Source organism: Cornus florida, unplaced genomic scaffold (genome assembly GCF_030987335.1).
Source record: "Cornus florida cultivar Cherokee Brave unplaced genomic scaffold, ASM3098733v1 CherokeeBrave_3.0.0_Hap2_Chr11, whole genome shotgun sequence".
Taxonomy (NCBI): Eukaryota; Viridiplantae; Streptophyta; class Magnoliopsida; order Cornales; family Cornaceae; genus Cornus; species Cornus florida.
Genome location: NW_026775581.1, coordinates 118,998 through 263,176, shown reverse-complemented (window position 1 = coordinate 263,176; position 144,179 = coordinate 118,998). Strand labels below are relative to the sequence as shown.

The 144,179-nt window shown below is 38.0% G+C and overlaps 3 protein-coding genes and 1 long non-coding RNA gene across 17 annotated transcripts; 3 read left to right on the top strand and 1 right to left on the bottom strand.

Moving 5' to 3' along the window:
- Window positions 1-11,112: 11,112 nt before the first annotated feature.
- LOC132285194 (uncharacterized) lies at window positions 11,113-11,860 on the bottom strand. Its single transcript, XR_009472469.1, has 2 exons — window positions 11,510-11,860; window positions 11,113-11,319 (listed from the first exon to the last, which is right to left on the bottom strand). It is a non-coding gene; the product is annotated as an uncharacterized LOC132285194 (long non-coding RNA).
- A 27,940-nt stretch (window positions 11,861-39,800) lies between these two features.
- Window positions 39,801-106,114, top strand: LOC132282920 (DNA repair protein XRCC2 homolog). 14 transcript variants are annotated; one of them, XM_059784752.1, is made up of 10 exons: window positions 39,804-40,135; window positions 40,278-40,425; window positions 58,562-58,725; window positions 75,135-75,205; window positions 88,135-88,197; window positions 103,815-103,952; window positions 104,523-104,625; window positions 105,486-105,522; window positions 105,658-105,752; window positions 105,839-106,114. In XM_059784752.1, exons 1-10 carry the CDS (start codon window positions 39,926-39,928, stop codon window positions 105,950-105,952), a joined length of 1,143 nt encoding a protein of 380 aa, XP_059640735.1. In that variant the 5' UTR covers window positions 39,804-39,925; the 3' UTR covers window positions 105,953-106,114. The 14 variants fall into 14 exon arrangements, 11 of the variants coding, with proteins under 11 accessions (XP_059640742.1, XP_059640736.1, XP_059640739.1 ...); XR_009471909.1 differs by having other exon boundaries at window positions 39,805-40,135; window positions 105,486-105,544; window positions 105,846-105,973; XR_009471910.1 differs by lacking the exon at window positions 105,839-106,114 and adding an exon at window positions 104,988-105,099 and having other exon boundaries at window positions 39,805-40,135; window positions 105,658-105,750.
- A 5,438-nt stretch (window positions 106,115-111,552) lies between these two features.
- On the top strand, window positions 111,553-112,011 carry LOC132286002 (protein FAR1-RELATED SEQUENCE 5-like). Its single transcript, XM_059788254.1, has one exon. The coding sequence runs from the start codon at window positions 111,553-111,555 to the stop codon at window positions 112,009-112,011; it is 459 nt and encodes a 152-aa protein (XP_059644237.1).
- Window positions 112,012-112,056: 45 nt separating this feature from the next.
- On the top strand, window positions 112,057-113,405 carry LOC132285992 (protein FAR1-RELATED SEQUENCE 5-like). Its single transcript, XM_059788242.1, has 3 exons — window positions 112,057-112,527; window positions 112,719-112,851; window positions 113,008-113,405. The coding sequence occupies exons 1-3, from the start codon at window positions 112,057-112,059 to the stop codon at window positions 113,403-113,405; spliced, it is 1,002 nt and encodes a 333-aa protein (XP_059644225.1).
- The last annotated feature ends 30,774 nt before the right edge of the window (window positions 113,406-144,179 follow it).

The following is a 144,179-nucleotide window of genomic DNA, read 5'->3' as shown; positions in this document are numbered from 1 at the left end:
TATCAGAGTCAAGTTCAGTGTCTCTAAGGTTATTTTGTATTAAGACTTCCGCATAGCGTATTCTCTTGTTTAGAGCTTTAAGATTAAGATTCATTGTATTCTTATACGGTCCGTTTAAATCGTACAGATGTTTGATTTTCTGTGTTAATAGAATGACTAACGCTAGAACCAAACGGAACAATCAGCGGCGAAGGGAAGTGGCACGTAGGCAGCAAGATCTCCTACGGTGTTAGCAAATTAAGGAAGAGCAGCAAATGCCTGGGTTTTAGGATGATGATGATCAGTTTCACGAAGACCAAGAGGAAGTTCAGCAGATTCACGATCAGGGCAGAGATCCAGAATATCCTCCTCATATTAATGACCTCATTGCTCGTGCTATAGAAGCAGGGGTGACAGCTGTACTTCGGAATCAACCACAGGTTCAACGGGCACCTATACCAGCACCGGTAGTTCCGACTGATCCTTGGGAAAAGGCTAGGAGTTCTTTCACAAAGGGGAGCCCACCTGAGTTCACAGGCTCCACCGATGTGAAAGCAGCTCATCAGTGGAAGAAGAATATCGAGCAACATCTTCAAATGGTTCAGTACACGGAGGTTCAGAAGTAGATGCTTGCTACATTCAAGCTGGTTGGAGATGCACTACAGTGGTGGGAGTCTGTTACCACCACAGAGGAGATGACTTTATTGATTTATAATCAGTTCAGTGTTCGCTTCAATGAGAAGTACTTTCCTTATGCAGTTAGGACAGTTATGAAGACTGAGTTCCTTAATCTACAGCAGGGGAACATGACAGTGGCAGAGTATGAGCAACAGTTCACGCGCTTGTCTCTTTTTGCACCAGATGAGGTGGATACAGAGGAAAAGAAACATAATAGTTTCATTAAGGGACTAATGTGGTCTATTAAGTGATCTATTACAGGTAGTCCAGCCTACACTACTTATACTCAGGTGGTAGATGCCGCTCTACAGCAGTATCAGTTGACCGCGGACTTCAGACAAGCTAAGGGTGAAAAGCGGGGTGACAGAGACTCTGCTAATCAGTATGGCAATGGACACCGACAGAATGACAAGGGCAAATTACAGAGACAGCAATCTTGGAAGAAGCACAAGGGTGGTTCTGATACTCACAAGAATGGGGTACCTGTTCATAGTCAGCAGGATAGGGGACCACAGGTAGGACAGGGTTAGCCACAGGCTAACCAACAGAGGTCGTTTGGCACTTTCCAGGGTAGTTGCTACACATGTGGAGAGTTTGGTTATACTTCCAGGCAATGTCCTAAAGCAAGACAGGGATAGGGACAGCATGTGCGGCAAGGATAGAGGGCACCGGTACCTTTACCCACTCCAAAGGTTCCACGGATTCAGGGACAGACATATCCGGCTTTACCAGCACCGCCACAGCCTTAGGGACAAGCACGGCAGCAGTTGCATTATGGCAGGGTGTACAACCCTATGCCATAGGATGTTCAGGCACCTCAAGCTGTAGAGTGTATGTTTCTTATTCATGGTTCACAGGGTCATGTTTTATTTGATACGGGTGCTACACACTTATTTGTATCTAAATCTTTTGTTGCCTTATCTGGGGTGACGACGCGAGTATGCGATAGACCTCAGGGTATTTCTACACCTTTAGGCAATACTTCCATTTTACATGAGAGTGATGAGCCTGTGACACTAGATATTAGTAGACTCAAATTTCTATCCAATCTATTAGTCCTGGACATGCACACTTATGATGTGATACTTGGGATGGATTGGTTATCTCACTACTATGCCCAAGTTAATTGTTATGATAGGTTTGTTATTTTTACTATACCTGGTTAGGATATGTACGTCGTCGCTATCCCATGTTCTAACGGAGTCATTACCACTTATTTGTTCCACGTGGAGGAGGAAACGAAGAAGGAGATTACTATGTCATTGGATAGCATACCAATTGTACAGGACTTTTTGGATGTTTTTCAGGAGATTCCAGGATTGCCACCTAGTCAAGAAATAGACTTTGTGATTGACTTAGCTCCAGGCACTACGCCTATTGCTCGAGCACCATACAGGATGGCACCAGTGGAGATGCGAGAGCTGAGGGATCAGATTTAGCAATTACTCAGCCAGGGTTTTATTCGTAGGAGTACTTCACCCTGGGGAGCACCAGTTGTATTTGTGAAGAAGAAGGATGATTTGTTACGCCTGTGTATAGATTACAGGGAGTTGAACAAGGTTACTATTCGTAATAAGTACCTTTTACCTAGAATTGGTGATCTTTTTGATCAGTTGAAGGGAGCTACATATTTCTCTAAGATTGATCTGCATTCTGGGTACCATCAACTTCAGGTTAGGGAGCAAGATGTTCCTAGGACAACGGTTCTCACGAGATATGGTTCTTATGAGTTTCGTATCATGCCTTTTGGATTGACTAATGCACCAGCAGTCTTCATGGATTAAATGAACAGAGTCTTCAAGGCTTAATTAGATCAGTTTGTCATTGTCTTCATTAATGACATTTTGATTTATTCTAAGTCAGAGAACGATCATGATAGACATATTGGCATCGTGTTGCAGACGCTTCGTGAACACTAGTAATATGCTAAGTTTGAGAAATGTGAATTTTGGCAACGGGAAGTGAAGTTTCTAGGTTACGTGGTGTCAGAAAGGGGAATAACGATAGATACAGCCAAAGTTTCAGCAGTGGTAGAGTAGGGATAGCCTACTTCACCTACCGAGATTCAGAGTTTTCTCGAATTGGCAGGATAATATCATAGGTTTATTCAGGGGTTCTCAAAGATAGCGGGACCATTCACTCATTTGATTAAGAAAGGTGTACGGTTCATTTGGGATGAACAATGTCAGAAAGCTTTTGATGAGCTCAAAAGTAAGTTGACTTCTGCACCGGTTCTGTCTACTCCACAGAGCAGGATAGAGTATCTTGTCTACACAAATGCTTCTTTGCAAGGTCTTGGGTGTGTTTTGATGTAGGAGGAACGACCGATTTTGTATGGGTTTCATAAGCTTAAGCCTCATGAGCTTAATTATCTAACACATGATTTGGAGTTGGCAGTTGTGGTCTTTACCTTACGTATTTGGAGGCATTATCTATTGGGAGAGTCCTTCAGATTATTTTATGATCACAAGAGTCTGCAGTATTTGTTCACTCAGCGGGAGCTGAATATGAGACAGTGCCAATGGTTGGAGTTTGTGAAGGACTATCATTTCTCTATACAGTACCATCCAGGGAAAGCGAATGTAGTAGCAGATGCACTCAGTCGTCAACCCTATGCGAGTCTTTCTATTTTTATTCAGCACTGAGTGGAATGCTTTGAAGTCGGTAAATGAGTTGTCTGATGCTTTTATGGCTTGTATGGTGGTTATACCTTCTCTCGTTCGTAAGGTTCTGAAGGCACAACTCACGGATCAACAATGCATTGACAAAATTTCAGAGATAGCTTCTGGGGAAGTTCCATTTTATTATGTTGGGACTGATGGAGGTTTGAGGTGCAAAGGGCATTTAGTAGTACCTTCTGCTAATGATTTGAGGAAGGATGTGATGACTGAGACTCATCATTCTGAGTTTTCTGTTCATCCAGGAGGGGACAGAATGTATCAGGATATGAAGCGGCAGTTTTGGTGGGCAGGTATGAAGAAGACATTGCTATTTTTGTCTCTCAATGTAGTACTTGTCAGATGGTTAAAATTGATCATCAGAGACCGCCAGGATCTCTACAGCCACTACCGATACCAGAATGGAAGTGGAAGAGCATTTCTATGGATTTTGTGGAGGGATTGCCTAATTCTTTTAAGGATCACAATTCTATTTGGGTCATCGTTGATAGATTGACTAAATCAGCTCATTTCTTGCCTATTTGCACTGACTTCACATCGGAGCAATTAGCGAGACTTTACATTTTCGAGGTTGTGAAGTTACATGGCATTCTGTTATCTATTATATCGGACAGGGATTCGAGCTTTATGTCAGGATTTTAGAAAAGTTTCCAGCAGGCTTTGGGTACAGAGTTGCATCTTAGCACTGCTTATCATCCTCAGACTGATGGTTAGTCTGAGAGAGTTAATCAGATCATGGACGATATGCTTCATTTGTGTGTTCTTGATTTCAAGGGCCACTGGGAGAATTATTTGCCACTTGTGGAGTTTGCATATAATAATAGCTTCCAGAAGACTATTGGTATGGCACTGTTTGAGGCATTGTACGGCTGACCATGTCGATCTCCTGTTTGTTGGATGGAGGTTGGCGAGGGCAGATTTTTGGGTCCTGAATTCATAAAGGATACTTCTGAAAAGATCGCTCTTATTAAGGATTGCATGCGCACTACCCAGAGTAGGCAAAAGAGTTATGCAGATTGTCGTACTCATGCATTGGAGTTACAGGTTGGGGATCAAGTTCTTCTCAAAGTGTCTCCTATGAAAGGAGTAATGCGCTTTGGGAAGAAAGGGAAGTTGTCACCACTATTTGTCGGTCCATTCATGATTACAAATTGAGTTGGAGCTGTGGCATATCGGGTAGCACTTCCGGATCATTTGGATAGTGTACACATTGTGTTTCATGTTTCCATGTTGTGAAAATTTCTGTGCGATGAGGATCAGTATCAGCATATCGATGTTAAAGAGATTGAGTTGCGACCGGATGCAACATATTTGGAGCCACCGTGTCGTATTCTCGACCGTCGGGATCAGATTCTTCATAATAAGGTTATCTCTTTAGTGCGCGTTCAGTGGAGTCACAACAATGAGGTTGAGCCTACTTGGGAACGGGAGGATATCATTCGCTCACAGTTCCCTGATATATTGGAAGAAGGTAAGAGCGAATTTCGAGGACGGAATTCCTTTTGTTAGGGAAGAAGAATGTAATACCCCGAATTTTAAAAGGATGGTCTCGGTATTTTCTTTTATGGTTTTTGTGCATTTTTAAATTCTTTACTTGATTATTTGTCTTTTTGTTCTATTTGTTTAATTCTTAATTATTTAATTGTTTGAATTGATTTCTTTGTTACTTACATTATATGCTTATGTGGATGTTCATTAATGGTTTAAATTAATTTATTTGTTTAACTGGCCTTATTTGTTTAATTGAATTTATAGGATAGGTGACTTGAATTAAATGTTTAAATTAGTTGTTTAAATTAAAGTGTTTAATGTTATTTAAGGATGTGATTGGATGGTATGGATTAAATGGGTACGGTTAATACCCATGGATGTTTAGACATGTATATATGGGTATATATGTATAAGTGGATTAGTTTAATTATTAATAAGTATTAATAATTGAATTATAATTTTATCCATTATTTAATGTGTAATATAATTCTAGGGTTTTTTTTATTTATATTTTCATGGGTTAGTCGACTTAGGTATTTTTCTTTTATTTTCTTTTCCTCTCCTTAGGGTAGCCGACTTATTACTGGGTTGGAATTAGAATTAGGTTTGTATAGAAGCCTATAAATATAACATTATATGTCTGTATAGGGTTACTCACTGTGATACCCCTCAACTCCGAGATAAGGGTTGATCAGGCCAAAGCCCAAACCCGAGAAAATATCAAACAATTAATACATAAACAAGCAGGAATACAAAAAGATTTAAGAAATAAATATTAAAGCTGGAAGAATTACTAGTATAAAATTCTCAACTGTTAAAGAGTAAGATAATCCAACTCTCCGAAACCTCTAAGAGTACAACTCAGGAATCCATCTAGTGGACCCCTAAACAAAATCCCAACTGAACATAAATAACTGAAAATAAAATCCAAATCTAAAATATGGAATGAAATCCTACGTCTTCGATAGAGTGAATGACCGTCTCTGCTTAGCTGAACAAGCCCTAAGACTGGAACCATCTGATACCTGAAATAAATAAGAGTCGGTCAGGCCCACGAACAAGTTCTATTTTAACTGCAATCTATATAGTGACCCGATACGCAGATACACCCTAGATATCTCAACAATATCTATCTAGTCTATACATATATATATCTACACTAAGGGACATTCACTGAACTACAAAGGGGATCTCAACCTGAATATAAGGCAACATGCAAAATACACCTGAGTAGGCATAAGTACCTAAGCCTAACAGGCTACACCTCAACCTATCATAGCCAGCTACGCATCCACTGCATATACGCGCCCTAACCATCGACTCTGAGACTCAAACTCATATCGTGGTACCATAATCATATATTTAAAGTCCGTCCAAAACCAGAGTACGTCATTCAATTATTTGTTCTGACTTAAGATTTATGATTCGGTTAGCCACTCAACTTATTCAGTTAATCTGACTTAACCACAAATAATAACTAATCTAGGTAGTCACTCAACTTTACTCAGTTGATCAGACTTAAATATAAGTAGGATTCAATTTTTACAATCCATTCCCTTATTCCAACGAGGCAGGTCTTAGCGTTTTTAGCTAAACCATCCCTAGTATGCCACCATCCTATACTAGTGCATACAATCCATAGCATCCATGTAATTGACAGAATTTAATATAGTAATTCAGCAATTAAAGTTCAACACATAAATCCATGTAATTGACAGAACATAGTTTAGTAGTTCAGCAATTATCAACTAAAACAGTAATCCATGTAATTGCATAACATAATTTATTATTTCAGCAATTAGAATCCAGAGCAAGCATAGGTCAAGTCTAATAAATAAATGATCCTATTGTACATCCAAAACAAGGTTTATGATTATGCTACAGTCCGTTAAATTGTTAAAACAAAATTAAACAATTTAATCCTGTCTATCCGTTAACAGTATACAAGATTGTTTAAACTTCTTTGCTGTTAAATCCATTAGTATAAAGACATTAATTATGCAATGTGGGTTCTAATACAACATAATATAATATTTGGAGTCCTTACTAAACACCCAAAACAGTCCAGGAAAAATTAAACAATTTAATCATTTCTATCCGTTAACAGCATGCAATATTGTTTAAACTTCCCTGCTGTTAAATCCGTTAGCATAAGGACTTTAATTATGCACTATGGGTTCTAATACAGTACAATATAATGTTCAAAGTCCCTACAAATCACCCAAAATAGTCCAGGAACTTTAAAAACCTAAAACAGACCCTCAAACCACATTCTGTAGCAAGTTTGGCATGAGAGCATGCTCTCACAAGTTGAGAGCCTGCTCTCAACCATTGGGAGCCAGCTCCCACACCTTAGGAGCCGGCTCCCTTAATCCATAGAGCCGGCTCTCTCTCTCACAGAGAGCCGCTTCCTCCGTTTCCTCCTCTGGTTCGTCTTCTTCACCTCCGACGCTGTTACAGAAGGTTCTGTGATATCTAATACAGTTCCTAGGGTTCAATTCATGCTCCAAAATTCCTTATAAGGCATCCAAACTCTAGTATGCATCATCAACACAAACTTAGAACACATATGAAATAACAATTGATGCGAAGAAACGGATTGATTTTACAGCACATAAACTATTAAATCTTGATTTAAAAACATATGAGATTGATTTAGAAACATACAAGATTTATTTAATTTCTGATTAAAACCCTAGAGATCATCTAGGCATGCACAAAACACAGGTCAAGGACAGAGAGAAAGAATAAAACTTGCCTATGTGGTTTTGAATCAAAACCTCGTCGCCGTCTTCCTAAGTTTTCTGACGATGTCCGTACACTGCCCACCTCCTACTGCTCTGGTTTAATCCATAAGCAAAACCCTTCCTTCCTCCTTGGTAGCCCTAACTGGTGCTCTGTTCTCTCAACCCTCTCTATACGTGAATATAATTTGAGTCTATGTTAAAACCCTCAGCCGACGTAATGATATATATATATATATATATATAACCAAAAACTTTAACCTAATTCTAATTCCATTATGAAAAGGAAAATAAACCTAGAATTCATTCTCTAACTAAGTCGGCTACGTCCCACAACTTGTCTACCTAAAAGAATATAAAACCCTAATTTAACCTAATTAATCAAAACAACTAACTAAACTACCACATACGGTACATTAGAGAAAAATAAATAATAAAAACAAATAACCCACTTAAAGAAAATAAAAATACAATTAAATAAACAATTACATAAACAATACAATTAAATAAAACAAGTAATCATATAATTAAAATAAAATAAACAGGCAAATAAACAAATAACCAAATAAAAATGCAATAAACTAATTATTAAAATGTCGAGACTATCCTTTTAAAATTAGGGGTATTACACACACAAACCCTATTCACAAACAGAGATTTTTGAGAGGAAAACAGAGAGAAAGAGTTAGGGTTTTTGCCACAAACAAGGGCTGAACCGAGGAGGGGTGTTTGAAGCTTACTTGTGGGTTGAACTAGGAGCAGTAGAGGGATTTAGAACAGTCTTGGATTACCGAAAAACTTAGGAAGACGACATTAAGGTTTCAAAACTGAAATCAGAGGCAAGTTTTATTTTTTGCTCTCTTCCTTTGACTTGTGTTCTGTGCATGCCTAAATATTCTCCAGGATTAAATTGGACATTAAAACTGTTATTGTATGCATGTAATTTAGACTTTAAACTTTATATGATGTATTGATTAATTAAAATTTAATTGTTGATCAAAGTGTTTCGTATTCTGTTTAATTGTTGTTAATGTTGCATACTATGTTTTAAAAAAATTCTGGGATAGTTTTGGGTCATGGACGGACTTCTGGGGACCTAAACAAAACCTTATAGAGGGTTTTAAACATTGTCAGAGATAAAGATGACGACAGGAAATAGGGATAGAGCCGACTCCCAAGGGGTTGGAGCCGGCTCCCTAAGTATTTTTGCCCACGGCTCTCTGTGAGAGAGAGAGCCGGCTCCATGGAATTAGGGAGCCGGCTCCCTAAGTCACAGAGCCGGCTCCAAAGGTTGGGGAGTCGGCTCCCTTGGGTGGCAGCTTGCTCTTTGTAATGACCCGGTCTTTTTCCTTCTTTTCTTTTTTCGTCCTTTTCCCTTCTCATTTATCATCTTTCTTTGCATAACCTCACTTTTTGTAGTCAAATTTGATTTTAGCTTTGCATGCATCCACAATGTTTGTTTTCCATGATATTTGTATTTTTACTTTTGTAGAAAATACATTCTAGTTGCTTACTTTTTCGTAAAGGGCATGGATGCATACTTTCTTGTAAATATTCTTGATTTTAGGGTTTTAGTGTAATTACGTAAAATAATTATTTTTCATCCTAGGGACCATTTTGTAATTTAATTTGAAAGATATTTGGAAAAGGACCTTTTTGTAATTTTTAGAAAATGTGACAAGTGTCACATTCTCATGATGCTGCTTGTTGGCATTGGGGTGGAATGACTTAGAAGCATGATCTCTTGACATTTGGAGGGTGGAGATTCACCCACTTGTTAGCCTAGGATTGGTGCACTTGTTGGCTTAGATGGTTGACAAGTGTAAGCTTGAGATTAAGCCTAGGAAGGAGCCTTGGATTTGTGACAAGTGTAAGCTCACAAATTAGTCTTGCATTGTGTGTGTGTGAGAGGTAGTGTAAGAGCACATAGTGAGTGGAGGATTTCTAGACCCTCCACTTACCATTTTCACTTTACCTTTCTCATTTCCTTTGTTCTTCAAAACCCTAACCTAGCCACCATTGGAGGAAAGCTTGGTTAATAGCTTATTTCTTCATTTTATCCTCCTTCCACTCACCTTAGACCATAAACCTTAGGAGACAAAAGTTTCCTCTCACTCTCCTCTTCATTAACCCTAAACTTTGTATCCATTTTGTACTTGGTTGCTTTGGATTATAGAGATTCAATTCTCTATTGAGGTAGGGGTGGTAGTATGTTTATATTTTAAGTGTTTTAAAATCTTTTGAGGTTTAATATATATTGTGTACATACTTTTAGAATTGTAGTATTGCATATTATAGGAAATCCTTATAATTGACTTAGGGTTTATTGATTTAAGCATATATGTTGTGTATGTATCTTGTGTAGGATTATTAATGTTACATAGAACTCTTATTGATTTGAATTACTATACTATTGTGATGAAAATTCAACATTCTAGTTGATTATTATTGGTAACTGTGATTATTTTAGAAGCTTAATACTATAATGTTGTAATCTTGTATATAAAGTTTCTTGTTGAGGCATGATTTGAATTGATAAGTTAGTGATATTGTTTTGTACAATATATCATGTTAAGAACTTGTCATTTATTATGTCATTCTAGACTTGGAACCCTAAGAAATGGTTTATGTGGTTTCAAAAATACTTGTGCATGGAAGGTGGTTTACATGCCTTAAATTATGGTTTATAAGTTTTGAACTTGATATATTTTGGATTCTCTTGGGACATTGTTATAAGTGACATGACTAGAGTTTGGCTCTAGTGCGGGAGGTATGAGTTCTCCTCAATTAAGATAGTGCGCACTAGGGTGATCTTCTCAGCGGGTTAATGCCCAGAATAACCGTTTTGATCTTGGTTTACCCCGGGACGTGATGTCCAAGTCTTCCACTAATTGATTTCACATTCAATTCCAAGTTAACAACCAATGCTTAATTGTAACTTGTAATTTTTGCTATTGGCGAATTGAGGTTGTTAAGTACATTGATGTTGATATGTGTTGTTAAAAGAATCATTTAAGTTAGCTTAAGATGATCCCTTAGAACACCTTGAACATAGACGTTAAGTGGAATGCTCCCTTGTATTCGTCTATATTGATCTTGCAATGATATTGAAACTTTAGGGTATACGTATATACTTCTTCCTACGAGTAACTTGATTACACACCCTAGGTGGTTTAGGTTGTTTTACAGGTAAGGAGACAATGTTTTTGGATGTTCATCATCCTTAGAGGCTCATGAGCCATTTGAAACATTTTTGTATAAGGACATGCACTTGTTTAGCATGCTTTACTTTTGGATTATATATTTTGTATACCATGAATGTATGGTATTTTAGAAGCTAATATGGCTTCCTTCTTGTAATGTGTATCTAAGTACATTTGGAAGTGTTCATTTTGCATGTATGACATGAGGCCAAGGGCCATTAACTTGAAAGGTTACAAATATGTTTTCTTTAAAACTAAAGTGTAAAACGCCCCGAATTTTTTTCTAAATAAAATCCTCAATTTATTCGAATCAAAATACTTCAATTTACACCCAGGATCTCAAAAGAAATAAAATACCCATTTATTGATACAAAATCAATCAAATTTCCTCAAATAAATAAGACAACATCTCAAATTAATTAAATTGATACTAAATCAATTTCCTCAAATAAATGCACAAAAATCTCTAAATAAAATAAATTAATCCCTCAACACCAACTCTTCCACCTAAGCCCACAGCTAAAAATCCTTAAGCATCCTCGGTACCTGAAACTGTAGGGGTGAGACAGTAGAAAAAACCATAACAAGGATTTCAAGAAGTTTCATGCAAAATTAATTTCACAAAATATACATATACATTTAAACAAAAATACGTATATGAAATTTTAGCAAAATAACAATCAATAAAATATTTAAAACAAATCATCCAAGCCATTCAAGGTATGATGATCCCTACCCTGTAAAAGAATTATATTATCACTGGATCATAAACATCACCAAATCCGGCCCTCTGCGTATCATGGTTGTGTGGGTGTGTTTCCTCAATTTCCTTCTCTGTAACTCTCTCCCTCTCTACTCAAATAAAATCTCGGCTCACTCTGTTTTTCCTTTAATTTTTCTCTTCAATTTTTGTATGCTTAGTTAGCACACAAGACACTCAATATATAGGCATTACACCGACAAAGCAAACAATTCACCAAATATCCCAACTCAAAAATTAATACAATGATCAAAATTTCTAGTGGACCCGCCACCACATTATCTTCCTTTTCTCGGCTACCACACCATGCTGCCTCCTTATCTTCATTCTTCATTTTTCCACATACAAAGAACACATTATCACCAAACATAAAATAGATAAAGCCACGTGAAGGACATAAAGCAAAGAACCAATTTGCTAAGAAAAAAATTCGTGGGTCCCGCCATCAAAATCACATTCCCAATTTTCTTTCTTTGCTTTCCATATCTCTATTCTCTCAAGTGTGTCGGCTGGCAATACCCATTTCATCTTCTAATTCATCTGACAAACACAAACAAGACAATCAATCTGTCTCTAAATATTATCACGTGCAAAAAGAGAAAGCCAAATGAATTTGGCCCAAAAAGCTCTTCGTGGGACCTGTGGAATTCATCATTTCCACTTTTCTGCTCATATTTCTCACCATCAGATTGCCAACTAAATTAAACCCACAAAATATCTCGTGTGTCCCGTACCAAAAACCATCATCACACATTCTAATTTTGCTTTTATGTTCCCCCATTTTCGGCACCTGTTCCCTTCTCCATCAAATATGCAATATATATATATATAAAGTAACAAGAAACCAAATTTGCTACTTTTTCCTTCCTTCCACTTTTTATCATCACAATATCAATCTTTCTTTTCTCTAATTCCCACGGCTGGCAGGTGAGTCTTTAGCATGATACACTTTATATATATATATATATATATATATATATATACACACAAATGCACATAACTAAAACTAAACCCATTAATATCCAATTAGTGGACCCCACAAAATATCACCATTTCATTCACCAATTCCATTTTATTTCTTTGCACCCATTTTCGGCTCACTGTGGTATAATAGAATGCTACAATATATATATCATATATATATTCAATTGTAACAAAAAACCAAAATCCAATCAACCCATCAATTATCTCACCTCCAATTTTGGCACCCATGCTTCCCACCTGATGCCTTGTATAACTATAATTATATGGATACAAATGCTACAAAGATTAAATCAACACAAGTTTAATTCTTATAAACTACAATATCATATCCAAAAATCTAATGGGTAAGTCTCCAATAAATAAATAAAAAAATCAATCTCCAATTGATAAGGCTCAAATCATAATTAATCAAATTAATTATGACGACAAAAATTAAACCCATTAAATCTTTTAATTGGGTAAATCTTCAAAATCAAAAATTAAACAATCAATCTTTGACAATTAAATCATGAAATATAATTATAATTTCAACACTAAAAAATTCGGGTTGTTACATAAAGTATTGCCATTGTAGCCTATTTGTGGGAATTTGAGGCTTGGTATGTCAAAACTTGTAAATGTATTGTAATGAGGACATAGGCCATTTTAGCTCATCTAGTTTATCATATTACATACACTTGCATGCTCACTTTGGCAAACAATACCCTTTTTGATGAAACAAAAACTTAAGGTTGCATTTTTTTTAGTTTTTACCCTATTTTGTTCTAGGGGCATTTTAGGTATTTCACAATGTGTTTTTTTCATTTTTGCCCGCTTTACCGAGTAGAAAACTTGATTTCGGGGGGAGGGGGGTTTCGTCTTTGTGTTTTTCCAGAAAATGTCATCTTGGCCCTCAAAATTCTAATTTTTGCCAAAAAACCCCTGCTGCCAGGTTTTTGTTGAACTTAGTGTTTTTTGCTTCGTAACCAGTTACATGAGCGTGGGCAGAATGCATGACTTCTAGTGTTGGCCTCCTAATCGGTTAGGAAAGCTTGGTAACCGGTTAGATGACCTAGGGTTGACAATTTTGACCTTTTTACCCTTCTTTCTTCCGTTAGACATATCTTCTTTATCCGGACTCCGAATCAAGTGATTCTTAAGTCTAAATTCATTAATTTTTTGTTGTCTTTCCAATGGTGTGCTCAGTAGTATCTACTTTTACCTTGGAAATTACTATTTTTCCCCTAGGTTCCTTTTTGTCCGTTTTCGAAACGTCACCTCCGCATTTATTTTCTTTAGGTTCCATGACCTCACTGAGGACACATTGGTGTCTTAGAAATGCATTGCATCTCTAGAGACCTTTGATTCACCTTTTGCTTTCGCATTTTGGATCTGTTATTGGGTCATCTTTTGGTCATCACTGACACACCGGGTTCACAAAACTTGGGCCGTCACACTCTATCATTTTTTAAAGCAAGCTCTCTTGCTTAGTTACTTACTGGAACTTAATTTTTAGCACGATTTTGATATTTTTTGAGATTTCAGGACTGTCTTAGGTTGGTAAATGGGATTCTAAATTATTTTCATGACATATTAGGATCCCGTGATGCATAATCTTTATCTATATGCTATTGATTTGAACAGTATGGAAGTTTAGATAAGTTTGCATGCTGTTGTGGACATAGAGGATTAAATTGCTTAATATTATTTCAGCGATTTAAATAACTGTGACATGATTTCTAAATCTTGAATTGGATGTATAATATGATCTTATATATATCAGATTTTTATTATGCGTAAGCTTTGGATTTTAATTGATGAAACATTTATATTTGTTTATCAATTAATGGAGTTTGTGGATTGTATGCACCGGTATCGGACGGTGGCATACTAGGGATGGATTAGTTCAAAACACTGAGTCCTACCCCTTCTGAAATAACAAATGGATTAACTATAAAAGTTAAGTCCTACTTGTACTTTATGTAAGGTCAATAAACAGTTGAATGACATACCTTTGTTTGGATGGACTTTTATATATATATAATTATGATACCGAGATATGAGCTTGAGTCTCAGGATTACAGTTAGGGTGCATATATCGCCGAGGATGGATAACTGGACATAGTAGATACTTGGTCCCCTGGTAGGTCTAGGTATACATGCCCACGTTATGTGCGATTTGTTCTACTCAGGCTAAGACAGACCTATGGGCTAGTGAGCGTCCTATAGTGTGTATTTATACATATATGGACTATTTTAGTTATTGCTGAGTTATCTAGGATGTATCTGCGTATCGGGTCTCTGTTTCGATTGTAGTTAGAATAGAACTTGTTTGTGGGCCTGACCCACTATCATTTTTCTCAGGTGTTCGACAGTTCTATCCGTAAAGCTTGATCGTGCTAAGCAAAGATAGTCACTCATTCCTCCGACTACGTAGGATTCTTACTTATGTTTTAGATTTGGATTTTATTTTTAATAATTTATTTTCCAATTGGGATTTTATTTAGGGGTCCACTAGATGGATTCCCGAATTGTTGTCTTGGAGATTTTGGATTATCGGATTATTATAATTATTTAATTTTGAGGATTTAATATTTAGTAATCTTTCAGCTTTATTATTTATTTCTTAATTCTTTTGTCATCTATGTTCATTTAAGTATTAATTGTTTGGTATCCCTCGGATCTGTGCTCGGACTTGATCACCCGTAGCTCTAGAATCGAGTGTTATCACAAACCTCATACTATGGTCAATTATCACAACCTTGGGATTTCAATATTATGTATCATATGGAATTAAATTCAATAACATTCATTTAATTCAGATTTAAAGAAAGATAGTTCATGAATTTCAATTAATAATGACCTATCTTCGGTTGGCACGAATTATCTACTTACCTACTTATAACTAATGTTTCATAGGCATAGACTATGAAAATATTCATTCATAAAATACGTTTGAACACCATTGCATGATCTCTATTCTTATTGTCCAAGAAGCCCTTATGCCGCCATCTTGTACATTAATAATAGGTTGAGTATAATTTAAAAATAATTAAATCTAAGACGTGGTCTTAATCATTCAAAAACTACATACTTCATTAAAACCCAATTGATCTAAGTTAATTGCTCAAAATCATGCAATCAAAATACATAAATAATGAAAATCCCAAAGTATAGAACAATCAAACCATAATAATCAAATTCGGGTTACATCAATGCCCTAAGATGAAGTTTTGCTACTCATGGAGAGGAATGATGTCTTCATTGATGTTGTAGAAGTCATCTCCATGGACCACCAAAAACTCATTTGGATCTTCTTCTTCAAAACCCTAAAAGCCGCCACCAAAATGAGAGAAAAATGAGGGTGAATCGAGAGACTTCTTTTGTGGCTTTGTGCCTCCTTTTATAGTAAAATTGACTTCTAATAAGGCTTAGATGGGCTTTAAGTCTTCTGGGGTCATCTGGCATTGTCTGGGATGAATATTAACAATTAAAATAAATCTCACAACTTTAAATTTTGACTTAACAACATGGCTCAAGCCGAGAAGCTTCGGCTCGAGCTATTTAGTACTTCGGCTCAAGCTATTTGGCCTCAGCTCGAGCCATATTTTCCGAAGCATCTTTTTCATCAACACTTAGAGTACTTTTGGGAATTTTCTTCATAGTGCTCGATCACCTTGACTTGGTGCTTGATCCTTGGAGTTCCAGCTCGAGCTATTTGGTCTCAGCTCAAGCTATTTGGAACTTCGGCTCGAACTATTTTTGTCAACAACTTGTTCTAAAGTTGTAACGCAATTTTGGCATATTTGAAGTGTAAATCTCGAAATCACTATTAGAGGTAAAAACATTGGGCGTCGAGTCTTCTTTCCATAGATGCTTAGTTTGCCCAATTTGGAGTTTTGAGTAAAAAGTTATGCCTAAAATACTGAAGCAGGTCTAAAATTTCCATCACTGCTCGAGCTTTGGGAGCAAAATTTGGCCGAAATCACCATTTTGACTCCAAGCTTGCTTCAGATGATCGACAACGACTCTGTAAGCTTCGATATCAATATTTTCATCATAAAATCACAGTTTTAACCGTTTCTTTGGTAAAGTACCTACAAACACGAAATAAACATAAATCAGTCTAAAACTGGATAGAAGTATTACTTAAGGTCTTAACATACGTATATTTAGGGGCTCGAATATGTAATATTCAACCCTTATCACAGGGGTGTATGCTGGGGTGCTAGGGTGGACACTCAAGTGTACGCTGAGGAGGACGTTGACGCTGGAGTGCATGCTATGGTGCTATGGTGGACACAAGTTGCACGTTGGGGTGCACTTGGCTGCACTTGTATGCATCTTGGTGTGGCTCCGGTGTGTACCTCGGGGGTGGGACAAGGTCATTGACCTGCAAATTAGGGGTAGGACACTTGTGTGTGCATATCTGTGCTCCCCATGCTATGAGCGAACCTCTGTAGGACTCAGGTTAGTTGAATGAATGGGGTGGGCGCTAGAGTGATGGAGTGTACGTTGGGGTACGCTTAGCTGCACGCTGTGTACATGTCGGTGTGGCTCTAGTGTGTACCTCGGGGGTGGTACACCTTTATGGTAATGCATGCAAGTTGGGGGTAGGACACTTGTGTGTGTGCTTCTTTGTGTTCCTGTAATACCCCCAATTTTAAAAGGATAGTCTCGGTATTTATTTAATTATTTTATCGTATTTTAATTGAATTACTTGATTATTTTGATTTCATGGCCATTTGTAAATATGTTTTTATTTGAATTAATTGTTTTATTAATTAAATATTTAATTGTTGTATTAATGGTATGTTTTAAATGTTGTATTAATTAAATGTTTAATTGTTGTATTATTTTTATTTGAATTAACTGTTATATTAATTTTACGGTTTATAAGTTATATGTTTAAATGTTATTATTAATTAAGTGTTTTAAGTTATATGTTCTAAGTTATATTATTTAAGTGTTTAATGGTTGTTATATTAATTAGATGTTTAATTGTTGTATTAATGGTATGTTTTAAATGTTATATTAATTAAATGTTAAATTGTTGTATTATTTTTATTTGAATTAACTATTGTATTAATTTTATGGTTTATAAGTTATATGTTTAAATGTTGTTATTAATTAAGTGTTTTAAGTTATATGTTTAAAAGTTATATTATTTAAGTGTTTAATGGTTGTTTTAATTGTATGTTTAAATACTTTATTAATTAAGTGTTTAATAGTTATTTTAATTGTATGTTTAAATACTTTATTAATTAAGTGTTTAATGGTTATTTTAATTGTATGATTATTAGGAGTATTTAATTTAATTAAATACTATTAGTCGGTGGATTCATATATGTATTTAATTATATATATATATATATATATAATATAATATTATTTAAACTAAATTACGTATTTAATTTAAAGTAATTAGAATTGGGAAGGGAAAATAATTATAAGATATTAGTATATTTATATAAGTTGTATGTCTGTGAAAGGGTTGAAAATCCTATTCACGCAGACACTAAGGGAGGTAGAAAAATAGAGGGGTTTGAGAGAGAAGAAAGGAATGAAGAGATTTAGGGCTTTAAATCAAAAAAAAATCCAAAGGCAAGTTCTATTTCTTCTCTTCCTCTTTGACTTGTGTTCTATACAGACTTAGATCAATTCCAGGAGACTTAATTAGATTAAAACAAACTTTTTACATGTTTAAAGTCTGAAGGTACAATGTAAATATGTATGTAATGGGTTTGTATATTCTTTTATAATTTGATAAATTGATGTAGGATTTGTGTTCTAGATTATTTGAAATATGTTCATATGATGTATATTGGGTATTGGGACATTTTGGGAAGAGGAATCAGAACTTTGAATCTCCAACAATGGAGGTTTGAAGAACTCGTAGAAGAAGACGATGTGCAATGCCGTTTTGGCCGATCGAAGGACAGGTTCAGTCAACCGACATGTCGTAGGATTTGGGAATTCTTAATGTTATTTATACTGTTCATGTTAATAGTTGTTTGGATTTGTTTTAATTATTTTAAATTGTTAAAATAAATTCATGGAGGTTATGGAATGCATAATTATAATTATTATGCTAAGATATTAAACAATATGGAATTTTAAATGGAGTTGCATGTTGTTAATGGAGAGTATTATTGGTTAGATTTAATTTAGCAATTTAATGTGGTGTATATATGATTTAATCATGTAGTTGTAGTATATTATGATCATATATATGACTGATTTATATTATGCTCATCTCTGGATTTAATTGATGTGATATTATATTTATTTTCATCAATTGTGGATTGTGTGATGAAATGCACCAGTATGGGATGGTGGCATTATAGGAATGGATTAACTTATCAGTTAAGTCCTACCTATTTTGTATAAGGGAATTATTAACTAAAATGTTAAGTCCTACTTATATTCAAGTCAGGCCAACGGAACAAGTTGAATGACTTATAGAGGATTAATTATAGTTGGATATGATGGATTTTATATATATAATTAGGGTGCCATGATATGAGCTTGAGTCTCAGGATCAGTGGTTAGGGCACGTATATCGCCAGGGATGTGTAGCTAGATATAGTGTAGTTGTGTGCCCTTGTAGGTATAGGTACTCATGCCCACTATATGTGCGTTTTGCGTGATACCTACTATTCAGGTTGAGGCAACCCTATAGTCTAGTGAGGTTCCTTTAGTGTGTATTTATATATATGTACGGACTACTAGTTACTGTTGGATTGACTAGGATGTATACGTGTATCGGGTCTCTATTTGGGATGTAGTAGATTAGAACTTGTTTGTGGGCCTGACCCACTATTATTTTTTTCAGGTGTTCGACAGTTCCAGTTTCAGAGGTTGTTTTTGCTGAGCAGAGACAATCTATCATCACTCTTCCGATTTGACATAGGAGTCTTCCTTATGTTTTAGTTTGGATTTCATTTTTATTTCAGTATTTAATTTCAGTTGTTTATGGTTAGGGGTCCACATAATGGATTCCTGAGTTGTAATAATATCAGATATTTTTTGGATATTGTCATTTGGAGGATTATTTAATAAGTCTTTTAAAAAGTTATGATTATTATTATTATTATTTTTTCATTTCCTTTTATTTATTTATTCTTTATCCTTCTTGTACTCTATGCTTGTTTATGTACTTAATTGTTTGGTATCCCTCGGATCTGTGCTCGGACTTGATCACCCGTGGCTCTAGAGTTGAGGGGTATCATAGTTCCCCATTGTATGAGCTAACCTTTGTCGGAGCTGGGTTAGTTGAATGAATGATGGAGGGGGGAGGGACGAATCGGAGCGACGAATGGCTGAATCTCAGTGGATCGTGGCAGTAAGACCACTCTGCCACTTATAATACATTATCGCGTATTTAAGTCGTCTGCAAAAGATTCTACCTGCCGCTCGATAGGAATTTGTAATACCCCTAATTTTAAAAAGATAGTCTCAGTATTTTTTTTTTTAAAGTTTTAAATTGCATTTTTATTATTTATTTGATTATTTAATTTCGTGTTTATTTATTTATGTGCTTTTATTTGAATTAATTGTTGTATTGATTTTATGGTTTATAAGTTGTATGTTTAAATGTGATATTAATTAAGTGTTTAATGGTTATAAGTTGTATGTTTAAATATTATATTAATTAAGTGTTTAATGGTTGTATTAATTGTATGTTTAAATGTTATATTAATTAAGTGTTTAATGGTTATAAGTTGTATGTTTAAATGTTATATTAATTAAGTGTTTAATGGTTGTATTAATTGTATGTTTTAATGTTATATTAATTAAGTATTTAATGGTTGTATTAATGGTATATTTAAATGTTACATTAATTATGTGTTTATTAAGGGTATTTAATTTAATTAAATACTATTAGTCAGTAGATTCATATATGTATATAATTCTATATATATATATATATATATATATAATATTATTTAAACTAAATTACGTATTATCATATTTAGGTCTATATGTATATATAGTATATTTATTTTCCTTTTTCATTTAATTAATTTAAAGTAATTAGAATTGGGAAGGGAAAAGGATTATAAGATATTAGTGTATATATATAAGTTGTATGTCTGTGAAAGGGTTGAAAACCCTATTCACGCAAACACTAAGGGAGGTAGGAAAACAGAGAGTTTAAGAGAGAAGAAAGAGAAGTTTGACAAGAAAGAAGGGCTGAACAAAAGAGGGATCTAAGGGGCTATTCTTAGGCTATACTAGGAGCAGCAGAAGGTCGCCAAGGCAACCAAAGGGGTCACCAGATTTAGAAAAGAAAGGAAAGAAGAGATTTGGGGTTTTAAATCTAAAAATCCAAAGGTAAGTTCTATTTTTTCTCTTCCTCTTTGACTTGTGTTCTATACAGACTTAGATCAATTCTAGGAGAATTAATTGGATTAAAACAAACTTTTTACATGTTTAAAGTCTGAAGTTACAATGTAAATATGTATGTAACGGGTTTGTATATTTTTTTTATGTTTTGATAAATTGATGTATGATTTGTGATCTGGATTGTTTAAAATATGTTCATATGATGTATATTGGGTATTCGGACATTCTGGGAAGAGGAATCCGAGCTTTGAAACTCCAACAATAGAGGTTTGAAGAAGAACCCGTAGAAGAAGACGATGAGCAGTGCCGTTTTGGCCGACTGAAGAATGGGTTTCGGTCGACCGAAGAAGGGGTTTCGGCCGACCGAAGGAAGGATTCGGTTGACAAATATGTCGTAGGATTTGGGGATTCTTACTGTTCTTTATACTGTTCATGTTAATAGTTGTTTGGATTTGTTTTAATTATTTTAAATTGTTAAAATAAATTCATGGAGGTTATAGAATGCATGATTATAATTAATATGTTAAGGTATTGAACAATATTGAATTTTAAATGGTGTTGCATGTTGTTAATGGAGAGTTTAATTGCTTAAATTTAATTTAGCAATTTAATGTGGTGTATATATGATTTAATCATATAGTGGTAGCATATTATGATCATATACATGACCAATTTATATTATGTTCATCTCTGGATTTAAATTGATGTAATATTATATTCATTTTCATCAATTGTGGATTGTGTGACGTAATGCACCAGTATGGGATGGTGGCATTCTAGGGATAGATTAACTTATCAGTTAAGTCCTACATATTTTGTATAAGAGAATGATTAACTAAAATGTTAAAACCTCCTTATATTCAAGTCAGGTCAGCTGAACAAGTTGAATAACTTATAGAGGATTACTTGTAGATGATTACTTTATACTGGATAGGACGGTTATTGGATTATATATATATAATTATGTGCCATGATATGAGCTTGAGTTTCAGGATCAGTGGTTAGGATGCGTATATCGTCAGGGATGTGTAGCTAGATATAGTGTAGTTGTGTACCCTGGTAGATTTAGGTACTCATGCCCACTATATGTGCGTTTTTGCATGTTATCTACTATTCAGGTTGAGACAATCCTATAGTCTAGTGAGGTTCCTTTAGTGTGTGTGTATATATACATATACAGACTATATAGTTACTGTTGGATTGACTATGATGTATAGTTTATTGGAGAGTTTTCTCGTCCTAGTTATGACTAGGCGTGGTTTTGAGCAATCGTAGTTTCGATGATTGGTTGTGAATTGAAATTGAGGAATTTTAATTTAGCTTGGTGTTGCCAAGCACGGTTTTGAGAGATTCATTTTGTAACCTTGGTTGTTGGTATTTTGATGTGTGTGCCACTTAGTGGATTTGTATTTTGAGGATTTAGTTATCCGTGATAGGGATGTGGATCTGATGTTTGATCATGGTGATTGGTCTTGTAGTTGATCTATTTCAGGGAGAAATATAGGACTTTCGATGAAATGTCTTGTGGTGAGGTTTGTTTTGATTTATTGAGGTTTTGATTTGCTTTTCAGGTTTTGAATTCTCGATTGATGTTGTTGGTAGTAGCATTTTGAGACAATAGAGATATTGGTTTTGCTGTATTGAGGATTTGGGGCCTTAAGCATAATGGTGCCTATGACATTGTTGTCAGAGTTTTGGGATTGGGCAAGATGGTCCAGCCGGACATCCTTGGACCATATCTCAACCCTCACGAAATGTTAGTCTCCGTAGTGCTTTTGGTAATGATCATTTATGACATTAATGTCATTTGTATCGAGAGTTTCATAGGTAGACCTAGTGGGGGGCAGGTTATGAACTAATGCCTTATTCTGTCATGCTACCGTACAAAGTTGTGAGTTGTGGGCGAGTGCTAGTTGCCGTCGATGCTACCTTACTGACGAGTAAGTGTGGGCAGGCACTAGGTACTGTCATTGCTACCATACATTTGAGTATGCCGTAGGCGGGTTTTGGTCGCTATTAATACTGCCATGTCGTCTTTATTCGGTACCTTGATTCGATATGTGGTTATCTTGGAGTTTTTTTGGTGGTTGTTTTTGGTTCCTTATGATGGTTTGTCAGGAGGGACGCTTACGGTTGTTGTTTTCCATTCTTTGTCCGACCTTGGGTTCTGTGTGTGAGTTCAGACTTGTCGTGTGGCCATGTGGTCACTTTTCCTTTGAGAGATTGTCTTGTCATGAGCACGTGGGTACAGATGACACTGGTTTGTGTGTTCCTTTCAACTTTGAGGTCGCTGGTGTGGCGTGTTGTGAGGGGTACTCGAAGATGTACTCCGTAGTTATCCTGGTTTCACCTTTTGTTTTGTTTGGGGTTGGATTTCGGGGACGAAATCCCTTTAAGATGGGAAGGTTGTAATGACCCGGTTATTTTCATTCCTTTCCGTTTCTCAAATTTTCACGGATATTTTTTTTCCGTTGATCATTTCTCTTCTGAGTTCAGTTCCTCGTCGCTTAGTGTCGTCTCGAGTGCTCTGGAGTGATTTCTAAGACTCTTTTCTTTGGAATGACAACTTCCTTTGAGGACCGAGTCATTTCTACATTTTTCGTTTTTCGACACTATTCACTTTTTGTCTTTTTCCCTATTTCGTCTTTTTCTCTATTTTGTCTTTTTCCCGTTTGTCACCTTGTTGGCATAACCACACTTCTTGCGTTTGGAGTTGGGTTTTAACTTCACGTATCTTCATTCTCAGTGGTTTCCATGAAATACGTATCTTTACTTTTGCAAGAAAGACTCTAATTACTCCCGGTGTCCATAGGGGCATGGATGCAAAGTTCTTTGGGAATCTTTTCTCTTCTTGGGGTGTTTTTCATAAATATATTTTGAAGATATTTTATTTCAGGTGTTTTTAAGAAAATATTTTTTGAAGATATTTTCATTCTGGGCAATTAGTGCAGTTTTCACTTTTTGGAGGGGCTATTGTGCAATTAACGAAAGTTATTACTAAATGTCTTCTTTTTTAGACTGGATCCTCGTAAGGGATTCATTTTCACTTTTCATCGGGTCATATACTCTTAGAATTCCCTTCTAGTCGATGTTTTCCAGTTTCAGGGTTTCTGGCCCCAGTTAGCGCTAAACTTGTTTGAGACATAACTTTCTGCTCGGGACTCAGATTTTGATGCCATTTCTTCCGTTATTCATATTTTCTTATTTTGAATATTTTTCATTCACGGAGTTTTTCCGTTTGAGTGCGTCTGCTCAAATTTCATTTTTCCGGACCCGGCGGGGTCCTTTCGGGACACTTTTAGGGTTTTTCTATAAATAGGAGCACTTAAGAGAAAATATGAGATTTCTCTCTCTCTCTCCTCTCTTCTGGCCGGAATCCATGGCAGCCATGGCTGCCATCTTCTCTCTCCTCTTTTGGTTCACTTTTCCTTGATGAAAAGTCTTCAGCCTTAATGTTTATTATTCCCCTCGACGTGCTCTATCATTCCCCCTTATTAGAATTCGTTTCCGACCATTTCTTGGGTTCAGGTTTGAAGCCATGTTGTGATTTTGATGGGGCTTCCTTGGGGGTTATGTTCACGGTGTTGTCCCCGACAAAACCTAGAAGTTTTGTCGGATTCAGAGCACATTCATTTTGGTGGGGATTTGAGAATTCATCTCAAATTGAGGTAGGGAATGTTTTAGGATTATTTGTGTGTTGTATTATATGTTTCCCATGATTATACAACCTATATGTATGCCTTGAATCAAATCTAGAAAGTTAGTAATATTTAATTCTTTGTATAAGATTAAATTTTCATGATGATGTATAACTTTAATTTGAATTGTGGCATACTAGAAAGCTTAGTTTTAATATGTTTGTTAACATATATTTAATCGGGATTATTTGAATAAAAGTTGCATCTTATATTTAATACTTTTCTTTGTGAAAGATTAATTCCCATGGCCATACTTTACATGAAATGAACTTGTGTTATGCTTTTAAATTAAGTCTTGGCATGTTCTTTAACATACTTTAATTTGAGAGCATTTGGTTGAGTTTGAAATTCTAGAGACTTTAATTAAATGAATTAATTAAAATCTATTTTGTGGTTTCATTGGCCTAATTAAGCTTTTAAATGCATATATGTAATGACCATGATTTGTCCTTTAACATATATTAAATTGAGGCCATTTGGAAATGATGTGAAATCTAAAGAGTTTAATTATTTTGGTTTAATTAAATTCTATTTTGTTTATCCATGGATTTAATCATGTTTTAGAAGTTGCTTCTATGTTGAGATCATGGATTTGAACTTGTTGAGTATTCACTTGATTATGTTTTAAGCATTGAGTACCTTGTTGTTAAATTTATATTCATGAGAACTTGTTTCCAATATTAAATATATGATTGACTTGTGTAATGAATTGTGCACTTTGTGTTGACATTATGTATGCCATTTTAGAATTTGAATCCTAAGACATGGATTGTGTGGTTTCAACCTACTTGTGTATGGAAGGTGATTTCGTGCATTATATAAATTAAGTATGAGTTGTGAACTTATTTGGTATATTTTGGATTCTCTTGGGACATTGTTGTTACATGTGACATGGCTAGAGTTTGGCTCTAGTGCGGGAGGTATGAGTTCTCCCCAATTGAGATAGTGCGCACTTAGGGTGGTCTTCCCTGCGGGTTAGTGCCCAGAATAATCATTGAGGTCTGGGCAGAATTCCGAGCGTGATGTCCAAGTCTTCCGCTACTTGTTTTCACATTCAATTCCAAGTTAACAATCATGTTTATATTGTGACTTGTGGTTTTGGCTATTAGCGATTTTGATGTTGTTAAGTACATCTATGTTTATGGTTTTTATGAATCATTTTGATGTTGTTAAGTACATCTATGTTTTATGATTTTAGTGAATCATTATGAGCTTTGCTGTTGTTAAGTACATTATGCTTATATGTTCAAATGTGGTTTAGGAATGATCCTATAGTTTCATTTGGAAAATAGACGTTAGGTGGCATGACCCACTTTGGTTATTCTAGCATTTTAGATTTCAAGTTGATAACTTTGAAAATCTATATATTGTTTCTTTGTATAACATGTTCTTATGTTATCGAATTGCATGGATGATATGTTTTATGCTAGAAATGGTCTTAGGTAGCTTAGGATGCTCCCTGAGTCTCACCTTTGACATAAACATTAGGTGGAATGAACCACAATGGTTAAATCATGCAAACTTGTAAAACTTTAGGTCGATGCATGCTCATTTCCTACGAGTAGCTTTATGTTGCTCGCCCCAAAGTTACTGAGGCATATTTCAGGTACAGGATTCAAGATATGGAGATTGGCATTTATCTTTAATGGTTTGGAGATTTGAAGTTTCTTTCAAAGCATTCTTGTTCACATACAAGTGTTAGCATGTTTAAGTCTTACTTTTACTGTTGTAACACTTAGATAGGTTCAATATGCTATTTTTGTCTTATCTCATGTAAAGTGTACTTAGATACACTATTTGGAACCTATTTGATGTGTATGATATGATGCCAAGGGCCATAAACTCTAAGGATTTAAGTGTATGCATTTAAGTATCATGTTTTGTTTTGAAATGTATTCTTTTCTAATCTTGAGGTTTGGCATGTCAAATTTTGTAAACATCATGTAATGAGGCTATGGGCCATTGTAATACATTTCAATATGTAAAGTACACTTGCGAGCATGCTTATATAGCACATTCATGTTGGGGTTTGAGACTTGGGTGAAGTCTCAACAATTCTTGATCATAGCAGGTCTTATAGCAGGTTTACGTGGTGTTTCGGTCATCCGAAACTTCATTTCGATCTACCGATGGCATTTGGAATCATCAAGGCACAGTAAAAACCCATTTCCAATAGCCATTTCTACTGTTACGGGCCATTTCGGTTGACCGATGGTTCATTTTGTTCTACCGAAGTAACCACACCTCAAAAACATGTTTTCAGCATAAATTTTGTTCATTTCAGTCGTCCGATGGCTCATTTCGGTCAACCAAAATAGGGAGATCCCGAGCACAACTTCAGTTCAGTTTCAGCATCGTTCTTCCGACTTCAAATGGTCATAACTCCTTCGTTTTAAATCCAAATAGGGTGATTCGTGAGCCTAAATTCATGGATTTTGAGTTAACTTTCCAATGGTACCAATGACATTCTCAGATTCTAGTCACAGTGGGAGTTATTCATGTTTTAGTGAAGTAGTGTCAGTTTTCACTTCAACCGGGAAGGGGCATTTTGTGGGATTCTTGTCCAATATTCTTAAAACCTCTTGGAATGTTGTGAAATGATTAGATTAGATTTTTTTACCTTGTTTGACTTGTTTAGAGTTAAGTTTCTCCTTTTAATGGTGAGTTAACCATTTTGCCCCTTGGTTCACGGTTTTTGGCCGTTTTGACCTTTGTTTCTGCTTTCGTCCTCTTTGAGCTTCGTGGCTTCATGGAAGGTCACATTGGTGTCTTAGAGATGGTTTATATCTCTAAAGACTTTGGTTTCATCTTTTGCTTCCGCATTTCGGATCCGTTACCGGGTCAACTTTCGGTTCATCACTAACGCACCAGGTTGAAAAACTTGGGCCGTCACAAGTGGTATCAGAGCTCTTTGGTTTGAATACCTTGGACGACGTGTTTTGGGTGTATATCATGCTTTTGTTGCCATGCTCTATGTGTTTATATGCTTCATGATAACATGTTTTGGTTTGATAACATATTTATGTGCTTACGTGCTGTATGTGGTATGCTATCTGTTTAGCTTGTTTTAATTCTAATGTAAAGAGCATGACATGTGACATACACTCGATTAGAATTGTATATGCATAACTATGTTGCATATTTGGCATGACACGGGATTGGTCATTGAGGCACGAGTTGAGGTTGATGGTAATTGTAGTCACAGTCTGGTGGTGGTTTAGGTTGTTGTCGACCTAGCATTGTTTTTGAGGTAGGTGGAGGGACACCTTTCGTTTAGACTCTCATGAGGTGAGTCATTTGGCATTGCTATAGCGCTGGATTTATTGGTTTTGGGCCATTATGAGGTTATGGACCTCTTAGGATCCTTGATTGTTTAGGATGATTCCTCTGGAACTTGCGTTTTTCATGGGCGGGTGCATGGCACTGTCATGCTACCATACTGGCTAGCTTCAAGTGCAATTCGGATGGAATCAATGTTGGTTTTGTTTTGTTAGGCGTTGCCCTTTGATCGATGATGATGATGGTTATTTTGGGGATCAGTTGTAGTGATTGATTGGGTTATTGTTAGTATGGCTATAGTTGCCATTTTCTTGGAGTTCTCCTTGCGTGATGATGTTTTTGGGATCAAGTCGATTGATTGATGCTTCGGGTAGAGAGAGCATTGCATTGTTAGTGTCACTTGTAGTGTCACCTTTAGATTTAGAGATGGATTGTTAGAGTCTTACCGTTATGGTAAGGGCTCACGTTTGTTTAAAAGCAGGTTGTTATTGCATTCATTTTTGGAGTCAGTTTATGGTTAGGATTGGTCCTTCCTTTTACCTAGACACTCTAGGACACGATGTCCATAGGGTTCATTGTTGCATCATTTTTTTTTTATCTTCTGCAGTTTCATTTACTACCATATTAATAGTATGATTTATGATATTGTGATGCATGAGTAGGTGGAGGTCTATCCACATTTGCCTTCTTGTTGTGTGGCAATATCATGCCTTTCTTATATGCTTAGAGATGCCATGTTGTTACTGCACTTCAATGACATACTTTTGTGTTTATGTGGAGACGTGCAGCATGTACTTTTGATTTTTATCTATGTGAGCAAATTTTTTTTTTGGTAGTTGTATTCCTTGTCATATGCATGACTTCCAAGTTTGGTTTTCCCATTCGTTTCACTCGGTCGCACATAATGTGTATGCGGGTTTCCACAATGGTTTTGTGTTGGTTCGTGTTAGGGACTTCACAAGGAGTGAGTCTCTTCCCTCCGTTGCGTTGTGCACTATTTTGGGGTTGGTTGGTCCATGAGGATCATTGTTGTTGTCTGGAGTCCTTGGTGAGGATTTGATGGATTTTGGCCGACTTACTTCCATGTAGGGGGTGAAGTCTTTGATCTTGTTGTCTTTCATTTCAGAGCTAGAGTTGTGGTGTTATCCTTTTTAGGACTGGTGGTTCTCTTTCTTTCGTGTCTTCCCTTGGGGAGTTTCTGCCGTGGTTGTTGACGGTTGTGGTGCTTAGAGTGAGTTGATTGGTGTGGGATCATTTTAGGGGGACTTGTATCCATACCATTGAGGATTTGTTTGATTCGAGAGGTGAGCTCGATGCTCTTTTGATAATGTCTTTTGGAGACTTGTTCCAGTTTTGGAGGCCTGGATGTGGTTGACTCTTAAGAGAAGTTTTGGAGGATCATTGTTGGATGTGGTTTATTAAGGAGTTTTCGCGTCCTAGTTATGACTAGGCGTGGTTTTGAGGAATCGTAGTTCCGATGATTGGTTGTGAATTGAAATTGAGGAATTTTGATTTAGCTTGGTGTTGCCAAGCACAGTTTTGAGAGATTCATTTTGTGACCTTGGTTGTTGGTATTTTGATGTGTGTGCCACTTGGTGGATTTATATTTTGAGGATTTAGTTATCCGTGATAGGGATGTGGATTAGATGTTTGATCATGGTGAGGACTTTCAATGAAATATCTTGTGGTGAGGTTCGTTTTGATTTTTGGAGGTTTTGATTTGCTTTTCAGGTTTTAGATTCTCGATTGATGTTGTTGGTAATAGCATTTTGAGACATTAGAGATGTTGGTTTTGCTGTATTAAGGATTTGGGGCCTTAAGCATAATGGTGCCTATAACATTGTTGTTAGAGTTTTTGGATTGGCTAAGATGGTCTGGCCGGACATCCTTGGACCATATCTCAACTCTCACGAAATGTTGGTCTCCGTAGTGCTTTTGGTAATTGTGACGGCCCAAGTTTTTCAACCTGGTGCGTCAGTGATGAACCGAAAGTGATCCGATAATGAATCCGAATTGCAGAAGCTAAAGGTAAACCAAGGTCTCTAGAGATAAAAATCACTCCTAAGACACAAATGTAACCCTCCATGAAGTCACAGAGCTTAAAGAGGACAAACACGGAAACAAAGGTAAAAAATGACAAAATTTGCTATCCAAAGGGGTAAAAAGGTCAATTCACTATTAAAAGGAGAAACTAGACTCTAAACAAGTCAAACAAGGTTAATGCAACCTAATTAAATCATTTTGAAACATTCTAAGAGGTTCCATAGACTTTGGCTAAGAATCCCACAAAATGTCTCGTCTCGGTTGAAGTGAAAACTGACACTGCTTCACTAAAACATACATAACTTCCACTGTGTTTGGAATTTGAGAATGGTATTGGTACCATTGGAAATCTGACTCAAAATCCTTGAGTTTAGGCTCAAGAATCACCCCACTTGGATTAGAAATGAAGAAGTTATGACCCGTTGAAGTTGGATGATCAGTGCTGAAACTCAACAGAAGCAAAGCTCAAGTTCTAGCTATTTCGGTCGACCGAAATGAAGTTTTGGATGACCGAAATGGACATGCTGAGACCTGAAATCATGAAGAAAAGATGCAATTCATTTTGGAAGACCGAAATAAGGGTTCGGTCGACCGAAATGAGCTTTGAACTGTTGATTTAGCTACTGGAATGTGATGTAACTGTTCAAATGCAAAACCATTTGACATCCATTTCGGTCGACCGAAACACCTCGAAAACCTGCTGCTGAACCTACTATGAGCCTAAGGTGTTAAGGTACAACCTCAACTTTGAATCCCATGATACTTTAATTCAAAATGGATGTGTAAAACTAATTTTTCATGAGTTTTGAGAATGTAAACATGTCAACAAGTTTGATATGAGTAAATGAATGTAAAATAATGGCCCATGGCCTCATACACATCATTTACAAGATTTTGACTTCTCAAACCTCAAAATTTGATTAAAAGACATTTGAAGCAAAACTTTGTTACCAAAAGTGTCTAAGTACAAAAGTAGACATGCTTGGCCCTTGGCCTTTTTACATACATGTTTCTAATATCAAAAGCAAATGTTTGAGTGTCATTACATATCAAGAAAGCTACTAAAGCTCCAAAAGTACCATACACCCATGGCATTCAAAATATGATATCAAAAGAAAGGCATGTTAAACACTTGCATGTCAAAATACAAAAATGCTTCATTTAGCTCAAAAGCTTCTAAGGATGATGAGCCTCCAAGAATATAGTCTCTTTACCTAAAAAACAACCCAAACAACTAGGGTGAGTAATCAAGTTACTCGTAGGATATGGTGCATGCGCATACACTATAGTTTCAAGTATAACGTGAACCAAACGTAGACCATTACAAGGGTGCATTCCACCTAACGTCTACGTTCCCATGATGCTCTAAGGGATCATCTCAAGCTATACAAATGTGGAAACGGTAAACACGTAACATACAAGTATACATAAGCAAGTACACTGACCACATTAAAACTAAGATTTACCAAATCACAAGCTACAAGAAATCCATGATTTACAACTTGGAAAGTAATGCGAAATCAAGTAATGGAAAGACTAGGATATGTGGCCACAAGACCATACAAGTTATTTTGAGTAATTATGACCCACAAGGTACTACCTAGTGCGCACTATGACTTAGGAGAATTCTTATCCTTCGTATTAGAGCCAAACTCTAGCCATCAAACATTTCATATCCTTGCAAGCTTCCAAAAATCAACAAGTTCATGACATTGATGCAATCTCAATGTATGAACTACCTACCAAGCACAAGTAGGGTAAAACCACACAAACCATGCCCTAAGATTTCATGTCTAAAGTGGCAAGCTAATGATACTACACATTATGCCACATGGATTTAATATTAATGTAGGCCATAATTACTAATTATGCAATATAGTAATTTACCTACAAGTAATTTCAAGTGATACGTATAAGACTTTCAATGAAATCTATATTACTTAACAACATAAGAGTAATTTCAAGATATTCATCATAAACCCTCAATGAAATCACAAGTATTAGGCAAATCATTAAATAATAACCTACCTATACAATTTAATAGTCATATGCATGCTTTAATCCACAAATCCTAAGTCAAGCATATAAAATCTCTATTTATATACAAATACAAGAATTTTAAAGCATGCAATCAATATATATCAAGCTCCGATATATATAAAACCCAAACAGGATAAACATACAACCACCCCTACCTCAATAGAGAATTGAATCTCTATAATCTAAGCTACCAAGCGCAAAATGGAAAACAAGCTTAGGGTTATCGAAGAGGAGAGTGAGAGGAATCTTTTCTCTCCCAAGGTTTTTACTCTAAGGTGAATGGAAGTGAGCCAAATTGAAGGGATAAGCTATAAACTAAGCTTTCCTCCAATGGTGGATTGGCTAGGGTTCATGAGAGACAATGAAATGAAAAAGGTAAAGTGTAAAATGGTGAGTTGAAGGGCTAAAAATCCTCCACTCACTATGTGCTCTTGCACTACCTCTCTCACACACACAATGCAAGACTAAATCTTGATCCTACACTTGTCACTAATCCAATGCCTCTTCCAAGACTAAATCCCAAGCCCACACTTATCACAAATCAAAGGCTACATGTGCACCAATCCTAGGCCAACAGATGGTTGACTCTCCACCTTCCAATTGTCAAGAAACTCATAGTGCCAAGTCTCTTTACCCAAATGCCAACAAGTGACTCCATGAGAGTGTGACACTTGTCACACTTTTCAAAAATTGCAAAATGGTCATTTTTCAAAATATTTTCTAAAATAAATTACAAAAAGGTCCTTAAAACAAAAAATAATTATTTTACATAATTACACTAAAACCCCAAAAGTTATGAATAATTACACTAAGGTATGCATTCATGCCCTTTACAAGAAAAATAAGCAACTAGCATGCTTTTCTATAAAAGTAAAAATACCAATGTCATGGAAATCAAATATCTTGAATGCATGCAAAATCAGAATCAAATCCGAGCACAACAAGTGAGGTTATGCAAGGAAAAATGAAAAACGACTATAAGACGAAATAAGGAAAGGACAAAATAGGAAAAAGATGAAAAAAGGAAATTGTCGAAAATGGAAAAGGAGGAACAAGACCGTGTCATTATAGTAATGATCATTTATGACATTGATGTCATTTGTATCGAGAGTTTCATGGGTAGACCTAGTGGGGGGCAGGTTATGAACTAGTGCCTTATACTGTCATGCTACCATATAAAGTTATGTGTTGTGGGCGAGTGCTAGTTGCCGTCAATGCTACCTTACTGACAAGTAAGTGTGGGCGGGTACTAGGTACTGTCATTGCTACCACACATTTGAGTACACCGTGGGTGGGTTTTGGTCGCTATTCATACTGCCATGTCGTCTTTGTTCGGTACCTTGATTCGATATGTGGTTATCTTGGAGTTCTTTGGTGGTTGTTTTTGGTTCCTTATGATGGTTTGTCAGGAGGGACGCTTACAGTTGTTGTTTTCCGTTCTTTATTTGACCTTGGGTTCTGTGTGTGAGTTCAGACTTGTCGTGTGGCCATGTGGTTACTTTTCCTTTGAGAGGTTGTCTTGTCATGAGCACGTGGGTGCAGATGACACTGGTTTGTGTCTTCCTTTCAGCTTTGAGGTCGCTGGTGTGGTGTGTTGTGAGGGGTACTCGGAGATGTACTCTGTAGTTATCCTAATTTTGCCTTTTATTTTGTTTGGGGTTGGATTTCGAGGACGAAATCCCTTTAAGGTGGGAAGGTTGTAATGACCTGGTCATTTTCATTCCTTTTCGTTTCTCAGATTTTCACGGATATTTTTTTTCCATTGATCTTTTCCTTTCTGACTTCAGTTCCTCGTCGCTTAGTGTCGTCTCGAGTGCTATGAAGTGATTTTCGAGACTCTTTTCTTTGGAATGACAATTTTCTTTGAGGATCGAGTCATTTTCACATTTTTCGTTTTTCGACACTATTCACTTTTTGTCTTTTTCCCCATTTTATCTTTTTCCCTATTTTGTCTTTTCCCCGTTTGTCACCTTGTTGGCATAACCACACTTCTTGCATTCAGAGTTGGGTTTTGACTTCACGTATCTTCATTCTCAGTGGTTTCTATGAAATACATACCTTTACTTTCGCAAGAAAGTACTCTAGTTGCTCCCGGTGTCCATAGGGGCATGGATGCAAAGTTCTTTGGAAATCTTTTCTTTTCTTGGGGTGTTTTTCATAAATATATTTTGAAGATATTTTATTTCAGGGGTTTTTAAGAAAATATTTTTTGAAGATATTTTCATTCTGGGCCATTAGTGCAGTTTTCACTTTTTGGAGGGGCCATTGTGCAATTAACGAAAGTTATTGCTAAATGTCTTGTTTTTGAGACTGGATCCTCATACGGGATTCATTTTCACTTTTCATCGGGTCATGTACTCTTAGAATTCCCTTCTGGTCGATATTTTCCAGTTTCAGGGTTTCTGGCCCCCGTTAGCGCCAAACTTGTTTGGGGTATAACTTTCTGCTCGGGACTCGGATTTTGACGCCGTTTCTTCCGTTGTTCATATTTTCTCATTTTGAATATTTTTCATTCATGGAGTTTTGCCGTTTGAGCGCGTCTGCTCAAATTTCACTTTTTCGGACCCGGCGGGGTCCTTTCGGGACACTTTTAGGGTTTTTCTATAAATATGAGCACTTAAGAGAAAATATGAGATTTTTCTCTCTCTCTTTCCTCTCTTCTGGCCGGAATCCGTGGTAGCCATGGCTGCTATCTTCTCTCTCCTCTTTTGGTTCACTTTTCCTTGATGAAAAGTCTTCGGCCTTAACGTTTATTGTTCCCCTCGACGTGCTCTATCATTCCCCCTTATTAGAATTCGTTTCCGACCATTTCTTGGGTTTGGGTTTGAAGCTATGTTGTGATTTTGATGGGGCTTCCTTGGGGGTTATGTTCACAGTGTTGTCCCCGACAAAACCTAGAAGTTTTGTCGGATTCGGAGCACATTCATTTTGGTGGGGATTTGAGATTTCATCTCAAATTTAGGTAGGGAATGTTTTAGGATTATTTGTGTGTTGTATTATGTGTTTCCCATGATTATACAACCTATATGTATGCCTTGAATCAAATCTAAAAAGTTAGTAATATTTAATTCTTTTTATAAGATTAAATTTTCATGATGATGTATAACTTTAATTTGAATTGTGGCATACTAGAAAGCTTAGTTTTAATATGTTTGTTAACATATATTTAATCGGAATTATTTGAATAAAAGTTGCATCTTTTATTTAATACTTTTCTTTGTGAAATTTTAATTCCCATGGCCATACTTTACATGAAATGAACTTGTGTTATGCTTTTAAATTAAGTCTTGGCATGTTCTTTAACATACTTTAATTTGAGAGCATTTGGTTGAGTTTGAAATTCTAGAGACTTTAATTAAATGAATAAATTAAAATCTATTTTGTGGTTTCATTGGCCTAATTAAGCTTTTAAATGCATATATGTAATGACCATGATTTGTCCTTTAACATATATTAAATTGAGGCCATTTGGAAATGATGTGAAATCTAGAGAGTTTAATTATTTTGGTTTAATTAAATTCTATCTTGTTTATCCATGGATTTAATCATGTTTTAGAAGTTGCTTCTATGTTGAGATCATGGATTTGGACTTGTTGAGTATTCACTTGATTATGTTTTAAGCATTGAGTACCTTGTTGTTAAATTTATATTCATGAGAACTTGTTTCCAATATTGAATATATGATTGACTTGTGTAATGAATTGTGCACTTTGTGTTAACATTATGTATGCCATTTTAGAATTTGAATCCTAAGACATGGATTGTGTGGTTTCAACCTACTTGTGTATGGAAGGTGATTTCGTGCATTATATAAATTAAGTATGAGTTGTGAACTTATTTGGTATATTTTGGATTCTCTTGGGACATTGTTGTTACATGTGACATGGCTAGAGTTTGGCTTTAGTGTGGGAGATATGAGTTCTCCCCAATTGAGATAGTGCGCACTTAGGGTGGTCTTCCCTGCGGGTTAGTACCCGGAATAACCATTGAGGTCTCGGCAGAATTCCAAGCGTGATGTCCAAGTCTTCCGCTACTTGTTTTCGCATTCAATTCTAAGTTAACAATCATATTTATATTGTGACTTATGGTTTTGGCTATTAGCGATTTTGATGTTGTTAAGTACATCTATGTTTTATGATTTTAGTGAATCATTGTGAGCTTTGCTGTTGTTAAGTACATTATGCTTATATGTTCAAATGTGGTTTAGGAATGATCCTATAGTTTCATTTGGAACATAGACGTTAGGTGGCATGACCCACTTTGGTTATTCTAGCATTTTAGATTTCAAGTCGATAACTTTGAGAATCTATATCTTGTTGCTTTGTATAACATGTTCTTATGTTATCGAATTGCATGGATGATGTGTTTTATGCTAGAAATGGTCTTAGGTAGCTTAGGATGCTCCCTGAGTCTCACCTTTGACATAGACGTTAGGTGGAATGAACCACAATGGTTAAATCATGCAAACTTGTAAAACTTTAGGTCAATGCATGCTTATTTCCTACGAGTAGCTTTATGTTGCTCACCCCAATGTTACTGGGGCATATTTCAGGTACCGGATTCAAGATATGGAGATTGGCATTTATCTTTGATGGTTTGGAGATTTAAAGTTTCTTTCAAAGCATTCTTGTTCATATACAAGTGTTTGCATGTTTAAGTCTTACTTTTACTGTTGTAACACTTAGATAGGTTTAATATGCTATTTTTGTCTTATCTCATGTAAAGTGTACTTAGATACACTATTTGGAACCTATTTAATGTGTATGATATGAGGCCAACGGCCATAAACTCTAAGGATTTAAGTGTATGCATTTAAGTATCAAGTTTTGTTTTGAAATGTATTCTTTTCTAACCTTAAGGTTTGGCATGTCAAATTTTGTAAACATCATGTAATGAGGTTATGGGCCATTGTAATACATTTTAATATAACTCGCCAGTGTAGTAGCCTGACAGTGTCTCTCACACCCGCCCACAGCACACCCGCCCACAAGGTCATCACAATCCACCCCCCTTGGAGGCCTGACGTCCCCGTCGGCACACTTCCAATTGGTTCAGGCTCTGATACCATTTGTAACGACCAACTCCACCACATGGTATGATATTGTCCGCTTTGGGCTTTAGCCCGCACGGTTTTGCTCTTGGGCTTTACCCCAAAAGGCCTCATACCAATTGGAGATGACACACTTACATATAAGCACTTCACCTTTCCTCTACCCAGGCGATGTGGGACTGTGTACCCGTAACTTGCCAGTGTGGTAGCTTGACAGTGTCTCTCGCACCCGCCCACAGCACACTCGCCCACAAGGTCATCACAATCGAAAGTACCCTTGCGAGCATGCTTATATAGCTTAAAACCTTGTTTTTGGTTCATATTCATGTTGGGGTTTGAGACTTGGGTGAAGTCTCAGCAATTCTTGATCATAACAGGTCTTATAGCAGGTTTACGTGGTGTTTCGGTCATCCGAAACTTCATTTCGATCGACCGATGGCATTTGGAATCATCAAGGCACAGTAAAAACCCATTTCCAGTAGCCATTTCTACTGTTCAGGGCCATTTCGGTCGACCAATGGCTTATTTCGGTCGACCGATGGTTCATTTCAGTCTACCAAAGTAACCACACCTCAAAAACATGTTTTTGGCACAAATTTTGTTCATTTCAGTCGTCCGATGGCTCATTTCGGTCGACCGAAATACGTAGATCCCAAGCACAACTTCAGTTCAGTTTCAGCACTGTTCTTCCGACTTCAATTGGTCATAACTCCTTCGTTTTAAATCCAAATGGGGTGATTCTTGAGCCTAAATTCATGGATTTTGAGTCAACTTTCCAATGGTATCAATTCCATTCTCAGATTACAATCATAGTGGGAGTTATTCATGTTTTAGTGAAGTAGTGTCAGTTTTCACTTCAACCGGGAAGGGGCATTTTGTGGGATTCTTGTCCAATGTTCTTAGAACCTCTTGGAATGTTGTGAAATGATTAGATTAGATTTTTTTTTTTTTTTTTTTACTTATTTAGAGTCAAGTTTCTCCTTTTAATGGTGAGTTGACCATTTTGCCCCTTGGTTCACAGTTTTTGGCCGTTTTGACCTTTGTTTCCGTTTTCGTTCTCTTTGAGCTTTGTGGCTTCATGGAAGGTCACATTGGTGTCTTAGAGATGGTTTATATCTCTAAAGTCTTTGGTTTCATCTTTTGCTTCTGCATTTCGGATCCGTTGCCGGGTCAACTTTCGGTTCATCACTTACGCACCGGGTTGAAAAACTTGGGCCGTCACAGGGGTCCACTAGATGGATTCTCAAGTTGTACTTTTGGAGGTTTTGGAGAATCGGATTATTATTTTTCATTATCAATTGGAGGATTTATATTTAATAATTCTTTCAGCTTTGTCAATTAATTCTTTCATTTTATATTATGTACTCGTTTTAAAATACTTTAATTGTTTGATATTCCCTCGGGTTCGGGCTTGGGCCTGATCAACCCAGTCTCAGAGTCGAGGGGTATCACAGTTCTTCTTGAGTTAGATGGGGTGCTCAGACCAAGAGGGTAATTTGGTCATTTAATTATTTTGATATTTTATAATTAAAATTAATAAAATAGTGAAGGGTAATGTTGACTTTTCACATGTTTTAAGGCTCTGTTTGGTTTGTAAATCTCATTAGGGTGTCTTTGTTCCAAAATAGGTTATTTTTCATCTGTGTGTCGTTTTAGCAAATTGCAAACCTCAAATGTACTTTTTCCTATATCTATATATTTGTTTTTTTTTTTTTTTTTTTTTTTTTTGACTAATGTAAGGAAACACTTGGGCAGTATTTTGGTGGATCAAAATCGTCTCCTGCGCAACAGTAGGACCGGTCACAACTAGTGAGTTAAAATCGTAAAAGTTAAAAATTAAAAAAGCAAAACTTTTGTATGTACATACACACATACATACGAGACCAAATCAAAAAGACTAACTTTTTGCTCTTTTTTTTCTCTCTCTACACAAACATTTCCATAACCTACAACTTCTTGTATATCACAACATTTCTCTAACCTACATCCTAATTTTTTCCTTACCAACATCCCACTTATTGTATAAATATATAAATAAACATATTTTAGTATAAATTGTATATAACAACATTTTCCTAACCTAAGCTATATCTCAACTTTTCCCTTACCAACATCACACGATTCATTGCTTTATCTTGTTTGGGATACACATTAGAAAAATGTTGGGATGTTAGTAAAGAGAAATTTAGAAAATATTAGGACGTTGTTAAGGAGAAAGTTGGAATGTATAGACTTTCTATATTTATACTAAAAACTGACTTACCTACATCACAACTTTCTTCTTACCAATATCACAATTTTCTCCTTACCAATATCACACTATCCATTGCTTTATCTTGTTTGGAATATACGTTAAAAAAATATTGAGATGCTAATATGGAGAAAGTTGAGATGTACATTAGAAAAATATTGTAATGCAGGAACAACGTCCAAATATTTTCCTAACAAGAGAAATAGATGAATTGTAGATCGTATTCTAAAAAAATATTAGGATGTACATTCAAAAAAATATTGAAATGTTATTAAGGAGAAAGTTGGGATGAATAAATTTTGTATATGTGTACTAAAAAAACTGACTTACTCTCTTTTGTCTTGACCAAGTGTCGTGGTTTGTATATGTGTACTAAAAAAACTGACTTACTCTCTTTTGTCTTGACCAAGTGTCGTGGCAAACTTTATATATATACACTAATACTGTCTTCAGTAAAAATTAATTTACTTTCTTTTCTTTTCTTTGACTAACTGTGGCAAAATGGCAGCCTGGGACATATTCACTGTTGCGTAGGAGACGATTTTGACTGTATTTTGGTTGTGCCCCTTCTTCACTTTGGGTGAAAAACGCGCGACTGTTGTCAAGGAAGGAGTGTTTTGTTCTACCGCCCGCCCAATAGTTGAAGAGAAGCAAATAAAAACTGCTTACTCCATCGTGGAACTGGAGGAAAAGCAAGCAAGCGTAGGAGTGTAAAAGAAATGAGATCATCAGCAGCAAAAGCAAAAGCAAAAGGAAAAGGAATCGAATGGATCGAGGGAGACGAGAGCGCCAAAGAAATGCTGGCTAGGGTTCTGAGGGAGCGACCCTTGTTGCTTATCCCTCCTCTCCACAGGGTCCCTCTGCGCGTCGGCAACGTCGTCGAGATCGTTGGGCCCTCTCCTTCGGCCAAAACCCAGATCTTGATTGAGGTATGTAATGCCTACTAGGCTACTACTACATCATTCATTATATATATATATATATATATATATATGATTTTATTTTTATCCTTTTGCATTTATTTTGTTTTATTTAATTTTTGTGAAATACAAATACATAATTTGTATTTAGGCCGCAATTAGTTGTATTCTTCCTAAAGAATGGAATGGTGTGCACTATGGAGGCTTGGAGCGTTTAGTGATGTTCTTCGATTTGAACTGTCGATTCGATATTGTACGCCTCTCACAATCGTTAAAGCATCGAATAGTGGAATGTAATGGTTAGCTATGCTACTTCTTTCACTCTTGCACATCAAACCTATTCATTGTTTTGCCCTTTCTTGTTTTAATTATTGTTTTGAGATCTGATAATTATTTGAATCTTGCTTACTTCCCTCCCCACACCCCAAACTCCCCACCCAATATGGTTATATTATTAATAATACAAGACAATATGGTACAACAGGAAAAGTGGAAGCTATAAAATAGCAACCACCAAAACAACAGTACCTCAAAATAGAAGCTCAGAACAGAGCTAAAACAACAGCAGAAAATGAACAATACAGATGCTTACCCTTTTTCGTTTTTCCTCCCTATTTTGAAAAAAAGAATTCGCCATTACTCAGTATGATATGTTGATTAGGACAAACTTAATTTTTGACATCTGAGGGGATGCTGATTGGGCTAGTTCTCCAGATGCGATGTTCTACTACTGGCTTGTGTGTTTACTTTGGTCCTAACCTCATCACCTGGGCCACTAAGAAGCAAATCACTGTTTCTAGATCAATTGCGGAATCAGAATATAGGGCATTAGCACACACAACAGTTGATATCCAGTGGCTTACATACCTTCTTCGAGACTTAAAAGTCCCATTACACCATCCTCCAATCCTTTATTGGGACAATATCAGTGCTACATAGTTAGCCTCCAATCCAGTTCTTCATGCCAGAACCAAACATATTAAGATTGACTATCACTTCTTAAGGGAACGTGTTTTACGTGGTTCTCTAAAAATCGTGTTTGTACCAAGTGCTGACCAGATTTCTTCACCAAAGCTCTATCAGTACCTCAGTTTCAACTACTAAGAGACAAGCTGCTGGTTTGTCCTTTGCTCCACCATCATCTTGAAGGGGGGTGTTAAGAGATTAGCTAGTGATATATTAGATCAACCAGAAAATCAGATCAAAGGGTTTGTTGAGAGAATCTCATATAGGTTTGTTGAGAGAATCTCTCCATCTCTCTCCTATTGTTGTAACAACTAACAAACAGATAAGTTTATTGAGAGAATCTCTCCATCTCTATCTTATTGTTGTAACTATAAATACACAATAGAACACCATCATTTAATGTGGTGAAAATTTCCCAAATTATTATCTTCTTTTCTCATCTATTCTCAGTTTTTACTGCCTTATTGTATTCCGTTGGGAGCGCTCCCCTTTTGAATGCCTTTAATGAAATCTTACTTATCAAAAAAATAAATAAAAATAAGGCTCTTGTTGGGAAGTTGCTGTGGAGATTTGGCGTAGAGCGATAGAGGCTTTGGAGGATGGTCATCTCTGCGATTCGTGGAGGAGGGCGGTGGTTGGTGCTCCCTTGAGGTTAGGCTCCCACGTGGCGTAGGTGTTTGGAAATTCATTTGGAAGGGATGGGATGAATTATTTAAACACATCATATTCAAGGTCAGGGATGGGGAGCATTCGTTTTTGAGAGGGTATTTGGTGTGGTGACTGCCTTTTGGCATGCATCTTTCCTAGTCTTTTTAGGATAGCGTGGACAGATAAGCCGTGGCTGTACGACAAATGCAGCGAACCAAGAACAAAACAATAATCACGATAGATAAGTAAACACGCCATACAAAAAGAACACAAAGATTGGTTCAGCTCAAGTCTAAGCCTATGTCTACGATGAAGATTCGGTGAAAGATTCTACTATGCAAAAAACTGGAGATTACAAGTTTCAACCCCCAAACCCTAGCTTTCGCTCTCACTTCCACTCCCTTTCCTATGATTTTCAGTCTTCTCTCGTTATCCCCCTTTAAACCCTAGACGCCCTTATATACCGAGTTACAAGAGAGTACTAAATAGGGTCCACAACTCGCCAAAAAAATGGGTGGTCTTGGGACCATGCAAAGCCCATTTTCTGGTCGAAACGACTTGGGCCGAAACAAAATTTGGGCCATAAACATCACAAATCTCCACCTTAACTCGAATTCCGCCAAACTCCATCTCCCAGCTACCCCCTAAGGGCCTCAATAAGTACAAACACCAATCAAGTCCACAAAGTGTTTGAACTTGATAATAGGAAAGACCTTAGTGGCTTTGGAGGTTTGGGTGTGAGAGGTCTATGTTATGGAGGCGGATTATTGCTTGCCGGTTTGGGGAAGAGCGGGGAGGATGGAAGTCTAGTGAGGTATCTCTTTCAGCGGGTGTGGGTGTTTGGAAAAAATTCGGAGGGGTTGGGATGAGTTCTCAAAACGGATTAGATTTAGAGTAGGGAATGGGAGTCAGGTTAGTTTTTGGAAGGATTTGTGTTGTGGGGATGAGGTGTTGGCGAGTAGATTTCCATTGTTGTTTAGGATTGTTGTGGATAAGCATGCTATGGTTGCAGACTATTATCGGCTTGATAACGGGAGAGTAACTTGGGATGTGATTTTCCGTAGAAACTTTAATGATTGGGATCCGATGGAGATTACTGATTTTATGGGTTTATTGTATAGGCAAGTGTTGGAGTGGGAGGGCAGGGATAGAATGGTGTGGGAGGGAGGATCCAGTGGGGTGTTTGAGGTAAGATTGTTTTATCGAAGTTTCATGGAGTCTGTACGCATCGTTTTTCTTTTCTTTGGAAAGCTGTTTGGAGGACTTCAACACCAGTAAAAGTGGCTTTTTTCACATGGACGATGTCTCTTGGAAGCATTCTTACCCTTGATAATCTGAGGAGAAGACGCCATATTACTATTAATTTGTGCTTCATGTGCAAAAAGGCTGGGGAATTTGTGGACCATGTTTTGTTGCATTGCCCTATTGCTTCGGATATTAACCTTGTACCGGGTCGGTTTTCCAATAGAGGGGTTAACTGTTGGAAAGGTATCGTCGGAGGGAAGAGCCGAATCCTGTGGTGGAGGATCTGGTGGATCAGGGGGATATAAATCAGACATTTTAGCTTTTTGAAGTTTGGCTAAATCTATAGTCATTTGATTTATTTGTTCCTGAAGAGCAGCATCAGGGGTGGATGAAAGAGTGAAAATCTGGGTAAGAGTTTCGAGTTTGTCATTCAAGGAGATCATTCCTTGTTGGACATCTTCAAAAGAGGAAGCCATATGGGTGTTGGTTGCCTCTAAATTGTGCTGGAAATCGATTTTCCAGTCTGTAACCATGTCGACGAGAAAGTTGATTCCTGCCCCGACTTGCGTGAATGAAATAGGTTCTGTGGAAGTGAAATGGGAGATATGGCGATAATTATCGATATCGTGACCAGTAAGGTTTCGGATACAGTTTACAGAGCTATTTTGTGCCATAGGGATAGAGTCTCAGATATTTCGAAATCTGTTCTGGTGCCTAAAACCAAGGTTTCCTGTAAACAGCTTAATAATTGTCACAAAGGTCATACAAACACTGACAGATAAGCAAAGACAGGATAATATGGGCTTGCAACAGAATTCAAACATAAGAGAGATATATCATAAGCACAACGTAGATACTGAAAACTTTATTACATAGAAACATAAAACTTACAGTGGTCCAGATTCGAGGTAGGCTCTGATACCAATTACACACAAACACATATGCGGAATTATAACAGAACTTTTACAAGACAAGGGGAAACTGAGAGATTTACAAACACAAAACAAATGGTGAAAAACAGATGCCCAAACCTTCTGGAGGCTATGGTTTAAATAGCATTACAAAAGAGAAACAGTGCCGGAGAAGATAAGAGCGAATCTTTTCTTTTACTGTTTGGAAAGTGAGTGTCGGCAACTTTCACTGTTGATGAAGGCAACTTTCACTGTTGATGAATAGTGTGTCGGCAGCTTTCGGCTACTTTTGCTTTTGGAAAAAGTAGAGAAGACATGTCTTCTGTCGTGTGCTGGATCATGGTTGCAGTCGAGTGGAGAAGATTGTCGGTTATCCTTCCATGGCATTGATGATATTATGGAGTTCATATTCATCAAGAGGAGGAGTACTGGCAGGTGACTGTGCATCAGCAATATCCCATTCAAGATTTAGTCTTTCAGCGCCATCTTTGACACGAGAGGGGATATCCAGTGTAGTCATGCTAACGATTTCTTTTTAAAATGCGGTAGCAGTCTGAATCTGGTGTTCACCATTCATATCAGAACCATAATAACAAGTGATTGTCGTGATGAAGAGTCTGCGTCCGTCACAACAATAGAAAACTGGTTCTTGGTTATAATAAGAACCATCAAGGAAACGTCTCGCAGTGTCCTGTAGATGTAAGAAACTGTGGATTTCAAAGTAATAAGGAACAATACTGTTGGCCAGTTCCTCAGAATTTAAAAGTCTATTATGCTCGTACTCATCATGTGCGGTGAGTTTGAGGTACCATATTTGATAAGGTTGAAAGAAACGAGTTTTTTCGTAACTTCCAATGGAACTGGAAACCCAAAAAGTCAGATGACGACTGTATTGCCAGTGTTTGCTTACTTTGTAAATCATGGATTTTATCATGGCTGGGAAGAAATGATAAGAATCATGGGAGGAAAATGTAATTTTGTTTACTAATCCCCAATCAATAGGGTCCATAGACCAGTCAATCCCAGGAATGATAAAAAAGGTAAGCTTAGGGACTCGTTTACCGTTGTAAAGCATATCAAAGTTATTGATATCTTCATGGAACATTGCATAATAATTTTTTATGATAGCATAGTGATCTTCAATCTTGCGATAGATAATCCGAAAGAGATCTGGAGGAAACAAGTCTCTTGCTTTTTCAAGAAGACAGATACGATTGATTTTTGCAAACGTATTATGAGGAAAATCTTGTTCTCCTACCAACTGGGCAAGTTTGAGAAAACAATTTATTTGAGAAAGCGAAAAATCTTTTTCCCAGTCAATAGTAAGACAGATCTGTATGCAGAGCTTTTTAAGCTCATCCGTCATAACTGCTTGTTCAGCTATAAGGGCAGTAAGAGAACTCAGATGTTGTCTGAATTTCTTGTTGGCACAAAGTTTATGTGCTTTCCAAACATTGTTAATTTCATCATAAAACTTGTTTGGAAGTCCAGGATCATAGAAATTGTTAATTTCTGTAATATCTGGAGTTTTGGAAAACATTTTTTGAGAAGCTTGTCCCACATTATAGAAAACTGTTTGGGCTTCTATAAGCGTGTCATAAGCTTTAAAGCAGGAGCCTGTAAACGAACGAAGCTGTTTGTGACAGTCATTCCAGGTTTCATAAATGCCAGGCTGGTGACCTGCAAAAACCACAAACCATTTGTTTGGTTGTGATGGAGTTGGTTGAGATGGAGTTGGCTTGGATATAGCTTTTTTAGCTATGGTAATCCAACCTTCTGTATCTGTAAGTTGATCAGCCATCTGTATGCATAGGGAGAGATAAATCTGTGTTAGATGTCTCTGGAAGTCTGCTCAGGAAATCTGCAAGAAAATTATTAGTGCCTTTGATATGTTCAATAGCAAAGGAATATTGAGCAATTACATTATACCATTTCAAACGGCGACCATCTAAGCAATTTCTTTTATTGATTAGAAAATCTTTAACAGCTTGGTTATCTGTTCGAATAATAAAGTCTTCTGGAGCGAGATAAATATGAAATCTTTTGATTGCCAATTTGATTGCCAGAAGTTCTTTTTCATAAATAATATAATTCTGTTCATTTGGTTTAAATTTTCCAGAATTATAACCGCAAATTAACTCTTCTTTTTGAAGGCGTTTTGAGATAGGAGCTTTTCGAGCTCGGATCATAGGATACGATGGGGTGTCATCAATCCATTGTTCTTGAGGAATGGCTTTTAAGACACAGCCCCAGCAGAGCTCGGAGGCATCTGTTTCAAGAATAAGTTTATCTCCGGTTTGGGGAAAATAGACTTCAGGAATATGGACCAGATCAGCTTTGATTTGTTGGATAATGGTGGTGTCATTATCAGTCCATTCAAAAGTGACATTTTTCTGTAGTTTCTTTAATAAAGGGAGTTCTTTTTGAGCTAACCCTTTAATAAAAGAACGGCCATAATTCAAGATTCCTAAAAAGCTTTGGAGTTGCTTTTTATCGTGGAGGATGTCAGGGAAGTCACGGATCTTAATAATTATGTGATCCTGTAGTTTTATACCTTTGTGAGTTAAAACTAATCCCAGAAAATCAATAGATTCTTTTTCAACATCTATCTTGGTTGGAGATAGAATGATGCCGTATTTTTTTAGTTTTTCTGAAAGACAAAGAAGATGTTTTTTATGCTCATCTCTTGTTTTAGAGAAGACTAAAATATCATCTATGTAGACCACAACAAAATCTTTAAGATCATTAAAGATAGAATCCATCCAGCGCTGATAGATTTGTGGTGCTGTGTTAAGACCAAAAGGCATAACGGTCCATTGGTAATGGCCGTGAGGTGTACTGAATGCCGTAAGTGGTTTAGACTTTTTTCGCAGTTTGATCTGCCAAAAGCCTGCTTTACAATCAAACTTACTGAAGATTGTGGAGCCATTACTCCTCCTCTTGATGAATATGAACTCCATAATATCATCAATGCCATGGAAGGATAACTGACATTTCTTTAACTCTTAAGGATCAAACAGTCGTTGAAATCCCTATTTAGGAAAATTTAGCCTCTGTTTGTAATGAAAAGTTCTCTCCACCCAAAAGAGACTCAGACTTACTTGTTCTAAATGACACCCATTGGCTATATGCGTCACTTAGACAAAACTTCTCGGAAAATCCACTTACCCTGTGGAAAAGAAGTCCTCGCTTCTGTAGACTGCAGCTCAAAAATCACAATGTCGTCATTCGTGTTAAACCTATGATCTATCTCAGAAGAGACATTGATGAATTTGATTCCCAACTGCAAGACCTTCTTGAGAAAAAACTCATTGAACGCACCCGCAGTCCACACAGCAGCCCTGCTTTTATGGTTAGAAACCATAGTGAAGTCAAACGTGGTAAAGCCCGCATGGTCATCAACTATAAAAGGCTCAATGAACATCTCATTTTCGATGGCTATTTTATCCCACGAAAGGATGTTCTCATTAATCAAACTCGTGGCTCCACAATCTTCAGTAAGTTTGATTGTAAAGCAGGCTTTTGGCAGATCAAACTGCGAAAAAAGTCTAAACCACTTACGGCATTCAGTACACCTCACGGCCATTACCAATGGACCGTTATGCCTTTTGGTCTTAACACAGCACCACAAATCTATCAGCGCTGGATGGATTCTATCTTTAATGATCTTAAAGATTTTGTTGTGGTCTACATAGATGATATTTTAGTCTTCTCTAAAACAAGAGATGAGCATAAAAAACATCTTCTTTGTCTTTCAGAAAAACTGAAAAAATACGGCATCATTCTATCTCCAACCAAGATAGATGTTGAAAAAGAATCTATTGATTTTCTGGGATTAGTTTTAACTCACAAAGGTATAAAACTACAGGATCACATAATTATTAAGATCCGTGACTTCCCTGACATCCTCCACGATAAAAAGCAACTCCAAAGCTTTTTAGGAATCTTGAATTATGGCCGTTCTTTTATTAAAGGGTTAGCTCAAAAAGAACTCCCTTTATTAAAGAAACTACAGAAAAATGTCACTTTTGAATGGACTGATAATGACACCACCATTATCCAACAAATCAAAGCTGATCTGGTCCATATTCCTGAAGTCTATTTTCCCCAAACCGGAGATAAACTTATTCTTGAAACAGATGCCTCCGAGCTCTGCTGGGGCTGTGTCTTAAAAGCCATTCCTCAAGAACAATGGATTGATGACACCCCATCGTATCCTATGATCCGAGCTCGAAAAGCTCCTATCTCAAAACGCCTTCAAAAAGAAGAGTTAATTTGCGGTTATAATTCTGGAACATTTAAACCAAATGAACAGAATTATATTATTTATGAAAAAGAACTTCTGGCAATCAAATTGGCAATCAAAAGATTTCATATTTATCTCGCTCCAGAAGACTTTATTATTCGAACAGATAACCAAGCTGTTAAAGATTTTCTGATCAATAAAAGAAATTGCTTAGATGGTCGCCGTTTGAAATGGTATAATGTAATTGCTCAATATTCCTTTGCTATTGAACATATCAAAGGCACTAATAATTTTCTTGCAGATTTCCTGAGCAGACTTCCAGAGACATCTAACACAGATTTATCTCTCCCTATGCATACAGATGGCTGATCAACTTACAGATACAGAAGGTTGGATTACCATAGCTAAAAAAGCTATATCCAAGCCAACTCCATCTCAACCAACTCCATCACAACCAAACAAATGGTTTGTGGTTTTTGCAGGTCACCAGCCTGGCATTTATGAAACCTGGAATGACTGTCACAAACAGCTTCGTTCGTTTACAGGCTCCTGCTTTAAAGCTTATGACACGCTTATAGAAGCCCAAACAGTTTTCTATAATGTGGGACAAGCTTCTCAAAAAATGTTTTCCAAAACTCCAGATATTACAGAAATTAACAATTTCTATGATCCTGGACTTCCAAACAAGTTTTATGATGAAATTAACAATGTTTGGAAAGCACATAAACTTTGTGCCAACAAGAAATTCAGACAACATTTGAGTTCTCTTACTGCCCTTATAGCTGAACAAGCAGTTATGACGGATGAGCTTAAAAAGCTCTGCATACAGATCTGTCTTACTATTGACTGGGAAAAAGATTTTTCGCTTTCTCAAATAAATTGTTTTCTCAAACTTGCCCAGTTGGTAGGAGAACAAGATTTTCCTCATAATACGTTTGCAAAAATCAATCGTATCTGTCTTCTTGAAAAAGCAAGAGACTTGTTTCCTCCAGATCTCTTTCGGATTATCTATCGCAAGATTGAAGATCACTATGCTATCATAAAAAATTATTATGCAATGTTCCATGAAGATATCAATAACTTTGATATGCTTTACAACGGTAAACGAGTCCCTAAGCTTACCTTTTTTATCATTCCTGGGATTGACTGGTCTATGGACCCTATTGATTGGGGATTAGTAAACAAAATTACATTTTCCTCCCATGATTCTTATCATTTCTTCCCAGCCATGATAAAATCCATGATTTACAAAGTAAGCAAACACTGGCAATACAGTCGTCATCTGACTTTTTGGGTTTCCAGTTCCATTGGAAGTTACGAAAAAACTCGTTTCTTTCAACCTTATCAAATATGGTACCTCAAACTCACCGCACATGATGAGTACGAGCATAATAGACTTTTAAATTCTGAGGAACTGGCCAACAGTATTGTTCCTTATTACTTTGAAATCCACAGTTTCTTACATCTACAGGACACTGCGAGACGTTTCCTTGATGGTTCTTATTATAACCAAGAACCAGTTTTCTATTGTTGTGACGGACGCAGACTCTTCATCACGACAATCACTTGTTATTATGGTTCTGATATGAATGGTGAACACCAGATTCAGACTGCTACCGCATTTTAAAAAGAAATCGTTAGCATGACTACACTGGATATCCCCTCTCGTGTCAAAGATGGCGCTGAAAGACTAAATCTTGAATGGGATATTGCTGATGCACAGTCACCTGCCAGTACTCCTCCTCTTGATGAATATGAACTCCATAATATCATCAATGCCATGGAAGGATAACCGACAATCTTCTCCACTCGACTGCAACCATGATCCAGCACACGACAGAAGACATGTCTTCTCTACTTTTTCCAAAAGCAAAAGTAGCCGAAAGCTGCCGACACACTATTCATCAACAGTGAAAGTTGCCTTCATCAACAGTGAAAGTTGCCGACACTCACTTTCCAAACAGTAAAAGAAAAGATTCGCTCTTATCTTCTCCGGCACTGTTTCTCTTTTGTAATGCTATTTAAACCATAGCCTCCAGAAGGTTTGGGCATCTGTTTTTCACCATTTGTTTTGTGTTTGTAAATCTCTCAGTTTCCCCTTGTCTTGTAAAAGTTCTGTTATAATTCCGCATATGTGTTTGTGTGTAATTGGTATCAGAGCCTACCTCGAATCTGGACCACTGTAAGTTTTATGTTTCTATGTAATAAAGTTTTCAGTATCTACGTTGTGCTTATGATATATCTCTCTTATGTTTGAATTCTGTTGCAAGCCCATATTATCCTGTCTTTGCTTATCTGTCAGTGTTTGTATGACTTTTGTGACAATTATTAAGCTGTTTACAGGAAACCTTGGTTTTAGGCACCAGAACAGATTTCGAAATATCTGAGACTCTATCCCTATGGCACAAAATAGCTCTGTAAACTGTATCCGAAACCTTACTGGTCACGATATCGATAATTATCGCCATATCTCCCATTTCACTTCCACAGAACCTATTTCATTCACGCAAGTCGGGGCAGGAATCAACTTTCTCGTCGACATGGTTACAGACTGGAAAATCGATTTCCAGCACAATTTAGAGGCAACCAACACCCATATGGCTTCCTCTTTTGAAGATGTCCAACAAGGAATGATCTCCTTGAATGACAAACTCGAAACTCTTACCCAGATTTTCACTCTTTCATCTACCCCTGATGCTGCTCTTCAGGAACAAATAAATCAAATGACTATAGATTTAGCCAAACTTCAAAAAGCTAAAATGTCTGATTTATATCCCCCTGATCCACCAGATCCTCCACCACAGGATTCGGCTCTTCCCTCCGACGATACCTTTCCAACAGTTAACCCCTCTATTGGAAAACCGACCCGGTACAAGGTTAAACCTTTGTTTTACGGACATGAAGATAAGGTTGAAATTCTAAAAGTCTTTTCTAAACCTTCTTCCTCTACTTATCGTCGAGATGATTATGACAGCATCATAGATCAGCTCAATTGTTTACAGGCTTTATATGTTGACCCGCAACTTACGTTCGACGAAAGCGCTCATATCATTACTCGTATGCGCCAGATCTCACTACAAAATGAGAATCTACTTACACACTTTGGTTACACACCAAACGACAGCTCAAGTTCCTCTGACGAAGAAAATACATCCGAAGACGAACAAATTTATGCCTTTTCGAATAAGTCAGACTCTTCTGAAGAACTCGATGAAACCATTGAGGCCGATCCTCTTCCGACTTCCTCTTCCGATACAACCATCGAAGACGTTTCTAACAAGGGAAAAACCAAAAAACGACCATCAGACACGATTCTAGACGAATCCTTCTATGGCGACTTTCCCACCGAAGACTTTCTTCCCGCCGAAGAAGTCTCTGGCTCAGGCCAAAAGACTGACGACGAAAAAGCCAAACCAGCTGAACCCAAAGTCTATACTTCCTCGTATAAATACGACTTTTCTACAGTCCCCACCTGGACAAGAAAAGACGACCTCAATAAGTTCCCCATTTCACAACATGGCACTTATTTGGACCTCACAAATGTTCCCTATAAAGACCATTTGAAAACTATCGACGAATGGGCACAGTCCTTAGCAATTCTCGTCAATAACTACAAAGGAACCTGGGAACGTGATCGCTTCCTTGATTACCTTTCAGCAACCCTCCAAGGTGATGCTCTCGACTGGCTTCGGCAATGGGATCAAACTCCTCAAGGCCAACGACAAAAGGATGCCCTCTTGAATAACTTCGATAAAATCGATGGTGTTTTACGGGGTTTTGTCAAAATCCTTAAAGAAGAATTGGTTGGACATACCGGTGAGCAACTCCTCACTGATGATGCAACATGTGCTCTTTCGAAAATTGAATTATGCAACATTTGCCAATTTCCAGACTACGTCAAGTTATTTACCAAATACTTTCGTAGACTCCCACCAAATGTGATCGAACATTGGTTACCCCAATTCTTTCACAAACTTCCAAATCCCTGGGATGAACTCGCAGCAAAAGGATATCCCGATTTCCTTGTTCGCATCCAAAAAACTGATAACATCGGTTTTCGAACAAATTTTGTTTATCGTCTCATCAATGAAAAATGTCTTGAGACCAAAGCCAAAAAACAGGTCAAAAACCAGATCAATGGCACTGCTGAAGGACAACGTTGTTGCGACAAGATTCTCCAGGAAACCTGGAAAATCGGTTGTGCTCCTTATAAGGCTACTCCTGCTAGACGCACCCAACGCAAAACCTTTCGTTGGAAAAAATGGAAAGGAAGGCGCCCCAAAGCCTCCAAGAAGTATGTTACCCAAACTGCTTCTCCAAAACCCACACCAGGGAAAAAGAAAAAAGTATTCAAAAAATCCTCCAAAGCTTCAAAATCCATTGAAACAAAAAAGGACTGTAAATGCTATATTTGCAATGAAGCTGGTCATTATGCCACTAACTGCCCCCCAAAAGGCAAGAAAGCTTCAAAAATGGTTAAAAGATTACAGACAGATAACCTCTGTGTAGTCTATGGTAGCGACATCACCGATCCTTCTACCATCCTGTATGAACTCTCCAGCAGTGTTTATACCAGTAACTCGTCTAGTACCACCCCCAGCGATACAGACGACGAAGCAACAGATATTGAAAATATCTGCATGATGAACGTTACTCCTTCCCTCCCAGAAGAGAATACGAACATCAAACTTAGTGACGTCATTGGAGAAGAAGTTCAGTTCACAAACGAACAACTGATTCAGTTCGATAAACTCCAAAGGATCAAAAAAGAAGAAGTCTACAAAACTTCACGATTTGCCATCTTTTCCAAACGAATTCTAGAACAATTCAGTGGCAATACAACCATTGACTATACAGCAAATGGTCAATGTGGTTTTAATATCCTCAGCAAGGATAAGATTGAGCGCTGGAAACAACAAAATCCACTCGCTCGTTATATTCATATTGGACTAGTGCAAATCAAGATCACTTCACTGTTTCGACGTGGCACTGATCAACCACTAATTGCACTCCTCATGGACAATCGTTTTCATAAACCCGTTGATGCACTTATTGGCAGTGTTCAATCTAATTTGGTTAACAACCTCATCTGGTTTAAAATCAAACCAAATTTTTTCATTTCACTGTCGGACCCAAACATCGAAAAGGTCCTCCAAGTTAAACTCCAATTGTCCAAACTACAAATGGATTATGATTCCCCTAGCCTTGGAATCCAGTGGAAAGTGCTCTATGAACTCACTAGAGAACCCGAAACAGCTACCGTTCCTACACTTGACTCCAAACTAGTCACTTTATTTGAACCAAGACCTTTTGATACCATTATTGAGCCCAAACTCCTCAATTGGACAGATCTTGAGATCCCTAAAACTTGGTTATTTGATAACATCAATTCTGTACCCAAGTTACGTATCACAGAACCCACTGTGGCTACAATACATGCTTCCGGTTCTAATCTTTATGTTACCAATAAAGCAAAACCGCCTCAGCTACAACGCGCTGTCTCTGAGAGAAATCCTGGATGGGAACGAATCCTTCCCCCAAGAAAGTCCGTAGAGGTACCTCCTCGACGTCGTTTCACTTGGACAGAAAAAGGCAAAGCTCCTATCGATCCTCATGATGCTCCCTTTTTACCTGGATCAACTCATAAACTGAATTCTGCAAAATTCTTCCATTTCCGCACTGGAAAAGATGAAATTTTAATTGCTCCTTCGCAAGGCAAAAAGCGAAAGTATACATATGTTAACGGCATTCTCAACTTCAAAGGATATAAACCATATAGCCTTTGTGTTTTAATCGATACAGGTGCAACTACCAGTTGTTGTCGATATAATGCTCTGCCATCCGAAAAATGGCAGCAAATGAAACACCCCATTGGCGTTCAAGGCATTGATGCTGAAGCACCCCTGAATGTGATTCAGTTTAAAGCAAAGGACATTGCTATTTGGCTTAATGATAAAAAATTCATTATCCCAAAAATTCTTTGTTTTCCCTACATGCATGGTGATTTCATTCTAGGATGTAACTTTATCTATAGTTAAATTCCTTTACAGTTAAACGAAAAAACCATTTCTTTAACTCTTAAGGATCAAACAGTCGTTGAAATCCCTATTCAGGAAAATTTAGCCTCTGTTTGTAATGAAAAGTTCTCTCCACCCAAAAGAGACTCAGACTTACTTGTTCTAAATGACACCCATTGGCTATATGCGTCACTTAGACAAAACTTCTCGGAAAATCCACTTACCCTGTGGAAAAGAAGTCCTCGCTTCTGTAGACTGCAGCTCAAAAATCGCAATGTCGTCATTCGTGTTAAACCTATGATCTATCTCAGAAGAGACATTGATGAATTTGATTCCCAACTGCAAGACCTTCTTGAGAAAAAACTCATTGAACGCACCCGCAGTCCACACAGCAGCCCTGCTTTTATGGTTAGAAACCATAGTGAAGTCAAACGTGGTAAAGCCCGCATGGTCATCAACTATAAAAGGCTCAATGAACATCTCATTTTCGATGGCTATTTTATCCCACGAAAGGATGTTCTCATTAATCGTATCATCGGAGGGAAGAGCCGAATCCTGTGGTGGAGGATCTGGTGGATCAGGGGGATATAAATCAGACATTTGGAGAGGGCGGCTAGTGGTTAGACGAATTAGAGATGCGTGGAGGGTGACTCCGCTTTGTTTATGATGGGGTCTATGGCAAGAGAGGAATATGAGAGCGTTTGAAGGAGTTGAGTCTCCTATTTGGGTGATTAAATCAAATATTTTACACTCTTTATTTTTGGATGAATGGGAGAAGTTGTTCATCTATGGATATTCTAATGGAGTTTATGGACAACTTGTATTTGTAGTGGTGCCTATGGTGTCTTTTCTTCTTGTTGTTGAGGGTTCACTCCCCTTTTTTTTGTTGAGCGTTTTTTCTATTAACGAAAATGTTCTTGATTACTTATAAAAAAAAAAAGAAAAGGAATGACCTTAGTCATCACATCTCTAATGAAGTGTAACTTGACATCAATGTAACATCTGATTTTTGGTGGCTCCCTGGCTGTCTCTAAACACAGTCAAAACAAATCACCAACCAAGCCTTTCAACCATATACCTTCCTTCACTGCATATGTGGCTTCAATGTACTTCGCCTCAGTTGGAGATAATGCAATTGTAGACTGCAAAGTGGCCTTCCAACTGATCACACTGCCACAAAGAGTGAATACATACCCTGCCAGGACCTCATATCAAGATCTTCAGCATAATCCAAATCAACAAACCCAACGACACTCCCACACGTGTTGCTTCCTGTGCCACAGACTAAGCCAACATCTGTAGTGCCTCGCAAGTACTGCAATATCCACTTCACTGCTTGTCAATAGACCTTCCTAGGTCTATGCATGTATCTGCTCACTATGCTAACTGCATGTGAAATGTTTGGCGTAGTGCACACCATAGCATACATGAAGCTACCAACTGCAGTAGTATAAGGAACACGAGACATGTGCTCCACTTCCTCCTCGGTCTATGGTGACAATCATGTTGAAAGTCTAAAGTGGGCTACCAATGGAGTACTCACAGGTTTTTATGCTTGCATACTGAAAGCGTTTTAACACCTTCTGAATGTATTTCCACTATGACAAATACAATACGCCCGTGGCTCTATTACTATGAATTTCCATTCCCAAAATCCTATACGCGACACCAAGGTCCTTCATCTCAAATTCACTACTAAGCTGAGCCTTCAACATGTTAATTTGTGACATGTTCCTATAAGCAATCAACATGTCATTAACATAGAGTAACAAGTATAAAAACGAACCATCTGAGATCCTCCTGTGATACACACAATTGTTGAAGTCCATCCCAACCATAAAGGTATTGAATTGCTTGTACCACTGTCTAAGAGATTGCTTTAGCCCATAGAAGGATTTTTTCAAAAGGCAAGTATGGTTTTCCTTTTACAGAATCTCAAACCCCTCAGACTAATGTATATAAATCTGCTCTTCCAAGTCACCATGCATGAACATAGTCTTGACATCAAGCTGCTCAAGCTTCAAGTCATATAGAGCAACCTTAGCAAGCAACACTGTGATTGAGCTCTGTTTCACAACATTCACATTTCTGCCACACTCCACTTTATTCAAATGTTGTTTCCTAACTACCCAACATTTGGTACCATAAAGTATGGTTGGTTTAATAAGTTGTTCTATAGAACTCCCCTTTCAATCGTATGGGGATATCTTTATCAAATTATATACTAGATGCACTCCTCCATTTAACCCATCTTGCCTTCATTCTATCATTAATGTCATCTCCAATTTCTCCTCCCCCTCATTATGAATAATTGAGCCTAAATAACCAAAATGTTCACTTTTTTGTACCTCTTGATTCTCAATCGTCATTACATCCTCATTTGTCTTCCTAGATTTACTAAAATTACATTCTATCTATTTGGTTTTTTCGACTTATCTTAAACCCTTTTATTTTAAAGCTTCTTACCAAACTCCAATTTGGCATTAACTCCTCTAGTTTCATCAACTAAAACAATATCATCAGTAAATAATGTACACCATGGAATCTCATCTTGGATGTGTCGTTTTAGCTCATTCGTAACCAAAGCAAAAAGGTATGGGCATAATGCTAACCCGGGAATTCACTTGTTTCCTGTACAGGTGTTCTAAGTATAATCATGCAACCATCATACATGTCCTTTATTGTGTCAATGTATCCCTTTGTGACTTCTTTTCAAAAACCCTCCATATTAGGTCTCTAGGTACCTTATCATAGGCTTTCTCCAAATCAATAAAAACCAAATAGAGATCTCTCTTCTTCTCTGTATATCTTCCCATCAGTCTCCTCAGTAAGTAAATAGCTTCCATTGTTGACCTAACTGGCATGAATCCAAATTGATTCTTTGACCCGCCGTTTCTTTTCTTAGGCTTTGTTCAATCATTCTCTCAATTTAATACCACAGTAATTATTACAACTTTGTACACCCCCTTTACTTTTATATATAGGTACTAGAATACTTTGGAGCCACTCATCTGGCATCCTCTTAGTTGTTATTATCTTATTAAACAATTTTGTTAGCCAAGACAAACCAATATCTCCTAGACACTTCCCACATCTCAATAGGAATGCCATCGGGTCCTGAAGCCCTCCCCGATTTTGTCTTATTTAAGGCATTCCTAACCTCCCACTTCTTGACCCTACAGAAAAAAATATGTTCTCTACATATTCTTCCAAGTGTAGACCTCCTATATGGTTTTCATTTAGCAATTTCTCAAAATAACTTTTCCATCTTTCTTTAATTTCATCGCCTTTTACTAAAACTCCGTTAATCTCACTCTTAATACATTTAATAAATCGTCATATAAATCGTCATATAGTTTTCATCTCCCTTAGCTTAGCAAGTGTATATATATTCTTCTCCTCCCATCTTTTGTGCCTAGTTTAGATATCTTTTGTGCCTAGTTTAGAATATAAATCGTCATATGCTCTATGTTATGCCACACTACTTCTTAACATCTTTATTTACCTTTTTATATTTGTCAAAGGTTTCAGTATTTTTTGTTTTTTGCCAAACTTTATAGCATTTCCTTTTTGTTTTACTACCTTTTGGACTTGATCATTCCATCACCAAGTTTTTTTAAATAATGGTCCCGGTCCTTTTGATTCTTATAAGACTTTTGCTACTCTTTTAATATATGTAGTCATCTTCTTCTATATTAAGTTCGTTTCATTTCTATATTCCATGATGCTTCTCTGAACATCCTATTTTTAAATAATTATACTTTCTCCCCTGAGTCCCCTCTAATAAATTCCACCACCTAGTCCTTGGTTTATGGTTCTCTTTCTTCTTTTAGGTTGTTCTTTTATACATAAATCTAAAACAAGAAGCCTATGTTGTGATGTCAGACTCTCTTTATTAGGTGTACATCTCCCTTTAAAGGTTAAGCCTTTTTCTAACTACTTGGAGTAGGTCCAATGAATCTTATTTTTCTATTCCGATTTAGAAGTATTGATTTGATGTTCCTAAGTTGTTCTGGCATTAGTTTGTCTATCTATTTTTATTTTGATGCAGTCATGTCACATTCAAGTCTATTCATTTTTTTTCCATGGAAAATGAATCCCATGTGCTTTTGCCCCCGTGGAACAATAACCCTTAATGTTCCCGTTTGGGAATTGGATGAGGTACCATTGGGCTACAACTCTTGGTGATTTTTCTCTTTAGTTTATTGTTTCATTTAGCACCCTTTTTTTTTTTTGATCATAAACTATGTTATTTTCCTAGAAACTGTCATGAACTAATGCTTGTATTCTCTTCAATTTTCGTACCATGATTTCTTTTGTTTGCCTCTATGTCTTATTTTTTCTTGTTCAAACACAAGCATTTATTGCATAAAATTGTAAGGGTATTTTAATTTTTTTATAGGATCAAGAATCAATTTAACTTGCGAGCAAAATGATGTTAACGTTTCTAAGTATAATTTGAAGGAGCCACGTATTGGATATGACAAGGAATTGTTTGCAGCATGCATGAGACGGTTCTTGCATGTTCGTTGTTATGATAGTATGGAATTTCTTTCAACTCTTAAGGTGAGAAGCTTCTTTTCATGCAGTTGGTTACTATATACTAGAATAAGATTTAAGTTGCAGTAACTCTACAACGCACCTTTCTTCATATTTGGTGTTAACCATGTTAGTACTTTTATTTTTATTTACCTTGAGATGACATTTCATTTAAGCTCCGTTTGTTTCGATGTAAAATATATTTTAGAAATATTATTTTAATTTTTTGGTGTTTGGTTGTTGTAAAATATTTATGAAGGAAAAAATATTAAAATTTAACAAAAATAACTTACCCATAAATGTTAGGCAAGTTATTTTACATGCCCGGCCCGATAGATTCAACCTCAACCTCGACCTAAACCTTTGCCAAACACCGAATATTTTACCTCAAAAAGGAAAATATTTTTTGAGGAAAATATTTTACGTTGAAACAAATGGAGCCTTAATATTATTTTATTGTGTGCTCAGATGCTTAATACTTTAAATGGTGACAAATAATGAGTAAATAGAATAGAAAGAGGACTGTAAAAATCAAATTCATGCAATTGAGGAGAATAAAGAAACAAAGAGAAGTGAAGCTCAACCATCAAATTTCTTTCAATTTATATGAGAAGTAATCGCTGAAAAATGTTTCCTTTGATGCTCTTGCTAATGAGTGGAGCTAGGTATTTCTCCTTAAAGGGGTGACATAGTCCATTAGAGGCCCAAGAAACAAAAGGTTCAAAGAATGCTTACAGACATTTGGTTCGATTCAACGTGGGACGTAATTGGGACCATGCATAGTGATGTTCATATGGATTTTGGTCTTATTCTATATTTTCTTTTATTTAATATGCTGATTGCTCATTTTTCTATTATGTAAAGAATTTTTTTAAAACGAACCTTAACATTCGCAATTTTATATTTAAAATTCAAAATGGACACATGTCATTCTATAATTTCGCCATGTGGAGGAGGTCCCTCCTCAATGTCCTCATCGCTGAGGAGGCAAGTATTGTTCTTACCATATTAATGTAGAATTTGAACTCCTAAAGCTCTATATAAGGATCTCTACTCATTCCAAATCACACAGCTTAAAGCCCTGGTTTGAGGTTCTCTGAAATCTTCAAAGCTCTCTCTTGCTTTTTCTTGATATACACTCCCTCTACAAGACTTCAAACAACCTTTGATGGCTTTAGTCGTGCTTGGATTAGTTTTCAGTTTTAGTTTTCAAAAATAGTTTTCAGAGAATAAAAAAAAAATTAGTTTTCAGTTTGTTTAGTCTGAAATTCCGTTTGGTTGGGTAAACTACAAAACAGTTTTCCAAAAACAAAAACTCAAAAATTTGTTTGGTTGTATCTACTTAAAATAGTTTTCTCAACTAAGAAAATTACACATCACTATATTATAGAAAATAGAGTGGGGCGATGCGGAAGTGTGGTGCTCAAGGTGGTGAAGTTGGCGGTGCAGAAGTGGGCACTCAAGTGGTGTGTTTGCAGGAGATGAAGTTGTCCTCTATTTCATACAGGGTCGTTAGGAACCTTTGGGGTGGGAGATTTGTTGAGTGGGAGGTGTTGGATGCTTCAGGTGTTTCGGGAGGTAATCTTGTGATGTCGGATAGGAGCTGGGTATCCAAGAGGTATGTGTGGATTGGGATATTTTCCGTCTCTTGTGGTTTTGCTATGGAGGAGGATGGCTTCCAATGGGTGTTCTTCAGTGTTTATGGTCCTGTTGAGGATGGGGAGAGGCATTTACTGTGGGAGGAGCTTGGCTCTATTTGGAGGATATGCCCCCTTCGATGGTGTGTGGGTGAGGAGTTTGATGTTCTTCGTTTCCAGCGGAAGAGGTTTACCTGGGCAGGTGGACTTCGGCCATGAAGCAGTTTTCACTTTTCAGGCTTCATTAACCACCTTTAGTTGATTGATTTGCCATTGGAGGGAGTGCCCTTCACTTGGTCTAGTGGCAGACAGTCTACTACCTTGTCTTGTCTGGATAGGTTCCTTTTATCCGGAGACTGCAAGGAGAAATATTTGGACTTGGTTCAGGCTGCTTTGGCTAGACCCACCTCGGACCATATTCCCTTGGTTTTGGATTGTGGTGGGTTGCGGAAGAGGAGCTCTCCATTTAGATTTGAGAACATGTGGCTTCGGGCGGAGGGCTTCAAGAAGAGGTGCAGGCTTGGTGGACGGGGTATGGGGCGAGTGGCACTTCGAGCTTCACCTTTGCGGGTAAACTTAGGCGCTTGAAGGAAGACATCAAAAGGTAGAACAAGGAGGTGTTTGGGAATGTGACGGCCCGAATTTCTATAATCGGGAGCATCAGTGAGTAACCAAAAAACTGATCGATTATGAGTTCGAAACGTGGAAGCAAGAAAAGAAAGGAGGTCTCTAGAGATAGACACTACCTCTAAGACAACAAAGTAACCTTCTAAGAAGTCACGAGACTCAAGTAGAAGATGACTGCGGAAGCTAAGGTCAAAAGGGTAAAAGGGTCAAAACAAACAAAATATGTAACTAGGGGTAAAATGGTCATTTTACCCAATGGTGGAGAAATAAGACTCAAAACAAGTCAAATGAAGTGTACTCAACCCAATATAATCAATTCATAACATCCCAAGAGGTTCTAAGGCCTTTAATCATGATTTCCCAAAAATACCCCCTTCCGGTCAAGTGATTTTCCGACACTGCCCCACTAAAACGAGTATATCTCTCAGTAGGAATGGAATATGAAAATGGGATTGGTACCATTGAAAAACTAATTCAAAATCCTTGAACTTAGACTCAAGAGTGACCTAATTTGGATCTGGAATGAGGGAGATATGACTGTCCAATGCATGAACAGTAACTTCGTATTCTGCCAAAGGACTGAAAGTAGGCTGCCAGAAAGGTTTCCCAAGGTCTAAATTGAAAATGCGGCTTTCAAATACACCTAAATGACCTCTGGATGTCCTGGAGTGGTCGGTACGGTTGTTGGAAAAAAATCGATGAATAGTAACTGTGACCAAAATTACAAAAAAAGAAAACTCAATTTTTTGTACATTGTTTTCCCCTGCCCAAAACTGATCCCTAAGGCCTCTAAGCTCAATCCCAAATGAAATGAAACATGGAATGAGATAAATACATACATGGGTACATTGAAGTAGCAAAAATAAACATTGAAATTGAATCACCCTTAGCCTCATTACATTAATCAAATGAATTTCAAGATACAATTTGCATAAAAGAAGATTACATCCACATTTAAGAGATACATTACACTCAAAGCTATCCCATACATAAGGATAAGTGCAAATAGAAACTAATAAAAATACATCCAAGCTAGATAAAGTTACATCCATGCCAAGCATGCATTGTCCTGAAAAATGTTTATCAACGGGTGTGATTAAATTACTCCGTAGGAAAGTGCATTATGAGGATAACCTAAGGTTTCATTGGCCTCACAAGAATAGCATATGTTATACATATGTGGAACATGCCTCCTATGCGTCTAATTCAAGGGTGAAACTAAGGGATCATCTTAGAACTAGCATTGGAGCATCATAATTTAAATCCACATCATAGAATGCATTTAACCAAATTGGAACATCCATTACCAAATACTCCAAGCTACATTTGCATCAAAGTGTAAACTTGGAAATGAAATACGAAATCATACAAAATTTGTCAAGGTTGGAACATCCAAACCAAAAACCACAAGCCACAAGTACATAAGATTGTCAACTTGGAAATGAAATACGAAATCACATAATAGGAATATCTTGGACACGAACATCCGGTTATGAACATCACAACCAAGACAACGTAGCTATTTTGGGCTACTAACTTGCAGGGACTACCCAAGTGGTTACTATAATTGGGGAGACCTCATACCTCCCGCACTAGAGTTGAACTCTAGCTATGTCAACGTAACAATGTCCCTAGTGTTTCCTAAAATCAACAACCAATTTCACAACATAGCCACATAGTCAATTCACAAGTTTTACCTTCCATGCACACAAAAGATGCAAGATTCAAGCATATCATGTTCCAAGTCCTCAAGGCTAATATGGCATGATATCAAGCAAGATATGTAATTGAATATGCTAACATTGAGAATTCAACTTAAAAGATTAATTCATGCTAGCACTTTAAGGTCTCTAATACCTTAGCTACACAACCACACAAGCATTATGCTAATCTCTAGCATGTTAAATGTCAAGAACAACAATTTAGTAATAATTCTTAAAATGGCAAGAACAACAAATATTTAGTAATACTTCTCAAAATGACAAGAACAACAATAATCTAGTGATAATTCTACATCAAGGAAGCTAACATTAAACCATCATCTTTCTAGTTAAACATAAACTTTCAAGACACATAATCATGCATTTGAACAATATATATATTTTTTTGATGAGTAAAATGTATTAGAAAGCGTTTAAAAGGGGAACGCGTCCTGAGATATACACAAAAAGACTTTATGAACTCAAAGAACCCAAAAAGTCCACAATGTCCTCTAAAGAAGAATAATCCCTCCCCCAACCCCAATAAAAAAGGGTACAAATAATAGAAAATTTCAGCTCTCCAATAGAGGACTCCTTCCCATCAAAAGATCTTCTGTTCCGCTCTTTCCAAAGACTCCACCAAATGTAAAGAGGGGTCACCCTCCAGAAGTCTCTAGCCTGAGCCCCCACCCATTGGCCCCTCCAGATATCTAGCAATCCTTGAGAAGTCTGAGGCATGACCCAATGGATGCCAAACAAACCAAGCAAAAGACTCCAACATTCATAAGCAACAGGACAATGCAACAGAAGGTGATCCACGGACTCCCCAAAACACTTGCAAAGACAACACCGATTAACAATGATATGTCTTCTCTTTCGTAAATTGTCCAAAGTCAGAATCTTACTCCAAGCTGCAGTCCACACAAAAAAGGCCACCCTAAGGGGCGCCTTAGAGAGCCACACCGTCTTCCACGGGAAGGGCAACCCATGAACCAGAGAGGCGCACAAAGAATGACCGGACCTGGAACGTCCCATTAGAAGAAGGCACCCAAAACAAGGAATCCACACCAGTGCCATCCAATTCCTGTCTATACAAAAGGGCCAACAAGCCAGTGGCATCATCTAACTCCCAATCCTGAAAAGGTCGCCTGAATCGCACATCCCAAGACAACGTCCCGCTATCAAGACGATAGCAGTCAGCAACCATAGCATGTTTGTTAACAGCAATCCTAAACAATCTTGGAAACAACAGAGCCAAAGGCCTATCTTCACACCAGGAATCCTCCCAAAACCTGACAAATCTTCCATCCCGAACTCTGAATCTAATGTGTTTGGAGAATTCATCCCACCCCTTCCCAATGGACCTCCACACCCCCACACCATAAGCAGCCCTAACAGGCCTAGCTGACCACCCCCCTCTCCTCCCCAAAACGACAAGAGATGACCTTTCTCCATAATCTATGTCTTTCACTGCCGAACCTCCAAAGCCACTTGCCTAGAAGAGCATTATTAAAAGGGGCCAGTCTTCTAATTCCGAGACCACCAAGCTGAAGAGGCTTGTAAACCTGAAGTGAATCTCAATGAAGTATACATCAACACATCTTTCTACCAATTGAATAACAAGTTCACAATATATATATATACATGCTTTGAACCATGTAAAAGCCTTTAAGTCAAGCAAGAGAAATCTCATGAATCTTCCTACAACTAACACAAAATGCATATAGCTCATGATAAACCCCAAAACACAATGAAAGCTCTTAGGTTACAATCATACTACACCCCCTACCTCAATAGAGAAAGCCTCTCTAGAATCCAAAGAATAGATGAGCAATGAAAAATCTAAGACAAGAGCCCTTGTAGGCCAAGGTGCAAGCGAGTCTTCTTCCTTCTATGGTGAAGCCAAAAGGTGAGAGGAAGGTGGGCAAAACCAAGCTCTAAGGTGAGCAACAATGGAGGTAAAGAGAGAAAGGAAGGAGGAAGAAGAAGAAGATTAGTGGAAAAGGTGAAACAATATATGATATAAATCATAAAAACAACCCTAGCACTGCCTCTCACATACACTTAAATCTAAGCCCTCCACTTGTCACAATCTTAACCCTCCACACAAAACACACATCCAACCATACACTTGGCATCATCCAAGCCTTACACATGTCACCAATTAAAGGCTAAAACTTGGTCCAATCAAATGATGACATTTTGCACAACTTCTCCAATTTGTACAAAAGTCCCTCCTAGAAATATCTAAAAAGAGAATCGCACAAATGCCCCAAAAAGAAAATCTCTCCAAAAGATAATCACACAAAGGACCCCAAAAATGAAAATGTCCCCAAAGAAATAAAGCACGTATACCCCCCACGAAAGCATAATTTAATAAGCATGCATTGCTACACAATTAAATTATACATTAACGATAAAATAAGCTAAATTAAATGCATGAAGTGTCGGAAATAGTAGAAATTTAATATAGAAGAAAAAGAGAGAGAATTGTGTAAAGGCTTGAATGAAATTTATAATATATGAATCACTCATTCACAGCTGTAGTATTTATAGATAAAAAGAGCACATTGTCACGGGTTTAGAGTTTCAGCACCACTCTAGCCACTCCCGTGCGGCACCAAGGCGTTGCTTCTACTCTCGCAAGGACTTGGTCAGCCTAACTTTTGTGCACACCTTAGCTAACACACTCCCCTCGTGCGTTTACTAGTGTTGTAGTGGCCCTCGCCTTCTCCTCACTTGGCTTGCACACTCACACACACTAAGACACTTAAGTTGGAAAGGAAAGAACACTTCTATTACTTCAAAGAATGCTTTGTACAAGGCTAGCACTCAAACTTTCTACAAGGCTCTCAACACTCACTCTAGGACTTGTTGCCTACAAAATGAAGTCCTACCTCTATTTATAGGCATCCCCATCCCTAATGGATGGCTAGGATGCATTCTAACCTACGGTGGAGATCGATTCTCTAGAATCTTCTCCCACCTTCTTCATACTTCCATACTTATCTACAAGTATCTACAATATTCTAGAACTCTCCATGCTACTCCACACAATTCTGAAGAACTCTAGAATATACTACACATAACTAGAATCTTCCACACAATACTAGACAAGTCTGGAAGACTCTAGAAACTCCACTTGCCATGCCGCGTCTTCCTCAGCTTCTGCGTGGCACAACCTCCATAGGCGGGGTGTGACATTCTCCCCCACCCATTTCCGTGACGCCCTCGTCACGGTTTCTTCAGCTAACCCAACCTCTCGCAGGTCATCAGCACTTGCGCATATGTCCTTGGCCCAAACGTACGAGCGCCCTTCGGGAGATGTGAGGTCCTCACGAGCTCCATCGTGTTGACTGCCACCTCTGGACTCTCCTTCCTGCCCGCGAGCGGCACCATGTATGTGGCCTTGCCTTCCTCGCCTCTAAGTATCATCAACGCACCAAGGCATGGTAGTGGCGCGGCGTTGTTCCTGTCCATGAACTCCAACCCCAGCACCATGTCGTGGTCGTCCATCTCCGCAACCTGGAAGTCGGCCTTGCCCTTCCATCCTTGCATGCATAGCTCCACCTCCTTGCACACTCTACTCACGCGTGCCTCCTCGGAGTTGACGGCCTTGATCCAGCCCTCCGTCTTGCGCATCTCCAAGCCAAGTCGTTGCGCCTCCTCCGGGGTAATGAAGTTGTGTGTAGCGCCGATGTCCACTAACGTTTGCACGGCTTTGCCACCAACCTGCGCATCCACATAGCGCACCCCAGCTACCTTCTTTGCCTTGCCCTTCTTCTTGGTGTTATGCGCCATGCTACTCAGCATCTGCATAGCCCCCATGCACCTGTCCTCTTCGTTGCCCGCATTGTCCATCTTACCCTTGCCCTTATCCTTCACAAGGGCACTCATGGTCTTCTTGTTGGGGCAGTGTCGCAATAGGTGCGGCTCTTCGCACAAGTAGCACTTCGGCGGCTCCCACTTGCCCTTGTCGCGGCGCTCCCCTTTGTCACTGGCCTTGGACCTCTCTCCATGGTCCTTGCCCTTACCATAGCGTGGGCGTCTCTCTTCATCGCTGTGCTCATCATCACTGGACTTGGGCGAGCCCCCTTTCTTGAAGCGTCGGTCTCCCCCACCTTTGCCGTGGTCCCTCTTGGGAGATGTGGCCCTCTTGTCATAGCGCCTAAAGTCTTCAAGGCACTCCGCTATAGCCATTGCGGATGCGAAGTCTCTAGGCTCCCTCCTTTTTAGCTCTGTGGCTACCCAAGACTGCAATCCATCAATGAACAAGCACACGCGTTGCCGCTCCGGCATCTCTGGGATCTCTAGAATCAAGTTGGAGTACTCCTTCACATACTCCCTTATGCTGCCCTTCTGCTTCAGGCGCCTTAGGTTGATTATAGCGAGGTCCTCGACACACTCGGGGTAGAACTGCCTCTTGAGCTGCCTCTTGAACTCCTCCCATGTGTCAACCGCTCTTGCGCCTCTACCGGTGAAGCGCTGCCTCCACCATAGAGCGGCAGTGTCCGTGAGGTACATAGTGCCTGTTTGCACCTTTTCCTCATCATCCTCGATCTCCATGCACTCGAAGTACCGCTCCATGTGCCAGAAGAAGTTGTCAATCTGGCGCGCATTCCTTGCCCCATCGTACTCCTTGGGCTCCGGTGCCTTCTTCTTCCTTGGCTTCACCACGACCTCGCGCGCCTGGGAGAACTCCTTCTTGCACTCGGCAATCTCCACGCGCAAGTCGTCTACCCGATCATACAAGTCCCTTTCCCTCTCTTGTGCCTTGTTGGCGATGCCATCAATCAGCTCGTAGAGCTCCGCCATCCTTCTCTCGAGCTTGTTAAACTTGGTCTCCGTGTAGACCAAGTGTGTGGCAAGCTTCTCCTCCAACTCCAAGACGTGGACTTGGTGGTCTCCTCCGCTAGCCATGTCTACTCCAACAAAGCTCCCTTGACGAACCTGCTCTGATACCAACTGTCAAGGGTTTAGAGTTTCAGCACCACTCTAGCTACTCCCGTGCGGCACTAAGGCGTTGCTTCTACTCTCGCAAGGACTTGATCAGCCTAACTTCCGTGCACACCTTAGCCAACACACTCCCCTTGTGTGCTTACTAGTGTTGTAGTGGCCCTCGCCCTCTCCTCACTTGGCTTGCACACTCACACACACTAAGACACTTAAGTTGGCAAGGAAAGAACACTTCTATTACTTCAAAGAATGCTTTGTACAAGGCTAGCACTCAAACTCTCTACAAGGCTCTTAAGACTCACTTTAGGACTTGTTGCCTACAAAATGAAGTCCTACCTCTATTTATAGGCATCCCCATCCCTAATGGATGGCTAGGATGCATTCTAACCAACGGTGGAGATCGATTCTCTAGAATCTTCTCCCACCTTCTTCATACTTCCATACTTATCTACAAGTATTTACAATATTCTAGAATTCTCCATACTACTCCACACAATTCTGGAGAACTCTAGAATATACTACACATAACTAGAATCTTCCACACAATACTAGACAAGTTCGGAAGACTATAAAAACTCCACTTGCCATGCAGTTGCCATGCAGCGTCTTCCTCAGCGTCTGCGTGTCGCCTGCGTGGCACAACCTCCATAGGCGGGGCGTGACAACATGCCCATATTACAAGAAAGGAAACTAAATTAAATCTAAATCAAATCGCAACATATTCTAAAGCATATTCTATGGCATATTCTATAGCATAATTAAATCTCTACTAATATGGCAAGTCATTCCATAAATCGTGGATATCATATATGCTAACACTCTCTCTCAAGTTGGTGTGTGGATGTCTGAAACGCCCAACTTGGACAATGCATTCTCAAACACAATCTTGCTGATACCCTTTGTAAGAATGTCTGCAAGCTGTTGAGAGCTTGTAACAAATGGAGTGCAAATTTGACCAGAGATGATCTTCTCTCGAATGAAGTGCCTAATAACAAATAAAAAATGTCTCCTCAGACCATAAAAAATTAACAATGTCTCCTCAGACCATAAACAACCAATTATGTCTCCTCAGACCGTAAACAACCAATCATGTCTCCTCAGACCGTAAACAACCAACAATGTCTCCTCAGACCATTTCCTTTCACATGTTTAAAATATGTAGATGGAAGAATCAACAATGTCTCCTCAGACCATTCCCCTTCATACATATGTTTAAACAATGTAGATGAAAGAATCAATAATGTCTCCTCAGACCATAAAATAGAAACAACTATGTCTCCTCAGACCACTTCTGAGTAGGTGGTGGCAAACTCGCAACACCCTCATTAAGGTCGGATCACCCTGCCTACCCAACACCTCCCGGATGGGAGATCTCACCCTAGACCATTCCTGAATGGGTGGTGCCGAACTCGCAATGCCCTCATTGCAGTCAGACCACCCTGGCTCTGATACCAAGTAGAAATATAATACAGAAGAAAAAGAGACAGAATTGTGTAAAGGCTTGAACGAAATTTATAATATGTAAAGGCTTGAATGATATGAATCACTCATTCACAGCTCTAGTATTTATAGATAAAAAGAGCACATGTTCATATTACAATAAAGGAAACTAAATTAAGGCCTGTTTGTTTGGGCTTTTTGTAGCCTCAAAACGGGCTTCTAAGCCCAGAAAGCCCTTTTTCAAATTTTATGACTGTTTGGTGAAGTTTTTAAAATGGACTTTTAGAAAACGCTAGTGGTTTAGAAGCCCGTTTCAAAGAAGCCACTAAAACCTACTTTCTGATTGACTTCGGGCAATTAATTAAATAATAATTTTTTAAAAAAATTTGTAACCTTCACAGTTCATTCTCTCCCCATCTTCGTTCTCTGTAGCCATCTTCTCTGTTCATCCTCTCCCCATAAAACAATTTTGAAAGTTCCATTGCTGCCAACGGAAGATCTGATCGTTGGCACCAAAATTTCCAGTGAAATCTCCTCTTACACCGTTTTGAGACTTGAAAGACGTTCGCCGGTGACCCACTTATCTGACCCAGTCTGCAACGGAGATGAGACACAAATTGGAGAGAACCGTCGTGTGGGTGACCAGACCGCCTCCAGTGATGGGTTTCTCCGCCATAGGAAATGTAGGCAGGTTAAATTACAGTAATTTTGGTCTTTATGCTCCTTTTTTTTCTGCCACCTTCCACCTTAATGGGATCTCTGATCATTCCTTTATCTCTATTCCAATTACCTCGGGCCCGGAGAAATCTAGAAAACCATTGCAATTTTTTTTGATTTCTGGGCTGATCATGAGGCTCTTATTCCCACAATAAAAAAAGTGTGAATACTAACATTATTGAAGTTCGATTTGATCAATTATCTTAACAGCTATACACAAAATATAAGTATATATCTGTGTATGCATATTTAGAGAGAGTGGAGCAGTTAGAGAGAGACAACGTGGATATCGAGAAAGCTTATGATCACGTGAATTGGAAATTTCTTCTTTATTTGCTTCGGAGAATGGGGTTTGGAGATCGATGGATAAAATGGATTGAATCTTGCATCTCATCAGTTATGTTCTCTGTGCTTGTGAACGGCTCTCCTGCCCGTTTTTTTCCGAATTCGCGTGGTTTGAGACAAGGAGATCCTTTGTCGTCTTTTCTTTTTCTTATTGTCATGGAGGGATTGAGTAAATTAATGAAAAAGGCAGAGAATCTGGGTTACATAAGGGGGTTCACTGTTGGCAGAGATATTGCTAACCAGATTAAGATATCCCATTTGTTGTTTGCAGATGATACCCTGGTTTTCTGTGATGCTGATGTTTCCTAACTCAGGTATTTGAGGTGCATTCTTACATGCTTCCAAGCAGTGTCTGGTCTTAAGATTAATGTTGGAAAGAGTGTGCTTGTCCCAGTGGGGGAGGTCTCTAATATTTCCACTTTAGCTACTGTTCTTGGATGTGGAGTGGGTGCCTTTCCACTCCCTTATCTGGGCTTACCTTTGGGAATCTCCTCCAGGATAGTAGGGATTTGGGATCCGGTGATTAACAGGGATGAAAAAAGATTGGCGGGATGGAAAAAACAGTATCTTTCGAAAGGGGGGAAGGTCAATCTTATTAAGAGCACCCTCTCGTCCCTTCCCACATATTTCTTATTTTTGTTTCAGATCCCGTGTTCTGTTGCCGAACGAATTGAAAAAATTCAGAGAGACTTTCTTGGGGGTGGAAAAGGAGAGGAGTTCAAGTATCATCTTGTTAATTGGGAGTAGGTTTGCAAACCGTTGAAGTTTGGCGGTTTAGGTATCCGGAAGTTAGTTCCTTTCAATAGAGCCTTATTGGGGAAGTGGTTATGGAGATTCGGTAAAAAACGTCATCGACAATGGAGAAGAGTTATCTCGTGTTGTTTTGGGGAAGAGAGTGGAGGTTGGTCCTCTCGTCTTGTTTCTATTACCGGGGGCGTTGGCGTTTGGAAGTTCATTCGGAAAGGTTGGGATGTGTTTTCCACCCAAATTCGGTTCAAGGTTTGTAATGGTATGTATGTTAGATTTTGGGAAGACTTATGGTGTGGTGATTAGTTGTTGTCTCTTTCTTTTCTTCGTCTCTTTAGCATTGCCGAGAATAAGCATGCTTATGTAATTGACTGTTATCATCTTGATAACAGTGGAGTTACGTGGGATGTGCGTTTTAGGCGTTCCTTTCAGGATTGGGAGATAGTTGAAGTTTGCGTCTTTTTGGACCTGTTGTATAGACAGAAGGATGTCGGCAGAGGTTGTGATGATATTTTGTGGACTCCCTCTGTTCATGGTAGATTCGAAGTTCGATCCATGTTCTTGTGTTTGTCTAATTTTATTGGATATGATTTCCCTTGGAAGTGTATTTGGTGCTCTAAAGCTCCTCTTAGAGTTGCCTTCTTTGTTTGGACTGCTACTTGGGGAAAATTCTAACATTGGATAATCTGCGCACGAGAGGTAATACCATTGTTAATTGGTGCTGTCTTTGTAAAAATGATGGTGAGTCCGTGGTCCATCTTCTTATGCATTGTCCTGTTGCATCTGATTGCTGGAATCTCATATTCAGTATTTTTGGCGTTCAGTGGGTAATGCCTAAGCACTCTTTCCAATTAATTAATGCTTGGAGAAGATGCCCTGTTTCTGGTCATGCTCGTGATTTTTGGAGGGTCGTCCCACATTGTGTTTGGTGGTGTATTTGGAGAGAGAGAAATAACAGAAACTTTGAAGGGAAGGAATCGTCTTTTGCAAACCTTAAGTCTTTTATCCTACGCTCTCTTTTCTGTTATGTCAGAGGCAGCACTTGCTCCTCGATCGATGACTTTTTTGTTTTATTGGACTCTGTTGGTCCATAGGTTTGGCTTTTGCTCTTTTGTTTTTGTGTATTAGGGACGCGTTCCCCTTTTGAACGTTTTTCTAATATATTTTTACTTATCAAAAAAAAAGAGAGGGGGCTCCAAATCTGAAACTTCATTAGGTGGCGAATTTCGAGAAAGAAAATGGATCTATTTGCAGTAGTGTTTATAATGAAATCAATGATCAATTAACTGGAGGGTTCCAGATTGAAATGGGTCTACACATTTCTATCATGTTTCACTGTAATTGTTGGAGGTTTTCTTACGTGGTCATTTAGTTTTTCTATTTATCATTCGATTAACTTTTTTTTCCTGTCTTGGTCTTTTAGGTTGAAACTTGCAACAGTGGTGATAATTTAAAGACCTCAGAATAAAAAATAAAAAAATAATAATAAAAAAATAGTTAAAAGGCATTTCAGGAATGTACTCACCAAACAACTTTATTGTCTTGAATTCCTTCGAATAAAATTACTTTAACAAAGGACTTATTATCAAAGCCCATTTGATGTTTGGAAGCTCCCCCAAACACAACCTAAATCTAAATCAAATCACAACATATTCTAAAGCATATTCTATGGCATAATCAAATATCTACTAATATGGTAAGTCATTCCATAAACTGTGGCTATCATATATGCTAACATATGCATAGTCAAATCTCTGCTATTATGGTAAGTCATTTCATAAATCGTGGATATCATATGTGCTAACAGAAATCAATCTCGGACACTAAACCGTACCTCGGGTCCTCCAAAACCCATAGGTAACAAGAAATGAAATAAAAATAAATAATAATAATAATATAATAATTAATTAATAATAAAAAAAATATCTCTGGAAAAAAAATGACACGGTCATCACAAGGAATCTGGAATGGAGGAAGAACAGGGCTCTTTTAGAGATAGCAGAGGTTGATTGTTTGAAGGGTTTGGGTTGACTTGATGAGCCAATGAGGCGCAGGAGGGAGGAGTGTCAGGTGGAGATTTTAGAGATTGGTAATTCGGAGGAGATTTCGTGGCGGTTGGAATCTCGTGCTTCGTGGCTTATGGAGGAAGAATAAGGCTCTTTTGGAGATAGCAGAGATTGAAGGGTTTGGGTGGTCTTGATGAGCCAATGAGGCGTAGGAGGGAGGAGTGTCAGGCGGAGATTTCGGAGATTGCCATTTTAGAGGAGGTTTCATGGTGGTAGAAATCTCGTGTTTTGCGGCTTGAGGAAGGTAATTGGAACACGAGGTTCTTTCATAGGCTTGCTAATGCCGATCGGAGGAGTAACCACATTGCGAGGATTCGGGTTGACCAGGTGTTAAGCAAGGAGGAGGAGGTATGTAGGGGGATTGCCACTTTCTATGAAATGCTGTACAAGGGCCCTATAGGTGGAGGCCATTGCTAGGGGGGTTGCATTTTAATTCTATATTTGATTCTGATAGAGGTGGGTTAGAGAGGCCATTTAGCAAAATGAACCTGGGTTTGTAGGGGGTAGCATTTTGTCTATGAGTTGTATGGAGCAAAACAGGTGCCAACTAAATTCCATGTAAGGCTGCCATATGGTGTCTAACCAACCAACTTCCATGAAATTCCAAAACACTCCCATACTAACAAGTTTAATCAGGGAAAAAAAAAAAAAAAAACAAGTTTAATCACACTAATGCCCCAATATAAGCAATTAACTCACTAAACACGATTAAAAGTCACTAAGCATGATTATGAGCAACTAATCATGATTAAAAGTCACCAATAATGATTAAGATTCACTAAGCACGATTAAGAGTCACTAACCATGATTAAGAATCACTAAACACGATTAAGAGTCACTAAACACAATTAAAAGGCATAGTAAAATCTTAGGATATCACGTTGGTGGTCTTGTTCTGGTTGCAAAATGGACCTGGGTATCCTTCACATAAGCAGCATGACTGCTGGAGGTTGTGGCAATGTCCTGGCTCTAAGACCAAGAAGAAATATAGGTGAAATATGTAAAGACTTGAATGAGAATAATCATCCATTCACAGCTCTGGTTTTTATATATGAAAAGAGCACATGTTAAATATTACAGGAAAGGAAACCAATTAAAATCACTGCAAATTCTATGCAATAATCATCCATTCATAGCTCTGGTTTTTATATATGAAAAGAGCACATGTTAAATATTACGGGAAAGGAAACCAATTAAAATCACTGCAAATTCTATGCCTAAATATATGCGTAAATAAAGTCAAATCCAATGATTCTTGGCTAACATATCTCGGCTAACACAAATTGTCAACTTTAGCATGTTTCAAATTTCAGCTACATGTTACCTTATCTTTTATTTACTTATTTTTATACTTGCTTCTCAACTTAACCTTGAATTGCTTTGCTTTAATATTACTTAAATGATTAATTTCAGCTTTGAAAGTTAAGCATGATTTAAGGGGGAGCAAATTGACTCAAACAGTAAATGATGAACTTAATTGTTTATATTTACTTAAATTTAGTGTTTTATTATTTTTATTCTCTTATCACATTGATATAATGCACTTGGTATAGTTTCATGATGGTTTGGACTTGGTTGCATTATTTTTTTTTCACTCTTGATTGAGGGGTTTTCCCATAAATTCTGGTGTTCACTTATTTATTGCTTTATTTATTTGATGATTTGCATGCTTGTTTCAATCTGAGGTTATTACTTGATATTAAATAATCGGTGAAACCTGAAACAAGGTAGTTTATATAGTGAAACACAACCTTTTACCAAAGTAACTGAAAACGAATTTTTAATTGTTCCACAAAAGCTATGAAACAGTGCTGCACAAGGTCCCCTGAAATAGAATTTTTAAGTAAAGTTTGACCCCTAAGGAACATTAATGGAAAATTACACCAAACCGTTTGATGATTATCACAAATTCAAAGATCTTGAAGGTTCTGTATATTGTAGCACTTCTCTATGATGCATTAACACTATCTCACACCAGCCAGCAGTTATTTTGGGCATCTACAGCCAGAAAAATTAAGTGCAATAATATATAATATATTACCTTTTTTCTCAAGGGATTGGGGAAGGTAGTTTCGAATGATAGCTAAACCTAGTTATTTCAACCTTTCCATGACACTTAATAATTTGTAGCATTCTATTGTAAACATAGGTAGATGAATATTGTTAATTTACTGTATTCTTTTGTTTTATTGGCTTTACAGACATTGCATTATCAACTTCAGAAGGAGAAAGAAGCTCATGGTGTCGGAGTGCATTTTCTTATGATTGACAGGTTTATACATTTTAAATATTCTGATTATAGGTTATTTTGCCAGGCTTCATATTAGATGAATATAGAATTATATATATATATATATATATATATGTATAAGTGAAATTGTATTAAAAGAGAAGAAAACAATAATCCGCAGGAAGCCTTTTTTCTAACTACTTGGGGTAGGCTACATGAATCCTATGTTCCCATTCCGCTCTATCGGCCATAGCGTCAGTCAAACCACATGCTATCATATCCTTCTTTACTAAATCTTTCCACCATTACTTTGGCCTTCTTCTTCCCCTAGTATTATCCTCTATGTGGACTATACCACTCTTTCTAACTGACGCAGTTAAAGGTCTTCTCTGTCCAAACCATCTTAACCGTTATTCTCTTATTTTATCTCCAATTTGTGCTACTCCAACCATCTTCCGAATGTGGTGATTTCTAATTTTATCTTCTTGTCCTATTTTATTTATTTATTTTATGAGTAAGATTGTAATAAGAAGCCTTCAAAAGGGGAAAAAAAATCCCTCAAAAGCTACACAAAACCAAATAGGGCCTCGAAACTCTCAAAGAGTCCGAAAAATCGACTATCTCCTCGGTTTACAATTTCTCCCTAGAACCCAACAAAAAAGAGTGCTAATAATGGAGAACTTCGACGCACCAATAGGAGCCTTCTTTCCATCAAAGGATCTCCTATTTCTGTCAAGCTATAAACACCACCAGTTGCATAAAGGTGTGACCCTCCAGAATTCACGAGCTTAGCCCCCAATGTACAACCTCTCTAAGCCTCAACCAACCCTCGGGAAGATCTGGGCAAAGCCCACTGAACCCCAAACAAACCCAACATAAAAAACTAGCAATCCCGAGCCACTAGGCAATGCAAAAGAAGGTGGTCAACCGTTTCTTCATCTTTATCTTCTTGTCTTATTGCAAATCTATCTCAGCATTTGCATTTCCGCCACACTTTATTTTAGCTTATGTTGTTTCCATTACAGACCGAATACACTTATTTTTCAAGTGATTCATATCATCAAGTGTGCCATTTCATTCACAATTTTTTTTCTTTCACCAAGAATGTTTTATAGAACTGTGTTCCTTGAATTTGAAGTATTTTACTTTCACGCAATTCACAGGATCACGATCAAGGGTGTAATGCTCTTTGTTGCAGTGGTCCTTAATTTTAACAATCGAAATGTGGTCCAAAGAAAATAACACTATTTGATAGGGCTTCTTCCTATACCTATGAATTCCATTGGACCCAGAAATGATACGAAATAATCCTTTGGTCTTTCAATATCAATAGGTTGATTGTTTCGCTCCTGTATCTTCCAAAAGGAAAAAAAGATCTCTGAATGATATCCTTTTTTCTAATATTTAGAATTTAAACAAAAAGTAGATACATTTGAAAAAAAAAAAACCATTATCAACCAACATACAACAGAATTGACTTGACAGCGCAAATTTTTATTTAATGCAATTATAAATGATCCTAGTGATAAAAAAAAAAAAAAAAAAAAATTGAAACAATTATAGTGGTGAAGGTGCAAGAAATTTCTCTCTGTATTAGGAAAGTAATCTATTACACTTCACACAATCTCCCCCTTTCCATCTCTCTAACTTCTATTTATAGAAATGTACATTTGCCCTAAAACCTCTCCCAAAACTCTCAAACCTGGGCCAATCTTCAATGGGTCTTTTCATTCGGCCATAGTGAATGAAGGCCCCTTTTGTAATGCCGAAGAGGTTGGGCTTGGAGGTGGTTCAAATGACCTTTGGGCCTGTTGAACCGGGCCATTTATGGCCCTGTTCGTTTTCGGTACGCTCACCTGCCCCCTAATCTCTCCCTAATTAATTAGGGTGAGATTAACAAGGGGATGCAATCATGACGTGACAGCTCGATGTGATGACGTGGGGAAGCGGACGGTTAGCGCAGAGATCAATGCTTTGAAAATTGAAGTTTCATCATTGCTATGACGCCTTGGTCAACGAGAATGCCTTCTTTAAAACCCTTGGTCCGTGCCCTCAGATCTCTCTTCTGTCTTCTTCATCTCTTCTTTAAGCATTTCATTTTTCTCTAGCAACGAGGAAGTCTTCTCCGGCGAGCCTTTCTTAGACCTCAACTCTTTGGAGTGACTCTGTTGACTCCACTCTTTAAGGTTAGTTTCAACATCCTCTTATTTCTTAAAAGGTTTTTTTTTTTCTTTTCTTCTCTTTTAAATTTGAGGGTTCCTCTTACCGTTGCCATGGCGATTGACTTAGAATCTATTTGTGCAAAGTAAGAAATCCCCGTCGATGTTTTCATTAGAAGTTACCCCAAGAAACTCAATGTGAGAACAGGTGAGGGTCTCCTTCAAGGGGAGATCCTTTTTTCTCCCCTTCATTTGAACGTGATTAGATTCCCTTTGCACCCTTTCTTATCTTATATCTTTAACAAATTAAACCTCTCCCCACTTCAAGTGAACCTCAACTTCTTTAGGATTATGTCAGTCCTTCTGATCATGAATGATGACAAAGACTTGGAGCTCGACCTTCTGGATCTTCTCATGTGTTATAGGATCTGTAAAATTAGGCAGGATGACATGTACTACCATCTGTTCCCTATTGCCAAACGGTCGATCTATTCGGACAAGCCTGACTCTGAGAAGGGTTGGAGGAAAGACATTATAGGGGTTAGAGGGGCTTGGCAAACTCCATCCTCTAGGAACTTTCCCATCCCAACCGTCTTCGGCAAGTGTTTTGTTCCCTTGTACGTTAAATTTAGAAAACATAAGAGCGAGTATAAGTGCGAAATTTATCTCCCACGCTACAGCTCTTTCGTTCGTCATTCGTTGGGCATCCCTTATGACGACTTGAGTTACGGCGTTTGTAGGGCTAGGCTTTGAGAGAAAGTGTGGACCAGCATCCTTTCATCCTCTGAGCTACTTACTCCAGAAGCCTTCAACAACATATCATTTCTAGGGCTCTACATGTACGAGCTACAGATCCCCTTGTTCGGAAGGAAGAGGGATCCTCCTAGGGATGTCCCTGCCACTACTCCTAGCTCTGAGAATCCTTGCACTGTCCAGGAGACTGCCCTGGCGAAGGAGAAAGGAAAGAGACCCCTATCGGAGAGGGGTTCTGGGTCTGACTTGGATGACGTTCCCTTGGCATAAAGGGTTCGGACTTCTGGGGCGACTGAACCCAACACACAAAAAGAGTTGCCCACTTCTAGTGGCGCAACTAGGGGAGCAGAGGGGACCTCATCTAACCCTTCGGCAGTGATCCCATGGACTCCTAAATTTGTCCGAGTGGACTGATCGGTTGTTGCCCCCAGCGACACCATGTTTAAGAGTGGTCCGACCGCTCTTTCATACTACACCCATATGTGGACTCCACAGGATGTGAAGGTCCAGAGGGAGATGTCCCGGAAGGACATGTATACCCGATTCCCAATCTCTGCTATGGAGGTAACTTGTCACTTGACTCATATTTACCTTTTCTCTTTCTTTTTATCGCTTTAACTCTATTGGGCTCACATTGGGCATCATAGCTTTCTTGTGTTTTTATATAGACCTTGTTTGGGATGGTTACCTTACAGAGGCACCTAGAGATAGCTGATAAGTAGGTGCCCAACTTCTTCAATGGGTACAAGATGGTGTCCCGAGACCTAAAGAAGGCACAAACCAAAGAGAAGGAGTTGGAGCTCAAGCTCTTAGCTCTTTAGAAGGAAAGGGATGATCTCCAAAACACCTTGGAGACCATGCGGGCTACTAGGTCCGCTTTAGAGAAGAAGTCCTCGGATGATCGCACAGCCCTCCTGGGCGTGAGGCGGGGTTAAGGCTCTGCATGCTCGTTTCTCCCGGGCCGAAGCCACCCGATATGCTGAAGGGTACAAGGACGGGTTTATAGACCGTTCCCCCTTGAAGGGTAGAGGAGCTCCTATAATGGTGCGAACGACTGCGACTGTGATCTTCAGATTGACCCGCCCGGTAGCTATATCGACCCAACTCCTAATCAGGCTGAGCTCGTCTTCAGGGAGTGCAAAGAGATTGTGACCTCTGTAGGGATGGCAATTTGACCCACCCCCGCGGTTACCCGCCCAACCCCGCCCCGTTTTTGGCAGTTTTGGAGGACCGTTTTGCTTATTTGGCCGGGGATGGTTTGATGTAATTAAAACCCGCGTGGGTTTGGTGCGGGGGCGGGGGGAGGTCACCCCGCACCGCCCCGCCCCGTTTAGATAGGCAAACTACTTAAGTAGCCTTATTTCATTAGTTTATATATTTCTCACTATATATTAAGTATTCTATATAACAATATTAAAGTAACAAATGAATTTGATTAAAATGAAAGTTGTAATGGTGAAGAATTGAAGATGAGGGGGGGGAAAAAAAAGAGCAAATCGATTTAAACAATAAATAAATTATGGTCTTAAACGGGGTTGGGCGGGTATCCACGGGGGTAAAAATGTTAAACGGTTATGGGGATGGGGTGGAAAGTTCCCCCGTTTTTGCGGTTTTGGGCGAGGACAGGGGCAGAGTTTTTAAACGGTTATGGGGGCGGGGGAGGGTACACCCGCCCAAAGCCGCCCCCGTTGCCATCCCTAGACCTCTGGGGTCATCCCTCCTGTCCCAGACATTCAGCTTCTGAACACTGCTCTTGCTCCTTCTGCCACATGTCAGTGGAATGGAACATCTCTGCCCATGCTTCTGACAGCTAGGCTCAGACGCCTGAGGATATTGTTCACGTCGACTCCCCATCCTGAGGGGATGAGGTGGTGGAGGACGTTTGGGATGATGCAGGATCAATCCAGGAGGATAAGAGGACTGATTAGGGACTTAGTAATTTTTTGTTATTTTTTTTATTTTTATTTAAATATGATTTTTGTAAGGTTGAAGACGCCTATTACTGTAACCTCTGGAACTTTCTCAACGAAAGAACCCTTTGGATTCAATTTGCTTTTACAAATTCCTGTAAGTGTTTGGCGCTCGGCTCACTTATAAAAAAAAAAAAAAAAAGTGTTTGGCGCTCGGCTCATAGTGCGATTTGTCATTGATATTTATAAATATTCACAAGTGTTTGGCGTTTGACTTGGTCAAGTGCTTGGCGCTCGGCTAGAATGCCACTTGCCACTGAATTAGTTAAGTTGGCGTTCGGCTTATAGTGCCACTTGCCACTGACTTGGTTAAGTGCTTGGCGCTCGGCTAGAATATCACTCACTTAGTTATAAATATTCACATGCTTGGCGTTCGGCGTATAGTGCCACTTGCCACTAACTTGGTTAAGTTCTTGGCGCTCGGCTAGAGTGCCACTTGCCACTGACTTATTTATAAATATTCACAAGTGCTTGGCATTCGGTTTATAGTGCCACTTGCCACTGACTTGGTTAAGTTCTTGGCGCTCGGTTAGAATACCACTTACCACTGAATTAATCAAGTTCTTGGCATTCGGCTTATAGTGCTACTGACTTGGTTAAGTGCTTGGCGCTCGGCTAGAATGCTACTTGCCACTGACTTAGTTATAAATATTCACAAGTGCTTGGCGTTCGATTTATAGAGCCACTTGCCATTGAGTTTGTTAAGTTTTTGGCGCTCGGCTAGAATGCCACTTGCCATTGACTTATTTAAAAATATTCAAAATTGCTTGGCGTTCGGCTTATAGTGCCACTTGCCACTGACTTGGTTAAGTTCTTGGCGCTCGGCTAGAATGCGACTTGCCATTGACTTAGTTATAAATATTCACAAGTGCTTGGCGTTCGGCTTATAGTGGCACTTGCCACCTGCCACTGACTTGGTTAAGTTCTTGGCGCTCGGTTAGAATGCCACTTGCCACTGACTTATTTATAAATATTCACAAGTGCTTGGTGTTCGGCTTATAGTGCCACTTGCCACTGACTTGGTTAAGTTCTTGGCGCTCGGCTAGGATGCCATTGACATAGTTATAAATATTCACAAGTGCTATGCTCAGGTTTCTCCTTTCTAAGAAAACTTCTCTCTTTATAGATTTTTGTTGCTTAGTGCATTTACATTCACATAAAGGGAGACAGTTCGAATGGAAACTTAATTGACAATTTTGATCTACTTATAATACCTCTTCAAATACGTGGCATTCCATGGTTTGGCAACCTGTCTTCCGGCTAATGTTTCCAACATGTATGCTCCCTACCCTATGACTTCTGCAATTCTGTACGGTCTTTCCCATGACGGCATCATCTTTTTGGTGATGCCCACCACTCTCTTCAGCACTAGATCCCCAGGAGCAAACCCTCTATGTTTCACTTTTTTGTTGTGACTATTCACAGAGTGTCTGTAGGTATGAGGCGAGCCTGATTGCTGCCGCATCTCTCTTTTCTTCTAGGAGATCAAGGTTAAGTTCTAACATTCTGTCATTTCGTTCTTGGTTCCATGCTATGCTCCGAACGGTTGGCACTATGTGCTTGACCGGTATCACTGCCTCCGTGCCATATGCCATAGCGAATGGACCGGTCGGTCGTCTTGGGGTTGTTCGATAAGCCCACAAGACGTTCGGGAGTTTCTCAAGCCAATTGCCTTTCTTCTTTTCCAACTTCTTCTTTATGCAGCTGAAGATTGTTTTGTTTGTGATTTTAGCTTGCCCATTTCCTTATGGATGGCTGACTGCTGCTAGCTTCTGATTGATCCCATACTCATTCATTAATCTTCTCACATGCTGATTGTCCAAGTTGGTACCATTGCCCATAACGATTGACCTTGGTACTCCAAAGTGACAAATGATGTTGTTCCAAATGAAACGCCTCACTTGTGTGTGAGTCACGATGGGATACGGTTTGTGATCTTGCCTTTGGTAGAGGGCCAACCACATCCATCCCCCATTGCGCGAAAGGCCATAGGTTGGTCATTACGTGCAAGTCTTTAGGTGGTTGGTGAATCAGTGGTCCGTACCTCTGGCACTTGTCACTTCTCCTAGAATAGTCTTTTGCATCCCGTGACATGTGTGGCGAGAAGTAACCTTGGGTCATTGCCTTATGTTCTAGAGATCTTCCCCCCGTATAGTTGCCACACACTCCCTCGTGAATGGTGCGCAGGATCTGTCTTGCTTCTGAAGGGGTCACACACTTTAGGTAGCGGCTGAAAAAGACCTTCTGTACAGTTGGTTGTGGATGATTGCATACTTCGCAGCATTCGATTTGACCTTCCTTGCCTTATCCTTCGGTTCAGGCAAGTCACTATTCCTTATGAAAGACATGATGGGATCTATCCAGCTCGGCTCATAAGGTATGACACATACTTGAAGATGTTTAGGATCGAGTGGCGTCGGCATCTCCATTCTCCTCTCTAGGCAGTTGTGTGAACTTGACTAGATCAAACCCTTTTGCCTCTTGCTCTACATTTGAACAGTAGGCCTCCATTATGTTGTCCTTGGTGCTTTATTCCCCGGTTACTTGCCTTATGATCAGCTGTGAGTCGCTGAAAGCGCTCAGGCTCTTGACCTTCAGTTATTTGGTGAGTCTTAGTCCAGCTAATAGCGCCTCGTATTCTGCTTCGTTGTTGGTTGCCTCAAATTCAAGTCTGACTGCCTGGCAAAGGTTTGTACCCTCGGGGGTTTGCAACTCAACTCCCATGCCTGCCCCCATCTGATTGGATGAACTGTCGACAAAGAGTTTCCATGGAAGATCCCCTAGGATCTCTTCCATATCCTCTGTGTCACACTCCAACAGGAAATCAGCTACTGCCTGGGATTTTATGGCCGTTCGGGGCTCATAGGTGATATTAAACGAACTTAGCTCGATCGGCTACTTGGTCACTCTTCCTATTAGGTCTGGCTTGTGAAGGATGATCCTTATGGGATAAGTGGTGAGGACAATAATGGGGTGAGACTCAAAGTAGTGCCGGAGCTTCTTCTTGGCATGCACCAATGCCAATATAACTCGTTCGGCTCTCGAGTACCTTTTCTCGGGATCAACCATTGTTTTGCTGACACAGAATATTGGGTACTACCTTACTTACTCCTCTGGGACCAGGGCGGCACTGGTTGTAGCGTGTGACACTTCAAGATACAGGTAGAGCCTCTCATTTTGCTTTGGAGCAGAAAGGATCAGTGGACTTCGCATGTACTCCTTTAGCCTGGTCAGGGCTTGCCTCTGTTCTTTCCCTAAGCTTGTTGCCCGTGACCTCTTATTGTATCGAAGAATGGCTTGCAACAGTCTGATAGCCTTGAGATGAATCTGCTAAGTGCATCTATTCTTCGTGTAAGAGCCTGAACTTCTTTAAGGGTCCTTGGCTCCTCATTTCGTACCAAGGCTTCAGCCTGAGCCGAACTCGATCCCTCGGCTATTGACAATGTGACCCAGGAATTGTCCAAAGCCCACTCCGAACGAGCATTTTGCTGGGTTGAGTCTCATGCCATGCCTCTGCAGCACCTCAAACACATATTGCAGGTTTGCAAGGTGATCATCCTTCTTCATACTCTTTACGACCATATCGTCAATATATGCCTCCATAGATCTTCCCATTTGGCCTCCGAAAATTTTGCTAACTGGCCTCTGGTAGTTGGGTCCTGCATTCTTCTGTCACAAAAGATGTTTTCTCCTCGTCATCTGGATGCATTGGGATCTGGTTGTAGCCCGAATAGGCGTCCAGAAAGGTTAAATGCTTATAGCTAGTGGTGGAGTCTTACCATCTGATCAATCTTTGGCAAAAGGAAACTGTCTTTAGGACAAGCCTTGTTTAAGTTGGTGAAATCGATACAAACTCTCCACTTCCCTTTCTTCATCTGAACAACTACCACATTGGAGAGCCAAGTGGGGTACTGAACCTCTCTTATGAAACCCGCTTCTAGCAACCTGTCTATCTCATCGGCTATAATTTGGTTCTGCTCTGGCGCAAACCTCCTTTGCTTTTGCCTAACGGGTTTGAAGTTTGGGTCAACGTTGAGTGAGTGATATGATAGGGAAGGACTGACTCCTGGCATGTCTAAATGACTCCAAGCAAACACGTCTGCGTTCATGGTCAAGAGTTCGACCAACAGTCATTTTTCCTCCATGGTAAGCTTTGACCCTATCCTGGTTGTTCTCTCAGGCATCAGAGGATTAATCTGCACCTCCTCCAACGGTTCTTTGGTAAGGACCATTGGCTCTGCCTCCTCCCCAACTCCCTTGGGTGGAGGTCCCTATAACTGCTATTTCGGACTCGTAGGACGGGCGATCGTCTTGCCCTTTCCATTGGCCTTAAGGGTCATAACATAGTACTCTTTCGCGGCCACCTGGTTACCATGAATGTCAATCATCTCATTCCTATCCGGACTCAAACACCTCATGACTTGGTGCAAGGTGGATGAGACTCCTTGGACTTGGTGGATCCATCCCCTCCCCCATCAAGAGGTTGTAAGAAGGGTGTACATCCACTATGACAAAGCTCTCTCTTAAGTTCCTCTTCGCAGCACAGACCGGCAGCTCGACCACCCTAATGGGTTCTACTCACTTTCCATCAAACCCTTGCAAGGGATTCCCGTGGGCCTGACCTGCTTTGGGTCTATTATCAACTGCTCAAACGCCACCTTCGTTATGATGTTTGCGCTACTACCTGGGTCAACAAGGACTCTCTTGACCAAACAGTTTGATACCATTAAGCTGATCACTAGTGGGTCTTTATGTGGGGTTTGGACTTTTAGAAGGTCGGCGCTGTCAAATTTGATTAGAGCTATGTCGCCCTCCTGGTGGACCGTGTTGACACTACCGATCCTCCTCATCATGTGGGCTTGATGGAGGCGTGTCCGCCGCAATTCTTCTGACTCGTCCTCTGCCTCTGGTCTTCCGTGGATAGCATTTATGACTTGGACCAGCTGAGCATCCTGGTGGTTCGGCCTCTGGTTCCTCTTTACTTGGTCAACCGGACGGTTCTGCTCGTTCGCCTGGCCTTAGATATAAGTGGCAAACTCTTCTCTCGCAATTAGCATCTCAACCTGCCTCCTCAGGTTTCTGTAATTGTTTGTCAGGTGTCCAAAGTCGCTATGGAATGCGCAGCGCTTGGATTATTCTCTTTGCTCGAGTGGTTGTCTGATCTGTTTGGGTGGACGAAACATCATCTTATTCTCCTGGTATAAACGTGCCAAGGTGACTTTGAGGGGGGTGACCATTTCTTCTTCTCATGGCCTCTTCTTTGCCCTCCAAGGTGCTGCTTGTGGTGGTGCTGCTGAGGGTTTCTGAGTTGTCATTTTGGCCTTGGATCTGTTTTCCACTGTGACCATCATCGTCTTCCTTGCGTTGACAGCCTCATCCTCTTCCAATCATACATAGCCTGATGCCCTAGTATTCAGTTCATCCATAGTCTTTGGTGCTTGCACAACTAAGGATGTGTGAAATGGAGTTCCTCGAATCATGGCAAGCTTGAACGCTTGCACCGCTGATGAAGGGTGGCATTCGATTACCATACTCTTCTTAAGATTGAAACGGGTAAGGAAGGCCTGAAGGCATTCGCCCTTTTATTGCCGCATGGTGAATAGGCATGATATGTCTTTGTCCATTCGCCTATTGTCGAAATACTGGCCTATGAATAGGTCACAGAGGGCTTGAAAGTTCCCAACCGACCCTCTTGGCAGGTGCTTGAACCAGTTGAGTGCCGTTCCGGTGAGGCTTGTCGGAAAAACTTTGCACATCAAGGCATCATCTCCTGTATCTAGAGCCATCATGCTCGGTCGGATCTTTCGTCCCGTCGAACAAAGTAAAGCCCGGTGTCGAAAACTTCCTTGGCTTTAGTGCATTCAAAATCTCATCCGTGAACGGTGAGTCGGTAGTCGGGGCTGACTTCCGAAGGGCCTCGCTGTCCACTGGTGTTGCTTTCTGCTCGATTTGTTGCTTCCCGGTGTTCCTCTGGTCCTGGGTGCTCATCGTTGACTAACGCATAGCGTTGAACCGTCTATTTGCGGTTGACTCCTTCTGCCATGAAGGAACAGTCTCGTTGCGCTCCATCTCGTCTTCCTGCTTGGGTCTTCTGTGATACGGGTCCATATGATCTGATTCTTCTCTTTCTACTTGACGGTTGATGCTTGGCGGTGGTTGGGGATCGGCGAAACCTCTTGTTGTTCCAACCAGGCCCTGAGCTCTGCGTTCTCTCGCCTTAGGGTTTCAATCATGTTCATCAACTTATCGTGCCTTGCCTGCTGCTCGTCCTCCTACTGTCAGGAGCCTTCTCCTCCGATCATTGTTCCCGAACGGAGTTGTGTCATCTATTACTGAAAATCAATCGGATCTACTCTTCTTTCCCACGGACGGCGCCAGATGAAGGTGCAAGAAATTTCTCTCTATATTAGGAAAGTAATCTATTACACTTCACACAATCTCCCCCTTTCCATCTCTCTAACTTCTATTTATAGAAGTGTACATTTGCCCTAAAACCTCTCCTAAAACTCTCAAACCTGGGCCAATCTTCAATGGGTCTTTTCGTTGGGTCGTAGTGAATGAAGGCCCCTTTTGTAATGTTGAAGAGGTTGGGTTGGAGGTGGTTCAAATGACCTTTGGGCCTAGTGGACCGGGCCATAAATGGCTCAATTCATTTTCAGTACCCTCAAGTGGTGTTTAGGTATAATTAGGAACCTACATCCTATTGTATAAGGAAACTGTTGGAGAATATTTTAGGAGTGATTTTAGCTTATGGTATAATATTGATTGGAGCGATTTATGGGATTCATTTTAGGAATCCTCCGTCATTGTATTTTCCATAATTATCACTTGTATTCTTTCACTGTAAATAGAGGTGCTCATTGTAAACAATCTTAAGAGAGAATATAATAAGAGCGATGTAGCCCTTTGTGCCGTGGATGTATGCTATAGTGGCTGAACCACATTTATCCTTGTGGTGTTCATTTTCTATCTCTCTTTTCAATTTTAACATGGTATTAGAGCAGGTTTATCATACCCTACTATATACTCTACTCGTCTTGGATCTTCGGATCAACTCATCTCGGATTTCCGGATCAACTTGCCTCAGGAACAACTCGTCTTGGATTTTTAGATCAACTCTTCTCGGACTCTTGACAACTCCGTATTTTGTTTAAAGTTGGACACTTGAGTTAAAATCTTCGTGTTCCAACTTGGGGGGCAGGGGGGGAATATTACAAAGATTTATGGGTTTGATTTTAGATATCCTCCATCAATGTATTTTTCATATTTATCACTTGTATTCTTTCATCACCTATGAATAGAGGTGTTCATTGTAAACAATCTTAAGAAAGAATATAATAAGAGTGATGTAGCTCTTTAGGCTTTTTGTGCCGTGGATGTAGGCCCTAGTGGCTTAACCACGTTATATTGTTGTGCTGTTCATTTTCTATTTCTCTCCAGTTTTAACAAAAACCAAGTGATAGTAATTAGGAAATCTTATTTAGGTAAACTAATGTTCCTTTATGTATAAATATTAATTTAAGTAACAGATTTGATAGCATAATATATAGTTCACATCAACCTCCACATACCGTAAGGTGAGATCACATATTCACCAATTGGATCCAAGGAAAACTATTAAATTTAGTTTGAGTAAAATTCAGTTGCTCCTTATAATTATACATATTATCACGAAACAGAGAATCTCAATGTGGAAGGGGTTGAGTTCTAACCATAACTCCTACCATGACTGGTTCTGTGATTCGAAAATTGCTGATATAGAGGGAAAAATGCAAAAAACCCCTTGAGCTTTCTCTAATTTGCAGATAAACCCCTGAAATTTTTTTGGCGAATAACCCCCTATACTACATGAAAATGTGGAAATTACCTCTTGCCGTTTATTTTCTGATAGAAAATGGATGATAAAGAAGTCATTTGCACATCACTTGACATGTTAATGTCATATTTTGAGATTTTGATCAATATATCCTTTTCTATGGACTATATTACTTTTGGACAAACATACATGGGGGTTTCATCATTATTACGGAATATAATCTGTGTATAATTTATCCATTGAAATCTTAATTTGCAACTCTACTTGCACCAGTATTGGAGCTTTTCACTGGATTGATCGTGCTTCAACGTCTTTACCACTAACTGGCAAAAGCAGGTGATATTTCACTAGATCATTCTGAATTATGTTAGTGGCATTTTCTTGTTTTTCCTCTTTTATTATTCCTCACCTGACAGTAATGACAGTTATTTTCTTCATATTTTCAAATCTTTTACTGGATATGTGGTTCAGAGTTGCTGTTGAAATACATAATATTGATCATCACATCCTCTGTATTTTGTAGATTCTGCTACTTTATAGGTAGATTATTTTATTGTTATTTTATCACTTTTCTATCCAACGGATGGGATTACAATTAAAGGAGAAAAATCCAAGTAACTATGCTCATTGCGGATTGTGTATTGAATTGGAAACCCTAGATGTGATCCCTAGCTTTTCTTTCTCTTCTGATTTTTATTTGGTTTTGGCACATAATGACGTATTAATTTACGGCCAGACCTTATTAACCCTTGCTTCTTTAAGACCCTATTTGACGAGCCCTCACCCTTCCCCCTTTTAATTAATCAACCCTAGCTACACAAAAAGCACACTACCAGTTCTTTACTGTTAAAGGTATTATTCACAGCCCCAATAACTAATTTATCTTTTATATTAATGACTTCTTAATTAAACTATTTAATCACAAAAGTATCTATTGTGAAAATAATGTACTTAATAAATAAATATATTATATCTATTCACCAAAACTTACCGGCTGGGTTTCTCGTGATCAAAATAATCAAGTCAATAATACATGACCGAGCATAAATGCCACCTAGCATAAATGTCATGTTGAGAATTCTTTTACAAACTTCCACATATTAATTAATAATTACCCAAAGTACCCAGTATTTGGAACTAATGGTCCTTTGAATAAATCAAAGTAATTACTTAATTAATATGTAAGTCTATTATTCTCTCATACTTCAAAGTAATTAAGCTATAACTTAAAGGGTAATGCTTGGATCCTGCCCTATGAGGACAAAACTTGTCCTGCAATCTGACGTGGCCCTATCAAAATTTGACACCTGTCATAATCTGATATAACATTAAAAAAATGAGCAATTTGGATCAACCCGGATACCCGGATAGAATCCAATTAGAAACCCATTTTCTCTCTCTCTCTCTCTCTCTCTCGCTCTCTCTCTCTCTCTCTCTCTCTCTTCTTGGCTTCCTGGTCCTCTTCTTCCTTTCTTTTTCTCAGCAGTCCCTTGAGCCTTTTGAGCCATTTTCACCTTTGTCGCCGCCGTTCCCTAACATATTTAATCATATCCAAAATCATTGACCCCCATTCACTGATCAAAAATCCAATCATTTTTTTTAACAGTTCGCATATGTGTTTTAAATCCACAAATTTTCGGAAAAAAACTTAATTTCCTTTTTCTTTTTGATAATTAACAACACATGTACTTGCAATCTTGCATCCCAACAGGGACTTGAGCCCTGCACTATAATGAAAGAGTGCCTAGATTGCCAATGGAAATTCTCAGTTAAAACCCATAAACAACTTCAAAACAAATGTATAGCATACAGAAGAAAATAATCAGATTCTATGACTTACAATGACAGAACTAGGTGGCGACGAGAAGAAACCCAGAGGGCCCAAAGCGCGCCATGTGAGAGTGTCAAGCAAGAAGGCGATCCCAATGCCGGAGAGAGACAACCCAGATACGAGAAGCGGAGAACCCACAACGAAGATCGCGAGATTGCAGAGGAGAGCAGATTGCCAAGAGGGAGGCGAAGATTGGGCCAAATCCATTGCTCTCTGAACGAACCCTAGAGCAGAGGTGGTTGCTTGAGCTTTGACCACTATTTTTGGAGTTCTGAAAGTTGGAGTTGGATTGAGATTTAGGGTTTCTGAAAGGGAAGCCAAGAAGAGAGAAAGAGAGAGAAAAACATGGGTTTCTAATTGGATTCTATCGGGTACCCGGGTTGATCCAAATTGCTCATTTTTTTAATGTTATATCATATTATGACAGGTGTCAAATTTTGATAGGGCCACGTCAGATTGTAGGACAAAACTTGTCCTCATAGGGTAGGATCCAAGCATTGCCCTAACTTAAATAAGGTGAAATCATAAAGACGGCTATTTTAATTCCAATAACTTATTCTTGATCTAGTTCAATGTGTTATATCAGAATAAAGTGACCAACTCATCTTCAAGGGGTGTGAACTAACACTTTTATGGCAAACTAATATCTATGATTCATATATCCTATGCATTTATCTCCATCGTTGATGCACATAAATCATTTAGTATTTGTCAAAGGAGCCTTGACTCAACTCTAGAGTCAAATCAATGCAATCATTCGCTATATGTATATATATATGTAAGCATGCGAACCATAAAATCAGACATTCATAAATAAATAAAATATATCGAATACATTCAGTTATTGGCTTGAAGGGCATAACCAATCCCATCAAAACGCACATTCTCCTACCAAACCTCTATAGTGTAGTTTGTACCATAGTCAACCCTTCACACTAACTAAAGAGTAAGTGCCTTTTGCATTAGGTAATAGAAAGATCATCAGTGAGTGACACCTTAACTGAAGTAGATGATTGGTTTGTAGGAAGATGAGGATACTAGAAGTAATATGGCCGGATATGATCTGCGGACATGGCATCGGGTCAAACAATTGAATTCAGCCCATACAGGAGCACCACAGAATGGGCCGAGCTCGGAGGATCCATCGAAGAAGGCCAAGCCCATTGGAAAGAAGGCCCAAAGCTGATAGTCCAGCAGCACTTGTAATTGCCTATAAATAGGCAGTGAAGAGAGTAAAAGAGGGGAGATTATTGTGAAATGTACTGAAATTCTGTCAAAATGGAGGGAGAGATTTTCTTGCATTTACAATTGGCGCCGTCTGTGGGAATCACGAAGAAGATCGATTCGAGCTTGATTGATATCATGTTGATTCAAGCAAATTCGTGAAAACAAAGCTTGAATTCTGGAAGTTGAATCCAGATCAGAGAGATTGCAGTTCCTCCATTAAAACACCTTGAATTGTTATAATTTTGATTTGTTCAATCGCAGCTGGATCCGGTGAGTTCAAAGCTAGAAAAGCTCAGAGTTAGCAAAATGTGACCACGGTTCGGTGAAGTTGAGTCCAGATCTGACGGAATTTGCACCGGTGATGCTTGGATCTGATTAGGAATTTGTGATTCATGCCTTTACTTCGCTCCGGAATCATGATAGGAGGTGAGAGCTCCAATCCGATGGAGAATGTCCAGTAGATGAAGCTAGATGAGTTGATGAATACGATCGAAGCTCTCCGAAAAGAGAATGCGGAGCTAAGAGCCGGAATGCAGCGTCAAGAAGCTTCGGCGCTCCGGCGACCGCTTCCGGCAGGTGACGGAATTGTACATCCCGATCTTACACAACCACGGTGAGGAGGTAGGAAACAATCAGACGGATCTTCACCATGAAGAGGTCAGGCAGACGATTTGCCGCCAAATCTCCATCGTGTCGATGAGCGAGAAGGCTCGATTAACCTGGATCCACGGCGTGAACAAATCAGGTGGAATGAGGCTAGGACTTCCGATTCGTATCCAGAAAGATTCGACCGAGAAGGATCTATGGAGTTTGGACACCAAAAGGCTGCACCGATCTGGCAGGAGGAGTACATCGAGGAAAGGTCATCTGATCCGCCTTACCGGCCTTCAGTGGCTACGTTTGATTGCCGAAGCTCGGAAAGGAGATTCACTGATCCGAGATTTGCAGCAGCAAGCCAACGAGAGAATGAGGCACTACGTTCAGCAGCTCGGACGGTTGACTCGCCGTTTACTGATGGAATTCTGAATGTTCCAAATCCGAGGAAATTCTCTATGCCGGTTTTCATTCTGTTTGACGGAACGACTGATCCGGTTGATCATGTGTATCATATCCAGTTGAAAATGGCTTTGAACACCGAGAACGATTCTTTAATGTGCAAGTGCTTTCCAACCAGCTTGGCTGGACCAGCGCTCAACTGGTTCAAAAACTTGCCGAGGGGTTCGATTGATAGTTTCTGAAGCCTTTGTGATCGGTTCATAAGTCAGTATTATGGAAATAAACGCCCGGCAAAAGATGTCTCCAGTTTGTTCACAATGAGGCAGCATGAGGATGAGCGTCTCCAAGCCTTTCTTACCAGGTTCAACTTAACCAAGAGCATGGTGATCGAATGCCATCCCTCTACAGCGGTTCAAGCATTTAAGTTGGCTATGACTCGTGGCACTCCATTTCACACAAGCTTGGTGGTGAATACACCGAGGACCATGGATGAACTTAATGAAAGAGCTAATGGTTTTGTACGCTTAGAAGAAGAAGAAGCAGCTAATGCTCGGAAGACATCCATAATAACAACAGGAGAGAAAACCAAAGCAAAAATTAGGCAAAAGCAGGCTCAGCCACAGCGTCAAACCTCTTGGAAAGCTGAAAAGAGGCCCAGAGAGGAAGAGCTGGTTACTCCGCTGAAAGTCACACTGGCAAGGCTGTACCAAGAAAATAAAAATAAGTTCCGACCTCCTTTACCTATCAGACAGCCCCTCGACCAGAGGGACCAGTCTAAGCATTGTGCTTTCCATTCTGACTTTGGCCATCAGATTAATGCATGCAGGAACTTAAGGAGGCATGTAGAGATGCTGATAGCCAGAGGGGAGTTCGCAAGTTATATCCAAGGCACGGCAGTGGAACAGAACCGACCAATGGAGCAAGTAAAAAGGAATCAGAAGCCGAGCTCCCACAACTAGCAACCAGTTCGCATAATCAATGCGATTCATGGTCAGCCCGAACTGGCTGAAGAGTCGGAAGAACTGCTTAGACCGCGCCTCCGCCAGGCACAGATGAAGAGGACGATAGGCAGTGTAAACACTCTGCATCAGCATAAAGCATCAACGCAAATCAAGTTTGACAGAACCGACCTGTTACGCGTTCAGATTCCTCATGAAGACCCGTTAGTCGTCAGTTTGACAGTTGCCGAATGTTTGGTACTCAGAGTTCTGATTGATCCTGGAAGTAGTGCCGAACGTCATGCCGAGGGACACATTTGATCGACTCGAGATCAAGCCATACCGGCTCAAGCCCACTGGGAATCCTTTGCTATGGTTTGATGGAAAACGAGTGGAGCCCATCGGTATGGTGGAAGTAGCAGTGCATGCTGCAGAGAGGGTTCTGATGGAGAGCTTTGTGGTTGTCGAGATCCATCCCTCTTACAACCTTCTGATGGGCAGAGGGTGGACCCACAGAGTTCAAGGTGTTCCTTCCACTCTGCACCAAGTAATAAGATGCCTGGGGCCAGATGGCACCAAGGTGATTGACATTCATGGGGACCAAGTTGCAGCTAAGGAATGTTATTCAGTGACACTGAAATCCGTTGGGAAAGGAAAAGCACCTGTTCGATCGGCGAGCCCGAGATAGCAATTACAGAAACCTTCACCCAAGCAGAATGGGGGGGAGGAGCCAGTGGACTTGACTGAAGAACCCTTTATTGATGTACAGATCGATCAATCTAGGCCAGAGCAAACTACCCGAGTGGGAGTAAGACTCACCGAGAGGGAAAAGCAGGAATTAGTTGATTTCTTATCTCACAATGCCGATGTATTTGCATGGAGTCACTTAGACATGCCTGGAATTAGCCCTTTGGTATCCTGTCACTCCCTGAACGTTAATCCCAATGCAAGACCTGTAAAGCAGAAGCAGCGAAGGTTTGCTCCAGAACGTAACCGGATCATAGCCGAGGAGGTTGATAGGCTGCTTGATGCGGGATTCATAAGAGAAGTGTACTATCCCGACTGGTTGTCGAACGTTGTTGTTGTGCAGAAGAAGAATGGGAAATGGCGAGTGTGCATTGACTTCACCAATTTGAACAAAGCCTGTCCGAAGGATAGCTTTCCGCTGCCTAAGATTGATCAAATGGTGGATGCTACTACTGGGTATGAGCGTTTAACCTTCTTAGATGCTTATTCAGGTTATAATCAGATCCCCATGGACCCTGCTGATGAAGAGAAAACTTCTTTTATTACCGAGCAAGGGACTTATTGCTACAAAGTTATGCCGTTCGGACTGAAGAATGCCGGAGCAACTTATCAAAGGCTTATTAGCAAAATTTTCAAGGATCAAATAGGGACGACTGTGGAAGCCTATATTGACGACATGGTAGTAAAAAGTAAGAAGAAAGTTGACCATCTGAAACATCTACAAGACGTATTTGAGGTGTTGAGACAATATGGAATGAAGCTCAATCTAACCAAGTGCTCATTCGGCGTGAGTTCTAGTCAGTTCCTTGGACACGTGGTTAATCATAGAGGCATAGAAGCTAGCCCTGCCCCAAGCAGAAGTTCTGACTAAGAATGCCGAGCCGAAGACAATCAAAGAAGTGCAAGCACTTACGGGTCTAATAGCTGCATTGAGCCGGTTCATTTCCAAATTGTCAGATCGCTGCAAACCATTTTTTGACACAATACGAAGCCATGGGATACAAGTTTGGGGGGATGAACAGCGCCGAGCATTAACTGGTTTGAAAGAATATATGCAGAACCTTCCGGTCCTGTCAGCTCCCGAACCAGGAGAAAAACTATTTTTATACCTCGGGGTATCCAGCATCGCGACAAGTGGCGTTCTGATCCGTTGTAAAGAGGGAAAGCAATATCCAGTGTTCTATGTTAGCAAAACGATGACTGAGGCCGAACTACGCTATTCAAAGGCCGAGCGGGTGATACTCTCACTAGTACATTCGAAAAGAAAGCTCATGCATTATTTTGAATCCCATCCTATCATCGTTCTAACCACTTTCCTTATCAGAATAATCCTGCACAAGCCAGACCTCTTAGGGAGGATGACGAAGTGGGCCATAGAGTTAAGCTCATTTGACATAACATATGAACCCAGAACGGCAATCAAAGGGCAAGCAGTGGCAGATTTCTTACTGGAATGTGATTCAGAAGACATGGAGGAAGACCTTCGAGGTTGCTTGTGGAAACTCTTTGTCGATGGATTCTCAAATCAGATGGGGCAGGCATTGGGGTCAAACTGCAGACACCAGAAGGCACGTCCCTAAGTCAAGCGCTTAGGCTTGAATTCAGAGCCACTAACAATGAAGCAGAATATGAGGCACTACTGGTTGGACTTTTGCTCGCCAAAGAGCTAAAGGTCAGGAATTTGACCGTCTTTAGTGACTCGCAGTTAATTGTCCGGCAGGTGAATAGCGAATATGAAACCAAGGATGAAACGATGGAAGCATATCATTCTGCTATTATGCGAGGAGTCAGAAACTTTGAAAAAATTGAATTCATCCAAATACCGAGAGAGCATAACGAAGATGCCGATTGGCTAGCATGTAGCGCCTCGGGTTCTGGAGAGACATTGGCAAGGGTGATTCCAGTAGGTATACTGAACTAGCCATCCATTTTTGAAGAACTTTCGGGCCCAGATACTTGGCAAGTGAATGTTATTCCATATGAGCCAAGTTGGATTGATCCAATCTTAACTTATATTCGGGATGGTACTCTGCCTGAGCAAAGAGATGAGGCTAGGAAAATCAAATTGAACGCTGCAAAGTACGCCATAGTGCATAACCAGTTATACAGGAGATCTTTTTCTGGGCCGTACTTAAAGTGCGTTACCCCCACAGAGGCTCGGCAGATATTGTGAGCTATTTATGAAGGTGTGTGTGGAAATCATTCAGGTGGAAGATCTTTAGCGCACAAAGTAATGACGCAAGGGTACTTCTGGTCAAACATGTCACGAGATGCGGAAGAATTCTCCAGAAGATGCGATAAATGCCAAAGGTTCGGACCATTAATCCACCAACCACCTGAGGACTTGCACGTGATGGCCACACCATGGCCTTTCGCACATTGGGGGATGGACGTGGTTGGTCCTCTGCCAACTGCAAGAGCTCAGAACAAGTATGTATTGCTTGCAACAGATTACTTTACCAAATGGGTGGAAGCAGAACCATATCCGAGCGTAACACAAACCCATGTAAGACGCTTCATCTGGAGTAATATTATTTGCCGTTTTGGTGTTCCGAGGTTAATCGTTATGGATAATGGGACTAATCTCGACAGCAAGCAAGTCAGAGAATTGCTGGAAGAATATGGAATTAACCAAAAGTTGGCAGCAGTAAGTCATCCCCAGGCCAATGGACAAGCAGAAATTACGAATAGAACAATTTTCGCTTGTATCAAGAAGAAACTGGAAGACCATAAAGGAAAGTGGCTGGACGAACTCCCAAATGTCCTATGGGCTTACAGAACGACCCCTAGACGGCCGACCGGGGAAAGCCCATTCGCCATGGCATACGGAACTGCGGCAGTCATACCGGTTGAATATTTGCTTCCAACTGTCCGAAGCTTAGCATGGAATCAGGAGCAGAATGACAAAATGCTGAGATTTAACCTTTATATGTTAGAGGAAAAGAGAGATGCTGCGGCAATAAGGCTTGCATCCTATCAGCAGACACTGGCTAGCAGCCACAACAAAAGGGTGAAGCACAGAGATTTCACACTTGGCGATCTGGTTCTGAAGGAGGAGGTAGGAATGGTTAAAAAGATGATGTCACCTTGGGACGGACCATACAGAATTGCAGAAGTCATAGGGAAGGGGGCATATATACTAGAGACCATGGCTGGAAGGTTGGTTAACAAGCCATGGAATGCTACATCTTTAAAAAGGTATTATCTGTAGAAAGTTTAAAGTTTTAATTCTGGCATTATTCATTTTCAGTTGTATAGAATTCTGAAATTTATAAAAAGCTATCTTCTTTTGAAAAGTTGAGTGTATGAAAACAGCAAAGTAAGTGGTAGCTGACATTATGAGCCGAACGCCAAAAACTTGCCAAAAAAATAAAAGAGTGAAAGTGGCAAGTGGCATTCTAGTCGAGCGCCAACCACTCAGCAAAGTAAGTGGCAGCTGGCATTATGAGCCGAACGCCAAAAACTTGCCAAAAATAAAAGAGTGAAAGTGGCAAGTGGCATCCTAGCCGAGCGCCAACCACTCAGCAAAGTAAGTGGCAGCTGACACTATGAGCCGAACGCCAAAAACTTGCCAAAAATAAAAGAGTGAAAGTGGCAAATGGCATTCTAAGTGGCAAAGTGGCACACTAGGCGAACGCCAACCACTGACATACAGAGAGAAACCTGATCAGATAGCAGTAAATCATTAAGTAAAAGGATTTTTGGCAAAAGTTCAACCAAAAGTCAGCCATCTCATTAATAATGAAGTTTCTGAGTTATAAAAAATGAGGTATACAGATGACAAAAGTGCAGAAGGAAGGAGGTTGGTACATCAGAAAGGTTCTAACTAGAAGCATTTACCCCGTCAGCTTCTTGATGGTGCTGAACGGTCCCCTCATCACTTTTGGCGGTTCCGTCCTCACGAGGAGGAGAATCAAGCTGAATGACAGAATCATTCTGCTGAGTTCTATCCTCAGTAGCATTGGAAGAATCATTTTGCCGAGTTTCATCCTCAGCAGCAGTGGCGGATGGAATCACGGTGGACAGGGGAAGAACGTCCAGAGGTTGAGCAGTAGAGGGCGTAGGAGTGATCATGGAAGAGGCGATCTCTTGGCATTCATCAAATATGCCCTCAGCAGGGATGGAGTCTGGGTCGGCATAAACACCCGGAGGATCAATCTCCAGTTCTTTGTCAACCTCATTAGGGGTAGAACCGATCTGACCTTCAGCTGGGACACGATCGGTATAACCCTCTAGGAACCCCTGACCATATCTGAGGACCCTAACCCTGGAAAACCGAGCGTGCAGAGCTAGCATACGACCATTTACCTTACTGATGGTATTGAGAAAAGCATCACGCTCGTCTAGAGCTCTTTTCTCAAAAGCCATCCGAGCGGATTGCTTATCACTTAGAAGGCGCTGAAGTTCTTCCTTCTCAGCCTTAAGAGATTCTCGCTCAGTATGCTAGACACTCTTCTCAAGTTGCAGAGCGTCCTTTTCGTCCTGAAGAGAGTCTGTCTCCTTTTTTAAAGCATCTCTCTCTTTTTCAACTTTGCTGAGCTGAAGAACCATCAGCTCAGCATTTCTGGTGATGATGATCTTGTTTTCTTTATTGGCAACATCAAGGTTGTCAGAAAATTTACGAGCCTTGGCATTCCCCATCTCTACTTGCTTCTGCATGGCCGTCACCCCAAACAGGGTCTGCAGAGATATACATGATAACTAATTAAGCCGAGCAGGTGATTAGAAGAAATCAAATATAAAGACTATGTAAAGATTTGCTGACTGAGGGGGAAGACTTACGTCCATAGCAGACAAAGGGAAGTGGCTGAACACTTCCTTCTAAGATAGACCCTTGGCAACCTCAATGTCTCTGGGAGTCCACATGCTCCTGTAGAATGCCATAGCGGTTTGACCATCCTTGAACATGGTCTCGTTCGGCTTCATAGATGACCCGTTCGTTCGGATAAACTGAGGGGTCCACGGCGCCATAGTAGAGGCAGAAGCATTGGCCGAAACCGACCCTAAAGGAGCAGGAGGTCTGATTGAAGGTGGAATGGGTGCATTTGGTCCAGATGGACGAATCCTTCTTAATAGAGGGATGTTATCTGGGCTAGAAGGAGTATCAGGCTGAGGCCTCTTCCCTCTCTCCTTTTCCCGAGCAGCAGTAGTGGTATTAGCAGAACGGGTGCCAGCTGAAGGAGTTGCGCTCGGATTAGCAGGTGGAACGTTAGTAACTGGGTTGGCAGTTACCACGTTCAGGTTGGTGGAAGGAGTGGTATCAGAAATAGTGGCCGAAGATGATGCTGAGGCCGAAGAGGAGGTTGCAGCAGAAGTAGCAGTAACCCTCGGAGGATCTTTCCTCCTGCCGAAGGAAGGAATCCGAAGCTGGCTCATGTTTTTACCAATAAGTGAGATATTAAAGAAGTTATCCTAAGTAAGGAGATCTGAGCAGGAAGGGATGTTGTTTAAAACGTATTCGTTCAGGTAGTTGATCCTATCCCTGCAAACATCATAACCCAAGTCATTATAAGGAATGCCTAGGGAATGGCAAAGAAAAGTACAGAAGCGAGGGACACAAATTTCGCAAGAACAGTCACTTTTATGCGTTTTGAATTTCTTATATGAAGAAACCGAGCATTCGCCAAAGGCGCTCGGGATAGGAAAGTCCTCTGCAACTGGAGAAGACCAAGCCCCTCTAACCCCTATTATGTTTTTTCTCCAACCCTTCTCGGATTTGATTTTGTCCTTACATATAGATCTCTTTTCGATCGGGTAGAAGTGGTAAAACGGTTCATCAGAACGGATCTTGCTAACTTTGTAACAGAGGAGAAGATCTATGATATCAAGATCTAGACCTCTGTCACGGATCAGAATCAACAGAACGGATAAAACTCTAAAGAAATTGGGGTTTACCTGCAGAGGGGAAAGCCCTAATTTATTAAAAACATAGTTAAAGAAGGGATGCAGAGGGAACCTAATGAGGTTAAGATGAAGATGGGAAAATAGAATCTCGCCGGGAAGAAGGCCAGCACCAGTTCTAATATCCACCTCTTTAGGGCAATTTCTAATCTGTATATCGTCAGGAAGACAAAGTCTCATGCGAAGAATATCTAGATCTATAGTCATGGTGAGAATGAATGAAGACTTTAAGGGAGAAAAAGAGGTCTTTTGAAAGAGAAAGGCAAACAAAACTAACCTCAGAAAGTGAAAACGTCAGAGAGCACTGCAAGGTCACTGGAAAAAGGAGCTTTTGCAAGAAATCGCCGGAGAAGATTTGATTCGGAAGAGACGGATGAGGGTTTGATTAACAGTAAAGCAAGATAGAGACGGTAAAGAAGATTGATGGAACATCCCTGAGGCTTATAAAGACAAGGTGGGCCCGAAGACCAAGGATTCGGGAAACCGAGGAGGTTTTTTTTGAATCTCGGAGCGTCGATTCCCGAATCCAACCGTTCATTTTCCCAAGAGATCTTCTCGAGCCGTTAAGCCATGATTAGCAGCCTCTAATAATTACCCCCTAATTAATTAGGGAGTAATTATGGGGGCAGTTGAGGATACCAGAAGTAATATGGGCCGGATATGATCCGCAGACGTGGCATCGGGTCAAACAATTGAATTCAGCCCATACAGGAGCACCACAGAATGGGCCGAGCTCGGAGGATCCATCGAAGAAGGCCAAGCCCACTGGAAAGAAGGCCCAAAGCTGATAGTCCAGCAGCACTTGTAATTGCCTATAAATAGGCAGTGAAGAGAGTAAAAGAGGGGAGATTATTGTGAAATGTACTGAAATTCTGTCAAAATGGAGGGAGAGATTTTCTTGCATTTACAGAAGATTAGCTATTTTACTCGACCATGAGTGGCATACCTGAAATGGTATACTTGTGGAGTAAGGTTTATTGTGTTGACTTTAAGAGAGAATCAATTCTAGAGTAAAGTATAAGAAGAAGAAGTAAAAGAGAAGAAGGAGGATGAGAGAAAAAGAGAGAGAGATGGGGAAAGAGAGAGAGAATGAAAGAATACTTTCATCCTTTCACCACATTCTATTAAACTAACAAGTTCAGAAATTCCACATAAGTTCCAACATTATATAAGTAATAACAAATAAGCCCCTGACAACACCCCCCGTCAAGTTGGTGCAAAGATATCTATCATGCCTAGCTTGACTAACATATTTTGTAAGCAAGTCTTGCTCACACCCTTAGTCAAAACATGTGTGTTGACGTATGGAGTACAAATCAGCCCAAGACAAAGCTTTTCCTTGATGAAGTGTTGATCGACTTCAATGTGCTTTGTCGTGTCATGTTGAATTGGATTGTGAACAATGCTAATAGTAGCCTTGTTATCACAATACAACTTCATTGACTCGCGAACAGGATAACCCAACTAACCCAACATCGTTCATAACCATAACAACTCATAAACTCCATGTGCCATGGATCTGAACTCAGCCTCTGCACTACATCTAGCTACTACTGGCTGTTTCTTGTTTCGCTATGAAACAAGATTACCTCCAACAAATGTGCAATATCCTAAAGTAGATCGTTGATCTGTCACAGACCCTGCCTAATCAGTATCAGTATAGGCTTTAACACGCAAGCTAAAGAGCAAGTGCCTTTGCATTAGGTAATAGAAAGATCATTAATGAGTGAGACCTTAACTGGAGTAGATGATTGGTTTGTAGGAAGATTAGCTATTTTACTCAACCGTCAGTGGCATACTTGAAATGGTATACTTGTGGAGTAAGGTACATTGTGTTGACTTTAAGAGATAATCAAATCAAGAATAAAGTATAAGAAGAAGAAGAAGAAAAAGAGAAGAAAGAGGATGAGAGAAAAAGAGAGACAGATGGGGAAAGAGAGAGAATACTTTCATCCTTCCACCACATTCTATTAAACTAACAAGTTTTAGATAAGCCCCATACACGAAATGCTTTAACATCACTTGCACACACAAGTATGTAGTCTTGGTAGTGATCTAACTCTTCCCATTTACCACGTAGATGGTAATATGTAGCAAGAATTTGGTCTTCCTGCTCGAATCTTGAAATCTGTTGTTGGAGTTCATACAATTTTGCAAAATTACCTACTGAGGAATATGTCTCTTCCATAGCCGTCCATAATTAGTGCATTATTTGCACTCTCCACTCTTTGAACTCAGGATCACTCTTGGAGGGATACATTATAGTCCCTTCGATGTGGTCGATCATCCTACAATGTGATATGCATACGAGCAGATTGAGCCCACTCCATATAGTTCATCTCATCCAGCCTAACAGTCGTAATACAAAGCCTGGATCGTGATCACTACCACCTCCCAATACTCAAGTCAGACTAAGAGCAAACCCAACTTCTTTTGAAGTCACCTTTGAGCCAGACATTTTATCAAATAGTTTTCGCGTATACAATCCTCAGAAACAAAAGCAGCAACAAAATACGTAGAGAACCACCTCTCTAACACACAAACTTCAACTAGAAAGATTACCGTCTTCTGAGATGCATAAAAAGGCGACCACACAGTCACCACACAAAACCTAGAAAGCAACAAAATGGACTATACCAGAATCGTGAACGACGAAGAAAAAGCCGTTGTTGTAGAACCACGTGAACACGAAAAAAACACCAATCGAGACTTCAATAGATAAAAAACAGATCGAAAAAAACACCAATCGAGTTGGATCCGCGGTACGTGTGGATGTGATTAATACTACTTCCTTGCAAACAAATCCCATCTTGGAATCTCTTCAAAACCCTTCACACCCACTAGGGTTACATAAACTTGCCCTAGGTTTCAACTACACACCTAGAGCTTTACAAACCATGCTCTGATACCGTGTTAACTTTAAGAGATAATCAAATCAAGAACAAAGTATAAGAAGAAGAAGAAGAAAAAGAGAAGAAAGAGGATGAGAGAAAAAACAGAGAGATGGGGAAAGAGAGAAAGAATACTTTCATCCTTCCACCACATTCTATTTATATTAACAAGTTTAAGAAATTACACACATATATTTTTTTTTGATAAGTTAGTTGTTGAGACAAATGACAAAAAACACAAAAAGAATACCAAGTCTCTTGCTTGTATAAGAAAAGATAACATAAAACCTAATTTGTTCAAATAATTTAATTAAATAGTTATTTACTAATAATGACTGATGGAGTGAGGATTCGAACATGGGCCTTTGGCCACACAAGCAACACATGCCCTACCACTGGGCTATCACACCACATCTAAGTTTCAGAAATTACATATAAGCCCTAATATTATATAAGTAATAACAAATAAGCCCCTAACAACAGTCCCCCTCAACCTGGTGTAAAGATATCTATCATGCCCAGCTTTACTAACTTTACTAACATATTTTGCGAGCAAGTCTTGCTCACATCCTTAGTCAAAACATCAGCAACCTGATCATGTGTGTTGACATATGGAATACAAATCAGCCCAAGACGAAGCTTTTTCTTGATTAAGTGTCGATCGACTTCAATGTGCGTTGTCTTGTCATGTTGAACTGGATTGTGAGCAATGCTAATAGCAGCCTTGTTGTCACAATACAACTTCATTGACTCGCGAACAGGATAACCCAACTCACCCAACACCGTTCGTAGCCATAACAACTCACAAACTCCATGTGCCATGGACCTGAATTCATCCTCTGCACTACATCTAGCTACTATTAACTGTTTCTTGTTTTGTCATGAAACAAGATTACCTCCAACAAATGTGCAATATCCTGAAGTAGATCGTCGATTTGTCACAGACCCGGCCCAATCAACATCAATATAGGCTTCAACATGCAAGTGGCCATGACCTTGAACGGACTTGAATGTTCTTGCATCTTATATTCATCAACGGACTTGAATGTTCTATTCTTTTTATCTTTTTTAAATGTATGGAAGATTTGAGTACTTTAAACTCGAGTTATATTTTAATGGATTGAATTGCATTGTACCTTGAACTGGTCTGAATTTGATATGTTCTTAGGCCTTAAACAACATGCTAATCAAATTTATATGTATAAATTTGTTCCATTTCTTTTCTTCTTTTGCAGGTTCACTTTATTATCATTTTATATCTACATGTTCATACACATAACTCTCTTGCCATTTGTATGTGTATAATATATATATATATATATATATATATATATATATATATATGATAGCTTGTAGCCATCTGTTAATGATGGCTTGGTAAGGGGGGTTTGTCTCACAATTACAACTTTGTCTGATGCGTAGGAAAAGCTTCTCTTTTCAAAATGTGTCAGAAACTGTTGTTCAAGAGATCCGAAAGCTTCTGCTGGTGCATCCCATGCTTGTTTTAGCTACAAAAGCGGCTAATTTAGGTGACAAATATTCAACAAAGGAAGTTAACAGGTGAGTTCTTACTCTTTTGGGATTGGAAAGACCCAGAATTTGGGTTTTATTTTTTTGCAATGTGAAGGAATTTGAGTTGTTGGTCCTTTAATGTGAACATGTGACAGATTGTAACATATGTTGTTTCATTTCTCTGGGCAAGCACACAAGATACTGACAAAAATCCATATGATTTAAAGAAGTTAGTGTACCATGTAGGTAAATCTATGTGCGTTTCTTTCTCTTGTAAAACATACTCATTGGGTATCCTCCCCCCCCCAATATTCTCATTTAGGGCTATATCATCTCCATTGTCATCTATTAAGAAAGTTCATTTACCGAGAGAGTAAAAAAGAGTGTATTCTTTTACATTGGCTATGTTGGACAAACTCAATATAAACCAAGAAATTGATCTCTCTTTAGTGGCACTAGTTTAAAGCCTATGATTCCACTTGAATTCTTATAACAATTTCTGTTTTTAAGTTCAAAGACCTTGATTGTTGATAGTTTATACTGGTAATATATATTCACGAGGCAGCATTTGCTTTTCAGATCTGTATGCTTGTCTAAGTTAAATAGTGTTTCTAATAGGTATTCAAGAAAATGGCCTTCACAAAATGTCTCAAATTCGAGAACTATAAGAAGTGATCCTGAAAAACTGTCGTATCGTGAATATATGCCTGCTGTCTGGCAGGTAATCATCCATCATTTGTTGAGTATCATTCTGCATTTTGTGAATATATATCTTCAAAAAATATTTATGAGTATATATCTGTTTGTTATTGTTTAAGCAGTTAATTTTAGATTTAAATGAGAAAAATTGTTTGGTTGTTTTTTTAATGAGCAAAGTGCATGTATGCATTATTGTATCTATTCATATATCCCCCCCCCCCCCCCCCCCCAAAAAAAAAAAAAAAGAAAAAGAAAAAAGGAATTGACTATGTTTTATAATGAATTTATTTGCCGAAGGCATTGCCTGGTTCAACAATAATAAGCTTGCAAATTGGTGCCTCTTACAAGTTCAGGCCTTAGAAGTATGACTATATGGAATGTCAGGTCTGCATTGAGTTATTTCTCCCAGAGCCCTCTCATGACTAGAGCCCTGAGACCTACAATTCTTTACTTCCCAAAGACTGGTGATTTAAAGTGTATATTTTAAATTTTAAAGGTTCGTTATTTACTTTCTAGTGAAGTGCATGAAGTTCGATTATAGTCATTTATATACCTGAATTAAACTGAAAATCTGCTGTGAACGATTTTGTATGTTTGCAAGATTGATTGTCCTGAAGTTTTGAAATGCATGTAGTTTTCGTTTCCGTATAATTATAGGCATTAGGCAATTAACCAACGGGTTGTTCCCTATTGGCATACCGTTTTCTCCCCAGAGTGGATGTTGAGGGTTGGAGTCCCATTAAGGGCAAAGTGGGAGTATGAAAGTTAAAAAGAAAAAAGAAAAAGAAAAGAGAAGTACTTGCATGCAATTATAACGAAATCATTATTTAAGTATTCTGTTTTCATGATTATAACCTTAATTATTGTTTCTGGTCATTGCAGTCCTTTGTTACACACAGAATACTTGTGCGAGCTTCAGGTTGGAATGAAGCCCACTTGTGGTTGATTTTGTTTCCCTGCTTTAAAAGAAAAAGAATGGACGATTAGTTTATTTATTTATTGAATCAGAAATTGATTTATTGCTTCTTTTTTTTTTTTTTTTTGCTGCATGCAGATGATGGTGGTAGTAGTAATCAAAACCACCCTATCTATTTATCAGAATGGTTGTTGCCGCCACTAAGTTTGGTTAATAAATTTATAATTCGAGATGTATGATTTGATTTGATTGTTTTTTGTTCGTTGTTTGAGAAGTAATTCTTTATCATAAATTAATTTCTGATGGTTTTCATTTCTAGCTTGCAGGCTGGCGTGTTAATTATATCATGAAGTGCATATTGCCGCCGCTAAGTTTGGTCAAAAATTATTTCATATTGCCCTATGTCACTTATTCTCATTACCTTTTTATATGAATTTTGGTTGAATTTATGTTTTATTTTATTTATATATTTTTAATTTTTGATAGGAAAACACTTACAAACCCACAATGCCCTTTAAGGGCTTGAACTCTCGACCTTCTCCTTTATAAGGTGAAAAAGTACCTTAAAAATATATTTAAAAAACCTTTTGTGACTTCTTGTGTTATTTATTTATTTATTTATTTATTATTATTAGATATAAACAATAATATACAAAAACACATCAAGGGCATACCTTGAAAGGCAAAACAAAATTAGACAAAATTCAAAACTAGGATCATAGATCCAATACAATCTCAAAGAACAATAAATCTGTAGCAAAACTATGATCTATATTATTACATCATGAATAGTCACGCTGGCTATTTCTAACCTCTCGTCAAATAAACATGGGAGTTCTAAGCCGACTTATTCACTCCCAAATATACTACTAAATATCAGTATCAGTAGCCCAAGTTTGCACGCACTCCAACACACTAAGCTAGCTAGCTAGGGAGCTAACCACTATACTACTATAGTATTTGTTCTCCGAGTTGAAATATTTTTCTCCAATTAATTTACTTGTGGATAAAAAGACACTTCTAGAATAAGTATATTTCGGGTCTTTTCTGCCCAAAAATACTTCAATTATGATCAATACAACTAATGCTAAATCACCAAACAAAACTATTAAAGGAAACTAACTTTTGTCCAAAAACAGCTCATAAGGATTGAAGTATTAGTGGTGTCGATTGATTCATATATCACACAATTCGATCCTTCTATAATATACTAGGTAGATCGAAGTGTAGGATCTATGGATCGATCAATGTGTTGTGCACTTCAATCGACAACAATGCCCAAGTCTAAGCAAACCTAGGATTTAACAAAATAAGCTCAAATGTAATTTTGGAAAACATTTTCTTGATGCACAAGTGTGATATACCTCATAATTTTCACATATAAGTTGGCCCGACTTGTGCATAAAAATTAGGAAACATCAACCACCTGGTAATAAACAAGCACATAATATAATATATAATAATGAAAGAAATCATGGCGGAAGTAGGGATGGCAACGGGGGCGGGTTTGGACGGGTGTACCCTCTCTCACTCCCGCAATCGTTTAAAAACCCCGCCCCCGTCTTCGCCCAAAACCGCAAAAAGGGGAAACTTTTTACCCCATTTCCGTAACCGTTTAACATTTTTACCCTCGCCCTGTTTAAGATTATAATTTAATTATTGTTGAAATGGAATTTTTTTTTTTTTTTTTTTTTTTTTTCATCTTCAATTTTTCACCATTATAACTTTCCTTTTAATAAAATTTATTTGTTACTTTAATATTGTTATATGGGGTAATTAATGTATAGTGAGAAATATACATATTAATGAAATAAGGGTACTTAAGTAATTTGCCTATCTAAACGGGGCGGGACGACCTCCCCCTGCCCCCGCACCAAACACGTACGGGTTTTTATTGCATCAAACCATTCCGACCCAAATAAGCAAAACGGTTTCCCAAAACCGCCAAAAATGGGGCGGGGTGGGGCGGGTAACTGCGGGGGCGGGTCAAATTGCCATCCCTAGGCGGAAGGAAATACTATCATTAAATGAAGCCGGAATCCATAATAATTATTTATTACAACTTGGAAATCCCGTATACTATCATTAAATGAAGCTGGAATCCATAATAATTATTTATTATAACTCGGAAATCCCGTAAACTACGGACCCCTAAATCCAAATCCTTAAATATCCAAAACCATAAAGTCTGAAAAGGTAGCAGAACCTTCACTGAAATAAAAATTGGAAAAGAGTGGATGATCGTGATCGAATTATGGTGAGCTGAGTCTTCAATCTTGTGGCTGAAACTGTCTGGGACCGGAAATGTCAACAAAATGTGAGTTAATCCCATGAACAAGTCCCTTCTACTGCATCCTAACAAAAAGCCCATAAACCCAACTTCTCTAAAGAAACAACACAATCCAAGACATGAACCCCAGATACTAAGGAGTGATCTACTATGCACCGCAATACCCCTAGAAGATCACCTCATTTACATAAACATGTAATCAACATTTAAATGCATAAGGAAATATGCATCTCAACCACGCATGCAATCAAACCACATACCCGCCTTAGCAAATCAACCATGCCAATAGGTACTTGTGAGACTGCTTTAATAGTCAACTCACAATGGTTCCATAATACATTCTCATGCTTATAAACATAGTAAACTTATTCTCATTTCAAGCCGTTAAATCAAACAATAAAGAGTGATAAATATCAAATATAACACAAATGGCATGATATTAATTAAATCATTCCCATCAATAATTTTAGTGTAGCACTAAGGTTCACATAATTAATTTAACGTCTCGTTGCTTGCCCATTGGTGGGGTCTAGGGTAGCTCCCCAGGAACTAGATTTTTTTTGATAATTGCTATGTCAAAACCTATTGTTCTGGGAATTTTAACCGAATTTTATCATACCAAATTAATCCCCCGCTTACAGTGATTGTTTTATGTAACCAGATTTTAATCATTAAAGTTTAACTAATAAAGGCCGAAACCAGCATAACATAATTATTAATCAAAACTAGTAAAACCCCTTATCAATTATGCATAACAGTTTAAACCATACAAATCAGCAATAACAGAAGCATATATAGAATTCGAACCTAACATGTTAAAATCGTAGTATTATAAAATCATACAGTTCCGTAATATAGAGGCATATACAGTAATCCAACCAGAAACATAGCAATTGGAATATTATTATTATTGCAGTTCGGAATAACAGGGCATTTTCAGGTTTAATATATAAATTTCATAATCGAATCAGAGTTCTTAACAGTGTCTATGTATAACGATTCCGTTTCACAGAGCTGAAACGTTTATAGATTCAAAGGGGAAGAGAAGAAGGGTACTTGTCTCACGATTATGGAGCAACAATACGAATCTTCCAGCCTCTAGCCAAGGATTTGCAGCCCTCTCCTGATTTCCTTTCACGACCTAGAACGCACACAGATGAGTCCAGCCTAGGACTCTCTCTCTAAATGTATAGTATAGTCTGCCTTCCCCCATCCTAATTAACCTAATCGTATAACTAAGTCTAACAATATAAGCCCATCAATTAGGTCCATTTAATAAGTCCAAAATAAACCAATCAAATAAGTCTGTCTAATAAGCCCAAATCGGATTCTGAGCTGGCCCATGGAAATCCCCATGCCCCAGCAACATAAATCCCAACCCAATAAATACAATCCAAATGCATTATTAATACCGTAAAATAAATACCATAACAACAACACAAATACACACAAGTAAGCACATAATTATGTAATTTAAATCCTGAAAGGGCCATAAATCCCAATGGGCCAAATTCGGCCCAAACCACTCAATCAGGAACATTATATAGCGGTCTTTAGGCCCAACCACATCCATAACAGAAACGGACCTCTAAACCGCAGGGCCTAAGAAGAAAGTCTAGCCCATCAGCCTTTCTACTTTGAAGCCAAGAAAGGAATTTAGGGCAATATGTAAACTACTATAAATAGAAGTAAGAGAGGATAAAAGAGAGAGGATAAGAGATGCAGAGTATTTGGTGTAAGAGAAAAACTTTCCCTAATAGAAACAATAATTTTCTTGCATCTACATCTTGCGCCATCTGCGAGAATCAAAGGAGGAAATTGGTCGATTTCAACACCGAAACCATGACACAGCTCCGATCGGGAACCATGGTCGGAGAAGGAAGCTTGCATCCACAAGCGAAGAACGAACGGGCCAGGAACGACGAGTTAATGCAAATCATTGAGACCCTGCGAAGGGAGAACATAGAGCTCTATTCAAAGATGGAGTTAAGGGACGTACCTCTACTGGCTCGCCCACTATTGGAGGACGAGAGAGTGGAGGCGAAGTGCAACAATCAGCATGCAGAGCAGACGGGGTCTGCCCATGTTGACCTACGGCGCAGAAGGCACGGCTAGGAGACAATTTTGATAATTGGACAATTCATGTAAGAAAAAAAAAAAAAAAACCCTTTCTTTTTGGTTATTGACTTGGCTTGAATAAATGCTTTATATATATATATATATATATATATATATATATATATATATATATTAATTACATAGGGCAAGGAGGGGGAGGGGGTATATATATGTGTTGTTTAGGACCAGGATCACCTCCAGTCCCACAGTGCCCCATTTGCTCCATTTTGGGTCATTGAACAGTGTTTACCATGTTTGGTTAAAAAAATATATTTTTGTAATATAGAATTTTCATGTATATATATATATACTGTTGAAGAATACACCCTTTTTGTTCCCTCCCTTATTTCTTCTTCCTCTTCCCTCCCTCATTTTAGGCGGCATTTGAAATAGAAATCAAATCCCGCCACTAGCCTTATTCTCTCCCAAAATATGAATGAAGCCATTTTAGAAATTTATTTCTTTCCAAATAGAATCCAGAAGTAGCGATTGTTATGTAAATCAACCCAAAATTTGGATGCTACAAATTGTTTCCACATAGAAGCAGCGCTTCTGTTAGTCACAATAAAATTGCAGATTCTGATTTCCTTCCAAAAAGAAGCAGCAGTGTATTTCCAAAGCTAAGCAGGAGTGTATTTCCAAATCGAAGCAGTTGATCGCCTTATTTCCAACCCTAAGCAGGTATGATTCATAATTTTGAGATTTGATTTTGAAGGAAGTCGTCTTTATTTCCATAAGAACTGAATGGCAGAAAAAAATATAACTAGTAAGAATATATAGACACATTTTTGGTAAGAAACCCAGAAATAGAAATTATTGTTGAATTTGAATTGATCGCTATTTTATTGTGCAGTTATTAGGGGTTTTAATGTTTGTTTATGACGATAAAAAATGAGAGGATTTGTAGGATACATGACTAGCCCGGAAAAGAGTGTTTCAGAGTGTTACAATGTTAAGAAAATGTTTGGTCGTTGGGCTTGCATCGCAATGTTTTCCTAAGTTGCATCCCAACTTTCTCCTAATAAGCATCCCAAATTCTTCCTTATCTAAATTTCAATATTTTTGTAAAGTGAGTCACAACATTTTCCTAAGGTACATTCTAAAATTTTCGTAATATAAATCCCAAAGTATTTGTAAAGTGTATCCCAAAATTTTCTTAATTTGAATCCCAAAGGTTTCGTAATTTACATCCCAACTTTTTCAAAAGGTACATCCCAAATTTTGCCTAAGGTGAGTCCCAACATTTCGTAAGGTGAATCCCAACTGTTTGCTAACATAAATCCCAAATTTTGCGTAATATTAATCTCAACATTTTCAGAAAATGTATGTGAAATTAGCATCAGTTGGTTGGACATATATGTTCTGTTGTGGCAACAAGGATTTTTGTCCTCGTTTGTCTGGGATATACTTGATTGATACATGCAAATAAATGAATAAGATATATGTCAAATTTAATTTCTCATACATGTGAAAAAGTTTTTTATTTGATTGGTCATACATGTGAAAATATTTTGTATTTGAGCCATTGAGATGGAACATACTTGGGATGTACAAGTAAAATGATTTTTTGTTAATTCAATATTTTGTGCATATGTGAGAAAATGTTTTGTATTTGAGCCGTTCAGATGGAAGGTGGAGTAAATAATATTCAAGACACAACAAACGGACGAAACGTTCCTGTTGTAGAACCAGAAGTGATTAAATGGAAACCAACGTATAAAATGGAGTTTGATAGTGAGGAAGAGGCAAATGATTTTTACAATGCATATGGTGGTCGAATTGGTTTTAGCATCCGGAAGGAGTATGGAAATAAAGTTAATGGAAGAATTACATCAAGGGCGTTAGTTTGTAGCAAGGAAGGTGTGAAGGGGATTGATAAACGGGATGTATTTAGAAAGACTCCCCGGGCTGAAACACGAACCAATTGTGGTGCACAAATGGTTCTTAGATATGACAAGCCAAAGGCAAAGTACATAGTTTCTAAATTTGTAAAAAGTCACAACCATCCATTCATAATTGCTGAATGCAGCCACATGATGCCGTCTCAGCAACGAATTTCCTCAGTCCAGGCCATTGATATTTAGTTGGCTTCGGATTCAAGAGTTCCGGCTTGGAATGCATATGAGTTGATGGGAAGGCAATCTGGTGGCAAAGAATCAGTTGGGTACTTGGAATTGAATCTTAAAAATTATCTAAGGACGCAAAGACAAAAGGAGCTTCTTTATGGAGAGGCGGCATGGCTTGTGGATTATTTTGAGACGCATGCTTGTGAAGATCCTTCGTTCTTCTATTCCTTGCAACTGGATACTGAGCAAATGATTACGAACATATTCTGGTCAAATTGTAGAATGATAATTGGTTATGGCCATTTTGGAGATGTTATCAGTTTCGACATAACATATAAAGTGGTACACGGCAATAGACCATTTGCAATTTTCTTGGGTATGAATCATCACCGGGGGACCGCTGTGTTTGGAGTAGCCATAATGTATGATGAGACAGCGGATTCGTTTGTCTGGTTATTTGAAACGTTTTTGAAAGCGATGAGCGGAAAAGTGCCAAAGACTATTATTACAGATCAAGATGCTACAATGGTGAAGGCATTAAAGTAGGTGAATAACTTTCATGCATCTCCATTCTTGTCACTTTCATGCTGAAACAATCGTATTATTTTAGTTGTATTTTTTGTATTTGCAATATTGCAACGTAGGTATTAAGTTAATTAATCTTGCAGGCCATACCGGTGACAAATCATCATTTATGTTTTTGGCACTTAATGAATAATGTGCAGAAGAACCTACTGTTTCTGTTTAAATGCGTTGAAGGAATAAAGAAGGTCATCTCAAAATTAATGTTCCAAATTGAGGAGGAGGATGGTTTTATTAGGGAATGTGATTTAGTGATTGCAGAGTATGGTGTTGGTGGTAATAAGTGGCTTTCCACTTTGTTAGATTTGAGACATAAATGGGCCCTTGTATTTGTCAAACACGACTAGTCTGTAGAACTGAGTAGCACGCAATTGAGTGAAAGCTTCAATGGTCAATTGAAGTATTACCTTTCCAGATAACTTATTCTACCAGAATTCTTCACACACTTTGACAAATTGTTGTCAGACAAGCGGTATAAGGAGTATGAAGCCAAGTATGGCTTGATGGAGAGTCAACCGGAACTAAAAACAAAGTGCCACATATTATATCAAGCGGGGAAGGTGTACAACAAGGCAATATTTCAGATTTTCCAGGAGGAGTTTTTAGTTGCTCTTGTGAGTCAGGCTGTTACTAGTTGCAGTGACTTGGATAACAATAGACACCGTGTTTATAAAGTTGCTGGTGAGGACGGGGTGCAATGTCGTGTGATCAGGACATTTGAAGATGAATTGTCATGCTCATGTTGTAAATTTGAAAGAGAGGGTTATTTGTGCAGGCACAGTCTGGAAATCCTTAAAGACTGCATGTTTGTGAATGAGTTTCCTTCCTGATATATAATAAAAAGGTGGACTAGAAATGCTAGAGATGGTAGTTGGACAAAATTGTTTCCGCCAACGTGAATCCGGATCCTCAAGATTAGGCGGCGATATAGGACACTTTGCCGTATACTGACTGAAATATCTTCCATTACATCACACGATCCCGAAGGATGTAATGATCTATTAAAAAAAGCACTGGACTAGAAAATAACAGTACAAATAAGTTGTGGTCGTAGGTTTGCAGAGAAAATTGCTTAAGGGAAAAAAAAGGTCAAAAGCAGCAGTGGAACAGTTTCCATGTCCCTGAAAGTTAAAGATACCTCTAAAGGACGATTTAAGAGGCTGAAACCAGCCATAGAGTTAAATAGTGGGAAAAGGAGGAAGTCAATGAAAGCAACAGGCCAGGTATACGTTACTGTCGCACGCACTGCTATTTCATTATTTAACTATTTGAACATGCGAACAAAATAAATTCGATTTCATAACATTGTATCATTCCTCATAAAACACTCGTGAGTGGAAGAAACTAAAATATTTTTATGTTTTAGATATCAAATAAAACCGTTGTTTTGGGAGAGGCCGATGGCAGCGATAGTCCGTCAACCCCGTCCTACGTGTTAGTGAGTGTGAGTATGATTGCAAGTATATTATAGATAAGTAGTTAGTATTCATGACTGTTGGTTAATATATTGATTATGTTTAAATGTGCTTTGATAGTGTTCATATGAAATATTTTATGATGCAGAAATTCCCGTCCAATTTCTGAATAAAGAATCGTACGTAACACCACCAGCTGTATTCCACAACAGGCAGCTTAATATTGGTGAACCATGTACTTCATCAGTTAACCATGTAAGTGTGTTAATTAAGATGCATTATTTTCTTTGTTTTTCTATGAATCTTGTATTGCAGAAAAAGACTGATGTAGATTAGTTGGAATATTATCCATTTTCATCCCCAAACCCTTGATCGAAAACTGTATGTGAATAAAAAAATTGACATCGTTTTACCATCACACCAAGGATGAAGAAAAATGTAGATGTCAGTTCCATTTCCAATAACATACTTACAGTTGATCTTCATGAAGTCCCCTAAAATGCAACTATACTATTCCATATAGAAGAATCTGAAACCTTTGGAATAACTTACCAAAAGGATGTATTCCTTAGGTAACATGAACAATGTTTATACGCAACCATCGAAATCCTATCTTTCGATAGTAAAAATATCTGAAGCTAATGCACACTTTTCAGGTAAATCAATATCCAAAACTCTTCTCACCCCCAAACCACTTTCTTCTTTAGGAGCAGCAAGCTTCTTCCATTCTAAATTCTTTGTATCTTTATAATATCTTCATCATGCCCCAAAATGAAGTTCCTCATTGTCTTTCATATGCCCATAATCATGTATAAAATTCCCTTTCGCATCCTGAATGACAGTGATATTGGTTCGAGCCGTATGCTCTTAATTTGCTGATGCAAATACCTTATGCACCTGTCTTGGTCCTTTATCCAAGTAATTCTTGTCTTCTGAGATAGAAGAATTGCTTCATTAAAGCTAGCACATTCAAATTTCTGTTTAATATCCTACTCAATGAAAACATCATTCATAGGATTCTCAGCTAAACTGAATTGCACTTGGTCAAGAGACTTCGTAATAGCAACAACCTCCTCAAAAACAGACCCAAACTCCTCAACATTCCATTTTTTGACAGCCCTTTTAACCAATCTAAAGTTGTATAGCAACTTATGGATTGGATTCCCATGACTATTAGTCTTCCACACATCAGAGATAATGTTGCTAACCACTTCCTGTTTATTCCACACCAACAACTTTGGACCTTCACCAATGTGCAAAGGAGTTTTCAGTTGAAGTCCCCTATGATCTGAAATCAATGTTGTGGAGTAAGAATAATGTGTGAAGTTGGAAAAAAATTATCCCAATCGTGGTTCATAAGATCTCTATCCAGCATTGCATAAATTCTTCTCTGACTAAACCTTTTATTACCCCATGTAAATTATCCATTATCCACTGGAATATCAGATAAACTAAGGTGATCAATGGTATGGTTAAAATCATATAGTAGTCTGGGAGGATGCCTAAGGCCTCCCTTCTTCCTACCTTAATATGTATTGTCAACAATATAAATGTTTCAGGCTGATATTGGCGATCTAGCCATGTTGTCATCTCAACTGTTCAGTACTCCCTCTTTATATGATGAATCAAGTGCTCATTGTTTGGAAGGTGATGAGGTAATCATTTATTCTTTCTCCACTAATTGATTTCATTGTTCTCATTATAGTAACGCAGATAATAGTTTAGTAAAATTAGTTGGATTACATTTGTTGTCGTTCTGGCTAATTGCAGACACCTAGGTAAGTGAATGTGACGCCAATATCTTGAATGGCAATGAAGTTGGGGATGAATCATCCAATTCAGCATCGACTCTTCGAATATTGAGAAGAAACTTGTCATGTAATTGACTTTTCATTGATTGTGTGTATCTTTGTAACCTTTTGGACTTCTTGTACAAAGTTTATGGCCTACTTCGGTTGGCCTTATTACCTTTAGCTGTCATGTAATTGACGTTGTATTCATTATGTGCATCCTTTTAATATTTTCCACATATTCAGTGTCACCATGTTTTGTAAATTGACTCTTCGAACATTACAAAATATATGTCTTATTTTGGGTATGACCATGTTTTGTAAGCAAGGAAGACATAGGAGGATCACTGTCAAATTGGATAGACTGTTTGTTCAGAAATATTAATGTAAGTCAGGCTACTTAAAGTATAAAAAATGTACCAATGAAACACTGAGACCAACAATGGACTCTTGGCTTAGGTGTTGGTAAATGTTGACCCTTTGTCCTGGGTTCGAGTCTCAGTATCATCGAGTGACAAGTTTGAAAAAGAGGTATTCTAAATTACTAATTTTTCTTCTTTTATTTTATTTTATTTTATTGTACAAAACATTACAAGGTAGGACAAAATAATGTAATGTGTAGAAAACATTTCTATATTATTTTACCTACATGGATCAAAGATATGAATCATTTATGTCAGCAATTGTAACTGGACAATAGTAAATGGTTGTACAAAAATTCACTCCAATTTTAACACTCACCTTTGCACAAGTTTCACTATGTTACTTGAAGGATAAAAAATGTACCAATCAAACATTGAGACCAAGAATGGACTGTTGGCTTAGGTGTTGGCACATGTTGACCCATTGCTCTCTGTTCGACTCTCACTATCCCTAGCTGACAATATCTAAAAAGAGGTATTGTAAAACACCTCCATTTTTCTTGATTTGTTTATGGTAAATGCAACGATATAAGTTGATAAAGTTATATAAGTCATATTAATTACAAAATTTGATGCTAAAATTTATATTGATATAAAATTAAGAGTATATATTTACGGTATGAGACCAACAAGGCAACTACTTAATTCTGCCAGAATTGTACGAACATGTACAAATGTATTTTTGCATTACAACCCAATAAATACATAATTTTGTTAATATAATTTGTACTAAATATCCCAGAATAATTGTGCGAAGACTTACGTACATAACATCCACACACGTACGTACATAATAACTCAAGATATTCGTACATTAAATCGCAATACATACGTACAGAAAATCCCAATACTTATAGTACATAAAATCACAATACATACGTACATAAAATCAATATAATATGTAAATAGAATTCTAATAGAATAATAAATGTGTATTGGGGTAGTTGAATATTAATTGAACTATGGATTAGAATCACAAATGACTTCAACAACCACTCCCACCCACAATGCCACCACTTTTGCTATAAATATATGTTATGAGTAGTGTTAGAAGCACCCAGAAGAAAATGTCTTCCTCTAGGCCAACCAATGGTGCGCTACCAAACCATAGAAGACGCGCAGCCAGCCCCAATTACCCCACCCTCAGTCCCATTTCTGTGCGTCAAACACCCTTTGTTGTAGATCCTCCCCTACCCTGCAATACCTTATTATGCGCATAGATAATTTCGGGAGTGACCTGACTCGCTTGTCGAGTATGGTGAGGAGGGTGGATCGGCGTATGAAGAGGCTTGAAGCGCCGTGAAAGGACGAGTCTGACGACCAGGTCTTGGAAGTTCTCAACTCCTCTGACGCCATAAGCGACGACGGAACTTGAGGAAGGACGGCTGTTTTGGAGGCGGCTGGTTGTGAAGGACCCCTTATCGATGTGCGGAAGTTTGGTGTGAAGGAGTATTTGGAAGGTTCTCTGTTTTGCTATGTTGGGTTTGGACCTTCTATGTATGTTTATATGATGGTGTTTTTTTGTATATTTTTTGTGTAAGAATTATGTGTATGATATATAATATTAAATGATATATGAAGCCATATATATTTAGAAATGAACGTTACTAGTTATGCAGTGTGAACATTACTATATGAAGCCATTAATATGAAGCCATATATATGTATAAAGTCACGTTACTATATATATGTATGGGGGCTGTGTGAAAAAAATAATAAATAAGAATAATATTAGATAAGTGATGAGGATAAAAGAAAAGAAAAATTACATATGTATGATGGCTTAAATTGTGACTAAACTAGCATAAATGGGGAGTTAAATGGTGACAATTTGGTACTTAAATTAATAGGAAATGGCTGTCAATTCGCAGTCACTCCAAAATCTCTACCAGTAAACCTATCATAATTGTAGTCTTTCTCATTAAGCCATAAATGTGATACCCCCCAGATTTCCGGATGCGAGTTGGCCAGGCCCACGCTTGATTACCCGAGGATATCAAATCAATTAACAATAAATGAACACAGAATACAATTAAGATAAACAGGAATAAATAAAATTGTTGAAAAGAAACACGAATGATAATCCAAAAACTGAAACCTCAGAATAAAATTTTATAGATAAAGAATTATTCTGATACATCCAACTTTTCCATTTTTAATACAACTCGCGAATTCATCTAGTGGACCCCTAATAAACTCCGACACTGGAAAATAACAACTGAACAACTCCAATGCTAAACCATGAAGAAAACTGCAACATCGTCGGAAGAATGAGTAACCGTCTCTGCTTATGTAATAACCCGGATTTTCACGGATAATTTTTTTCCGTTGTCTTTTCCTCTTTGGGTTCAGTTTTTCATCACTTGATGTCATCTCGAGTGCTCTGGAATGATTTCTGAGACTCTTTTCCTTGGATTGACAACTTCCTTTGGGGATTGTGTCATTTCCATATTTTATTTTTCCGAATATTATTCACATTTTGTCTTTTTCTCATTTATTCTTTTTCCTTTGACAGCCTCACTTTTTGTGCTTGGATTTGATTCCGGTTTTGCATGCATTCATGATATTTGATTTCTATGATAGTGGTATTTTTACTTTTCTAGAAAAGCATGTTGATTACTTACTTTCTTTATAAAGGGGCATTAATGCATACTTTAGTGTAATTCTTCTTAACTTGTGGGGTTTTAGCGTAATTAAATAAAGTAATTATATTTCATCTTGGGGACCATTTTGTAATTAAATTTGAAAGATATTTTCAAAAAGGACCTTTTTGCAATTTTTGAAAAGTGTGACAAGTGTCACACTCTCATTGGTCCACTTGTTGACATTTGTGTGGAAACACTTTGATGCATTGGATGATGACATTTGGAGGGTGAGGATTCACCCACTTGTTGGCCTAGGATTGGTGCACTTGTTGGCTTGGATGGTTGACAAGTGTAGGTGTGGGATTAAGCCTAAGAAGGAGGTATGGATTGGTGACAAGTGTAGGTTCACAATTTAGTCTTGCAAATATCTTTGGGCCACTTTGGGATTATGGTTTTAAAGGAGGGTTTTTGTGCAATTGACCATAGATGTGTGTGTTGACTATGGTGTAAGATCACATAGTGAGTGGAGGATTTCTATTTCCTCCACTCACACATTTTCACATTTCATCTCTTTCTTCCTCACCACAAAACCCTAGCCTCCATGGATGAAGCTTGAAGCTTTAGGCATTGACCTTGATCTTTGAGGCCCTTCCACTTACTTTAGGCCATAAAGTTTGGAATACTTTTTGTTCTCCTCATCCTCCTCTTCAAAACCCTTGAAGGATCTAGCCTAACTCCTAGTTTTGCTTTGGTATCTAGGGATTCAATTCTCTAGTGAGGTATTGATCTATTATTTTAAAGTATTTTTATGTCATTATTGAGTGTTTTACATGCATAGAAGAGAATGACTTGTATTCTGCCCTTAAACTGTTTTAACTTGAAATAAATCTTGTCAAATTAAATATATAACATGAAAATATAATCAATTAGCTTCCATTTAGTTTTGGTTTCATGTAATTTGGATTTAAAATGAATTAGTTATGAATTTTTGAAGTTACAAGCTAGTTGCTGGAAATTTAAATCTTTTCTTATCCGGTCCGGAAACAAATTTTTATATGGAGTTGTGGTGCTTCAATTACCTTGACATTTTTACTGGAACTTTCTCCATAGATTTTACATTACTCAGAATTTTTTCACGATTTTAGAGCATTTCTAAATTTTTTTGGAAATCTAAGACTATCTGCTGTCCATGTTTTTATTGCAGTTGGAAAACATATTTTTAGATGATTTATTTCACTAGCCTTTTGACATTGGATCATGGCTTAAATTTTCAGTTTTATACTCTCATATGTTTGCTTCCAAAATAAATTAGGTTTGCCCAATTTGGATGTGAAATGAATTTTTCATGAATTTTCAAAGTTGGGAAGCTACAGGCTGAAAATATGTTTTCTGGGCATAATTTGTTTCAAAGTTGTGGGTCAAAACTGTTTCAATTGGGAAAATATTTTGTTAAACTAAATTGATATTATCAAATTACAGTGTTTAAGCTTTCATTGGGCTTTGGATTCATTCAATTTGGATTAGAATTTAATTTTTTATGAATTTCCCAAGTTGAAGGTAACAAGCTGAAATATTTGTCTTGCAGACCAAAAATTTAGGGCGATTTCATTTCGGTAGTAATTGGGATTTTCATTCCAATTGAGGTAGGAAATGTTTTAGGATTTATATGTGTTGTATTGAGTATTTCTCATGATATACAACTTATATGTATGCCTTGTATCAAATTTAAAAAGTTGGTAATTTTTATTTTTTTGTATAGGTTTTAAAATTCATGATGATATATAACTTTGATTTGAATTATGGCATGCTAGAAAATCATGTTTTAATATATTTGTTAACATATATTAAATTGGTATTGATTGAATAAAAATTGCAGATTTTATCTAATATTTATCTTTTGTGAAAGATTAAATCCCATGGCCGTACCTTGCATGAAATTGGCTTGTGATATGCTTTTAAATTATGTCTTGGCATGTTGTTTAACATATTTTAATTTGAGAGCATTTGAATAAGTATGAAAATCTAGAGATTTTAATTAAAATGATTAATTAAAATCTAATTAAGGGTTCCATTGGCCTAATTAAGTGTTTAACTTGATATTTGTGATAACTATGACTTATGTTCTAGCATATGTTAATTTGGAACCATTTGATATTGTTTTAGAAGTTAGGGATTTGATTATCATGATTTAATTAAATTCCACTTTATTGTTCTTATGGCCTAATCGAGTTTTGATGTGGTGTATGTAATGACTATGCTATATTGTTTATCATGTATTAATTGGAGGCCATTTGATTGAGATTTGAAATCTAGGGAATTTAATTAGTTTATAGATTAAATTCCGTTTCTATGGTATTATTGATTAACTCATGTATTTGACATTGATAGTATGTTTAAAGCATGACTTTTGACTTATAATGAATTTATGAGTTTATGTTTTCAATATTGGATTATATTGTTATAGCGTGTAACAAATCGCACTTTGAAGATTCGACATTGTCATCCTATAGTAGTTGTGGATTTAGAGCATGTGTTGTGTGGATACAATTTACTTGTGCATGGAAGGTGACTTAGTGCATTTTATAAATTACGTATAAGTTGTGAACTTATTTGATTATTTTGGAGTCTTGGGACATTGTTACTGTGATATGGCTAAAGTTTGGCTTTAGTGCGGGAGGTATGAGTTCTCTCCAATTGAGATAGTGCGCACTAGGGTGGTCTTCCCAGCGGGTTAATGCCCGGAATAACCAATTTGTTCTTGGTTTAGTCAGAGACGTGATGTCCAAGTCTTCCACTATTTGTTTTCACATTCAATTCCAAGTTATCAATCATGTTTATATTGTGACTGCGGTTTTGGCTATTGGCGATTTGATGTTGTTAAGTACATCCATACTAAATTGCTATATTTAGTTGATTTAGCATTTAGATTTCAAGTTGATAACTTTGAGAATCTATATCTAGTTGCTTTGTGTAAGCATGTTTTTATCTGGGTGCTTTGTGTAAGCATGTTTCTATCTGGTTGCTTTGTGTAAGCATGTTATATGTTGTTGCTATGTGTAGCATGCTCCTGTGTTGTTGAAATTGCATAAAGGATGTGTTTTATGCTAGAAATGATCTTAGGTAGCTAGGATGCTCCTTGAGTCTCACCTTTGACATAGACGTTAGGTGGAATGAACCACAATGATTAAATCATGTACACTTATAAAACGTAGGTCGATGCATGCTCATTTCCTACGAGTAGCTTTATGTTATTCACCCCTACGATACTGGGGCATATTTCAGGTACAGGATATAAGATTGGAGATTGCAATTGCTTGGGTGATTTGCTGAGTTGAGCTTCTTTAGAAACATTCTTGTTCACATGCAAGTGTTAGCATGTTCATGATTTGTCTATGAAATGTAATTTTTCTAACTTGGAGGTCTGATATGTCAAATGTTGTAAATGAGTTGTAATAAGGCCATGGGCCATTGTAGCATGTTTAAAATACCATTTTACACTTGCGTGTATGTTCACATCATCACACAATAGCATATAATGCAATTTGATCATGCCATGAGGAGTCATTTTGATGCCTTAGGGATGACGTACATCCTAGTGGCCACTTAGTTTCCTTCGTTTCTGCATTTCGGATCCGTTATCGGGTCATTCTTTTGGTTCATCACAGGACACACTGGGTTGAAAAATCTAGGGTCGTTACAGCTCAGCACGAACAAGCTCTACAACCTGGAACCGTCCGTTACCTGAAAAATAATAGTGGGTCAGGCCCACGAACAAGTTCTAATCAAATTGCAATCCATACAGAGACCCGATACGCAGATACACCCTAGATACCTCACAATATCTATTTAGTCCATAAGTATAAATATATCCACACTAAGGACATTCATTGGAGTACAATAGGGGTCTCAACTTGAATAGAAGGCATCATGCGAAAACGCACCCAAAGGTGGGCATGAGTACCTAGACCTAACAGGGTACACCTACCTACTATATCCAGCTACGCATCCACTGCATATACACACCCTAACCAACGAGTCTGAGACTCAAGCTCATCTCGTGGTATCATAGTCATATATCTAAAGTCCGTCCAAAACCAGAGTATGTCATTCAATTATTCATTGAGGAGACATACAAAATACAGTCCAGATAGTCACTCAACTTATTCAGCTGATATGACTTAACTACAACCAACCAATCCAGGAAGTCACTCAACTTAGTCAGTTGATCTGACTTAAGCACAAATTTGGGATTCAATAGTTTACAATCCATTCCGTTAATCCGATTGGTTAGGTCTTAGCATTTTGAAGCTAAACCATCCCTAGTATGCCACCGTCCCATACCGGTGCATACAATCCTCCATATCCATGTAAATTACAATATATAAATCATAATTTAGTAATTTACAGTCCAAACCATTATCCAAATAATTGCAGAAAATGTTTCATTATTCTAGCAATTTTAATCCAACAGTAATCCAAGTAATTGCAGAAAAGGTTTAATATTTCGACAATTAGCATCCCAAAACATGAATAGATCAAAACAAATACATAGATGACCCTATCATGCATTTAAAATAAGTGTTATAGACATATTAGATCCCACTGGATTGCCAAAATTAAGCTTAGGCAATTTAAGTTTTCTTCCATCTGTTAACCATATACAAGATACGTAGATTTTATACGATTTGTTTCGTTAATTCAGAGGTAAATTTAACCACTTAAAGGTCCTATTAACACCCTACATTGATTCTTAATCACTCTGTAAAGTCCCAGAATAATCAGAATAATTCCCATGCTCCAACAGTAACAACAGCTCGTAACAAAAAAACACAGAATATCAAAATTGAAAAGAGAGCCTTCTCTTTTAAAACAAAGAGCCCTCTCTTTTGACATGGAGCCTTCTCTTTCTAAATCCAGAGCCTTCTCCTTTCCAATAGAGCTTTCTCTTTTTAATTCTAGAGCCTTCTCCTTTCCATAGAGCCTTCTATTTCTAATTCTAGAGCCTTCTCTTTTCCTTACTACACGTCTTCTGCTTCATCTCTGGCAACATTCGACCTTACTGTTCTTCCTCTAAATTGATCTTAAAGGTCTTCAATTACATCTAGTATTAATTCATACCTTGGTTTGTTTCAGTGAGTTTCAAAACAAACTTAAAACAGTGAGACGTTTTATGCCGAAACAGAGACGAGAAAAACACACATAACAGAGCTATTACAAATACGTTTTCACAGATAAGAGATGATCAAAGTCAAATATAAAAATCATGCATTTTAAACAAGATTTATATTCATGCTCTAATCCAACAAATTGTTAAAATTAAATTAAAAAATTCAGTTCCTCCCATCCATTAACCGTATGCTAAATTATTTACTTTTATACTGTTCCATTCTTTTGCGTAGGACATAAACCATGAAATAAGAGATTTTAATAATTCTTAAAACTTCACTTAGGAACCCTAGTACACTCATAAAGCAGTTTAGGAAACATTAAACCATCCAAACACTGCCCAGAAAACTTCAGAAAACAACTCCCGTGGGAGAGCCTGCTCTAAACTTGTAAAGTAGGCTCCAGAAAACAAAAGAGCAGGCTCCAAATTCTTGGAGCCTTCTCTAGGTAGGTAGAGCCGGCTCTAACTCTCCTAGAGCCAGCTCTACAATGGGGGGTAGCCGGCTCCCTCCTCTTGGAGCCGGCTCTCTCTCTCTTAGAGCCGTCTCTTGCGTCTGCGCTTTCTGCGACCTTCTTCTTCAATACCGGCGGCTTCCAACCCTTTCTATCTAGTTTTAAACTGTTTCTAAGAGTCTTAACTGTGTCCAGTACAATCCCCATGGTGTGTTTACAGCAGTTGAAATCCAATACAGAGATTACAAATTCTACAAACTAAACATGTTTTATGAACACAATTTAAATCAGACATGCACGAACTATACTTGAACAGATTTCAACACATACAGAGCATTAATATAGCATCTAATATAACTGTAAAACTTAGTTCATGATTAATTAAACCTTAGAGGCTACCTAGGTGCACAGAACACAAGCCAAAGGGAAGGAGGAAGAAAAAAACTTGCCTGTGATTTCAGTTATGAAATCCCGGCGTCGTGTCCACTATTCCGGCAACACTGAGTTACTGTCTAGCCTCCTCTTACTTCTGATTTTCCCTTCTCCTAGGTCTGACCTTGAAGCCTCAGTCGGAAACCTCACAAACTTGCTCTGTTTCTCTCCAACCTCACTCTGTATCTCACGTTCTTTGTTTCCTTTAGAAGTTTGCTTATTTTACTAAAACCCTAAACCACTATATAGCTTATATTTATAGGTGTAAATCAATAACCCTAGTCCATGAATAATTAGAGACTATGCCCTAATTCCAATCCTAGTCGGCTCATGAAACTATATATGTTACCAACTAAGTCTGTTACAAAACTTCAAAATTAATTATTTAAAATTGTTAATTCACCGAAAATTAAACTACAAAATTAATCCAAATAATGCAAATAATTATCAAATAAATCAAATAATAACTATTAATGCAAATAATTACAAATAAATCAAACAAGATGCAGATAAGTAATAAATTAAATACCAGGAATATCCTTTTAAAATTAGAGGTATTACAATAAATATGAAGCCATATATATGCATGGGGGCGCAGGGTGAACATGATAGAGCAGTGAAGCCATAAATATGGTGCCAGATATATGATTGACCAAATTTAAACACTCACCTTTGCACAAGAGTCTGCATGTTACTTAAACGAAAAAAAATGTACCAATCGAACACTGAGAGCAACAATGGACTCTTGGTTTAGGTGTTGGCAAATGTTGACCCTTTGTCCTGGGTTTGACTCTCAGTACCATCGAGTGCCAAGTAGGGAAAGAAATATTCTAAAATACCTCATTTTTGTTTTTATTTCTTTATTTTTGTAGAAAACATGAAAAGATAGGACAAAAATAAGCATCTACTGACAACATTGAAAACTGCCCGGAAAAAAATTCTTACATCAATTCAGAAACAAGACTATGGGAATGCTAGATTCTTTGATATGGTCCTCAATGTTTTCTGCAAGGGAACCACATTAACTGGCGCTGCTGGATTTTGAACGAGGATGTCATAACTTGCCATTGTTGTTGGTGTGATTTAAATGTCATGTTGTTGTAAGAAAAACTTTCAACAAATTACATTGAAGGCTTATTTTAAATGTGATGTTATGTACGTAAGGGTTGGGATGTTTTTTATGTAAAGATTGGACTTTTATGTACTTAAGTCTTGGGGTTTATTGTACGAATATTATGGGATTTAATATAGGTAAATGTTAGAATGTTCTGTATGAATTATGTTGACAATTTATCCTTCGTATTTGTTTCTTACATATTTTATTGGATAATATTAGAGTAAAATTTTTGAAATTCAAAATTTGAAAAACTTACCGTTTCTGTACTTTAATTGGCATTACTATATAGAGTCTTATAAATCATGACTTCCCAATTTTACTTCATATGAATTACGGATATATTCTTGTCCTATTTGCAGATGGACTCCTATGTTTCGTAAATCAGCAAATGTTCTCTAAAATCCTATAACTGAAGATCATCAATGGCCACCTACACTAACAGTCGTGGAAATCGCCGATCACTCTGGCTATCTAATGTTCAGAACACAATAAGGGATTCCCTCTCTTCATTTACGAAATATATTTACTTAATTCAAATAATTTTTACTTCATCCATGATGAAATTGGATTATTGACATTTTTTTGGAAAAAGGTTTGGTGAAGCCGTATTTAATGTGTTGATTTCCCTTTATTCAGGCTGCATCTGCATCAGGTACAGGGCCGATCGACTTACCTGACATAAGGTATATGAATACATTTTGTTGGTGTCAAGAGATGGCAGATGTCAAAATTACAGAAAAACAAAATACCAACAAAGGAAAGTTATATTATGTATGTTCAAAACCACAACATGAACGTTGCGGATTTTGGGAATGGTGCCATCCTATTTCTTCTACTAGATTTGGTCAATCTTCAACTTTATTTGAAAGTTAACCACAACACTTACCAACCAGCCAGTCCATGGGAGATCGTATTAATTTGGTGGATGAAGTTGAGGAACTTAAAGCTGAAACCGGAGACCTTGCTTCAACTGTGAGACTCAACCAGGCAAGTAATGCATTGGTTAAGCTGCTTGCAATGTCAACCCTACTTATGACTATCTTATGCTTTCTGTTAACTATATCTGTTTTACTTCGTACGTAAGGTTTCAGTTGTAAGGTGTGATCCCTCTTTGTGGTTATGAACCAACTTTTGTCTTATGTTTCTTTAAACACTGCAAATTTCATATCCGCATTGTAATGGTAAGGTGTTTTTGTAGTGATGATAATGTTGGGATTTACAATACCAAATGTTTGGATTCATCTTACGAAATTATTGAGATGTTAATTAGGAAAATATTGGGATTTAAAGTACGAAAATGTTGCTATTTCTTTTAGGATCATGTTGGGATTTAAAATATGAAAATGTTGAGATGTTAATTAGGAAAATGTTGGGATTTATAGTACGAAAATATTGCGATTCATTTTAGAAAAATGTTGGGATTTTTCCTACCAACATTTTCTTAAAATGAAGTAGAAAAATTTTGGAAATTTACATACTAAAATTGTAACGACCTGGTCATTTGCCTTCCTTTCTTTTTTCCTGAAATTTTACGAATGAATTTTTTTCGTTTAATTTTCTTTTTTGAGCTCTGTTTTGTGTCGCTTAGTGTCATCTCGAGTGCTCAGAATTGGTTTCTGAGACTCTTTCATGTGAATTGACAACTTCCTTTGAGGACCGAGTCATTTTCGCATTTTTCATTTTTGGACACTATGCGCTATTTCGTTCTTTTCCCCATTCTGTCTTTTCCCCATTTGTCACATTGTTGGCACAACCTCACTTCTCATGCTCGGAGTTGGTTTTTGACTTCACGTGCCTTCATCTTGAGTGGTTTCCTCGAAATACATATCTTTACTTTTGCAAGAAAGTACTCTGGTTGCTCCCGGAGTCCATAGGGGTATGGATGTAAAGTTCTTTGAAATTATTTTCTTTTCTTGGGGTATTTTTCATAAATATCTTTTGAAGATATTTTATTTTAGAGGTTTTTAAGAAAATATTTTAGGAAGATATTTTCATTCTGGGCCATAAGTGCAGTTTTCACTTTTTGGAGGGGCCATTGTGCAATTATTGAAAGTTATTGCAAAATGTCTTGTTTTGAGCCTGGATCCTCATACAGGATTCATTTTCACATTTCGTCGAGTTGTGTACTCTTGGAATTTCCTCCTGATCGATGTTTTCCAGTTTCAGGGTTTCTGGCCCCAGTTTGCGCCAAACTTGTTTTGGGCATAACTTTATACTCGGGACTCAGTTTTTGACGTTGTTTCTTCTGTTATTCATATTTTATCATTTTGAATCTTTTTCGTTCACAAAGTTTTGCCATTTGAGCGCGTCTGCTTAAATTTTACTTTTTCGGACCCGGCGGGGCCCATTTGGGGCACTTTTTGAGATTTCTATAAAAGGGGGGTGAGATATTTCATTTTTGATCTTCTCCCCTCTTCATGCACGACCTGGAGCTCCCATGGCAGCCCAAGGGGTACTGCCATCTTCTCTCTCCTCTTTTGGTTCACTTTTCCTTGATGGAAAGTCTTCGGCCTTAACGTTTGTTGTTCCCCTCGCCGTGCTCTACCTTTTCCCCTTATTAGAATTCAGTTTTGACCATTTCTTGAGTTTGGTTTTGAGGTCAAGTTATGATTTTGATGGGGCTTTGATGGGGGTTATGTTCACGGCATTGTCCCCGACAAAACCTAGTAGTTTCGTCGGATTCGGAGTCGTTCCATTTTGATGGCTTTTGAGATTTTCATCCCAAATTGAGGTAGGGGATGTTCTAGGTTTAAATTCTTGTTATATATCATGCTTTTGATACTTATACTACTTGTTTGCATGATTAAATATAAAATTTAGAGATTTTATTATTTATTTTTCTTGTACGGGATCTAATTTTTCCGGTTGCTCATGACTTGGTTTAAACATGTAGCATGATTTTATATTGCCCCTTGATATGTTCGTTGTCGTATATTAAAATTGGAACATTTGAATAAGTATTAAAGATTTTATTTAATATATATCTTAGGTGAAAGATTAATTCACATGGCCTTAACTAGCTTGAAATCAATATGTGTTAGCATATTAAATTAGGCCTTAGCATGCTCTTCAACATAGTTGAATTTGAAAGTAATTGGAGGTGTTTTGAAAATTAGTAATTATTAATTAATTTGATTAATTAATTTACCCCGAGTGCACTATTCACTCTATTTAAATTCTGACCTGATATTCTTGATTTACATGCCATATAGCTTCCCATATATTTGATTTAGAATATTCGGTTAAGTTTTGAAACCTTTTATTTAATTAAATTCCATGTTTAAGATTTAATCCTCATGGTGATATACAACTTGGAATTGTATTGTAGCATGCTAGAAAATTAAGCTTAGGTTTAGTTGTTCACATATATTAAATTGGGATTAATTGCATGAGAATTGCAACTTTTAATTTATATTTAGCTTTAGTGAAAGTTTAATTCGCATGGTCGTAAATTGCATGAAATAAGCTTGTAATGTGATATTACATTAGTCCTTGGCATGTTCTCTAAGATATGTTAAATTGAGAGTATTTGGTTAAGTTTGAAAATCTAGAGATTTTAATTAAAAGAATTAATTAAAATCTATTTTGTGGTCCCATTAGCTTAATTAAGATTTTAACTTGATATTTGTATTGGCCATGATTTGTTTACTAGTATAATTTAATTGTGGACCATTTGAAGTTGCTTTAGAACCTTGGTAATTAAATTAGCATGATTTAATTAGAGTTCTACTTTATTGTTCCAATAACCTAATTGAGTTTTAGAATGGATATAGGTGATGACCTTGCCATGCCCTTTAACATGTATTAAATTGAGGTTAATTGAAATTGAATCGGAAATCTAGAGAATTTAATTGTGTTTATCTATTTAAATTATATCAATTTGCTCCATGATCTAGTTGTGTTTTAGAAGTGGTTTCTATATTCAAATCATGGACTTAGACTTGTTGTATATTCATTTGGTTATGTTTTGAAAATTGGATAACATAGTTGCTATGTCTGTACTCATGAGAATATGTTTTTCTTATTGAATATATTGTTGCCTTGTGTAATGATTTGCACACTTCGTATTTAACATCATTCACGAATAGCGTGTAATGAATCGCACATTGAAGATTCGACATTCATCACATCATATTAGTTGTGGACTTAGAGCATGTATTATATTGGTTTCCAAATTTGGTTGTGCTTGGTAGATAGTTGATTATCTTGCATATTCATGTTGATATATGCATTGTTGCATAACTTGTTGATTTTGGAAACTTGGGGATGTCGTTGTTTGACTATGGCTAGGACGTGGTTCTAGTACGGGGGATAGTCCCTCTATATGGTCTAGTGCGCACGTAGGGAGGTTACCCATGGGCTAGTAACCCTAAAGTAACTATGTTGTCGGTCTGATCCGGCGTGACGTCCGAGTATCCACTTTGTTTGATTTCACATTTCATTTTCAAGTTGATAACTAGATGATGTTGTAACTTGTTGTTTCTTATTTGTCGTTCCATTTTAAGTTACAAGATGTTAACTTTGCGAAATTGTGCTTTATGCTTTGTATTGGAAGTTTCAATGTTGGTTAAATTGCATCGATATTGAAAATCGTGTTTTGACGTTCTAATAAAGCTTAGGATTGATCCTATTGATTCATTTATAACAAAGACGTTAGGTGGCATGAACCACTACTGTTATTTTGTGCTTTAGATTCTAAGTTGATGGCTTTGAGAACTTAAACCTTATTGCATTGTATAACATACTCTTTTGTTGTTGAATTGCATGGATAATGTGATTATTGTTAACTTGTATTCAAATAAGCTTTTGTCATGTTGTTTGGATTACTCTAGACCTAGTTCAATTGTATTGAAAATACAATTAATGTTAATCTATGCTCAAGCATTCTTCTTGTCGTGTTCTTTTGATTATCCCAACCATGATTCGTTTCATACACGTATGTATATCATGATTCTTGTTGCTTAGACTCTAAGGTAGCTTAGGATGCTCCCCGAGTCTCACTTGGACATAGACGTTAGGTGGCATGAGCCCCTTTAACATGTTTCACCTTAAGGTGATAAATTTGTAAAATGCTAGGTCGATGCATGCTCATCTCCTACGAGTAGCTTTATGTTACTCACCCCTATGATACTGGGGCATATTTCAGGTACGAAGACTTGGTTCGTGAAGCCTAGCATTCCTTGGATGTCGTGTAGCTTTTAAGTTTCCATTTCACGCAAATGTTAGCATGAAATGTCATTTTGTAGACTTATATGTCAAAATATGTATATTTGATTCCATGTATGTAATGTGTACTTAAGTACACTCTTTTCAATATATTTGATATTTATGAGATGAGGCCGGAGGCCAATGACCATCATATTGTGTTTTATGTACTTTTTAACTTCATGAAATATTGTGAAAATTTTAAAAAATCGCAAGTCATTGCTTCACCATAGTTGCATCGGGTGTGGGAATTCTATTCTCATTCTTTTATAGGGTCTTATTAATCTTGTATGAAGTGTGGTCAAGGGCCAAACGGTCATTTGACCCCGTTTTGTATTTTTGGATTCCGAGTTTTCATTCCAAGTTTTATTTTTGCCTTTTTGCCTGTTAGGGGGTCGAATTTTGTATCGGTGGTATATTTAAGTCGTGGACCATTGTAGCACATCCAAATAGGTAAGTTACGTTTGCGTGCATGGTCGTTTCCGGTCAAAACCTTATCGTTTGTGTTTTGAGCCTCTTATGAATTCATTTCGTATTTTTTTTTGCATATTCTAATCTAGGGGCATTATGGACCTTTCATGGTGGTTTTATTTTCTTCTTTCAATATGGTTGAATAGAAAACATGATTTTAGTGGGGGTTTCTTTTCCGTGTTTTTCCAGAAAATGTCATCTTGGCATTGGAAATTGTATCCGAAGTTCAGCTCTCAATTTTTAAATTTAGCAGCTTTTTGGACCCTTTGGACCAGTTTTCTTGGGAGGGCATTTTGGGCATTTTACGTTGAGTTTTTTTCGATTTTCCTCATGAGTTATATAGAAAGCTCGATTTTGAGGGGGGTTTCTTCTTTGTGTTTTTGCAAAAAAATTAATCTAGGCCTCCAAATTCAGCCTCTGATCTGGTTTTTTCTGGAAAATAACCCCATAGCAGCTTTTGGGCTGCTGCTGCCAGCCATGGTGCACTCAGCGCGCGTGCGGCGTGCATGGGGGCGCGCATGGGCGCGCGCATGGGGCTGTCATGGCCCCTCGTCGGGCCCCCGCGACGTCAATTCTTCTTTTGGGCTTTTCTCCTTCGTCCGGACTCCGATTCAAGTGAATTTTTTTTTGAACTTGACTAATTTTTTGCTGTCTTTCCAACGGTGTGCTCGGTTGCACCCGGTTCTTTCTGGATAATTACCAGTTTACCATTTTTGCCTTAAGTGCTCATTTTTCTTCATCATGCCGTTTCTCCTTCGTCCGGACTCCGAATAATGCGATTCTTGAGTCCATCTTGATTAGTTTTTCGCTGTCCTTCTAGCGGTGTGCTCGGTGGCGCCCGAATCTACAGTTTTGAAAAATGACCATTTTGCCCTTGGGGGCCTTTTCGGTCTTTTTCTGATCATTCATTCCTGCATTAGTTCTTATTGAGTTCCACGACCTCATGGAAGGTACTTTGACTTCTTAGAGTCTTGTTTTTTTATTTTCGCTTCCGCATTCAGATCCGTTATCCTGTTAACCTTCGGTTCATCACAGGACACGCCGGCCTAAAAATCAGGGTCGTCACAAAAATGTTGGGATTTAAAGTAGGAAAATACTGGGATTTAAAGTAGGAAAATGCTGGGATTTAGAGCATTTCCAACAGTATGTTCAATAACCCTTTTCTGTAAAATATATACCGACACATATGGATTTGTAATTTATTTTCATCTTCAGCACTCTGTTAAGATATACTGCCACATTTAGGAGATGTGTAAGAGGGTTGTTTATATTAGAGAGCTCTTTTACATAGTCACATAAGCATATTTTCTCTTTCACTGGATTGACTGATATTAAATGCATGTTTAGAGGTATACATTCACGTGTTTATTAAAGGCGAAGTAAAAATGATATAAAGTCATGACATGAAGTTTGTTTGAAATTTTTACACCATCTGAACTTTGTTTTTAGAATGTTACTATTACAGGTATTATACGACATTATTACTTTATATATTTCAATAAATTCCTAACATATAAATGTCATCGACCAAAACTGTAGGTCAATGTTAAACTAACAAATTCCACCATTCCAGCAAATAAGTGACTTATTTCCGAAACTTCAAATAACTCACATATGCCAATATAACTGTACAAACATATAATGCATCTGTCCTATATTACTAGTCAACTATCTCATTTTTAGCTGTTCCTAATTTGTTGTCCACTTTGAAAGTAAAAGCAAAGAATCCAATCATTTACCATAATTGGCAAATGCATATTTCCATAAATACATAAGGATAATACTTGACAACAATTGGCAAATAACGGAAATATAAATTCCTCTTCCACTGGATTCATTTCCTAGGCTAATTTACCAAACTATGAAGCATATACAGAGTTCATCTATATAACCCAAAATTGTATCCTTGTTTTGGAAATTATCTTTTGGAAACAGTACCACAGAATTAGAGGAACTGGACATGGATAAAGTCCAGTTTGAAAAGTGATACCAAATAATCCAATCGTTTACCATAATTGGCAAATGCATATTTCCATAAATACATAATATAATACTTTACAACAATTGGCAAATAACAGAAATATAAATTCCTCCTTCGCTGGATTCGTTACATATGCTAACCTACCAAACTAGGAACCATATACAGAGTTCATCCATACAACCCAAGATCGTATCTTTGTTTTGGAAATTATCTTTTCGAAACAGTGGCACAAAATTAGAGGAACTGGTCATGGATAAAGTCAAATACATCGACATTGCTTACTGAATTTTTGAACAACTGTTGCTTTTACTAATATATCATTGTATCCTGAATGTCTAAAACCCTCAATAATCTGCTTTCTTCATTGTTTTAGGTACGCATTGCCTTCCCAATTCCCTTTCTTTGCTGCACCTTTTTTCCTCGCCATTCTCTATTCCCAACATGTATAAAACCCTCACCACAACCGTTCATCCTCCATCGACACTACTTGTAAAAACATTTTCTCCATTTAATTATCAACCTTAACTTCTACAAATCAGGAACTACTATCATAATTACACCAACCCAATTTGGATTGGGAAAAGAAAGAAAGGGGTAAGGTACTTTATACTTCACCGGTATTCCACACGGACATCATTATAATCATACATAACATATGGAAGTTAACAAGTTTGAATCCCCCATTCACTATGGAAGGAAGTCTGTTAAGCATAACAAAAACCATATTAACAGACCTTCTTGGTCTAGCCCTACCCCAACATAAAGAAGCCCATGAGACCTCTTCAGCTTCAGACCTACAAGAAATCCAAGCTTTTTTAAAAGAAAACATTCCTCCATCCCATAACATTTTGTCTTTAGTACCATATTTAAGTGGCACCAGCACCAAAAATTCTTTAAACTGGAGTAACACAGGCTCCTGAAACAGATTTAAATCCCACCTTCCATTGTTCATTAGGCTTTCCAATGTATCATTTCTGGATAAGTGTAAAAACCTCAACACTCTATGTCCAAATCTCTGTGTAACTGTCAGCCCTTCACACCATGGATCTTTTAAAGTAAAAAGCTTTCCATTACCCACCCTGAAGCTGATATAATGCAACATATCATCTTTGACCTCCACTAAGGCTTTCCAAAGAACCGAATTGGTCATCCTTGGAATGACTATCCAATCGTTGGAATTAGGAGTATATTTAAGCTTGTACCAAGAAACCCACAGCCGATCCTTACTTAAGAAAATCCCAAGCTAACACCTGCTTAGAAGCACTTTGAATATCAACCAATTTTCTCAATCCCAGCCCCCCTTCAGCCTTACTTCTTGTGATCATATCCCAGCTAAGTAAATGCAGCTTGTTTGAATGTTTAGTACTGCCCTAAACAAAATTCCTACAGAGTCTTTGCAATTGATTAATCACAGCCATAGGAATGTTGTAAATATTACACCAATTGAGGAAAATAGGAGTGACAGTAGACCTGATCAATTCAACTTTACCTGCAACTGATAGTATCTTGGTCTTCCAATAATGAATTCTGTTAGAGACTCTATCTATCAGTCCTTGACAATGAATTCTCTTAATGCCATAGGGACACAATGCCAATCCCAAATCAACTGCAAAGAAAATATGGCTAAAAAAAGAATGAATTTTAGCAACTGTATGTGTTAACTTTAGATCCCCTCTCTGGACAGTAGCATTTATAGTGTTAGACAAGTGTTCTGTAACAAGTGTAAACAATAAATGGGATAAATGACATCCTTGTCTTAATCCCCTACCTAGTTTTATGAAAACATTTGGAGAGCCATTGATCAAGATGGAATATCTAGTAGAGTTTAGAACAACAGAAATCTAATTGATCCATACTTCACTAAACCCATAACTTTTCATAGCTCTCAACAAGAAACTACAAGACACAGAATCATAGGCCTTCTTGATATCCACCTTCAATGCTGTGGAAGCATGTTTAGGTCCATTGAAATCTCTAACCAATTCATGTGCCAGAATAAGAGAATCTTGAATTTTATGCCCCTTCATAAAAGCACTCTGCTCAGGACCAACCAATGTTGATAACACAATAGCCAACCTTTTGCTAAGACTTTTGTAATAATTTTATAAAGTAAATTACACAAAGCTATGGGCCTATACTCTCCCGGTTTCTTTGCATTACCCACCTTAGGAATAATAGTCAGAAAACAACTACTCACTCCCATTGGCATAACATTTGTATGGAAAAAAATGTTAAACTGCTGCTATAACCTCCTTGCCTATAACACACCAAAATTTCTGATAGAATTGAGCTGGAAACCCATCTGGTCCTGGAGATTTGTCAGGATGAAACCCCATAACAACCTCCTTTATCTCCTCCTCACTCACAGTTCTATCAAGAGAAACTACCTCTTCAGGCTTCAGAGAAAATCTAGGAGTAATATCTGGATGAGAAACTTTAGGACTCCTAGAGAACAACTGTTGATAATAATCCACAAACCATACTCTAATCATCCCCAAATCTGTAGTAGTCTATCCATTATCATTCTCCACAACAGTAATTGCATTAAAATTTTTATGTTATTTCAGCTTATTATAAAAATACCCAGTACTTCTATCGTTATCTTTTAACCAAACTACACGAGATTTCTGGGTTACAAGAATTTTTTGATCACTAATAGCAGAGTCATAAGCCAATCTAGCTTCTTGTTCAATTTAGAAGATTGCATCACTGGTATCATTCAATAATTGGAGCTGGACTTGATCAAAATGGTCCTTAGTTTTAATCACTTTCTGACCAACATTACCAAAACAATTCTTGTTCTTATCTTTTATGATCAACTTCACATTCCTGAGCTTCTTCAGCAGAACATGGATTAGATTCCCTGAAACCTCAATATCCCAATCTTTCTGCACCATAGGAGGCATACAAACCTGCATACACCACAACTTGAGCATTTTAAAAGGTTTGGGACCTGCTGTAAAATCTTTGGAGATGTGAATAGCAATTCCATAGTGATCAGAATATGAAGCAGTAGTATACAAAGCCTTAGTACGAGGTAGCTTGTCCAACCAACTCTCATTAAGATGCATTTTTAAATTTGTTCAATGTTCGTGAGCTTGTATAATTAATCTTGTTTTGCATTCCTGGGATCGTCTAGTAGATCCAAAATGAATTGCAAACACAGGGGCTTAGGCTCTTCCTGTATCATATAAAAAGTATACAACACTATGTTATATACTTTACACATTACGGCGCATGAAATAAAGTTTGAATAAATAACCCAACTTACATGAAAGGTACTTTGTGACAGCCTTGGTTTTTCAAGCCAGTGCGTCCTGTGATGACCCGTAAGATAACCCGAAACGGATCCGAAATGCGGAAGCAAAAATAGAAACAAGGTCTTTAGGGATACACAACATCCCTAAGACACCAAGGTATCCTTCCATGAAATCACGGAACTCAAAAGAATCAAATGCGGAAGCTAAGATTATAAAATGGGAAATGTACTTGACCAGGGGTAAAATGGTCTTTTTAGACAAAACTGGATGCAACTGAGCATACCGTTAGATAGAAAAGAAAAAATTAATAAACCTAGATTCAAGAATCACTTGATTCAGAGTCTGGATGAAGAAAATATGAAACGTCAAAGTTTCAAAAAAATTAAATTTTAGGTTTCAAATCAGTGCGGCAAGGGTACTTGACAAGGGGTAAAATGGTCTTTTCAGAAAAAATAGATGCAACTGAGTATATCATTAGATAGACAAGGAAAAATTAATAAATCTAGACTCAAGAATCACTTGATTCGGAGTTCGGATGAAGAAGATATGAAACGTCAAAGTTTAAAAAAAACCAATTTTTGGGTTTCAAATCAGTGCAGCAAGGGTACTTGACAAGGGGTAAAATGGTTTTGTCCAGATAGAATTTGATAGACAAGCAAAAATTAATAAACTTAGATTGAAAAATCCCTTGATTTGGAGTCGGGACGAAAAAGATATGAAACGTCAAAGTTTCAAAAAAATAAACTTTCTAGGTTTCAAGTATGTGCAGGGCTTGCATAGATTTTTGGAATTCAAATGGGGTTTTGAGGGCTTAAACGACATTTTTTGGAAAAAGGTTGTCAATAAACCCCTCCCAAAATCATGCTTTCTACATGCATGTCAAGAGAAGTTTTTATTTTTCAAGTGAAATACCCGAAATGCCCCTTAGATCAGAACTTTTTTCAGAAAAACCTGAAAAAGTTGTGCGCACCAGATTTTCCAGATCTGCGAGGCATCAAAACGAATTTTTTTTTTTTTTTTTTTTTTTTGTGTAAAAACACAAAGAAGAAACTCCCCCCCGAAATCGAGTTTTCTACCTGGCCACGCAAAAGAAAACGAAAAAAATATACTGTTAAATACCCAGAATGCCCCTAGATCAGAAAAGGGCAAAAACTAAAAAAAATGCAACTTTGCACCAAGTATGCATTTGACCCTAAATACATTTCTAGGCTGAAACGAACATGCACACAAGCGTAATAAATGATTTCAAGCACACGAGAATGGTCCGCGGCTCCCAAGAAGACCCGATGCAAAATCCGACCCTCCGACGGCCAAAAAAGGCAAAAATGCACATGAAAAGGGAATTTTAAAACTTAAAATTATAAAATGGTTTCAAATTACCGTTTGGCCCTTGGACACACTTCATGCATGAATAATGAGACCCTATGGAAGAATAAAAATGGAATTCCCACACTCGATGCAAACATGGTTAGGCAATGACTTATCATTTTTCTATTTTTTTCATAATAAATCTTGAAAGTGAAAATGCATAGAATAAAATTAGAAGTCACTGGCCTATGGCCTAATCTCATACATATTAAATAAAGGCCAAATAATGAATTTCATACCCAAAGCACACTCCGGTGCAAAAATGACATACTAAGACAATGATTTTCATATTATTCATATTAAAGGCAAATTTTAACATTTATCAATAAACATAGATTCCAAATAAACTTTGGCCCTTGGCCACATATCATATACATAAAATGAGTATCAAAAAGTGTGCTTAGGCACACATTACAAGTCTCAAGGTAAAACTCAAACATGCTAACACTTGCATGTGAATAAGAATACATTTAAAAGAACTTCAATCCAACAAAATGACCTAGGGATATTGTGCATCCCGAATCAAGGTAACCATACCTGAAAATAACCTGATAACTTTGGGGTGAGTAAACAAGTTACTCGTAGGAGATGAATATGCATAGACCTAACATTTTACTGTTTATTAAATTGATATAAATCAATATATAAGGTCCATGCCACCTAACGTCTATGTCCAAGGTAAGACTCAGGGAGCAGCCTAAGCTACCTTAAAACATTTCTAACATAAACCACATCATTCATGCAATTTAGGCAGCATAGAAACATGTGGTACACGCAACAAGATATTCAATATACAAGTATACGTACACAAGTATACAATCAATATTGAAATGCACTTAAGACAAGTATACAAGATACAAGCATACTAGGTTATCTAGAAAGTGAATCATTAATATACAAGTGTACATACCAAGTGCGCTAAGCAATATTGAAATAGAATACAACATATATATATTCAAGTATACATTTCTAAGTATACTAAGCAATGTTGACATACATGGCATACAAGTATACAAATCTAAGTATACAAAGTATTTTTGATATATAAGGCGTACAAGCATACAAATACAAGTATACTAAGCAAGAAATGAAGTACCATGTGTCCAAGCACAAGTTAAAAGTAATCCACAATTACAACTAGAAATTGAATGCGAAATCAACCAATGGCGGAAAGACAAAGGATATATGGTCTCAATGACCAAACAAGTGATCTCGAGTTACTAGCCTGCAATGAACTAGCTAGTGCACACTATATGTTGTAGAGGGAACTCTCATCCCCCGTACTAGAGACATACTCTAGCCTTAACATATTACAATGTCCATACAAGCTTTCCAAAAATCATCAAATTATGCAGCAAGTATATCACATATACACAATGCACGTTGTCAATTAACATACACAATCAAGTCATGGAATACACACAAGATATGTTGTAACGCTCCCCCAAAATTTCCAAATAAATTCCTTGATTTATTCAAATCAAAATACATCAGTATTACACCCAGGATCTCAAAAGAAATATCATTTTATTGATACAAAATTAATTCCTCAAATGAAAAACAACAAAATCTCTAAATAATTAAATAAAAATCCTCAACACCAACTCTTCCACCTAAACCTGCAGCTAAAAATCCTCAAGCATCCTTGATACTTGAAACTGAAAGGGGGTGAGACGAGGGAAGTCCCAGTAGGAAAACCATAACAAGAAATTTAAAGAGGTTTCACGAAAATCAGTCTCACAAAATATATATATGCTTTTAAACAAAATACATATATGCAGTTCTAACTAGATAGCATTAACAACATATTTGAGATAAAAATCACCCCATACGATTCAAGGTATGAAAATCCCTACACTGTAAAACAAATCATCACTGAAATATCAAAGCCTCAAGTCCAGCCCTCTGTGCCGTCTCTCGGCTATCTGTCCTCAATTTTCTTTAATTTTTCTATCTTCTTTGTATCATTACCAAGGTCACCAAGTACACAATATATATAGGGCAATCTCATGGACAAAATGCAAACAGCTCACCATCACTCCTCCATCATTTCATTTTTCTTATCTTATCAGTATCATCATTCATCTGACTACCTCACAAGAAAAATAATAGCCCACGTGCACAATTCAAAGCCAAAAGAAAATTGCCCATTTCACTAAGTGGGTTCCGCCACTATCTATCACAGTGCCATTCACATCATTTCCTTTTTCTCCTTCTATTGTCGGCTGGTTCCCTTCCATCAGATAAGAAACATAAATATATATACATGTACAATGTATAGAAAACCAAATTTCATTCTCTCTTTAAATATAAATCATGTGGGTCCCACGAAAATATCATTACATTACTTTTTTTCCCATGTTTTTTCCTCCATTTCGGCTGACGTATTCAGCCCACCTGCCTTCTGTCTTCTAATTCCGACAATTTATATATATATATATATATATATATATATCTCCAAGAAAAAAAATAGCAAATCAAGCTTCTTAAATATCAACCAAGAGGGACCCGCGGAAACCCATTTTTCCTTCTCTTTTCGCTGCTGCTCACTTTCTCCCAATACCCACCATCAGATTACATATATATAATATGTAACAATGAAAACTAAATCAAAGACCCAAGACTAAATCATTAACATCATTAAGTGGGCCCCTTGAAATTGCAATTTTCATCTCACTTCCTTTCCTTCCTCCCATACTCGGTTGATCCCTTTTGCTTCCAATATCTTCAAATGCAATTTATTTATATATCATACATGTACATAATTGCAATAAAAATCAAAATCCAATCAACCCACTTAAATAATTTAAATGGACAAATCTCCAATGAAAATTTTAACAATCAACAATGACAATTAAAAATCATGAAATAAAATTAATTTCAACTCTTAAAAATTCGAGTTGTCACATTCTCCACCACTTAAAAAGAATTTCATCTCGAAATTCAAATCCAAAAATTTTTGCATTCCTGAAAATATCAAAAGTGGTAAAACAAAATAAAAAATCTTTACCCCAGGCAATGCGAGATACCGTGACATAAAAAACGTTGTGGTAGCTGACAGTGCTAATTATTTGCCCACACACTCCGTAACCATTGTGATAGCTAATCAATGACGTCACCCGTCCACAAAAACAAGGCCAATAATAAAACCAGGCAATACAACATGCCAAATCACAATTATTGACCACACCAGCAGCTGTTAGTGAACGACACCCACCCACACACACCAGACTACAAGCGGTAGCTAATCAGAACTAAACACTTGTCCACTCACACCCGTTAACAACATCACCAAACTCACACTTCCGACTGGGTACAGGCTCTAATACCATTCTGTAACGCCCCGAATTTTCTAAATAAATTCTTCGATTTATTCAAATCAAAATACATCAGTATTACACCCAGGATCTCAAAAGAAATATCATTTTATTAATACAAAATTAATTCCTCAAATGAAAAACAACAAAATCTCTAAATAATTAAATAAAAATACTCAACACCAACTCTTTCACCTAAACCCGTAGCTAAAAATCCTCAAGCATCCTCGGTATTTGAAACTAAAAGGGGGTGAGACGGGAGAAGTCCTAGTAGAAAAATCATAACAAGAAATTAAAGGAGTTTCATGAAAATTAGTCTCACAAAATATATATATGCCTTTAAACAAAATACATATACGTAATTTTAACAAGATAGCATTAACAAAATATTTGAGATAAAAATCACCCCAAACTATTCAGGTATGAAAATCCCTACACTGTAAAACAAATCATCACTGAAATTTCAAAGCCTCAAGTCCAGCCCTCTGTGCCGTCTCTCGGCTGTCTGTCCTCAATTTTCTTTAATTTTTCTATCTTCTTTGTATCATTACCATGGTCACCAAGTACACAATATATATAGGGCAATCATATGGACAAAATGTAAACAGCTCACCATCACACCTCCATCATTTCATTTTTCTTATCTTATTAGTATCATCATTCATCTGACTACCTCACAAGAAAAATAATAGCCCACGTGCACAATTCAAAGCCAAAAGAAAATTGCCCATTTCACTAACTGGGTTCCGCCACTATCTATCACAGTGCCATTCACATCATTTCCTTTTTCTCCTTCTATTGTCGGCTGGTTCCCTTCCATCAGATAAGAAACATAAATATATATACATGTACAATGTATAGAAAACCAAATTTCATTCTCTCTTTAAATATAAATCATGTGGGTCCCATGAAAATATCATTACATTACTTTTTTTTCCATTTTTTTCCTCTATTTCGGCTGAAGTATTCAGCCCACATGCCTTCCGTCTTCTAATTCAGACAATTTATATATATATACATATTATATATATATATATATATATATATATATCTGTATCTAAATCAATCAACTTACTTCAAAGTAAAACTCAACAGTTGAGTTTTTTTTTAAGGAAGTTAATTACAAGAGAATTGATGTCCAGTTAACTGAATCAGTTATCCAAACAAAAATTCAAGATTTTGAACACCAAATTAAAAATACAGTTTGTTCTGATCTACCTACTGCTTTTTGGCACAGAAAAAGACATTCTGTGAAGTTACCGTATATTAAAGGATTCAAGAGAAGGCATATTCCTACTAAAGTCAGACCAATACAAATGAGTCCTGAAGTCATGGAATTCTGCAAAAAAGAAATTAATGATCTTCTACATAAGAAGATTATTAAGAAAAGCAAGTCACGTTGGTCATGTCCAGCTTTTTATGTTCAGAAAAATTCTAAACTAGAAAGAGGTGTTCCTCGCTTAGTCATCAATTATAAACCACTAAATAAGGTCTTAGAGTGGATTTGGTATCCTATCCCCAATAAAAAAGATCTTATTAGTCGCCTTAGTCAAGCCGTTTTTTTTTCCAAATTTGATATGAAATCAGGCTTTTGGCAGATTCGTCTCCGCAAAAAAGACAGATACAAAACTGTCTTCACTACTCTTTTTGGTCATTATGAATGGACAGTCATGCCCTTTGGATTAAAAAATGGTCCTAGTGAATTTCAAAATATCATGAATGATATTTTCAATCCTTATAGTCACTTTTCCATTGTTTATATTGATGATGTTCTTATCTATTCCAAGTCCATTGATGAACACTGGAAACATTTAAAATCGTTTCTAGCCACAATTCAAAAAAATGGTCTTGTTGTTTCTGCTACAAAAATCAAGTTATTCCAAACCAATATCAGGTTTCTTGGTTACCATATCTATCAAGGACAAATTCATCCCATTGATAGGTCTCTTCAATTTGCTGATAAATTCCCCGATCAAATTTTAGAGAAATCACAGTTACAGAGATTCTTAGGGGCTTTAAATTACATTGTTGATTTTTACAAAGATCTTTGCAAGCATTGTAAAGCCTTATTTGATCGACTTCAGAGTAACCCCCCTCCATGGACTTCCGTCTATACTGATCTAGTTAAATCTATTAAGCGTTATGTCAAGTCTTTACCTTGTCTTGGCATTCTGACTATTGATTCTTTTAAAATAATTGAAACTGATGCCTCTGACATTGGATATGGTGGCATCCTCAAGCAGCGAGTCAGTCCAAATACACCTGAACAATTAGTTCGATTCCATTTTGGTGTTTGGACAAAAGCACAAAGTAACTATAGTACTATTAAGAAAGAAATTTTATCTATTGTTTTGTGTATTAGTAAATTTCAAGATGATATTTTGAACCAAAAGTTTTTACTCAGAGTTGATTGTCAAAGTGCAAAATATGTTTTAGAAAAAGATGTTAAAAATATTGCTTCTAAACAAATTTTTGCCCAGTGGCAAGCTATATTAAGTATATTCGATTTTGATATAGAATATATCAAAGGCAGTAATAATTCTATTCCAGATTTTCTTACTAGAGAATTCTTGTAGAAATCTGATGGCAGAACGACAGCCTCCCCAGAGGCACCGAGTTAAA

Excerpts from the sequence above, each read along its gene's own strand:
- LOC132286002 (XM_059788254.1), top strand. The coding sequence starts at position 111,553 with ATGGAAGGTGGAGTAAATAATATTCAAGACACAACAAACGGACGAAAC.
- LOC132282920 (XM_059784752.1), top strand. The coding sequence starts at position 39,926 with ATGAGATCATCAGCAGCAAAAGCAAAAGCAAAAGGAAAAGGAATCGAA. Across the intron at positions 40,426-58,561 it reads TCGAATAGTGGAATGTAATG|GATCAAGAATCAATTTAACT; the intron begins GTTAGCTATGCT and ends ATTTTTTTATAG. Across the intron at positions 105,753-105,838 it reads ATAAATTTATAATTCGAGAT|CTTGCAGGCTGGCGTGTTAA; the intron begins GTATGATTTGAT and ends TTTCATTTCTAG.
- LOC132285992 (XM_059788242.1), top strand. The coding sequence starts at position 112,057 with ATGGGAAGGCAATCTGGTGGCAAAGAATCAGTTGGGTACTTGGAATTG. Across the intron at positions 112,528-112,718 it reads AAGATGCTACAATGGTGAAG|AAGAACCTACTGTTTCTGTT; the intron begins GCATTAAAGTAG and ends AATAATGTGCAG. Across the intron at positions 112,852-113,007 it reads TGCAGAGTATGGTGTTGGTG|AATTCTTCACACACTTTGAC; the intron begins GTAATAAGTGGC and ends TTATTCTACCAG.